Source organism: Aythya marila (assembly GCF_965140915.1).
Source record: "Aythya marila genome assembly, chromosome: 1".
Taxonomy (NCBI): Eukaryota; Metazoa; Chordata; class Aves; order Anseriformes; family Anatidae; genus Aythya; species Aythya marila.
This window is the reverse complement of record NC_139042.1, coordinates 91,645,663-91,788,674: the sequence shown is the minus strand read 5'-3', so window position 1 is coordinate 91,788,674 and position 143,012 is coordinate 91,645,663. Positions and strand designations below refer to the sequence as shown.

The window sequence follows — 143,012 nt, the reverse complement described above, 5'->3', positions numbered from 1 at the left end:
TGTGGTAAGGGTGATCCCAGGGCTGTGGAAAACAGAGTGCCATGTTTGGGGTTAGATCCTGCACAGTACTGGGCATGCAGCCGCGGCTCCCACACACGGCACCCATGCACCTTGGGGGCCTGTCCAGCACCCATCGTGTGCTGGGGACAGATCCTGCAGGGCATCCCTGGTGTCTCCACCGAGTTCCCTTCAGGGAAGATCGCGGAGCCCTCTCCCTGAAGGCTTTCCCCTGGAAGAGTGGAAAACCACCAGCAGCTGTCAGCAGGGAAGTGCAGTCATTGTAAGAGAAAAGGAGGATGAGATAATGCACGGACGGGGGTGGACTGCAGCGAGAGGGAACAGCAGTCATTTTATAGTCTGATTTATCGAGCTGGGGTGATTTACGACAATATCCGTAGTGCAGGGATGGAACCACAGCTTTCGGGGGGTGACGTGTCCCAGCTCAGCGCTAACAGCTGGGGCACGGGTCTGTGTCACGGGTCCCCACTCTCCTTTCTGCCAGGTAGACCAGACTCCTGGGCTGTGTTGTGGTTTATTTTTTATTCTTTCCCTTTTGTTTGCTAATATAAACAAGAATCCCATGGCATTCATCTGGGAGCAAAAGCTGAGGGTGCAAAAATCAGATGTTGCAAGGCGTACAGAATCACAGGGCCCGGCAGCACTGCACCGATGTGTCCGCGCTTTTCCGAATCCAGAACAACTGGGAGAGACTCGGCTAACCCTCTGCCAGACGCAGGGACACGTGGTGCCTTGTAAAACTCGGAGCAGAGAAGAAAGCGAAGGGGGACGGTGCAGCCCAGCTCCCTTCAGGTGCAGAAGTGTGAGATATAGCGGGTGGCCAGCACAAGGTTTTCTCTGTCCGCGTACACATTTATAAACGCACACGCAGGCACACAAGCGCGTATATTCAGGTAGAAGTATTATTCAGACAGAAGTCTAATTTTAAGCCGATGATGCCCATTAGAGCAAGACGTAACCAGCAATTTGGAAGCATTTCGAAGCATTTCCTTTTGTGGGTGTAGAGCCGCCAAGTGGCTCTGTAGAGGCAGCAGTGCCTCTCTCACTGGGGGGCTGTGCAGCACGGCCCCAGAAGGCAGGATGGTGCCTCCACTTCGCCCTGTGCCTTCCCCTCCACGCCAGCATCAGGCAACAGATAGCATTTGCTGCGTTATCACCTCCTCCTGCCCCTTTCGCTGGGGTTTGCATCAGCCCGAATCCAGCCGGGCTCATTTAAACAGAGCTGTCAAAGAAAATGTCACCGTGTTTTCCTAAGCACGAAGGGATCTGGAGAGCCTCGCGTGGCAAGTAGCAGTGTAAAACCCTCTTGCTTTACAAGCACAATCTTGCTGATGCAGACTGTAAGACACATGCCGAGGGAAAGCTGAACGGCCACCTGGAAAAAGCATTAACTCGAACTACATCCATTTTCTAATGGCATATTGTGTAGGTAACAAAACGCCCACAAATAATTTCGGGACCAGGGATGTTCCCCCTTCCAATTGTTTTCATCACGGGGGCCGCCTGGGCTCTTACGTGCGCTTTCGGCTGCCGCTGTGAAATATGTGTTCCCTGTTTGTTCTTGTTCTGCCTCTGCAGGAAATCAGGGACTCTGGCTTCCTGCAGGCTGCAGATGCCTTATTCTTTGTATTCCCCAAATAGGAAGTCCTGGGGTCATTCTGCCAAATATATGGAAACTCGATTTCATTTCGACGCAGGATTAATCACTAGGAAGTGTCAGGACATTGATGGCCCGATAACGAGACAGTTACAGCAGAAACCTTTTATGGGCACCAGAGCTACAGCGTTTGGCGACCGGCACGGAGCTGCAGGGCCCTGCATCAAGCGGGGAAGGAAGGCTACCTGATGAGAATTAACCCCGGCAATTGTGGTAGCCGTGGTGTTTTTGTTTTTGTTTTTTAATGCCCTGTAAACCTCACCAAACTTTTATTCCCCCCTTAGATTTTTCGGAGGAAGGTCGATTGCTCGTGATGACTAACCCCAGTTTTTGATGACTAAGCTCTGTGTTTTTGCTCTGCAAATCACAACAGTCTGCATGCAGCGGGCGTCCCCTCGCTTACAAAGGGCTGGCGAGCACACACCTCCGCCCAGCTGAAGGAGAGGCTTCTGCTTTGCACCCTCGCGAGGCCCCATCCGAGCAGGTGAGCTCCTGCAGGCCCCATCTCTCCGACTGCCCCCTGCTCAGCTCCTTAGATGTTTTCACACTTTTTTTTTTACCCTGAGGTCTGGTTTTAGGGACAGTTACAACGTTATTTTAGCGTGACACGGGGCCGTGTTCATCCCAGCTGGAGCTGTGACAGAAACGCAGCTCTGCAAGTGGTTAACATGCTTTATGGCAAGCCATTAAGGCAAAGACAGGGTTGCCTGAAGTGTTTCATGTGTAAAATGTCACCTCCTGCCTGAGAGGACGAGGTCTGCCCAAATGTTAGGCTTTGCAAAGACGGCACACCCCTAAAAACATGCTCGGATTAGCATTTTCTTGGAGGAATAGTGATAGGGGAGGGGGGAATCTCCTTCACCGACAGCAAGAGCTCCTTCACAGGGACCGGCAGGCACACGGTGCCTGCTCTGCAGAGCCCCTACCAGCAGCTGAGCTCCCTGATTTATGTCAGCGACGGCTCCTAAGGGAGGCTGAGCTTTTATGTGGAAGGGGGTGATTCGGAAGATTTATTTTAACGTCCTCCCTGAATGAAATAAGCTGTATTCTTCCGCTGGTCCGAATTCTGCTTACTGCGTGGCTTTTCCTGGCCTACCTAACCTGGTTGGGGAAATAATCGCTTTTTCCCAGCAAAACTTCTGAACGTCAGCTTGACTGGAGAGGCCGATGCAGCAGCAAGCGCACATAAGGGAGGGCAGCCTAGCAGAAATGAAATATAAAGGCGACAAGAGGCAGGAAAGTGGGTTAAAAAAACAGGCAAGGAAAGGATTCTCAATTGTAAATCACTTTTGTCATGGGCAAAACCCAAAGGAAAAAAAACGTTAAACAGCTTATTAGAGAAAGAATCATGCTAAAAGCCTGTCACAGGCTGACTCCAAAAGAAAGACGTCAAAAAAAGGAGAAAATGTGGTCCCGAAGGACATGTCCTCCTCAGAAACGGCCCGGCTCTGGAGGACACAGCAACTGGGAATGTGAAGAAGCTGAGAGACCCGGGATAACAGATCCTGCTGAAATCTGTTGAGATATCTGTTTCAGTGTTTAAATCCTGAGCTGGAATAGACAAAATACGTGAGGAACAGCATTTCATCAGCTGAAGGGTTTCCCCAGAAGCCCTGGGCAGGTTTATGGGGTGCACACGCGTGGATCAGCCGCAGCCCGTGGTGGTGGGTGCGGACAAAGGGGATGTGTCCAGCCTCGTGCCAGCCAGCTCCAGCTGCTCCAGGAGGAGCTGGCACCAAGGAGGAGCCTTCAGGGCCTTCCCCAGCCCTCGGGAGGCTGTTCTGGCACTGATGCCTTCTGCCATGGCCCTTAAGGATGTCTCCATGCAGCTGGGAATGGGTAAAGGGGTGAGGGCTCCAGCAGGGATATACCAGGAATAAGGCGAGCAGCGAGCAAGAATGGCATTTCGCAGAAAAGAGGCAAGGAGCGGGATTTCGACACTTGTTCCCTGCTCCATGCCAGGGCAGGAACTGAATTTTGGATGGCTCCGTCATGGGGAGAGGAGGGAGGAGAAGGGAGCAGGGGAAAGGGCGAGGGGAGCACATGGAGAAGGCAGGAGAGGAGCCCTCGGTGGCAGCCAGCACCAGCTGGGGCGAAGCCAGCATGGTCAGGCGCGAGGAGCACTTCATCCTCAGCATGGCCATTCATCTCCTCACTGTTTTTTAAAAAATACATGTATTTATAGGACCGCTCAGGGTCGGGAAGCTCTTTGAAGCAGTGTCTGGCTGTCGGTGGCCGACCCCGATGAAGGCAGGAGTAACTCGGAGTGCTGCTTGCACACCAGCTCCCCTGGTGTCCTCCCGGTTGGATGCCATCGGGACTGCTCTCACCCGACCCTACACTGCTGTCACGTTGATGTAGCTCCAGCGATGGCTCTTACAGACCTTGGCTCACCTCCCAGAGCAATTTAGGGGGGCTTTCTCTTCCTGCCTTGACGTTCGTCTTTAATGGCCATCAGCTTGTGGAAGTGTGAAACCTCCCAGCTTCGTGATAGGAAATTCTTCAAATGAAGGTGCCTTCTCTGTCCTCCACGCCATCCTTGGAGCTACGCTTCTACCCTAAGGTGCCCTTGATGCTGTTTGCTGCTTGCACAGCACTCCAAAAAGCGTACTGCCCGTTTCCAAAACCCACGAATCGCCACGAGGCAGCACGGGGGGGACTGAGAACAGCAGCGTGCGGCTTTGTCTGATCTGGTGGCAGGGCTGCTAAGTGCCCCGAAAGCTGATTTACCGTCTCGTTGAACCAGGGCCTGCACTGCCTGGGAAATTTGGAGTAACGTTTCCAGAAATACCTAAGGGCTCATGATGATTTTTGCTGCCAAAAAAAATTAATTTCCTTCATTTCCTCTTTTTCCTCCCACTTTCTCCCCTTATTCCCATTACTGTTTCAGGAGCAAAGAATTGATGTCATTGCCACGAATAGCTCTGAATTCATTTGCTTACAGTTTTGGGTAGGGAGATTTTTTTATTTTTTTACTTTTTTTTCCACCAGAAGGTCTTATTGCATTCTTTCTCTCCTCCTTCCTTCTTGCACCTATGCCCGGCCTCTTCCTCCCTGCACTAGCACCTCGAGACTCCCCCTCGCCACTCTCCACGTGGAGGCATCGCTACTGAGTCATCCCTCTGCATCCAGCCCATTGCTAATCCACCTCATGCCGTTCCCTTCACAAGGGTTGCTCACTCCTCCTCCCCACATCCACCCCAGCGGTCCATGCCTTCAGCATCTTCACCCTCAGTCGCCCCTCTTACCCGCCTCTCCGAATTTTCTCTCTCCTTCCTCTGGAGTCTGCATTATTTAAGGCGGTGCCTGCCCCTTTCCCCTACCTGCTGTTTGTCTGAGGGCATCCCTCAGATGTCCTCCCAAGCTTCTGGCCTTTATTTTCCCTCACACGAAAGTCGCTGCCTTATCCTCATCCTTACAGTCACTGAGGGACAGTAGGGATGGGCTTGGCAACTTCTCCTTCTGATGGCTTTCCACGGGAAATATATTTCCCTCTGTGGTTTCTGCTTTTGTTTCCCTGCTCTGCTCCGGGAGCCAAAGTCCCGAGACGTCCTCCCGGAGAGGAGGCAGCCCTGAAGGGGCTGATAGCTACAAAGCAGGAGGCTGCGTGAGTTTTTGCATCAGGGTCAGGAGCTCCTCCACCGTCCCCTACCAGCCTCTTCGTGGTTCTTGTCAGAGCGCAGAGCGGAGGTAAAAGACGGGTGGGGAGCAGGGTACGGCTCATCCAAAGACCCTTCTTTCAGAGGTGTCTCAGCACAGCCTGTGTCGCCACGATGTCAGATGGCACCCAAGTAAAAGGGAGAGTTATAGAAAAAAAAATTAAAAAAAAAAAAAAAGGAAAAATGTGTTGAAGTGGCAACAAACAATTCGGCCAATAACAGCAACAACCTTTCAGCAACTATCCCGGCACCGGCCATTCAGCCGGTCACTTTTGCTGCCATTTTTATTAGCCACATAGGATGGAGGTTATACGACCCTATCCGGGTTACATTGTTAAACCAGGAAAAGATACGACAGCAAAACAGTTTTTCTGTGGCTTAATTAAATGGCCTTGATCCAAACCCCACTGAAGTCAATAAGGAGCCTTGCCGCTGCCCTTAACGACTTTGCATGACTGAATACTCCCAGCAGGGCTTTAATAGGGAAAAAAAGAGCGAGGTTCAAGCTGCAAAATACAAGATAGACTCTGTACAGCAGGAAGCTGCTGACGTGCTTCCATGGCATAGGTAGCTCACTGGTGGGAGAAAGGAGGCTCTGACCCGATGGGAGAGCTGCGGGGATCCGCATCTTTGTTTTCTCTCTGTGGACTCCAGGAGCCATTTGTGATTTACATGAATAAAACATCTATTTTTTAATTATAAAATTAAGTGCTGAAGCAAGTAGAAACACTTCCCCAGACTTCAGCAGGACGGCGATCTCCCTGGGAAGGGCTGGCACTGTGCAGGGCACACTGTTGCACGCTCTGGCCTTGCCGTTGCTTCGCAGACTCCTTTCTGTAGATGCTTCTTGTTTATAAGTAAAAGTACTTAGATTAACGTCGCAAAAACAAACAGTCTAATGTTGTTACATTTTAAGGGCACATTAACTCGAAAGAGCAGCCAAGTTTGTTGACTAAAATGATTTACACAACTCTAAGGCCACTAAACAACTATTTCTCAATGTCTCATCAGCTGCGCAGGGGAGCAGGAGCTAAAAATGCCACGGCTCAACAAACAGTTCTGTGTTCCCGCTGTTGATAAGTACATGATGTTTCTTTGTAAATAAAAGGCTGTCAGGGGTTGCTTTAATTAAAAAAAAAAAAAAAAAAAAAAAAAAAGAAAGAAAAAAAAAGAAAAAAAAAAGAGAGAGAGAGAGAAAAAAAAAAGGCAACACCACAAACAAATAAATAACATGAATAATTTCTAGGCATGTACTGTCCTCTTTCCCTCCTTTCATTTCCCTCATATGACTCCATTAAAATATCCCCAACAAATCCTCTGCACTATGCCCAGGATTCCCAAATTACCTCCAAACAGGCTTCTGCCTGGCCAAGAGGCAATCCCTAGTGTGGCTGATATAACACTACAGCCCTTCGGTTGGCAGGGACAGGAATGCCCACCTGTCACCATTTACATGAAGGGATCATCTAAAGTGCCCAGGTCACCTGAGAGATGCTGAACATCCTCCACCACCAAGGATTTGGAAGAAATTAAAGTTTATTTTAGAAGTCCCCATCTAATGCCCGTTGAAGGTGGACATTGATTAAGAGCTCGGTCAGGATTTCTACTCTGCCCATCAAAGGCAAGTGCCCAGGTGCCTCACCAAGGAAGCCGGATAAAGAGGAGATGTTTTTTAACAAAGCAGGCGAGGGAGGTGTAAGACAAGCAGATGGAAACTGAATTCAGAAAAAACATTGTGCTAGCAGACATCTAATAGCGACAGCAATCAATCAAGGAGCTCATTACCGAGGGACACTGTGCAATCCCCATTTCTTGATGTCTTTACATTGATAGACTGGCAAAACTGTCCTAACGGGACACTATTCAACCAAAAGGTGTTGTGCTTGATTTTAGGACCTAGAAGATAAAAAAGATTAAAAGCCTTCCACTCTACAAAGGTCAAGCAAGGTGAGCACAAAGGATTTTAAAACATTGAAGACTATGAATGGAGTCATTGAAATGCCTCAAGAACTTTTAATCTCTGTCAAAAATGTAGGAGAAGCGGGGTGGGAGAGCATGTCTTGCAGCAGGCAGGGAAAATACCAAGAGGCACTGCACAGCTCCATCTGGTTTGGTAATTTCTTCGGCCATGGCTACCAAACAACAAAGACATCCTCACTGGTGTGTTGACTCCAGCAGGTCTAGTGAGGCAAGAGCCCTGCCAGCTTTCACAGCTACAGAAGGAGATGAGAACCACTGTTTAATGTCATCCAGTCACATAAAACATAAATATGTCCTAGCGGAGGTATGCAAAGTACTCGCCTTACTTCCTCTGCTACGCCAGCTCAGAATGTGTTGTGCTGCTGCAGTAAAAATGGTCAAACTACTGACTGTCAGATCTGGGGCGTACCTCTCCTATCTTACACTGTCTGTCTTTTCCCTTGGATTTCCATCTGTTCTCTGCAGGGAGCAAGAAAGCCTCACTGTAAGTAGACAGACGTCTCGCAGACTCGGTTCTCACTCGGGTCCTACATCCTTACTGTGCGTATTCGTTAACACAGCTCTGTTCTGCCACACAAAGACGTCTGGTCTTCTGCCTGTGATATGGTTATTTGCCAGAAATGATTTCAAATAGAGCAGGCAGCGAGCCTGTCACTTAGTTTTCTGATAATTTTGTTCTGTCACCCTGAGCCAAAATGATAACATCGGTGCTCAAACAGCTCCTACACAGACGCTGTCTGAGACCCCTTCTCCTCCTGGAGGCTTGCTGACCAGCACAAGACAGAGCAGGAAAACACCGCTTTGAGAGACATTTGGCAGTATCTCTGGGATGCAGGGATAAGGCCATGCGCTGAACTCTTTTTACATAAACACCAATAGGGGATAAGTCAGAACTCTTGAAATCGGTATGTCACCTTATTTCAACATCCAGCTAAAGTTTGATGTGAAAGTTCAGTCAGAGCTGTATCTGGCCCCGTGATTTATAGTGTTTACTGAACTGGGGAGCCAGCATGATAGTAAAATATCCCAGATATCTCTTTAATCTGCGTAGTTTATATCCAAAATCATATTTAACTGCTGAAGGATGGGGAGGAGGGAGAGTTACATTTTGGACTGTGTTTTATGCTGTGCTTGGAGAGGAGAGGAGAGGAGAGGAGAGGAGAGGAGAGGAGAGGAGAGGAGAGGAGAGGAGAGGAGAGGAGAGGAGAGGAGAGGAGAGGAGAGGAGAGGAGAGGAGAGGAGAGGAGAGGAGAGGAGAGGAGAGGAGAGGAGAGGAGAGGAGAGGAGAGGAGAGGAGAGGAGAGGAGAGGAGAGGAGAGGAACACATCCATGGGGGAGGGCAGAAGCCTTGGGATTTCCCCCCAGATGTGTGCCATAGGGCAGGAGGCTCAAATGAGAAAGGCATGGGCCAAGCTTGGCACATGAAGCAGCTCAAGCGACTGCCCCTCCCTGGGAGCGAACAAACCTCAGCAATTCAGTAATCCTCCCCCTGGGACATGTAGCTATGCATCTGGATTTTTAAACACCATTTTTTTTTACATTATTTATAATATAAACACATGTATGCACATAAAACTCGAGAGACCTTTTCTTGAAGATGTTTAAATATGGTTGGGAAGCCGTCCCGCTTCCCTGCCGGCAGGGCCCCGACATGGCTCTCATGTCCAGATGATGGCGCTGACTTGGCTCTCCTGTCCTTCCTTTCTCCACCGATGTCTTCAAGAGACAGTGGAGGTTTTGTGCTTGCTCCAGTCCCTTAGGATCTGCTGGGGCAAGGGATGAACCTCCACAGGGGACACTGGACGAGGTGTGTCCATGCTGACCCCATGGCAGGAGCTCTGCCATCTCAGGGAGTTGTGTGAAGAGGGAGGCCTGCCACCCATTGGTGCCATGTCAGGAGTGGCAGGACACCAAAGTGCCACAGGTCCCAGCACAAAGCTGCTGCGGGGGGCACAGGCACGACACAACACCTGGCCCAACACCGAGGCCCACCCACAAGCGCAGCGTTGGCTTGTTGTGATGGTGACAGGACCGAACAAGGCCCATGGCTTCTCCAGGACACCATGACCAAGGCACGGTCCGACGGTCCTCCCTGAAAAGCCGGCATTTCCCGACTTTGAGTCCTGAAAACACTCATCACCGGACACTCGAGGAGGCAGACCCGAGTGATTAAACCAGCAGGAAAATGCCAGAGAGGAGATGATTTCACTGCACTGCTGAAAGCACATTTCGGCAGATAAGCCTAGCAACAGGGGCCCTGTCTCCAGGCTGGCTCCCAGCAAGGAGCTCCTGCTGCAGCTCCCTGTCAGCCCACCGCACTGCTGCGGATGAGTGAGTGAATGAATGAAGAAATAAATAATCTATCGCGGCCTTCGTGCAATAAGCCAAATATTAGCATGTGGCTCTCAAGACGACCTTTATCGAAGGAAGCAGCATTTACAGGGGAGAAAATTTATCTAAAAATAAACGATTATCGCTCGTGTATACATAGAAATACCGAGGGCAAGATATGACTTTCTATAACATGAAATGACTCATTTTCCCCCTGAAGTTTTAGTGAGTGTCGAAGATATGCACTTCTAAGAGTGAATCACTCCAAACGGCCACTGGGTGACTGGCTGGGATTGAACTAATCTTGGGAAGGAGAGCTGACGTAAGAGCCATGGGACTGGGAATGCACAGGCTATTTGCAGGGCAAGGATGGCAGGCATTAGCACTCAGTTGTCACTAGTAAATCTTAGATTGCTTTGACAGGTGGCAGATTGCGAGACGTGAACGGCTACAGCTTCCAGGGGAACACTCTTTTCATGGAAAGTGGGATGAGGCCAAGGGAACAGCCCGTATTTCTTTTTTATGTATGTGCGCAAACACACACACACGTGTATATATAGCTGTAAAAAATAAAGCGTATCTTTTATGGATAAGTAAACTAACTTGAACCCTCGTTTATATTTGCTAGCTAAACCCAGGAGTAAGAGCTCAAGCCTTCTGGAAGCAAAGCTCAATTGCCAGCCTCCAGAACAAGCCAAAAAAAAAAAAGTTATGGTGAGTTATCTACAAGCCTCATTAAGCACGAGAGAATCCAATGGCTCCCCAGATATTCATGGGAGAGCGTGAGGCTCGATTCAAACCACTCCTGGGACAAGCACTGACCAGATTGTGGTGCCTGAAGTGTTTTCCAGCCACCCCTGTGAGTATACCTTACATACACATAAATATCAGCTTCGTGTTGGATCCATGTCCAGAGGAGGGAAGTGAAAGAGAAGCAAGCCATGCCTTTTCAGACGAGCTCATGGCTTTCAGCAGTCTCCCTTTACACACTGCTTACAGCAGCCTGGCTGATAGGGAAGGAAAGATCCCAAGAAAGCCCTGCCATCCAGAGGAACTCAGCCGCCTCCATAAGCAATGGAAGCACAGCTGTAAGCAGTAATGTAAGCAGTAACAAATGCCAGCCATGCAACTGATCACACAGTTAAAACAGGCTGCAGCAGCAATGCACCAATGCTGTGTAAATGGCTGGACGTGCAAGCTCACGTCGTACTACCAGCTGCTTGTAGCCCCCTGCCTGATGGATGTGTGGGTGGCTTATACCTGGTGAATGCAGTCGCTGAGCTGGGCTCTCACACACGCTTTGCACCTTGCTAAGGAGCTGCCTGGTATGGCTGGGTCTTCTGTTCTCCAGCCCCGTGGAGAGCAGCCAACACGGCTTGCCCTGCATTTCGTAGGGATGTTTGTGGAAACAAGTGACACTGGGGTACAAGTTTTGCTGTGGGCTATAAGAAAACATGAAAATCGAGCCAAACTGATTCAAGCCAAACTTGTTACGAATGAATGTTTCCTCAGAGGACAGAGCTGTCAAGCAGAAGGTCTCTCGGAGAACAGGAGAAACCTCTTTTGACTCACACCATCTGCCAGAAAGGATGAAATACTGGAAGGAGTTTGAGAATGACATGCGGGTATTCCCAGCACTGCCACGGTGATTTTGTGTGACCTAGGTGCAGTGGTTTGGCCCCTCTTTGAACCGTAACCTCTGCCAGCCCTCCCAAGGCAGAGACGACAGGAATGCCTGCGGTTTCACCCCCTCCTAGCACACCAGACAGGTAGGGATTTTAAGCCGATGAATTATTTGCTGCAAACATTCTTTTCCACTTTGCTAATTGTTCCCATACCCGCTTGGGCGGCTGTAAATGTGTTTGCGATTATTGCAGAAGAGAGGGATGCAGCTGTGCTCCAGCCCCATGCAAACCCTTCAGACCACGAGGCTGCAGTCAGCCCCTGTCCCACAGCACAGAGCTGTGCAGCTGCACATCCACAGCTGCTGAAGGGAAAGGGCCAGCCTCTCTTATAAGCCTCACACAGGAGCACAACAGGAGGGCAAACCACTCGTTTTTTTGCTGACATGGAGTTATTCAGTTGCACTTCCCAGTCCCATGGTACCTCGTAGCCAAAGCCACAAAGAAACCCCAAACTAACCTGATGAACTGTTCCAAATACTGGTATGTTTTCATTTCCCCTTCCTGAAAACAGTCATATAAAAATCACATGAAGCCCTCTAGCCTCAAGAAAGTGGAGCCCTCAACAGCGAGTAACTCGTGGTTTCTGAAGAAGTGAAAGTTTCTGGGTTCTTTGGGGAAGAATTTCACCAGCTCTGCTCTTACTGTGATGCGGCTTATCTAGAGGGAAAGATACTGTACACCAATACAGACAAACTGGTTTCCGCTCCCAAATCTGTGATTCCAGACAAAGTGGGTAAGTGTTAACTGCAGTTTCCATCCTCCAGCAGAGGACATTCAGAGGACTGTCATACCAATGGGTGAGGAGACTTCAGAAACCACACAGACAAGATCTAAAGCCTTCACATGTGAGGCTAGGGACTTCAGCGTGACATGCTTATTTAACACGGAGCCAGGTTTGCCGTCTTACAGCATGCAATAGTTGATACCTGAAGGACAGACTCTGGTATGAGCAATTTTGGTTAAGTATATTCTATTTTCAATGCCTGAGATCCTCCTCTGGAGAATAATTAACTATGCGATATATGGTCTTAAACAGCCAGGAAAGAGATTGAAAATACAGAAAATTGAAAGGAAATTATTTCAAACCAGAGTGCTTTGACTCTGGAAACTAAGTTATAAATGCTTTTGAGAACCTGCATTTATTACTTGCAATAAATAACTTTTCTTCCAAACACGCCTTTGTGTGAGAGACAGATTAGCAGTGCAAGTGGAGCATATTTCTGCTGTGCAGAAGTTACTTATTTTAGAATAATGGACGTCACAAATTGGCCCTGCATAGCAACACTCATTGGAAAAAGATCACAGCTCCACTTAACACAAAAGTGCAATCTTGAAGCCCATTGAAACTGAAGTGTCTTCACAGGGCAAGCACTGAAGTAGCGCCTCGTTTGCGTAAAGCTGGACAATTGCTCCTCTTCCGTACACAAAAACCTGCTTAGATATCTGCTGTGCAGGGGGAAGGGCTCCTTAATCACATTACAGAAAATGAACATCCCAAGGTTAAGTCCTGGTGCTGCGGAGTACTTCGGTGCTTTATAAAGTCATCTGAACAGGATTTATGCCCACAGATCTCCACGCTGCAGTGAACATCCGGAGCTTACCTTTAAACTCGGGGGGGATGCTTCTTCCTTGTAGGAAAAGCAGTTCTGAAAAACAAATTTAGATACATAAGGTCTGATTCTGCACCACATTAAGCCTGTTTTACAGCTGTGTCACTGCAGTGAAAATCAATGGAGTGACCCACTGGTGAAAAACACCACAAAGTAATGATGAGAATTAGCCCAGGCTCTTTAGAAGGCAGTTCATGTAGCCATTCCCTCAGGTTTTCTCCAAGTCCATTATGCTAGCTGTGGTGTGGCAAGTGCATGTAGGAAAAAAAGGCCGTGAGATGGCAAACCCATCCACCCTTGTTCGCCTGTTTTATGGCATTCCTGTCTTTCTGCCTTTGCATCATAACTCTGCTTTCCTTCAAGGAAAAGAAAACGATCAGACCTAGATTTACGCTCGCTAAGTGAGCTTGCTTTCCTTGCAGTTTTTTTTTTTTTTTTTTTTTTTTTTTTTTCTGCAAGAAGCAATTACACCTGGATTTGTTCCACTGCTTCTTGCCATCCTGGCAGGACAGCCGGGAGCACGGGCCATAAGTGAGCGCAAGGAATAAGTGGGAGCAGGGGACGGCTGCTGATTTACAGCAGCGGAGGCTCTGTCTCACGAGGCTGGCTATCAGGCATGGCACTTCATTTCTGGAGCCTCCACTGACAGATGTGGAAAAAGTGCTCAAAATACTGCAGACCCTCTCAAAGTCACCTTGAAAGCGTGTGAGCAAAAAGGGGGCAGCTCCTCCGCTGCCACGTGTCCATCCCAGTGCCCGCTGCTCCTCCGGGATGCCCTGCTTGGGGCTGGATCCAGCCCCACCAAAAAATTCATCCCAAAATTTGTTACGGGCTTGGGCACAACAATCCCGAGCAGCAGGAGGGCAAGTTAGGTGCTGGGACTCTGCTTGGTGCCACCAGGCCCAGCTGGCTGTGGAGGAGGCTGGCATGAGAGCTGGCAGCAGAGAATTGCACGAGCTGGGAGCAAAGGAAAGCCTTGATCAGCACAGAATTGCTTAAAAGAGGGGGTCACTCCTGGGGCCATGGCCCTGCAGAACTGCGAGGGGAAAGGAGACAGAACAACCAAGCAAAACTGTGGGGAAGGGGCAGGGCAAAGACCAGGACAAAGCACTCTACAGACGGACCAGCTGCCTCCCAGACCCACGGCCCTGTGTTTGAGGGCCATGCCCATGCTGGAACAGCTGTGGGGCAGGGGCACGGGGCTTTTCCCTTAGATTAATGACTGATTCAGAGGCCACGCAGCTGTCGTACCATGCGCCCTGTTCCCATTTTAATTTTAGCAGCCTCACATACCTCCTGGGCTACTTACAAGGTTAGAAACGGGGGATTTCCAAGGGGAAGCTGCGGGCAGCCAGCCTGGCAGAAGCCCTTCGCTCTGGAGATGGCACAGCTACCTGGACATCAGCAGCTGGAAGATAAATTAAGGCTCTGCGAGGCGGCTGCGTGTCACCTGCACGGGGCTTCTGGTTTGGTGTCGCTGTCCCTGGAGGTAAAGATGGAGAGCCATGACTTCTAGGAAAACGGCAAAGCACGAAGATCAACTGCAGGAATTCACTCGGAGACAAAGTAATGAGGTAGGGAGGAAACTGTGCCTGCAGGACTCCCCTGTTAATCTGCGGCTGGATGAATCGCTCCTGACAGCGTGCTCAGCTTGTCTGCTGGCAGCGCGGTGGGCTGGAGTTTTTCTGCAGTGCCCAACCAAGTACGAGATCCATCGTGAGCTTGGGGGGACACGGGGATGGATAAGGGAAAGATATAAATAAGGGACATGCCGGGAATGGAACAAGGTAAAAAGTTGGCTTAGTCAGTGTGGTAGCTAGAGGGAAATACAGGTAAACACAGCTTGCCCATTTCTAATTCAGACACTTCCTTCCTTCACACACGAGGAAGCAGCCAGAGGAGTGAGTTTGCCCACCTCCTTCCTTACCATCAAGCCACACTGTATTATATTTAGTTGAACAGTCAACAGCGGCACTGACCTTTAAAGCACTATACGATCCTCTGTAACCCTCCTGTTTAATACAAGAGCCCTCTATCCTAACAACAGGCAGCTGGAGACACCGAGGCTGTGTCTGTAGCAGTGCATCAGACATGCCCAGGTCTGTCCTCTGGCACTGAGGCTGGCCGGGATGGGATGTTCCACGTCCTGGCTATTGAACTTTCTTCTCTGTCACACCAAGGCAGTTTCATCTCAAATGCCTATCGGGAATGGGATCCAGGCCCCGCTGGCTTCCGAGCCATGCCTGGGGAACATCTGAAGGACCACAGGCGTGCTTCAGACATCCTAACAATTTCAGAGCACAGATGACTCAGCCATAACGTCTGGGAATGTGCCCTGGCACCACGTAATCGTGCAGCAGAGAAGTAGCTCGAGGTGCTGGAGCACTGCAACTCCATCTAAAGCCAGGGGACAGCCTGGCAGCCCGTGGCAGCCCGTGGCAGCCAGCCCTTCTGCTGTCGGAGCTGAGCACCAGCACCCACGGCACCGAGGGCACAGCAGCTTTCTAAAGCCTCTTTGTTGAGACGGAGCCTCTCAGGCCACAGAAGATGTGTCAGCATCACCACCCCAGAGCATGTCTCCTATCTCCTACTAGAGAGTGGTGTGGAGCCTTTCTCTCTTCCCCACGGCACCCAGTGTAGATGCAGCTGCAGAGGAGCCTGGAAGCATCCTCTTAAGAGCCCTCTGCCTTTTGCCCCAGCTTTCTGGACAGTCTTCTCCTGTGGCTGGGTTGTGGAACCAGCACTGAGCTTCACGACACCGATGACAGCATGCAGCTTGCTAATTAACGACAGGAACACCAGTCTGCTTGCACGGAGCTGGCCACATGCCGTGCATTTTTAACATCACTTAGTAAACAGCGGTGATGAAACGCCTTAAAGAATGCCAAATGTGTAGCACTGATGCGATGCCCAGATAGGCTGGGGTGGCCTCTAGCAGGCCGGGGAGAGGGTGAGCTCCTTTTCTTTGCCATCACAATAACCCAGCAGTCCAACTAGAATCGTATCTGCAAGATCTCAGACCTAAGCAGGATGTCCTGTTCATAAATCAAATCCCAGCAGACCTCTCCCTCGACAGGCTTTTCCCTTCCTGGACTAGACTTTCTGGAAACTTAACGTTTAAGGTTTTAATCCTGCGAACATTTGTACGCATGTTTTCCTACCTAGAGGCCCCATTATTCGAGCTGAATGTATGCACAAACGTTGGCAGCACGGGCCCATGCTTAGGAAGCGGTTCTGTAACGCTTCTGTTCACCAACTTGCCGACTTCTAAATACGTATCTGTGTTTTTCCACATGACCTCATCACTCTGGGGCACAAAGAGAAGCGTATACACCCACCGAGTGACATTACAATCAGCTGTCCTAGCAGCCTTGCCCTACACAAGATTTGGGATGTGCCCGATGGAGTACCTCAGATATTGCTCAAGCCGGCTGCACTTCCCTCCCTATTATTTAAGCAATAATAGCTGATGGGGAGGGTATTTCCTGAGTCATCTGGAGAAAATGAGGTCTCTGCTGTAGGCCCATAATTCCGCTAGGAAAGCATGGCCAGGAAGCCAGTCCCCACCCTGTCCCCCCTACGCCGGGACTGTGGCTGCGAAAGCAAGCCAGCACGGGCGGCTCGGTTTGGGATTTTCAGGTATAGGACGAAATACTTCAAGAACACCCCAGCTTTTTCCCCAGAGACCTATTTCTAAGGTTTGCGGAGTGTCTGGTGACACAGAAGGCCACTCTACTTCCAAAGGGAAATTTTGCCCCGGAGGGTCGATGACTTGCCAGATGCCAGGCTGGAAAGGGGTGGGTGTACAGTGGGGAAATAGACAGTGATGTATGGATTGCTGCCGCGTGTCGTGCATTGATTGCTGGGGTTATACAAGCCACAGCGGGAGGCTTCACAAGCAGCAGGAGATGCATTTGGGAACTCTCTGCTCTGTACAGGGACAAAGCGACAGGTCCAGCTACACGCTCGGAGCAGCCGCAGTGGCAGGGAGCAGCTCGTTAAGCTGGGTTTGGGGCTACAGTGAATTCCCGGAAAGCTGCACGGCAATCAGAGCCCACAGGGGAATCTGGCCACTATTACTTTATAACAGCATTTTTCTGGCTGGTATGCTCACTGCTCTGCATAGAACCTTTTTTATTTTTATTTGTATTAATATCATTAAGATAGCAGGACTTACCCTTCTCAGCAGTTATATAACTATGTAGATACGTACATAGGTATATATAGACACCTATATAGTTATATAATTCCTTTTTTTTTTTTTTTTTTTTCCTAACAGAGAAATACGAAAACATCCCAGGGATTTTAAAAGCCATGGATTCAAACCTGGAAAAACTCCAGCACTGGAGTTTTTGGTGGGGAGAGATTTGGAGCCTTACTGACGACGATACCGGTGAAAAGAAGAAAACGTGTTTTGGATCTGTACCTGTCTGACTACAAAGGCACGACCATGCCAGCAGCCCGCAGCTCTCACGGCCACAGCAGAGCGATGTGTTCACAGGCCGGGTCAGATTGATGTGCAGTATTTGGAGCCACGGGGTATTCTCTACAATTACTCCTTGCTGCTGCAAATTAGCACGCTCCTCACTTTAACGGGGAGCTGTTGCCGTCAGCTGAGGCTGGAGCTGCAAAGGCTCCTGTGGGTGTAGTAACACCAGGACTAACAGGCTCTGGTTTCACAATACAAAGCCACCGGCAGCTATGCTGGCTCAGGCAATCAACATAATCCTCCCTTCTTGTCCGGTGTCATTCCCTCACCCTATGTAGCACCACTGCCTGTGGGGACAAGTTTTGGACCGGCTTAGGCAATGGGTTCGGCAGAGAAGGAATTAAAACATGAAAACACAACATCCTTGGGTTTTGACCCAGCTCGGGTGCCCCAGCTGTCTGACAGCAGTGGACAAAGGCAGTGTGAGGCAGAGGTGGAGAGCTGAGGGCACCAACAGCTGAAGCCCACAGGGCTGATGAAGACATGGCAGGGCAAAGACACAGCCAGGCTGAGCAACCCGGGCCCTCCAGGCACAGGGCAACTCTATTTGATGCTTCTGCTGCCTGCACGTCCAGCCGACAGCTTCTTGTGTTTCAGGGATTTCCTGAACCAGCTGTGAGGCCTACAACCTGTCTGGTGATGCTCTAGTGGATTTTTCTCCACAGACTTGTCCAGCCTCCTCCTGGATCCGTATAAGCTCCCTTATCACCTGCAATGCCACAAGTGAGCTGGATCTTTTGAGCTTCATTAACATCTACAAGCCCAAAAAGGGGAAAGAGCTGCTCCACCACCAGACCATGGGATGGGGCCGTGCAGCCATGGGATGGGGGAGGCCCACAGGCCGGGAGCGAGTGCCTCCTGGTAAGCCTCACCGAGGCCCTTCTTGGGGCAATATGGCACAGAACAGGGGTCCAGAGCAATGGTAGGGGGTGTTACGGGGCAGGAGAGACACTGCAGTGCCTGTTTCTCCCAAAGAATGGGGTGGTGGCCAAGGAACATGTGGCAAAGGCCAAGGGAAGTACTCATGCTTCAGAGCACAGGTGACAGCAAACAGGAGGGCTCAGGATGAAAGTGTCCCAAACCCTCCCAAATATACCCATTCCACAGATCTTCGGCATCTTTCCTGAGCGTGTCTGGTGGTGTTCACAGCTGGAGAGGGCATTTTGGCTTAGGGGTTGTCATTTTGGCTGGTACAGCTGCTGCAGAGTGAAAAGGACCTGTCTGCAGGAAACACCATTCTCGCTGTTTCTTTAGAGCTGATTGCTTGCACGTTTGGGGCAGGAATGTCTGGATTATTGCTGATATGAGTTACGGCAGTGTGTCGGGATGTAAGCTCCTGGAAGTCTCCTGACGTCTCACACATGCCACTCGGAAGCAAATCCTGGCACTTCACGTCCCCACCCTACCAAAGACACCAAATCCTCTCACGTGACAAAAGTGACAGCTTTTTTTATAATCACTTTGCTTTGTCTCTCTTTATTTTAAATTGCATACACACCATAGAGTGGCTGAAACCCGTGGTGTACAAATCAATTGAAATTGAGTCACTGGGCCTGGGAGAAGCAAACAGACGTCATCGTAAAGAGAGCAAAGCCCCGCTTGGAGCCCCGTCACCCTGCTGAGTTGCAAGGTTAAGGAAACGCATAAAATTGTAATGAATGAAACAACCATTAAACATTTTGCTAATGCTCGGAGAAATGTTGCCAAAAAGACAAACTAGCTAGCAGACTAACATTTACGTTATAAAATGTAAATTCACAGTGTTAACTTTCTCTGGAATGAATAAACAAATATTTTAAGCAAGAAAAAAAAAAGTACATACTTTCAGCAAACGTCATCTTCTTACACTGGGGAAATTCTTGTCATGCTTAACCCAAGTGTGACACAACATCTTGTAGCAGTTATCCATTATTGAAGCTTATCTGGGCTTGCTGATAGCCCAGCATTCCTGTAGCACGTAAAGGAATGTGCATTTCATCCCATCTAACTTGTGCACCACACTTATTTATTCCACCCACTGCTTTCGGAGGTTCAACGCCCTGTATGCTCAGCATAAACCAAGAAACACTTGGGTGCTTTGAATGACTCACTTGGGGCTCCATTCAGTCTTTGGAGAGCTGACAAATCTAGCAACTCATTTAGATGCCTGAAGTAGGGAAGGATAACTTTTTTACAAAATATCCATCTCAGGAGCTGAGGGTTTGGTTCTCAGCATGGTTTCACCAAAGGGAAAGGCACTGTAAATGACTTCTCAAATCTTCCAAAAGATGGCTTGGAAATAAGTTGGGGTTTCTTTTGAATCTGCGAATCTGTGCTTCCCCACAAGCTCTCCAGGACTGCTGGAGAGTGTGTCCTGTGATGAAAATTAAGGCAAGGAAGGGGAGGTGGTGACAGAGAAGGACAAAGCCTCTCATTCGGGGAATCATAACACAATACCATGCCCTGATTTTATGGACACAGGGAAGGGCAGAAGAAGTCTTTTCTAAGAGCACCTTCATGGTCTGTCAGGAGTGTGCCAGGGCCCCTAGCTGCTTCTCTGGCGGGGACACCCTGTCTTGGAGTGATATGGGCCACAGGGTAAGGTTTTACTGGCAAAACTATCCTGTGTACTGAAGATATGGTGACACCACTGATCTGATCTTCAGAGGTCCTCTTCAGGGCATCCATAAGACCACCTAAGGAGAAGCCTTTTGCTAGACCAAATTAAAATGTATCAGTGACCCCGAAATACCTGGGGCAAAGAGCCAGGCAGATGCTGATCTTCCAGCAGTGGCGGGCATGGGTGGCCTCTCCTCATCACACCATATGGCAAACGCGCTCCGTCAGGCAGAGCTTATGGGGATACAGGAGGGAAGGAGGCTTACAGTTCCCTCACCCTCACTTGTCTTGTTCCCTTATCTAATCCCTAGCAGAATTAATGTTGGTGTGTCTTTCTAGTAATTTTCCCACCCTAATGGCATTTCTGGCGATGGGTTGAGGCTTGCCTGCGCAAGCGAACCACTGGCAGGTTTGGGACTCAGCTTTAAGTGTAAATATTGCTGGAACAGGCATGATTCAATGATAAAGGGTTCATCTGTTTCTGCCTCAGGTTACACTTAGGCATCCTGTGTCTTTCCTAGTGATGTGGAGAAGGGACAAGTCTTCCCACTTCACACAATTCCTTCTGTTGGGAATAGCAGCTAAAAAGCAGTGTTTATCCTCAAAGCAAAGCACACTGTTACTAAAGCTCAGCTGCAGGAGAACCTCAAGTCTTTTGCCTTGTACCTTGTCCTGCCATTTAAATATATTGGTGAATAAGTCAAATGTATGCATGGGAAGCAACGAGGAGAAAGGGAATGGAATAGAGATGACTACAAACCATGCTATACTCTTCACTTCAGATTCACATTTCCTAGGCACAGCATGTAATTTTTGTGCTGCCTCTAGACATAAGGATAACTGCTCTTCAAGAGCTACTTTGTGTGTTAAACAAATATGACATTTACGGATTGTTTTCTCTCACTATTTATTTGCTGTGTCCTGAGCTAATGACCTTAAAAATTGATCTCTCTTATGGCATTAGTGTTAGGCGATTTCCAAAAAGCATGAAATTGCAATAAACTGTCAAGTTTGCACAGGTGCATTAGAGATTAAGAGATCAGCCACAGAGCCATTAAGATCTATGGCAAAACGCCCAATGGGACCAAGATCAAACCTTCAGAGTGTTTTTAAAAATGTCATCATTAGTGGAGAGATTCCTCGCCTGGCAATCCCAGGAGCTCAATACAATGCTAGATGTTAACCGTACCCTTCTGCGCTACTCCTCTGAGATGGCAGCTGCTGGAATTTCTTATTCATTTCAAAACAGATGAAGCAAATATTAGTTCTGCTGGAGCAAAGATCAGGGGAACGTCCCTGCTGAAATGCTGGTGTACACTACGCAAGCTTTCAAATTCTTCCTAACCTGCAGGAAGAGTCTTTTTCTTTATGCAGGTGCAAGAAGCCCACTTCCACCCATTAGCAGGGATGTATATTAAAAAACAATAAAAAATTCTACGGAGCCAGTTCTTGTGACAAATCATAAAGGCCATCAAAAGGTGTCTTTGAGATCTGTCTTCTCTGCAGCTACACAAGTTTTGTTCTTACCCCACCAGCTTTCCAGACGGAGGGACTCTGCCTGGGAAGCTTCTGCTAGATGGTGTGGCCAAAGGCAAAGGTCTCCCAAGCTCCCTGCCTTCACAGAGAAGGAGTGGAAAGAAATCAATCGGGTGTTCAAAGTCTCTCACTTCTCTCCCTGATCTTTTCCTAGAGAGACAGATAAGTTTCATTTTAACTGCCAGGGAAAGAGCTCTAGAGCATCTCAGCGCAAAGAGCCACCAGATGTGCTCCAGGCAAACACAGGCAAATGCAGAAACATTGGTGCTGCAGGAATGCAGGTGGAGATCTGCTTAGCAATGCTCACGTGTGGGGTTGACTCTGCATACATGATAGATAAGGGGTAGAGCATTCGCAATGGCTTGGGAGTGCCTTTCCATGCTGCTCATCTGAAATCGACACTGAGGTTACGTTTTGCTACAGTTCTATACCAGCAAACTCCCATGTCTGCATGTCTGTCCTTTTGTGCTCTTGCTTTTGCTCCATATTGTGAGTCTTACCCCACAAATGCAAACAGAGAAATAAAAAAACCCTACTCCAATTTATTTATTTTTATTTTTTTTTTTTTACAAATTTTGCACATTGCTTTTCCCAAAAGAAAACCTGGGACCTTCATGGAAACCTGTACCCCATATAATAGTGCTAGGCGTGTACTTTCAGTTACTTCTTCCAATGTATTTTAAGATAGAAAAGCAGAGCAGGAGGAGGGAAATGACTGGATCTGAGGGAACACATGCGTAGCGAGCTGAGTCACCCCCGAATCCAGCCAGCTGCCTGCAGACAGCTCCTCCGCTGCTCAATTACAAATTAGTTCTGGCCTTGTGCATAAAATCTGTTAAACAATGCATAAATGGTGCTAATTTGGTAACGTTTTATTGGCACTGATCTCGTCCTCACCCCCTCCCAGCGTGGCTCAGGCACCCGAAGCCCTGCAATCAATAGCATCATCTGCATGATACTGAAGGTACTTTCTGCTTGCCTTTTCGCAGAAGTCCAAATCAGACGAGCATTAGGTCTAGTGCTGCTGACAACAGACATATTCCCGTAGCCACAGCAGTTTTCAGCCTTTTTTCAATACAAAGGCCTCTCTGCATTTTTAGTGCTTAATCCCTGTAAGGGGAAAGAGGGAGGGATAGGAGAAGGGGCCTGTCTTTGTGGAAAGGAGCAAAAAGGGCAAGACGTGGGAAAAGACTCCCACCTTCAGTCACGGGCACCTAGGAGACCTTCTGCCCCGTCCTTTTGCAGCTTTGGCCTTGGCTGCTACTCTGAACTCAAGGACAGTGAGATTTCCAGAGTGAAAAAACAACCCACACCCTGCTTGGTAGAGGAAGGACGGGAATCACAGCGAGCCCTTGGGGAGGGTGAGGGTAAATGGCACCTACCTGCCTGCCTCCCGTCCTCTCTGCAGGATTATCCGCGGAGCTGACTGAGGCCATCAGCCCATCCTTGGCAGCTCCTGGTGCCCAGCTCAATAGTTCAAGGCAGACCAGGAGGCTTCATGCAGCACTCTGGTCCCCGCCGCTGCTGTTTTCCTTTCTCAGCTCTGCTCTATCCCCTGCAGCAACTGCTCATTGCTGATGCAGGGAAGCAAAAGCACCAGCCTGCTTGGTTAAGACAGGATTCGCAGCCCTTTGGGGACAGCCTCTCTGCAGCTAACCTGCTGTCAGCTCGCTAGATACACCATCCGAGCCACCAGCAGGCTCTGTGGTGTGGGGAAGTTGCCTCGTGAAATGAAGGAAGGACATTTTTTGAGACCCCACAAGTTGAAGGGGGCTGGAAGGGTAATCCTGGGCTTGGCTGAAGGTGTGGAGGTGCCACGACCTGCAGCCAGCATGGTGCCACAGGCCCAACCAGCCTCAGTGGGCTTCCACTTAGCAGCAGGAACAAAGCACGTGGGACATTTCCCAGTTTCCAAGACATAGCCCAAAGCTTAGGTCACCCGCTTCTCGAGAATTGATTTTACTTTCCAAAGAAGCAGAGCCCTTCGAGAATGAATGGATTTAACAGTCAAAAAGCATCCGGCCCCGCAGCCCCTAGGGGAGAGAAGGGAGCCAGGCCTGGAGGATGAAGGAGCACACACATGGACGTCCTCAAGGCCCAGCCCGGGGACGACAGCGTGCCAGCACCACGGGTGAAGCAGCTGCAGGTGGTGGCTTCTGCTTCTGGTAGACAGCTCCCCCAGGGGCAGGCCCACCACCTAGCCTTGCCTCAAAGCACCGGTGATCTGCTTCGTCGTTCCCCGGGCTTTAATTTCCTTCTTCACTTGCTCCACAAACAGTATCTCCTTCTTTCTACGTCACTGTGCTTAAGGGTTGAATCCTTGGAAACGAGTTTCTTTTTAATCTTCCCCTCAGTGCCAGGACGACCTTCGCCCTTATGTCTTCCTTGGAAGCATGCAGAAAGCCGTGCTTAATTCTTTGTTTCCTCCTCTCTCCTCATGTAGGCTCTTAGTGCTCTCCCATCTGGAGGGGCGAGGAGCACAGGGCCGGAGTATTTCTCCCTCACGTAATTCATGGTGGCGAGAGCAGCAACACCAACTTTCGCCTTCCCTGAAATGCAAGGCCTGCCCCTCTCAGTGGCCCCATCCTGCTTTCACATCACGAGGCCCCAGAGCTCACACTGCCCAAATTCAGACCGCTGCTCCCCGAGCCAGGCAGGAGCAGAGCACCAGGGCCTTGTTTCTCCATCGATTCCTCTACTACATGGCAGGAGCAACATCTCCTGGGCTGGAAAGGTCTCACAGGACTTTGCAACGAGTCCTGTTAGCAGCCTTCACAGCCCTCAGTCACCGTGACTCACTTGTGGCCGCCAAGTGAGATGATAGCCCCGTGGTGCCCACCAGCCCCTTCGGATACTTATCCCAGGGACTTCTGCAACCCACATAACAGCGTTCAGATTAATTCACAAAGGAGGGGAGTCACGTGAAAAGAGAACAAAGCAGAAATGCAATTTGGAGGACCGAATCCTACAGCATGCCCCCTCTGAAATTAAGAGTGCTCTTCCAGAAGCTCAAATCCTCAGCTAATTTGGCCCACAGGAGGCCCGTGGCTGCACAGGGTACCAAATCCCGCTCTTCTGAGCCCCAAATGAGCACCCCAGCAGCTACACCCCACCTCATCCCGGAGGGCTGTGTCTCAGGCCCCAGCATTTCCTCAGCACCAGTGGAGCACAAGACCTATACCACCCTCTTGTGCCTAAGGAAACTAAAATGAAGACCTAAAACCATGATTTAATCGCAGCACTTCAACAGAAAAGCTTGATTTGTGTAATAATGATATTTTTTTCAGCATTCCAGCAGTGTCTTAGAACTGTTTTCCAGTCCCTCTGTGTTCTTCCTGTAGCAGCCTTACAAGCGAGCAGGTTTCCAGCAGGCCGCTGCATGCTGCAGGCCGCCTGCACAGCAGAAACCACCTATCACTACAGAATACTCTATTACAATTAAAAATTAATGGCAAATGTATTGTCTCCCTATTTCCACCTGAAAAATGTCTGTTACCCAGGGACCAAAGGTTTCTGGGATACTGAGCCAGATTGTTACAGGCTAAGTGCAGTGCTCAGTGCCTTCTCTTTAGCAACTTGCACACCAGTTTCACTGTGCCCCCATGCTCACAACCTGTCCTCAAAGCCGCCCCTCTCCCCAGGCCACTTACACCATTACTTTTAGCAACTCAGCTTCTCAGCTGGCTTCACGATCCCCAGAGACAGTCTCTTATTTTTTCTGACTGCGTCCCAGGTTGCCACTGGTGCTCGCTCACAAAATGACTCCCGTACCTTTTGGTCCCTTGCCATTTATAGCCAAGAGGGAACCTCCTTTCCCTCAGCTTCCTCGCCCAAGACCTGTCTGCAGCTCAATTAGCTGCCTGGGCACCGGCAGGCCCTGGCTATGTCTGACAAGCAATCTCCGAAGGTTTCCGGGGCAGTATTACACGCTGTCAGCAGTGTTAAGGCTGAATAGCTCAGCGGCTGCTCAGGGCTGCGCAGGACATCGTTGCTAGAGAGGCTTCCTGAAGGGGCTTCCTTACGGGAACCGGGGTGACTCATTGCTACTCAGCGCCTCTCCTTTCAGGGAGATTAAGTTTCTGCTGCAACAGGGTGGTAATGAAAATGAAAATCGCTCTGCGGGAATGAACCGTTACCGGAACAAAAAGAAGAGAAGCTATACGTCTGGGAAGAGAAGCGATCGCTGTCGGTAGCTTCTCGTTACTGAACGATTTCCAAGCACATGGAGGGCTCTGCTCTTCTTTGTGTCAGGCACGGTGCGAAGCTGCAGCTCCCCAAATGCAGCTGCACTCCTTCAGGCTGCAAAATGCAAAAAAACGGTCACAGGAGGGCACATAATTCTGTATGTGTGTGCTGGGGATCTTGCAAGCACTGCGGCACGCCTACACATGCAAATCGGAGGTAGTGTCCACAAAATGCAGGTTTGTAGGCAACGAGAACTCCTCCACACAGCCCCTAATTCATGTTATATCTGATACCATTTTAAAAGGAGCAAACTCTTTTGGGGATGCTCTTAAGCAAGTCTGAAACTGGACTGTTTTTACCTAGCTCCTCATAAGCCAAAGGAAACGTGGTGTGAGCTGCAAGGATGGCCACAGGCAGGCATGTGCCAGTGCCCCCAGGCAGAGCAAAGCCAGCCCAGCTGCGGGGACAGGAGCAAGGAGCATCTGCTCGCATGCCCTCCCCTCTGTGCTCTGCTTGCGGCTGCTGCCGTCAGAGGCCTTGCTGCCTTTATCGCTCACACTGGGCCCGCTTCCAAGCAGCAGGTCACAGCCACGCATTTGTAGCACGGCAGGAGTCCCTCGCCTCGTGCTGCAAGCCTCCCTAAGCTCTCCTGGGCCGATTAAAGTCTCCTCTTACGAACTTTCGTGGTTGTTTACGCTGCAGAGGAAACGGGCGCTGGGCTTGAAAGGCTGCAGGCAGCTCAGCCGCGTGTTGAGCTGTCCTTTCGTCAGAGAGCTGCCCTGAGGTTCCCTCCGAGGCACGGGGGAGCAGCAGCAGCAGCCAGAGGTGCGGCAAAGCCAACTTACACCCACCGAGCCCCGGCCCCAGGAGCAGCTTTCCAGGTCTAAAAGCTCCCACCCTGCTGTGGCAGCAGCTTGGCTCAGCTCAGAAGCTGCCTGGCACCCCCCGCCCCCCTCCAAAAAAAAAAGTCTCTTTTGCATTCGCTGCATCCCTTGTGCCAGACCAATTAAGCCCTGCTGGGAGCATCGTCAGCAGGACGGGCACTGCCTTGCAGCCCCTGTGGGGACCCGCACCCATCGGCTGTCCCCTTAACACCCTGGTGCTTTGCTTCCCACATGGACCAGCCTGAAGACCCTTCCCCCTGTTTCTGTTTCCTTTCCATCACCATGGTGTCACCTTGTAGATATTTCACCTTATATTTGTCCTGGTACATGCTAAGAGTATTCCTGGCCTGACCCTGTAGTGAATGCACAGATCCAGGCTCCCACCACAACGACCTGGAGCTGCCTGTTCTTGGTCTTTCAGTTCCTGGAAACCCAAAGGCTGAGCAAAAGGAAAAAGCTCTCCTGAAGACCCATCCTTGTGCTGTACCAAGGGGGTGGCCCTGCTCGAGAGGGGTTGGAGCAGGTGGCCTCCAGAGCTCCCTGCCAGCCTCAACACTGCTGTGATGCTGTGAAGTTGACTCTGGACACCCCAGACTGCTCAGGACAAAAGGGTGCAGAGTTAAGTCCTGGGCCTTTTTTCCTGCTTTTTCAATGTTCTGTTTTGTGCTAATACAGGATGACTCTTACACTTTACTTGACAGCGGTGGCAATGCAGCAACAGAAGAAAAAAAGGCATTTATATCTCTGCAGAGAGCTTCAGAAAACTCACCTGCCTTTCTAACATCCGCCACATTCCTCTGCTGCAGTTCAAAGCGACACCCAAGTGGCATGAAAGCCACTCGAGTAGCTCAGTCGGGCCTGACTTTCCCCATTCAGCCGGGAAGCAGGCAGGTTGTGTGCTATCCTGCCCTCCCCCAGCCCGTGTCCAGGCCCTCACCAACCCTGCCCTCTCCTGCCTGCAGCCAAACAGCACGGAAAATGAAAAGCACGCCTTCAAAAAGATTGAGCACCTGGCATCAGAAGTGCTTTAACTGCAGTCGCGCCCACAGTAAAAATTATAGTCCTATAAATTACACGTGGGACTATAATTTGGTCAAGGTCTTTTTAAGGTTTCTGGCCCAGCAAGTTATAGGTTGTAAAGGTCACCATAAAGCATTGGAGACGTTAAAATCTGTATGACCTCAAGAGTTTGCTGGTGACTTTTACCAGCTGCAGCTTGGAACTCATATATTGGAGAAGGAATTGGCAGTGGCAGAAGTTCTTGCAGGGAAATTACGTCCCGAATAACATGGACATGTCCAGATGCAGCTGCCCTGGGGATGCTGTGGCTGGAAGGGAAGGGGCAGCAGTTCCTTGCATAGCCCTTGCCTTGTGGTGTGCAAAGGCACTGGGCAATGTTAACGGAGGAAACAGGTCCTTTGTTCCCCGATAAAACTCCCTTCTCCTCACCGCCAGCATCCCTCCGGACTGGAAGCAGTAGGAGAGATGAATCACACAGCATTTGCACGACTTGTAAAATCTTATCGAGTCTGACGTCCCATCCTGCTAATCACGGCGTATCGCAAGTGCAAACGTTAACCCGAAGGAGCTGGCACAACCAGATGAAACGCAATCATCCCAAAGTTCACTTGTGGCCGTACGGCCGAATGACCACCCGCTGCCATTCCTCCTCCTCCTTCCCTCTCTTCCCAAGGGCCAGCAGGCAACCACACACCATTTTCCCTTAGGAACGGGATAGCTGGCTGCCCTTCTGACCCAAAATCCCACAGGCCCTTCCAGAGGACACTCGTGCTGCCATACCTGCCACTCGGAGCCTCTGGGGAAATCCAGAGGTCTGCCTTCAGGCTGGTTCTCACCGTCTTCTACTGAGGTTTTCCAGCCAGCTCCTGCTCAAAACCTACCTAAGGACCTCCACAAACAACTGGTGGGGCAGTGCGTTGCATAGACAAATTCCTTAATTTACAGACAATATGTTTAGAGGCCCCTCGTTCATTTTTCTTTTGCATTTAATCAATCATCAGCATCAAATGTGAAAAGGGAGCATTTCCCAGGAGTGCCAGTGAACTGACGTAATTTCAGCAGCTTCGTGCGCAGTACATAAAACTTGGAGGAGTAAAGTTCAGTTTTAATTGTGCAGCTGATACTGTGAAGTAAACAGGGGTTATCTCCTACAGATTTTTAACAGAGATTATTCATCTTTTGAGATGGTTTAGCGTAAGAGTCAAATTCTTCTTCCAGCCATATCGCTGTGAATCTGGAGCAACGCTGATTATCTTCTCAATCCAGCACCAAACATACATTTTCTTCTTCAGCTGAAACTGTGAGATTGTGCAACGGAGGAAGTGACATTAATGGAGTACCTCCGGACTTTGAGCAGGGCTGCTGAAGCTTTCACTGCCTGAACTGCCTTGTCTCCTGCAAGCTGGTAAGGTGGCTGATGAGTTACCATACAGAATAACCCCAAACTTTTCAGCGGGATCCAGAAAAAGCACCCAACAGATGAAAACGAAGAAAGAAACAACAACAAAACCACTTTAAAGCCAGCATTTCCAAAGCCTACATTGAACTCTGGTTTTAAACCAGTAAAGCTTCCCAGTGGCCACAGCTTCAGGCTCAAATTTCACAGAAAATTAAAACCAAAGATTTATAATACATATTTTAAATGGTCTTTAACTACAGCAGGACAATGTAGTGTCGTATTGTGTTCTATATACCACCCGTGTTCGACTCGGGAGTGTTTCACTGACGGGGTGACTCCTTCTCATTTATCAATCTCGCATAATCAAACCCTCAGACCAGAAAAAGGACTTTCTCAAGGTAGGTGGCTCACTGATGGTGTGGTTCTGAAGAAGCAGTCCCGGCGAGCTGTGCCTGAAGAGCAAGGCATCTGGGAGACAGTCAGACACTTATCATCAGATCTGAGCAGCCTGCTGGGCAGAACTGCAGTGTCCGGCCGGACTCACCTGTTTTAAGGTGGCTGCTAAGTGCTGAGCACACCCGAGGTTTTCGGTGGACACACAATTAAAATAAACAGCCCTGAGTGTCTTGCTTCCTGGTTTCACATGGAAATTAGGTGCCATTGCATTGCTTGTCCCTCTTCATAACATTTGCATGTGTCAGTCAGGTTTCACCAGTTCTGCTGCTCACAGAACTACTTTTCTCGTTTTCTGGTATTTACTGGCTTCCAGAAGTTTGATGAAAGACTTCCATGAGCAGATAGCCATTAAATGAAAAGTGGATGCCCTTTAGTGTTTCTTAGAATTGAACACTTTCATGAGTTGATATTCCAGGAAATTATAGGTTATTGCTCTGATCCCTTTAGGATTAAACTCTATGAGGTACAGCTAGGATGGCACGATAAGAAAACAAATCCAAAGAAAGCATGCTTTAAAGAAGATTTAAAGCCTTCCTAAAATTGGCACCTGCTGAGTTCAACGTGGTCTTGAATCAGACGCGGTGGAACCCCATGCAACCCTTTCGTGCGTGTGAGATCTGTATCTTGTCCTTCACGTGAAATAGTCCCAAATCAGACTGCTACCATCTGTAGTATTTGAGACGATTATTCCAAGTGATTTGAAGCTGATATACAGCATTTCTAAGTGCAAAAATTCATCATTCTGCAAAAAGCCTTACAGGAAATGCTCTTGTGCCTATACCTTAACCTACACTTTTTTACAATGGTCTTCCTGTAAAGCTATGTGTCAATCACAGCATTTAAATCCTATGTATTTTCTGTACAGCTCAATTAAAAGAAGTTCACGCTGAGTTTTGTTAGTATGTTGGATCCACAGCTGAGGCACCACAAATTTAGTATGAAAAAAGTTGCTACAACAGCGCTGCATTTCTCATTTGCTATTCCCTTGGACAGCATCACCTATCTGGCTGTCATCACAGCAATGGACACTATTTTTTTCCCCCAAATAAATGTGTAAATCCCACCAACACAAAGCAGATGTTTGCATCAACCAATGAGGTAACCAAGGTATACAAAGAAGCTCCAACAAGCGACACAGCTTTGAGGCAATGCAATGCTGTTCCTGACAGAGGCAGTTTATTTGGCCTCTTCAGTGCACAACGAGGTACCACAAACAACAGTAATTCATTCCCCTTTTTTTCCAGGCCTTTTGAAAGAAACAATGGCTCAATTTCTGGAATGCTTGGCAGCCACAAAATGCATTGATTTGCAGGTCCAGTGGATTGATGTGAATTTTGAAAACAGAATCCATTACACGCCATAGAATGAGAGTTTTCTTTTATTAAAATGGAAAGAGAGGGAGAAATAACAACAATAACACCAGAACTTGGGACGCATACTGACACAAGGGTTAGGAAAAGCAACAAAGCTTTCCTCCAGTACAATAATTTCTTAAGGGTAGACTGAAAGGATTATTTACCACTGCAATAAACAAGGGATTATCCATGTATGAGATGACTATGCTATTCCGTATACGTGATAAACAGACAACATAACGTGTATCACTTTGGAAACCCATTATCAACACAATTCTGCTCAAGAAGATTAGGTCTTTCCCGTCTCTACCAGATCAGCTAAGGTTATATTTGGACAGGTAAAATCCAACCCATTTTCCTCGGTATGATTTTACTTGGGTTAGCTAATTTCAGAAAAGGATTTTGTCAGAGGAACTTAGGCTGAGGTTTTTTCAGTCAAGACTCATTTCCAATAACTCTTGCAGCACAGAAACACAGGAAAGACATCAGCAGTTGGTGTCACAGAGCTTTTCTATGCTTCATACTCAAGTATTTTAAGATCTTCAAGTAGTTCTTTTGCAAGTGCTTGCAGATCCGCATTGCGGCTCTTTGTCAGCGCGATGATGCGCTGAAATGGCAAAGTATCACGCATCTCAGAGGCTGACTTGGCTAACACTTCTGGCTCCAGAATCACGGACTGGAGGAGCCGCAGAACATGCAGGCAGACTTCTGTATCCGGGTCTAAACATGGGGGAGGAAAAAAAAAAATCCAGAGCTTATTAGAAGCGAGTCCCAAAAAAGTAGCGTTAAAGTTCGACGCTGCCATTCCTCATGACCCACCACGTAGGTGGGGAAGAGCTGGGGAACTCGCAGCTGCCGGTGGGCTCCAGAAGGAACCTGAAAAGAAAACACCTAAGTCCTCCTCAGCAGTTTTCGGAGGGACGGACAACCAGAAACCTTTCTCTCGCCTTTCAGATTTTGAAAAGGTTGTAAGTGAGGGCATTTATCAACTTGAATTTATTCAGTCAGGAACCAAGATGTACTGGATGCAGTCCAATTTGAACGCACAACGAGCTATATCCCATTGCTACTCAGACTTAAGAAACAAACAGGCCAGCTAATCAAATCAGCAGTAAATCGCTTTCCTTTAATTTCTTTCTACATAAGCCTTCAGGTTCCTTCAAAGCTCAATAAAATATTAATCTTTACAAAACTTTCTTGGTAATGATATATCAACCTTTCAAGTGTTTAATTCGGTCTACACAAAATTGAAATGGGTACTGAAGCTAAGCTTGGGCTGAGGCAAGTTCTTTTATTTGCTGACTGATTTAATAACTACACCAATGGCCTGAAAAAGGAGTAAGGAGAATTATTCATTAAAGCATGAGGGGAAATGCTGAAAGCACCCAGGGGAGAAAATGGAGTAAGATGGACAGCGAAAATGACTATGGCTTTGAGCAAGAAACTATCTGTTCAGATGGGAATTTTTAAGCAATTCCCATTGGCGCAAAGCTGAGGTACAACATTAAAGAAAGCGACATCTGATCTACTCCCACAAGCCAGCCATTAGCTCTCTGCCTCCATTGTCCATCAGTAAATGAGAGATGGAGGCCTTTTCTACCATATCTTCTTCCCTATTTGAAGTGTAAACCTCCTAAGAAGTCGTTCTCCTGAGAGATGCAGAGAGTGGTATAACTGGAGGACACAGGAACTGCCCCAAACCACTCAATAACATGCGTTTTCTGAGCTCTTGTGCAACGAGAATCTTAGTCACTGGACATACTGGACAACTTTAGTCATCCAAGTCAGTATTTAAAAACAACAACAGCAACGATTGGTGCTGCACGCCCCACAGAAGTGACCGTGCCCATAGCACAGCTGCTGCTCCTGCTGGCTCCTGGGCTGAATTCCTTTCCATCATCAGCTCCAACAGGAGCTGGAGGAGAAGGGGAGCTTTGTGAAGTGATAAGGAGTCAAAACTCCTCATGGAGGAGTGCTGCAACTCATCCCCATAGACAGCAAGGCTTTAAGCCCGGTTTCTTGGGCAGCAACACTTCAGTAAACCCTTTTGAAAAAAATGTGGGTGCAAGGTTTTGGTTTTCCGATTTATGCTGACCTCACTAAAAGCCTCGAATTCTTCCTTCCATTTCTTCCAATTCTGTCTTCATGCCTGCTAGTCTTTTTTAAAAATTCTTATATTTTTTCCCGTGTACAATGTTCAAAGTCTGCACTTTTCATCTGCGTCCTTTCTCTGTACTTAGTATTCCTCCCTGGAAATAGCAGTAATAAGACACAGCCCAAACAGTCAAGAAGAAAGAAGCTTTTCAAAGTGAAATCTATGTAGCTCATTACGATCTTCCTCCGTGTGAGATTTCCCTCCATGAAATAAAGACATTAATACTTTTAGTGACTTGCAGTGCTGCTGGGAAGCTTCATGCATGTAAGATGTTGTAAATCTCTGGATGAAAAGTGCTCCATTATTAATGCTGTTACAAAGCATCTACATTAGCATTATCTGCAAGCGTCTAAAGGCTGCAGAAAGTAAAGAATTGATCAAGGAAGATGTGTTAAGCAGGGGAGGTAATGAGATTAGTATCTGTAGGAGATCAGGAAATGACTTCCAGCTTGACTAGCAAGAATGTTTTCCAGTAAGAGCAAAGAGATTCTAGGAAGAATCTCCAACAGCAGCCAGGGAAGCCCAACAGCTTGAGTCACTCAAGTGAAGCAGAGATTAGGCACTCAGGCACACAGCAAAGGAAGGAAATGGTCCTACACCAGAGGATGACATAACATGCATTTAACCTCTCATTTCCAGTGCTGAGTATGTGTTCCGAGATGCTCTGAATTAAATAAATACATATGCCTTGAAATATGCTCCCTTAAAATTACATATGGTTTTGAGAGGAGTACTTACTACAGAGAACCACATTTCCTAGGAGGATTTTTAAAAATAACCCTGGAAGTCTTTCTCTTCCCTCTCCTATATCATTAGGGATTTTTTCTAAAAGACCCATCTAGAGAATGCTCGCAAGAAATGCGAGGAATCTTCATTATTCAGCATTATCTGTATTTCAACAGCTTCCAGATTTAGTCATTTCTACACTAGCTGAGTAACATTTTGTTTGTACAAGATGAAAAAAAAAAAAAAAAAAACAACTAAAAAGCTTCAGCTGCAATCAAATCATTGCACCAACAACTAGCGCACACGTCTCCTGCCCCGAAACTTCAGAACTGCGGCCATTATTTCTGGGGAAGAGGGTAGGGAATCAAGCTGCTTGCCTCAGTCGGGGACGACACGTGGAGCGTAAGCCAGCCACCCTCATAAAACGCTGATGTCATTTTAACAAGGCATTGAAGCTGCTGGAGCTGGTTGACGCTCTGTGAGCTGCCAGCAGCGCCGTTTGATGTCACTGGCGTTCGTTCGGTCACTGACAAAAGCAGCTGATAACGTGGCCAGGTTTTAGTCACATCTGTCATTAGCACCCTGCTCGCAGATGAACTGTTCCCTACAGCGGGATTGCAGTAATTGCATTACATCAGTGCTAAACAGCTGATCTGCAATTGGCTCTGAGCTGTGTGAACTCCATTCACACGTGCCCCGTACCATTCCCTGGCCACCTGAACAAAAGATGTATTTATTACCAGCCAGCAGTTTACAGCTACGCCTGTGTATGACAGCAGTATTTCAACAGCTCCCCACCGCTGCTGCTGGTGTAATTCAGCTCAATCACTGTCTGCTTCTAGCACAAAGGGACAACCTCTCCCTTCCCTTTTTATGAACCTGTCAGACTGCCCGTGTTCACAGCGGGTCTAACAGGGCCACAGCTTGTAGGATCCTGTGGAAGATCTTACATTGCTGAGCTGAGCTGGTATCTGCAGCAATGCAGGGTTTTCAGGACACTTTCATAATGCTGAGAGGTCTGAGGAGCCAAGAGGTGTTGCAATAAAGGCCCTTTGTGGGGAGGAAGCAGGGAGAACACTGTGGCAGAAAAAAGAATGAGTTTTGCTTGCTGTTGCAATTCTTACGGATACAAATGTACTTTCTCTTTCCAACATGCTTTCCCCAGCTCCTGTAGAGCAGCTGGGCTTGCTTCGGTCTGCTCCCTGGCAAAGAAACTGCTCTCACTATCAGCCACGGAGTTCAGCTAAGCAGAATGCCCCACTCCCCTACAGATACCTGCCTGTCATGCTTTTATCAAGGAAATCCTTGAGAGAGATTCCCAGAGTTCACAAGAGGAGAAGCCTCATGCTCCTCAGGAGAACATCAGCTTGCACGAGCCTGCTGTTAAGTAGGACGAGGACCTGGTCAAGAAACTCCTGCTCAGACAGTACGGACAGCCACCTGGGGCTCAGCTGGAGCTCCATCCAGACAAACATCACTTGCAGCAACTGCTCAGAGAAGAGCGTGGAAAAAGGGCAACATTCAGCGAGACCTCCTCTAGCCACTCTTCCAGCCCCTCGTCCAACAGTGGTTCAAGGACTTTCTGCGTCAGAGCTGATGTATTTGCATGCAAGAAAATGGATGTGGTCTGTAAGGGCAAGAAGGGCAATCTTCTTCTCCAGCCCAGTTTCACAGCCCTGAGACTATGAAACTGTTGAGAGCCTGACAGCCCGGTAACTGAGGTTTTGATTCACGAACCAAAATTTGTTTTAATACAGACACTGATTTATAAACAGCAGGGCTCTGTTTGTCCAGATGTCTTTTAAATAACATGCTGCCATGCAAATAACCCGACTTTCGAAAACTCTGACAGCCACATGCAATTCAAACAGAAAAGAAAGGCATTAGAAACCTTCAGGGTTAGTCATGAAAAGCAAATATTGAAGGTTGCAGGCAGCATTAGCAAAACGAGAATGCGCTTCCTATAGACATTTATAAAGGAGCCCATCATTTGCAAAGAATTTGGATAAACAAGGTTAGGTTTCCGTATGGAACTGCTGTGGAGGAAACTGAAGGGAGAGGTCTAAAATTAGTCCTCGTCTCTTGTCTTCTGTTTAATGAAGTACCTGCAGCAATTTCCCAGCTATGGATGGGAAATGTCACTGACATACTGCCTCTGAATTCCACCTTTCTCATGTATCCAACGAGAACGGTTTTTTTTTTAAAACTGCAATAAGAGAAAAAAAGGGGAAAAATAAAACATTTGTTTGTAGATGTTCTGTATGATCAAAAATGAAAAAAAAAAAAAAAAAAAAAAAAAACAAAAGAAAAAGCAAAACAGTATTTACTATTAATACCTGAGCTGAATGCATTTTCTTACTCTTCAAAAGATCCTTGGAAGAGAAAAGTCCCAGTCTACCTCTTGGGGAACTACAGATTGAAAGTCTTATTGCATCCACAGAAGTAAAGCACTGGAAAAAAATAATACTGAAAAATCTCAAGTGGATTTCTACACAAAATTATATCATACCTTTTTCTACTGCTGGGGACGGGGCTTCCTTAAATCTGAAAGTTACATAAAACCTTTAGCCAAGACACCAACACAGGGATGGCAGATGGAGATGGAGAAAACTAAAGCTGCCTATTTTCTCCATGACAGTAACAGCTGCTCCACACACAAATGGTGCTCCGCAAGAAGAGAACTGCACTGATCCCACAAGCTGCTCCGCAGACAGCAATCTGAGTCATCCTGCACATGTTTCATGCTGGTGCCAGGCTGGGAAGGTACAGGCAGGTACAGGTGATACCTGTGCAACACCAGTACCTACACAACAGCTCGACAGCTATCGGACTGTTTTCTTCAGTGACCTCTGTTGTGTATTAAAGGATGCTCACCTTTTAGACAGTACATAAAGGGGGGAGGAGGAGAATAGTCGCAAAGTGCTAAGGCTAGAGAGAGCTGCATTACCTTCAAAAAGTGTGTCAAACATTTGTTTTTCTCCTGTTTTCAGTATAGCCTCCAGCAGAAGGAGCTATTAAGTATTCTTCCTCGTGAATGTGAAGACAGACTGGCTCATTCAAATTTTCTGAAGGCGGCAGGACAGACAAACCCAGTTTGTTGTTAACATTCTCACTCCAGCAGGAATCTTCATTGGGTTCACCTCCTTTGTCTTACCAACCGTGTCTTCAATATCAAGGCATATTTCAAAAAGCCAACCTCAATCAAACCCCTCCTCGCTTTAGTTACAGCAATTTGGAATAAAGAGAGTCGAGTTATTTATTATTTGCTCTCTTCTTCACTTAATGGGAATTAAGTGCATTCTTCCTCAGGGGACGAGAGTATTGGGAAGGGACTGAAAATTCTGAGAAAGAATCGAGGGATTTAATAGCTGTGTACAAGCAACTGGGAGAAAAATGGCCTTGATGTATAGTATGAGGTCACAGGCACTTGTAGCCTGGTGACAGCAAAGCAAACAGGATGATTCCCTGAAAATAAAAAAGTCAGAGGATGATTTCTGGGGCCTCTCTTAGTGGGAACGGTGATAAAAGCTTAGAGAACCGTGGAAAGCTGAATCATCTCATAAGCCTTAACCAAAACACTCTCTGAGAAAGCTTCCTGTAGGAAGGCAGCATATACAGGATACCCTGACAGCAGAGTGCATTGCTCTGCTCTTTTGTATGGAAAAAACTGTGAGGCCTTCTGCTGTAGCAACTCCAGATGTATCTAAGCTGAATCATGGCTAGCAGAAGCTGAAGATGCTGGCCACGGAAACAGCCGAGGAGCACGTGTGGGAGGGAGCTGCTGGAAAAGTTTAGAAATGGATTAAATGCAGAGAAAAGGACTGAGATCTCACAAAGAGTGGCGGGAACAAGACTGGGTCTTGGATCTGACCTCTCATCTGATATACAAACTAGTCAGCCATCTCCCCTGACAGTAAGCAGACTTCCTCTGAAGTCAAAAATCTGAACCAGCAGATGGAGTATATCTGAGAATCTTACTCCTTTGCTGTAGCTGGAGAAAATTATTATCAAAAAGTAAAGGAATTAGCCATGCCCATCTTTTCCTTCCACCACCCTGCCATACGTGATTAAGGCTTTCAAAACATAGAGTAGCTTTTCAATTTCTTATTGCCATTAACAGCTGCAAATTATTTATAACTGTGCCCTGTTTCATCCTGTTATATGACCTGGGAGCCTACTTCAAACAATAGACTGCATCAAACAAGATTAGCTTCCTTCTCTTATCACAACATTTGGAAGGGTACATTTGGGAACTCACATTTAGACAAGGTTTTTCAGGTTTTGGTTTGGTTGTTTGTTTTACTAGAGCAACAGCTTACGTATATACTAGCCAAACATACAGTGAAAGGAAATCTGAGCTAACATATGTTAAATTTCTACGTACGGCAGGATAAAGGATGATATACTCAGTTCTCTCTGAGAACATGATTCTTCTCAAACTACATTAAAAACTATAAAACAGACAGGTGCTTTTCAACAGTGTTACAAGGATTACTAAAACTTCTGAGGTCACAGAAGAGTGAGCCTATGGCAGTTCAAAGCAGTAAGTTGTTTAGTGAAAAACGTGAGCACCTACATTTTCTTTAAAATAGTTGAGGGAATTGTGAGAACTGTGAGCAGCTTCCAGATTACCTGCCCAAGTCTAAGCTTTTCAAAAACTTTGATATTAAATTAGTTCCTCGAAAAAGCAGGTGCCACCTCTGCCACTTCAGCTACCTTTTGTATTTACTTCTTGTATTGCACAGCAGTAGAGAGGACTAACCTCCCCGATCCTATGAACTGCACACCGAAATCTTCTCATGGGCAAGCCACAGAAACTGCAGAAACCCAAGACGGGGCAAACTCCAGGAGCAGTTCACAGGCAGGGCAGTGTCACGACTCTGTCCTTACTGCTGTCCTTACTGTCCCTGACAAGCTGTGCACGCAGCTGCCAGCCAAATTCCAACACATGCTACCCACGTCAATCTCTGCTGGCTCCTACGCAGGGATTTGGAGCCTCTGAAAGAGCAGAGCCTTGATGTCAGTCTTGTAGCTGACAGTGGCAACAGAAGTCCTTGAAGTCCTGCACTGACCAAAGGCAAAGCTGGGAATAGTACTCAAGCCGGGCAAGCTCAAATCCTATTAGAGCAAAATGCCAGCCTTCAGCTGAGGAAGGGGTCACTTTTGTCACAGGCTGAGCGTAGCTCCAGAGAGTGCCTTATTTCCCCCAAATGTCTCAGAACACAGTCACATTTTCTTTTGTTAAATATTAGTGATAAATAGTTTCACTCAGGTTTTATTCTCAAGTTGGCACATGAAAACACAGGTGGCTTTTTTGAAAGCACTTCACAAAATTTCACCGTTTCCTGTTTGTAATACTACCACCCATAAATTTTGTATTAATGGAGTTATTACACACAGCACCAAAAATGTGGTGGGAAATGAACATCTCCTGCTATTTGACCTTTTTGTTTACTTTTAATCCGAAAAAAGCTTTACATATATCAGGTTACACATAAAAGTTTCTATTTTGGTATTTGCAATACCTATTCCCAAACCACAGTTCCCAAAGTCACAATCTGCAAGGTTCTCAGAACAACTTACCGTTCAACAGCCACCACAGCAAGGGAATGAAACCTGGACTTTCACTGATGTACTTCAAGCCTTTCAAGTTGATGCTCACGTTGTAAAGTGACATCAGCATTAGCCTGAAATGGAAAGGGAAAAGAAGTGACGTTCTTTGATTTCTTTGCATCTTTTGCTATTTACACCCATCGCATATTGATGCAGAAGCATCATTCTAATAACTTACCCTGTGATAACAGAAACAAGTCTCAAATGCTATATAAGCAATGTTGTGCGGAGCCTTGTTTCTACTGGTAAGTCATATACCAAGTGGAAAAATATCCCACGTGACAGTAAGAAAGTCCCATCAAACTCCATGAAGCCAGAAAGGAATCCAGATTCAGGATTTCAGGATTTCAGGAATCCAGATTGATTACGTTCAATTTACAAGTGGAAAGAGATCTGGCTTTTTTTTTTTTTTCTCGTTTAAGTCAACAACACCAGAATTCAATTTGGCCGTAAACTGTGCTCTTCTCTTAGCACAGGCCAAAAGGCACTCCTCTTCAACACCCTTGTTGCCAAATGACATTTGGGCAAACTCTAAGCTTTTTTTTTGTTTTTTTTTCCTCTGGTCTTTTATTATGGTCACTGACGTTGAAGAAGGACAGAACCAATATCCTGCCTTCCAGGTAACACGGGAAGTCGTCGGTTTGGCAGCTAGAAAGCATTTACTTACTTGGGAACTGAAAAAGATCTAAGATGACACCTCTGACAAACAGAAACCAAGACCGCCGTTCTTGACAGTTGCGCTGCACATCAGTGTGCAAACCACACAATAAAAATACACATAGCAAGTCTACAGTAATTTTAACCACATTCTGAAAAGCTTCCAGAAACTGCATTTCCTAATTTACCAGCCCCCTAAATAAGGAAGTTCATTAGTCATTTTTAGGGCTGCATACCAAACAGGTTATAAATTAAGCCAAAGTCCCAATTTTCCTACAGAGGCGAAACCAGATTTGTTGGAGAAGGCGCCGCGTGTGAAAAGGATGGCTCCAGCCTGCCAACCCCACCAGCTTCTCCCGAGGAGGCTTCCACTGCAGTTATCACAAGCAAGAAAAGCTTCAGCACGGTCACTAACTTGAAGAATCTGAAAACCATTAAGAAAAGTGGGGTTGACTGTAGGTGCCACCTCAGCCTCAGCTTTCCAGTGCTACCCAGAACAAGTCTTAATACTCAATGCAGAAGATTTTGCTGGTATTAAGCCTTCTCCTGCAGCTTCTGCTTTCATCCATCCTTCCAGCGATATTCTCCTGCCCTGCCCTTTACGCAGAACATCTGTGCAGCTGTGCAGTAGCTGGGAAGACAGGATATTAGTGCATTTTATGATTTGCTACGGTTGATGTTGCTGTGAATTTCTATTTATTTTCCAAAGATGACAGCACGCAAGTCAGTTTTCTGGACAATGGAAAGGGAAGAGGAATGAGCCCAGCTCCTCCAACATTTACGGAACATGTCATCATACCCACCCACAGCGTGCTGCTGGGTTGCAGACAAAACAATAGCGGAGAAACAGGAATGGGTTGGAACTTGCTGCTCTGTTCTGGGGCCAGCTTGGCTGTTGTTATCTCTCCTGGCTGCGATAAACCTGCCTGCCACTGTACTGTCACCATTTCCAAGCAAGAGGGAAATAATGTTGTTCCTCATGGACTTCACACCTCATGTCTGTAGTTAAACAAGCGACCATGCCTGAAGTTACTATGCCACCACCACCATTTCTGACAGTACCGTCAGACAGCAGGAGTGGAAAGCAACACGAGTCAGTTCAGGCAGCAATGGAAGAGGTGTGAGTTATATTATGTGCTGCACTATTACCAGTTTGATCACCTAGGCTATTAAGTAGTTAGAAGGAATAGTAGATAATTAAATCTGCTCCATCAGGGGCCACCAACAAGCAGTGTAGGGTGCTGTGGAGCTGAATTTGCAGCTTGTAAAGCCCACATGTTGCTTTTCATACGGCCCCTGCAGCTCCTGCTGGGTTCGAGAATCCAAGCCCTGACAAAGGACAGCAGTTGTAATTACCTATAATCAGCCAGAATGAAAGTGATCAAAAAGACAATCCCTTATAATGGAAAGTGGTAACATCTCTTGGCAATGTCTTTCATCATTAACCTGTTTGACATTTGCAGTTAGAAATAACGTGACATAAAAAGATGCTGCTATGCTTGTATTTTTCTCTTACTTGTTTGCTTTGTGCAGACGAAAGAGACAGAGTAGTGGTGGTGATCCAAGAAAGTGCTGCTGTTTGGAGTGGCGGAAGACTTAACCCACACCAGAAGCCAATGTTAAATGGCTAGCCCAGAAGTAGTAGCATATTATTACTAATTAAACATGCTCACGTGGGCACAACGTAGAAACTTTTGCAGATACTTCAAACCAGCCTCACCTCTTGCACATTCCAACAAATATTTTTCGAAATCCGTATTCTTATTGAAGGAAACCTGATGCACAGAATTACTTTATAAACAATACTTTCTGTTTTTTGTTAACTTGAAAGGTTTTTTTTAGTTATGTACTTTGTAGTCTTCACACTTAGGCAAGGCTAAACTTAATTAACGTCATGTACTACTGTATCTGTCAGTGCTTTCTTTAAAATCTAGAACTAAAAGCTCAGCTAAAGTCCCTTCTCTTTTCTCTTTCACTGATAATACATGGGATTAGTACATACAACCAAATCTTTTCACTGTCTGCTTTCAATTACCACATAAGCAAAGTTGAAGATTCTTAACAATTCAATATAAGCAATTGTGTAAATGTTATTGACTGCCTAATAATTAAAAATGTTGAACAAAGCATATACTAATGAAAAGAAAATCTATAATCTTTCAACACCACTGTTTCAGAAAGGCAAAGAAACCCATGAGATTTCAGCCCTAGCACTCACATAGATGTCTTGGTTATACCTATTACATGCTCATAGACTAGAATGGATATCGTAGCAGTACTGGAATAAATGAGTTATTCTCTGTAAATGTTTTATTTATATGCTGTTACAAGTAAAACATGATTGCTAGAACTAAAAGAGAATTCTTTTTCAGTTTACTTTGTGTTTGATACTGCTGTGTAGAATTAACTCAGTTTCCCCTGATTTGTCACACAGAAAAGAAAAATATTTTTAAAATATAAGCTAACAAAGAATTTTAAAACAAGAAAACTGAGCAAAGAACAAACACACCCTTGAAAATATGAAGCCAATTTTTCTCTTTTATTGCTTACATTTTAAGTTGATGTTTTCCTTCCATGTAACACCACGGTGATGTTTTAAGAGAAACACATTGCCTTTCCACAATAATGGACATTTCCATCTATGAGATACAGCTGAGAAAATCTGTCTGTCTGTATGTATATATGAGTGTGTATGGGTGTATATAAATGTAATTCATGATGACTCTGAGTCTGTCTATATATAACTCTTAAATTTCACTATAATTTCTGTTAATTATCATATCTATCCTGTGATTGTCTTTCCTTTTGAATATCTTATGTTCCTTATGGCAGAGAGTTCTTCTGACATGTCTGCTTAGGAAAATGTTATTTAGAATCAACATGCAGCCAAAAAGCTCACGTGCAGTGAACAACTTAAAAACAAACAAACAACCCCCCAAAAAATAACCTTCTTTGCTGGGCTGGGAGAGTGGAAAATCTCCAGAAAGGCTAACGAAGAGGTAAGTGTTAGTAATGAGTTTTAGGAACTGAACACCAACAAGACACATAGGGAGCTTGTAGACAAAAAGGAAACCTGAGCACAGATGTAAAGACAAACACAGGGAAACATTTTGTGCTAAAACATTTGAGCAAACTCGGATCCTTCATTCCATGACAAGGCCATGAAGAAATCTCATTTCTGGCATTTGCTGTAATGTCACAATACAGCATTGTTTTTGGATTGCTTGTTTTTTAATCAAATGACAAGTTCAGAGTAAGAGGGGAAAAAAAAAAGCACATTTCTATCTTTGTAAAACACTGGATAACATTATCATAGCACTGAATTCAAGCTAATGCAACATATGCTTAAAATTTGAAGCCACGTATCCTCAGCTTTTAATAGCTCTGAGAAAAAAGGAAAAGCCAACAGTTTATTTCATTCCTCCACCACCCGGTAAGTACAACTTTTCCAGTGTCTGAATAGTGTAACATGGCCTTAAGGTCTTTTCTTTACAACTTGGCATCACAAGGTCTCTTTACAGGCAGAACCTTTTAGAAATGTAAGTGCATGGTGCTTCTGGCTATTAAAGTAGGATAAAGTAATCTAATTTTTGCTTTTAGCAAACCACATTTTTTCACTAAGCAGATGTCGAATTTTACAGTCTTCTTCACATTGGAAAGGAACAAGTATGAGTCCACATTTCCCACCGTTATTATTTAAAGCTTGACCTCACACCTTCCTTATCAAAACATGAGCCCCTTGTAAGCCAGAGGAGCGTATCCCTGCTCATCCCTACAATATTACAGTGCTCAAGAGACTTTCAAAGAGACACACACCCTGGTTGAAGCCAGCGTTGCAGCCAAGCCTAGTGCATATGCAAGGAATGCTGCTGTGAAAACAGTTTTCCAACAATTATTTCTCATGTCACCACCAGATTTAAGTATTAGGAAGAAATTCTTTACTCAGAGGGTGGTGAGGCGCTGGCACAGGCTGCCCAGAGAAGCTGTGGGTGCCCCATCCCTGGAGGTGCTCAAGGCCAGGCTGGATGGGGCTGTGGGCAGCCTGGGCTGGGGGGAGGTGTCCCTGCCCATGGCAGGGGGGGGGATCCAGGTGGTCTTTAAGGTCCCTTCCAACCCAAACCAGTCAGTGATTCTGTGAGCTCCATGAAAGGAAATAATGGAAGAGTGGGAAGACTGCTGTAATCACTGTGATCTGCACTGTAAGGTAATGGATTTCATTTGAAAGAAAAAAAAAAAGTCACCATACACTTTGAATTTGGTACAGAGTCCAGGCTTCATGTCTCCCAGGAGGTGCACCATTGTGTCCAACAATTCACGACTTGAAGTAACCAGGAACTCACGGCCACACGCCAGCGCAGCCACATCTGTGAGAGAACACAAAACATTACTCTAAAAATTCATGTTTCGAACAAAGGTTTATGCTAATTATGAGGACAACTAAAAAAAATGTCAGCTGTGAAGAATGAACTATGGCATCTATATAAACTTCAAATTATAACCATCTACATAGCAAACACTGAAGCAGCAAATGATACTGATTAAACTCCTTCATAATCTTGCTTTGATAATTCAAATATTTATTCAGGGTGGCCAGTATCCTAATAGTAACACAGTGAATCATGAAACAAAATGTTGGATTTAAGCAGTTCTGAGCTGACATCTGCAAGTAATGTGGGAATGAAGCAGAGCTGATCATCATAGGTTCCGTTTTACAAAAATGAGATTGCAGATTGTTTTACAATCAGTCAGTCCAATGTGCCTGGCACAGTACACAACTGAAACGCTTGTGAAAGTCTACTCAAAAGTTCTTTTTCTATTTCTCTGCAATATTCATGCACAAACCAAAAGGCAAAAACATTTCCGGCAACTACTGCTCCAAAACATATTTTCCTGAAATGCTTTTCCTTACGCTTGCCCCATAATTCAGGGCATCCTCCTGTGCAAGAGGTTATCTTCCAGCAACCTTTATCATGCTGAAGTTTCAGCAACCCCTTTCCTAAATTACAAAGAGAAAAATCTTGGCATTATCAAATTCAGTGGAAAAAATTTGTATAAGCTTCAGTGAGGCAAGATTTCGTTCCACCACAGTGATTCCTGCTCAGGCAGAACACCACCATCCTTCCCCATCCAAGCCTTTAAACGTTTTCTTTGTTCAGACATTACTTTTGCTATGATTTCTTTTGTCTTTTTCCTCCAATGAGGCTATGGGAGAGAACTGCATCACACCTTTCCTTGGTACAGTGGCACAATGTGCCACATCCTGTGCTTTATTATAATCTTCAATGGAACCACGGCACCTAAAATCACACGTTCAAGAAAGCTGTTAATGCACGATTCCCTTACTTGTATAAATACCCATTGTTTCATCTGCCTTACATCATGACATTAACTGATGCCATTTTGAGAGCTGCACTGTTTCACAAAAACGCAGCTGAGATATCGTCCCCATTTCTAATAGCCTTCCAAGTCAAGGGCAGCCAAACTAAGACAGATGTGTGGCTTCTAAAAATAAATATTTAGTATGGAAGTTAAGGAAGCTAGGTTTGTTAACTTTTACTTCTCTTAGCACCATGGAATTGGGAGATCTAGAAGACAGTGAAGGTAGAGTCCACCTGGCATCAACAAAATTCTCACAGTTTCAAAATGCTGAACACATACCTTGAGGTGGCTGCACCATCTGCAATTAATTTGAGATTAGTACATCTCTAAAATGTTAGAATTACCAGTGATTCAGAAAGTGTACTGCTTGACATTTACAAAGTAATGTGAGTATACATGACGGGTAAAATGGCCCTTGTTTTACCTGAGATTGAACAGAAGTTTAAGGAATTTCAAAACTGAATGGCTTTTATACATCTAATCCTGAACTATGCTACAGAAAGTGCAACTCCTCACAGAGCTGCCAAATGACAAAATCTCTTAGAACCTTACAAGAATAGGAAGTCACCAAAATCCTACATAACCGACTTCAAAAAGCTGTAATTATTGCAGTACCTATATGGCATGTGGAAAATCCCAGTGCCTACGGAATGCTATTTTGAGAGAGAACATGAACTCACTTGTTACAATCCCTGCTAAAGCTAACACAAACTGATTTTCATCAGAATCCAAATCCTGCTGTTTCATGTCTTCACTTAATGACTTCACAAAGCTCTCCATAGTCTGTGCAGTGATTGTAAAAAACTTTGCTGCTTTGCTCTGCAAGTGTGGAGGAGAAAAAAAAGGATTATGCACACTACAGCAACAATGATTATTAGATGCTACAGTCAACCGGACATTCTGCAATATTCCTAAGACATCCAGTCACCTCACAAGACAGCGGAAAACAGCAGGTACACACTAAGTGATGTGTTTAATCCTCTAATATTAGAAACCATTACCTCAGGAGACTATGGGAAACTACTCAATGCTACATTTATTTGTAAGACTATACTATTGTGTATTGACCTTCTAAACCCACAGGAATACGTATCAAACAATAGAATTAATGCTTAGTCTCAACACTGAGGACAGTAGCTTTTTGCTTTGCAGTAGTCACATGAAGTGTTTCATATTCACATTTCAAAACAGACATTTGGGTCAACATCCTATCCAGCTGAAGACTGGACAGCTGCCTAAGTTAGTGGTTTGACATGAATTTCCTATGAAAACAGATTAAATGCCCAGCAAATAAGCATTTGATTGGATCCTAAAAGGATTCATGAATTGCTCAATACAGATTGGAGAACAAGTGACTACGCAGAAGTTCCTTGGAAAAGGAAATTGAGGTCTCTTCTGGGTCACAGGTTGGATTTTGGTCAGCAGTGTCAGAAGTACAGCCCATAATTATGTGATGCAATCTTCCCCAGGCAGCACAAGACCTCAGCAGGAATACTGCTCTGTTTTGGGGTGTCTCAGCTGAAGAACCGACTGGCCAGCACAAAGCTCAGAGCAGATCAAAGAGCCTTGTCAGAGGGGCAGGCAGAACCCACAGAGAAGAACTGAAAGAATCGTTCCTGTTTGTTAGTAATTCTGACCTGTAAAACATTGCTGAAACACTATTTCCCACAGAGAATTCTGTTTTTTGTAAAAAAAAAAAAAAATAGCCTAACAGGAAGCCCAGATTTCCCAGTGCATTTAATAATTTTGCTAGTTGTTTCAGGAGACAGCTGAAACTTCTAGTAATTTCCTGCAGCAACCCAGTAAAACAGACAGGCAGTTCAAGAAAGTGCCTAGAAATTACGATCATTTTGTGAAATTCCGGAACATCTATTCATTTTTCAAAGTGACTGAGAAATTCAGTATTTTATCAAGACCACTGTCGTCACAATATGTACAAATCTACTGATACCGTTCATTTATTCCTCCATTGCTCCACATTGACCACATCAAAGACGTCTTTTGGGAGGAAAGCAATACAGTTCCTGCAGGGTGATTCCAGCAACAGGGAGTAAAAGGCAAGGTCAGCCAATACTCCATTTCTTCACAAATTAAATTGTGGTCCCCGAAGAACAGGAATAAAGGGATCATGGGGAAGAAAGCAGAAGAATGCACTTCTGCTTCGTCTGGATGTACTTTAACTACTTATATGGGCAATGTCCCTCAAAGAAGGTCATTTTAACATAAGCAGTGATGACAGTTCAAGCAGCAAAAGACATGAAATAAAGTGAAGGAAGAGAGACTACTACTGCAGACTAGTATCAGCTATTATAAAAAAGTGAATTCACATGAAAACACAAAAGAGTACTAAGCAAACCAAGTAATTGGTATGTTGCACAGACCCCAAACAAAATCTTTTGTCAGTCTCTTGAGGTGCCACTGGTGTCCCCTCTGCTGAGCCTTCTTCTTTCCAAACAACCATTCCTTAACTAGCGGGGAGGTCTGAGAAGCTGAGGCAGAAACCAGTCAGGTTTATAAACAGCACATGTTACATACTCTGCACAGCCTAATCAGCTTGACAGTGCTTTCATGGAGCTGAAGAATCTCTCACTCACAGACATGGAGATAAGGGCAGCTCTGAGAGCAGCCATTAATGTGCTTGAGCTCAGATGGTGTAAGGAGCCCTTGGCATGCCAAGGAAACCCTGAATGAAAACATCAGGTACCATGCCATAAAACGCAAAGCCAGTTTTCACCATAGCAGGTAACTGAAATAGCCGACCACTTCGTAGGATCCAAAATTTCTCATGCTGAAGTAAACCCTGCTGCCATTCTGAAATCAAACCTTCGGTTTCTGTTTCAAAATTAGAGCCCTGAGAAGTGAATATTCAGCTGCAGGTTTTTTTTGGGAAAGACATCTAGAACAATCTCATGGGAATTAATTCATCTTTGGCACATGCAGGTAGGCATACTTGAAAACTCTCATGCTGCTTCTCTGGATGCTTCTCCAAGCTCTAGAAATGTTGAGCCTGGGTAGGAACACCTGGCATTTCTCACCCAATGCCTTGCAAACTACTTGTGCTACAGTTCAAATTTGCTGCTCAAGTTTTTGCCTAACCCATATGTACATGAACGCTCTATTAGTCACAAACACCATTTCAGTCAATCTGCGTTACAGAACTGTACAAAAGACCTACTTCTGTATCTGTGCAATGACTGAAAAAGCTGAACATTGGTCCCTAAGGCATGAAATTATCTTGAATTGATGCCACCCTTCCCCACACAGTTAAATATGAGCAATAGCTTGAAAGCACTCCTGATGTTCTTATACATTTTTGTAGTTCATAGCACCTTCTCAGGGGAAGGAGGAAGATGCTACAGGCATCACAGCTTGTCCAAAAATAACTCAAACCAAAAACTTTTTATGACAAATCTCCATCGTCTCTTAATAACCTGACTCACTGTCAGCTGTAATCTGTCGTCGATGCAATGCCATGCAATCCTTTTATGTATTTCCTAGTAGTCTTGGTGCAAACCCAGCCACTTTTCTTATCATGTTATGCGCACCAACACAAGAAAATGATGCCCACAAATTTTGCTATGACCTTCACCGGAAGAGCAGAAGTTCAGTGGGCTCTAATGATTGCTAGGAATGACTACAGCAGAAGCATTTTGCCTTTCAAATAAACTTCTGAACAAAAGTATGGCATCTTCATAGTAAGGCCTTACACGAATCATCTCTGTATCGATTTTGGTTTTACTCAATTCCATTTAATTTTGATATTTAAGACTGCTTCTAAAAAGGCTTCCACTAATTTTACTCTCATCTTGTACAGAAGTGGTAATTTACAGCACTAGTGTTTCGTTTGATGGAAGCGTGACCTTTCAGTACCGTTTCTCAAGTCAAGTAATGATGGCGAGTCACCAGACGATTGTCTGCTCTTACAGCTATAAACTGTCCCGAAATATGCAATGTGGTTTTATACTGTTTTTGTTGCTATGTGGAGGCTTTGTAGCACCTGCTTGCCTGTCAGTTTTTTTGTATTTTGTATCTTGAATCACCAAAAGCTATCAATGAAAGGTATCACTGTACAGCTTTTTAATACCCAATACAAAGTTATACTTGCTTTTTGGTGCGCCCGATCTGAAAAAGCTTTTACAAGCACACTAGTTCACCACTAATTATAATGAACTAACACTATTCACTCAGATGTTCACCATGTTGCTGAAAAATCAAGACAGAAGAAACTGTGGCATCAGTTCACTCAGCTTCAGTGGAAGTTCCTCTCATGTTGGCTATGACAAGACTGAAAACTGTATTTTTGTCAGCCTTGTTCTTCCGATCCCTCCTAATTCCATCAGCTGCACGTGGCAGTGAACTTGTGTTGGCTGTAATATTACCATTGTCTTTAACTGTTGGGTTGCTTTGTGTTTATTTGCATTTAATAAAATACCTGTCCATGAGATTCATAGAATCATAGAATCATAGAATATTCTGAGTTGGAAGGGACCCTTAAGGATCATCAAGTCCAACTCTTGACACCGCACAGGTCTACCCAAAAGTTCAGACCATGTGACTAAGTGCACAGTCCAATCTCTTCTTAAATTCAGACAGGCTCGGTGCAGTGACCACTTCCCTGGGGAGCCTGTTCCAGTGTGCAACCACCCTCTCTGTGAAGAACCCCCTCCTGACGTCCAGCCTAAATTTCCCCTGCCTCAGCTTAACCCCGTTCCCGCGGGTCCTGTCACTAGTGTTAATGGAGAAAAGGTCTCCTGCCTCTTGACAACACCTTACGAGGAAGTTGTAGACTGTGATGAGGTCTCCCCTCAGCCTCCTCTTCTCCAGGCTGAACAGGCCCAGAGACCTCAGCCGTTCCTCGTACGTCTTCCCCTCCAGGCCTTCAGTAGACTTGAAACAGCTAGGCATTCTAAATATTTACACGACTCTTGGAAATTAAGTTAGCACAAAGACTGTATTAGGATGAAGATTTAAAGGAGTTGAGAATTGATGGATGTATCTTCTCTTCCATGGAATTGGCTCCTCCAAGCTTTCTGCTGGCATGGGAACCGCTGCTTGTGCACAGTGCAAGTCTTTTGTGCAAGTATTGTTAGCTTGCAAAGACATTTACGTTGTGCTAGCTGTAGCCTTGCTTCCAATTTAACTGTGTGTGGTAGAAAACAGTTAATCCTTCTTTGATAACGTGCAATTTAATTACTGCATTTATTCCCAGCCTGCTACATATTGCTAAATAGCTCCAGCGCTTCTTAAATAAAAATGGATTTTCCCCCCCAAAACATACAAATCAGAAAACATTTTTACTGTCCAATTAGTTTCTGAGATATATCCCTACATTAAAGCGTGTTACAGAGCAAGGTATTTCTTGTAAATACCCAACAGCATTGCCACTGCTAAGCATTCCCCTGCCATACTTACTCCTCCTAGGATGGTTTTAACAGCTTCCTCGTTGCTGGAGACACCCCACAGCAAGGTGCACACCGCTGCACCCATCTCTGTGCAATACTCTGCTTGCTGCAGGAGCTGCTGCTTAGCCTCATGCAGGTGCTGTCGGAGGTCTAGTTTCTCCTGAAACAGGACAAGGAAATTTTGGTTGCATTTTCTGTCAGCCCAGGTGTTTTAGGCTACAGGACAGAACAAGAAACATCATCAGGGCCATATATGAAAGAAGGGGGGGAAATTCACAGCAGTTGCAGATGCAGACCTTCTCTCCTGAGCTCTATCCGAGTCGTGTGTCTATCATGTAGGCTGACAGTAACCAGAAGCCTGTCCACAAGGTCAGCCCAAGTGACCCACTCAGACTGAGCGGCACCTAGAGAAGCCTGATAGGAAAGTCGACTCCTGAGCAAATAGCTGCATGTCTCCGAGAAAGGGAAGGATTTCAGAGGTCAGCCTTTCCAGCCACCTTACGAAAGATAATGGGCACATCTTACAGGAAGAGAGAGTTGGATTGTTTTTCAAAATGGACCGCCTTAGCCAATGTGGCAGAGTTGCTGGCTATCTGGGATAAATCCTGTTGTCTCTTCCAACTTCTTTCAGCTGGCACATTCCTGAACAGCAGTGGCAAAATGAGACAGAGTCTCTACAAAAACAAGCCTAAGGTTTGAAGTTTAGAGTGCCTTTCACGCTTAGGACCAGAAAAGCCCATGCTCTACCATGCATCCATCACCTGAGTGAGCTTGCAGAAAGCACAGAGCAATTCAATACAACCAGGACACGGTTTCAGTTTGCCAGTACTTCCTTCCAATAAGATGGGAAGCTGGCCAGAAGATATCATGAGATTTGGTATGATTCTATGTCTCACTGGCTTGCTAGAAAATGCCACGGGGTAGTGAACCTGCCGCATCTCATTCTGTCCATTCTGGGGGTATGTGATTTTCAGATTCAGCTCAGAAAACACCTTCCTCAACCCAACCTTCCCCATACCTCTGGTTATCACGATGAAGTCTGGGGAATGAGAAGGGATCTTTTCTATGTCATTTTGGAAAGTAAGCGAACACAACAAAACTTTTAAGCATGTATTCCCAATGAGATTTTAAAATAAGTATCTTGTCATTTTAGGGGTTCACCTCAATGGTTTGGAAAGAACAGAAAGGTAAACTCATCTACAAATGCACGTAGCATGGTATTTACCAGTACAAAGCTGCTTGTCTTCTGTTTGTTATCAATTACCTACCTAGACTCCTATATCACATCTGACAGACATATTTGAGTTGCTTTATCATGCCGCTAATGGAACACACAGAGTGTAGTCTGTAAAATTGAAATGAAATTTATGAAGCAGGTTGCTGCGTGTATTTTCTCTCTGGACTCTCTCTCACCTTATAATTCAATACATGCAAAAGGCTGACACTTGCTGTTGATTTTGTAGGCATGAAGTGCCAGGAAAAGTCTCTTAACTCTTAATTCCTCTATAACAATGCTGAGACACAAAACTCTGCCATACCATAGAGCTAGATTCCCCCAGCAATGATGCAAAGCCACCACAAGAAATGCCAGAATTTTGAATACATCGAAAGCAACACTAGAACAAAGGTACAAAGCAAGGAAAACAAAGTAGTCCGTTCAAGAGCCAAGAAAACAAATAGAGCCTGCAAAAGCAAACAACCTAGCTGGAAGCAGCACTCCTGAGAGTTCACATCATGAAGCTATCACTGTGCTGTGCAACACCACCATCTTCAGGAAATGGTCAAGGCACACAAATACAGCAGCACTTCAGTACCTAACTACAAAAAGGCAAGGAAGGCATTAGCCAAGAATAACATGTGCACTTCCAGTTTTGCTCAGGTTCAGAAAGCAGCGCAATTCCCTAACCAGCGACACAACACTGCAAAGAAATTTTGGAAAATGGAATGTTGATTGCTGATCCCCTAAGAAAAGGGCACTGCTCAACCAGAAAAGGCATTTACTTTATGATCGTTTCAGTGTATCACTTCCTTTTCCTTCAGGAGATAAATACGTAGAAAATAATTCAGGAACTATATGCAAGGATGCCTACAGCAGAACAGCAAGCAAATGAAACAGACTGTGCAAAGTGATTACCAGGAACAAAAAATCACACACACAACATCATCATTTATCCCAAAGAGCTAAAGGATGTCATAATGTATATAAGCTCAATCCACTCAAATAGACTTTTGTGGCATGCGACAGGAGCTATTTAGACAACTGATGTATACTGCTCTACAGCAAAGACAAGAAGAGAAGTGCTTTGATCTGGAACACAAGAACTGCTACTCTAAGTAAACTATCCGTGCTTGAACTAGGAGTTTCATCCAAAAGAAATCACAGACCTACACCACCTCCCATTCGTTCTGTAAGATTAACATGCATAAAAGTTGGGGCCCACTTATTGAGTAGCTACAACAGCATTAAACATTAACATCTAAGCAGCATGAAATACTAGAGAGATTTCATCCTGGATGCTTGTACAACTAACCACAGCAAAACTAAGTAGCTATTGCAAAATAGCTGTTCCCGAAGATACTTCTTTTGAAGTAAGGAATACACAAATAGAAAGCTATTCCATCACACTGGCTACCAAACTTCATTCCAGAATGACTTCTCCATACAGACATGCCATAAAACGGCAAGTCTTATCTTTTCACTTATTTATTTTTCAAAAATGAAGTCATTTCTGTAGACTCATCTGCCTTTGTGCAACCCCCTACCTGGCAGATGCTATCTCTAGAACCCCAGCAAGATGAGATTCTGCTGACTACAGGAGACAGCTCACAGTTCCGAGGAAGTGAACTTGCACAGGCAAATAATCACCACTGATTCACACATCCCTCTCAAAGATTAAGCCACCGGTCTGTGTGATCCTGTTTGAATCCAAAAGGCTTCACGGAAGATCTGCAGTCTGAGAGGTCATGGTCTGGGTTATTCCTTCATTGTGAACAACTTTCCTCTTATAATCGCTAAGCACAATATTGACATAGCAAAAGGAGCACTGTAATTCTGTTTTGACTCGCAGCTGTACATGGCAGTTGGATCAATAAGTGCACTGAGAAAGGCTATTAAAACTAAACAAAGGTACACAGCTTCAAGCAAGCCAAACAAGAAACTAGTTTCATTTTCTATATCGCGTGGCTTACATTATCTTCTATTTTTCTCTTTGAAAATACGTCATAGTTACATTGAATTGAAAAAAAAAAAAAGATTTTGTAAAGTACCATTTCAGTGCCAACTGCACCACAATCTTCCCAAATACCCATTGTTTTACTTCAGCATGTTAATAGAGGCAAAATGATAATGATTGATTTTTAATGTTCCTAACACCAGGAAGAACCCTACCAAGAAGCCCAGAACACAACCCCACACAGCTGCACCTCGCAGGATATACAGGCTAGAGAGATCTATGCAGCTATGCAAGAGTTATGTATGTAAGTGGCAGACCGCCTGCTCACTGTACTTGTATCCGTACATGTTGAATACTGTTTTGGTATCTTGTCATATCTTATCTTGTTATAATATTGACCTTTTTCCCTTTCGACTGGGGAAAAATGCATCAAATGGTAATGAACTTCTAGGTAAGTAGCTGACTCATCATCTAACTACATGAATAGAAATCCCAGACTGTTTTCCAGGCTGATGATGTGGCATGAAAATGGAAAATTGATCGCTACTGCTCTTGTTCTCAAAGCGCAAGAACACAGGTATCAATATACCACCAACAAATATACCTTCTTCTCCCTCATGCAATCTGCCTGGGCTGCTTCCAGGCGGGCTCTGAAGTGTTCACAATCCATTTTTAACTGCTCCAGTTCCTCCTCCTTCTTCTCCATGCCTGTGATAGAATAAATTAAATACAGGAAATAATAAGTTACGACCAACTGGCTTGCACTAAAAAAAAAAAAAAAAAACGAATCCACTAAATGCAGATGCGTTAAATATTTGCTTGTGTTAGGCCACCTCCTAGTGGCTAAAGTGACATACAGCAATCTGCCACATAGCTCCTACAAAATCTAAATGGACAAGATGTTTCTGATTTAAAACAGGGAAAGACTGAAAGCAACACATCTATCTACTAAATACTGTGTGCTGATAAAACACCATTCTGGAACCGAGCTCCAGACCCCCAGGGATTTTTTAAAATGTAGTCAATTTTCTACTTTTTTGGTCTCACAATCTGTCTGGTATCTTCAATGAATTCAGTGAATACAGAGAAAATCTAAAAAAAAAGAGTACTGAGGTCATTCAAAAGTGATTGGTTCAATATGCAACATACAAATTATGTGAATAGTAAGAATGTTGTGCAGCTATTTCAAGTATTTAAAAAATAATAGTTATAAAGCATTTAAAAAAAATGATAAACCATTTTAACATTGTCAGTGACAAATTTTATCACTGACTCCCTTTAAAAAATATGTCTCTGATGTCATCACGTCACGTAAGACATGTATTTCACATGACAATTTAGGTGCTTTATTTTAGTGAATGGAAATCAAGTTCAAAGCACTATATTTTGAAATACCAATATCTTAAAAAAATCAGCCTGAAGGTTATTTTTAACAATTACTGAGGTTTATACAGAGATATAGTATTTTATTTTAAAAAACATGGTTCTGAGGGGTTGGTATTTATACTGAAAAAAAAAAAAAAAAAAAAAAGGAAACACATTTAAGTAATTCCAAGCAGTAACTGTATCTACTGTATTTTTTATTAGCTTAAAAACAAGTTACAGGCCACTTCAAGCGCCACACCCTTGACTCTGAATGTTCACTTTATAGCTTAGCACACTTTATGTACTTCGCCTTATACGTGGTCAATATTTTTGAATGTGTTTACCAATCAGCATATCATATTAAACCATAAAAAGATAACGTGAAAAATACAGCCCTTACTATCCAAAGAGGTTGGATTCTGGCATTTTGTTTAGTAATTCTACATTTTTTGGAAATAAATTCCTTTATTTTTGTCCTAAGGGACAAAATATTATAATCTCAAATACACACACGTTGCTTTGAGTAGCAGCTATAAACAAAGATAATTTAGGTACATACAGCTTTTCTAAAAAGGTGGAACATATTTCCCTCAGCCCTTGTGTGATTCTAAGCCACCTCACTAAGATTTTTTAACAGAAACCACAGAGGCAAGGAAAGGGTCCACTCCTAAGAAATAGATATGTGCCAGGGCATGTTCTCCAAGCATTCAATTCTTTTCAACCTGCAACTCAAAGGAAAATCATTAAAATGAAAGGAATTGATTGAATTTTTGAGGAACTACTCAAGTTAGTGGTAGGAAACTTTCTTTCTCTTCCCTCAAGTGAAGAAAGTCCAGTCCCACACACCTATTACCATGTGAATGTGGGTCTTAAGTGCTTGAGGGAAAGGCATCTTGAGTCAGAGCATTGATAAGCATGCTGTGCTTATCAATGCAAGAACCTCTTCATCCTTGCCAAGTACATCCAGTGGAACCAACCCGCAGGGAAACCCTCTGGCTCTGGAAGGAAAGGAATGAAACGAATCACCTCCTGCCTTTGGGAGGCTGGATCCACCCTGAATTCAGCAGCAGCACAGCCAGCAGGCACACAGACACTGCATCCTTCACTGCTGGACTTCAAAGGTCCTGGAACCAAAACTGAGCCAGGAGAAAGGGAATGCCATTAACTACTGTGTGTCAATACAGCACTACACCTTATCTTTTAACGTCCTCCATATAAAAGGGGAAGTATTATACTCTATAGAGTATCCTGATGTTTTACGTCAAGGGAAATGAGGCTTAGGTCCACCCTATATGAAAAAAAAAAAAAAAGGTAGTGTTTTAAGTTGATAAAAAGAGACCTACTTCTAGCTATGCCTTGTTCCTGGAAATTCCCTCTGTTATGTTCAATCAACTCTCCCAGCTGTGTACTCCTCTGCTCTGAAGTGAATTCAAAGTTGAATGCACCAGTCCCAACATTTGACAGCCCCTTACCACACAGCAGTTTAATGAACGCCAGAATAAACACCAGGCATTTTGCTGGCACCAAACATCACCACAGCTGTGCTGCTCACCCCCGGCACACCGTGGTCTTGCCAGCACAACAGGGAAGTCTCACCAGTTCTCCCACTGCCTGCAAGTCCCAGCCCTCTAGTAAAAAAGTTCCTTCCCTCTGGAGACTAAAATCTTGAAGCTGACACTGTCTACTTCATGCAAGTGAAGAGGAAGCTTTCACTAGCTACTTGGATGAGCAAAAAAATATGAATGACATCTTTATATACACAGGAAATACCTAATATTACCACTGCAATAGTAAACCTCATTTTGGGAAGAAGTGACATTTTTCTCTATGAGTAACAGCAGACTCACAAGCAGGCTTTGGGCAGGACAAAATAAGCGGCACGCTTCAGTCCAGGTGGGCTCATTCTCAGCCATGCTATAGGTCACACCAGGGTATTTTCTAGAACAGAGATCTGCTCTCAAAGCTCTGGCAAGTGGAGAACTGAGTACAATCACAATGAACGCCAACAAGCGATGTAATTCCAAGACTGCCAGCAGCTGTGCTGGTGTCCCTGTGACGTCCCATCTTCCGTGAACCAAATCTTCCCCTCAGCATGCTTCTGCCACTACAGAGGTGGGGTAGAGTGGAGTAGCAAAAATCACTTGACTTGTCCAACTGTAGTGCAAAAGAGTGGCAAAAGACTGAATAAATATTCAAACCACATCATTAATTGGAAGGGAAGTCTCTGTTGCGGGGATATACGTGAGATAATCTGAAGCTGACTCAGCTTCGGGCCTACAAGGCCGAAGAGCCTACAGAGTACTGGCTAGCCAGCAGAACATTTGGAAGAAAGCCTTAAAATCCCTGTGTTGACATCACAAATCTGCAGCTTGAAGACCCTGACACTTCACCCTGATGCCTGGCACAAGAAGTGTAAGAATGATCAGTGAGAGAAATCTCCAGACTGAGCACTAAAAATAAAAGGGTAAATCAAGGGTCTGACTAGCTGAGGTTCTTGAATCCTTAACCCAACTGGAAACAGTCCTTGATGTCGTACAACACAGATCATTTCCAGAACCTACATCACTTCTTATGACACAGATGATGTCCTGAGTGGCAGCAAGAGGGACAGGTGGCACAGTCTCCTCATCTCTATTGGTATTTGATGGCATGGAAAAATCCTTCCAAAGAGTGGATCATGGAGACAGCTGGAAACTTGGCCTCAATATACCACTTGGTATCAGAGATGGGCCTTCAGACAGTATCTTAGTCTTTCTTTGGAGGAGAAAAGGACGAAAAGCATTGGCGCTAAGGTTCTGCCAGCGACTGCAGCAAGTTATAATGCTTAGCATGCAGTTCTGAAGAGGAGGAACCGCTGGAGAACACGAGCATTTGAGCCACAATGTTTTCTAGGTATTCCACTGTAGTTCTCACTGAGAAAGCTCGGTAAGCAATTAGTTAATTGTAGAAAAGCAACCCGAAGCCAAAGGATCCTACGAAAAGTGGTTCCACATTTGTCTGACACCAAGACGTCATTCCAGAAGGCCTTCTGAATGTGGACACCCACACCAGGAGGTAGGGACGTGCTAGACAGATCCTCCTTGGCCTGGCTGCTTGGGTGTTTGAGGGAGTCCCACACAGCAGGAGTCAAGCACAGACTCAGCATCAAGGCAGAGTTCTTAGCCAGACTTTGCAAATTAACCTTTGATTAATCACTTAATATTCCAGAAGATACACTCTTTCTAATCTGTTTGAATATTTGTCCCGTGTCTTTTCAGACAAAAGCGATTCCTAGGAGAACAAGTGGATTGTATTGCAGCACGTAAACTACATGCTAGGCACGGATCTGGCTCAGATTTGGTCCTGATGTCATGTTGGAAGTGATTTAGTTGTTGGAAAAATAATGCAAAGAGAATTAACACAGAACAAATGGACTCTGGGGACAGCAGTAAAAAGACTTTTGCAATAGTGTCTCCAGCGTTTTTATTATTATTATACTTATGGCCATAAAAAATATACAAGCTAAAACCAAGACAAACTAGATATAAAAATATTACCTCTTCAGTCAGATTTAACTTCTTATCTGCTGCAATTCATCATTTTTATTATTTTGGTTTTTGTTTTTCATCTCAGAAGACATTTTGAAAAACAGAGTACTTACGCCTTCTCTCAAAGAAGAATTACTTTTTTTTTTTTTTGGATACAACTTCCTTTACTGGCTGAATTAAGTATGTTTTTGTCCACAGCAAAATATTTTTAAAGATTAATTTGGCGTAAGTCTAATTATTTCTAACATAGTTTCTAATTTTCCTCATTACAATCACATCGATTTAATGAGGCAGTCATTGAACATTATAGTTTAATCTGGGTTACCTCAACAAACTCTGTAACCATTCAAAAACCAGTTTATTCTAAGTAGTTTTGACAGAAACTGCAACATGGTACCACTCACTTGACTCAACAGCATCCAGTTTCTGGAATGTCCACAAGATATCCCCATTTAATATTTTGGGCAAGAAATCCCGCAATTGCATAACCTCAGTTGTCAGCCTTTCCAAATCACTCCTTCTAACCTTAACGAAGTCCTCTTTGGTCTCAGCCTTCTGAAATTGGGAAAAAAACAAACAAACAAACAAACAACAAAGACAACACACACACAAAAACCATACCCACAGAACACCACAAAAACCCTCCAACCAACAACAAAGACACCGCTACTGCTCTGCAGTACTCCTTCTCTCTCAGACAAAAAGATTGTTCTGTATTACAGCATTTCAGAAATTCGTAACCTGATTTTAAAAAGGAACTAGCCAGTAATAATTTAAAACAAGACTCTGGAATAGAAACTCTACGACTGTAATCTAATTTTTGCCACTCTGGCCTGAAGCAAACCCTATTACTTCTTTTCATGTTTCTTCACCTAAAATGTGTGCAAGGTCCCTCAGAACATTGCAAAAATTAACATTCACATGTTTGAAACTGTTAACAGATGTACATATGCTGAGCTATTGTTTTGAGACAATTGTTTTTGTTGTAAAGCATACGCTATAAATGTTTTTAATTAACTCAAGTATGTGCAAGATCCTCAGTCACCTTTGCTACATTACCGCAGCTCTTTCAGAAGAAATTATATTTTTCAAAATAATTCACCTTTTGCAAGGAGCAAAAACAATTTGCAATCTAATCCCATATAGGAGTGACTCAATCTCAAGTAAATACAAGAAAAACGTTTACTAATTTCCCCTTGTGCCAAGCTACTCCTCTGAAATAACTTAAATTTCGAAGTCCAAGAGAACATGCATTAATTTTAAGATGATACAGAAATTTCTGTATAAGAACTCCCAAACTCCAGTTTCCAATGTATGTATATATGCCCGCTGCTGTATCTTAAAAAGGTTACCATACACACACCAACAAAGGTTTAACTTCCCTTGCCTAACACATTAAGCACCTAGTATGCTTTCACAAAGCAAAAAATACATCTCCAAGCACCACTTTGCTTTCTGAGAATGCCCCAAATCTCAGTAGTTGAGATCCTTTATGTAGATTATAACATCTTTTTCAAGAAGGAAGAGGGTATCAGAGAACAATGTAAGAAGCCATCTCCTAGAGGTACAAAGCATGCCATCCCCACAGCCATCTCAAGTCAAGCTGCCTGGGACTGATGGAGGTTGTTATTACTGGGTACCTCTCCCAGTCCCACAGAAAATGGGACTACCATTTCTATCCTTTCCAGCCACCTTCTACAGTTCTCCTTCCCTACTCCCTCAGGTTAACCACTTTCTTATACATTTGCTTCCTGCCCACTTTCTTTCCTATCTCTCTCAATCCTAGACACTTGCATGGACAAAGCAGGCCAATTCCAGCCTTCCCACTTCATAGAATCACAGAACCATTATGGTTGGAAAAGACCTCCAGGATCATCTGGTCCAACCATCCCCCTACCACCAATGTCACCCACTAAACCCTGTCCCTAAGCACCAGGTCCAGCCTCTCCTTGAACACCCCCAGGGACGGTGACTCCACCACCTCCCTGGGCAACCTGTTCCAACACCTGTCTGCTCTTTCTGAATACTACTATACTCTTTTAATTTTTCTTCAGAGACGTCAGAACCAGAATGAAGGCATGGAAGGAAGGTTTTCAACTAAAGTCACGTTTAGGAAGTGCTTATAGCAAAGCACGGCCAAGTACCACCATATCACACAAGTCACTGAAAAACAACATATGTCGGTCTCAAGAACGTATGGAGGACATATATGGCAGCAGGACTTTGTGATGGAGTGGCATGTGAACGCCTGTACTGATATGAAGCCCAGAAAGGCCGGTAGTGTCCAAAACGTGGCAGAAGCAGGAAAATAGCATCATTTGCTACCAGAACCAGAACAAAACACACTGCTGGAGCAGCAGGAGTGCGGTATGAAACACACACCACAGCGAAACCACCCCGCATGCATCGCTCTCATCGCAAATACAGCGTTCAGACAGTTTTTATTTCCAATATTGGCAGTGCAGCCCACCACAGCACCCCCCGCCCCACCCCACCCAGCGACCAGCACAAAATGGCGGCGGCGGCTCCCCTCGTTCCCCGCCGCCCTCCGCGCTACCTGCGCGTCCCCCTCGAGGCCCGCGCGGCGCCGCATGGCGGGGCGCGTGACGTCACGCCCGGATCCCCCGGGTCCCCGTGACGTCACCGGCGACGAATAAAACCTTATTTGGGCAAGGGCGCGGGCAGGGGGAGGGAAGGAAGGAAGGGAGGAAGGGGGGAGGTTGGCTGGAGGAAGCAGCAGCGCGATGACGCCAGAGCGAAGCGCCGGGACGGGCAGGGCCGTGCTGTGCAGGGCCGGGCCGGCACCGCGCGGCTGGCAGCGTGCGGGCAGAGCCGAGCCGGGCTGTGCAGGGCCGGGCTGAGCCATGGCTCCCGCCGCCGTGCCGGCGCCCGAGGTGCAGTTCGCGCAGCGCCTGGCCGCCAACGAGAAGCGCATCCGCGACCGCGCCGTCAAGAAGCTGCGGGGCTACATCAGCGGCCGCACGCAGCGCCCCGACGGTACTGGGGGGGAGGAAGGGGGAGCTCGGGTCGCTTGTGCGGGCTTGGGGTTGTGTTTTATTTTTTTTTTCTCCCTTTTTATTCTTTTTTAATTTATATATTTGTTAATTTAGGGGTCTGCTGGCCCACGTGGAGCCCCGCGTGGCTGCCCAGACCTGTCTAGACACCAAGAGCTCAGCTGGAAGGCTCGTTTCAACCTAAATCCTTGCAGAGACGCTGAGGAACGTGCTATTTCTTCCCTCTCCCATAAATATTTGAGCTATTAGCCGTATTTAACAGAGAGAGGAGCACGTAAGAGCAGCCTTACTGGGCTAGGCCAGCAGCTCATCCCATTTCTGGCAGTCACCATAGACCTAGGGGATGCCTAGGGATTAGTATGAGCAAGCCCGTGTACATGGGTATTCCCCCCTACATATTTCCAAAGTTTCCATCTGTTTTTAGCTCTGGAGACGTCTTATGCTGGATATGACATCTCTGTATTTCATACTTCTCTGCACATCTTACCACAAAGCACAAATTCCTCTTGAGTGTGTGTTTGGCTAGGTGGAGAGGAGCACCCTAACTGAGGGAGGAGGTTGCATATTCGGCTAATGCCTTAAAATATTAGGAAACTAACACGGGGAAACCATGAGTTGGAGTGTCAGCCTTTTGCATGTTAAGGTTAACCTGCCGTGAAAGGCAAACAACTGGGAAACCAGGGTGACTTAATTTCCAGTGCTCTTAGATTGACTTGCTCTGAGGTGCTGTGTAGGCCGGTAATATCAAAATTTAAGTTAACTTTTTCAGACTTGCAGAGAAAGTATTATGTTGAAGAGAGATTTAAGTTATTAATGAGCGGGTTTATATCCAGGCAGGGTTCTGCCAGAGACAAGGGTCGTGTCAGGTAACCCAGCAAGACACTTGAACTCAAACAATCGAGAATTTGCTGTCTTTTCAAAGAGGGGGTAGAGTTCGTGCTGTGTTCGCTCCAGTCAAATCCTTCACAGGTAGACAGAACACAAGCCGAGGACTGTTCAGTATGGCCCATGCTAGGCCATGCTGGGGAAGCTTTGAGGAGACAGAGCCTTCCTTACTTGATTTTAAAGAAGTTACCTTCTGGAGAAGGTACAGAACAGCTGAAGTCCTTATTTGTGTGCAGTTGAGCTTGGATGAGCATGTTATTCCTCAGAAATGTTCATTTTAATTTTTTTTTTTCATGTTAATTCATTCTCCAAGTCCATGCCTTGAAAGAGGAAAGGTGTGCTGGATTGGAGGGTCACATTTGCTGGTATCGTCTAATATCTTGTATAGAGAAATTAGTAAATGAGTTGGTGAAAGAACAGTAAGAGTAAATGTGTTAAAAGAGGAAAGATTGTGAGGTGTGTTTAAGTGCTAGCTGCGTTTACTTGAGCCCAGTTCTGTAAAGGATTTGTAAGTATACCATTCCCACTGAAATAAGCTTGTGTGGGTCCTTGGAGATCATCTACGATAAATCAACAATTTTAACTAGCATTGTCAAACCAGAATAACTCCCAAACAGAAATGCTAACAAGACTTTCATTAAGGTAGCATGTTTTCAGTGGTCACTTATGAGTGATTACAAGCTCCCACGCTGTACATAGGGACAGAGTTACAGTCCAGACATGAAGGCCAAACTTTCTCAAGGTACCTTTTAGGTAAAGAAGGCCTTCAGTTTTGTGCATTGCATTTAGGCTGAGATTTTAAAATAACCTTGTCAGAATGATTTTTTGCCAGCAGTGGATGGTGACGGCAGGGCTCGCAAAATGGAAAAATAAAATTTAAAAAAAAAAAAAAAAAAAAAAAAACAGTCTTAAAGTACTTTTTGAGTGGCTGGGAAAAGGAACATGCTCTGGACCAATTTGGTCAGGGTGCTTTGTCAAGATGACAAAGGGCCGCCTAGGACACTTTTAAAAGCCCGCAGTGTCTGAAAAGCAACCCTGTGGGAAGCCCATGTTCCTGAGACAAAGTCTCTTGGGCCATCTTTATAGATAGAAGCTGATGTCCCTGCCTAATAAGCCGATGTCCCAATAAGCCTAATATCTAATGCCTCTATAGAGTTAATGCTTCTTACTGCTACATATGTAGCATATGGATCTGTTTAAAAAAAAAAAAAAAAGTGAATATTAAATCAGTGAATCAAATGGCATCATGTTTAATCTTAACATCACTGACAAATCCAAGTTAAACTTTTAATTAATACTAGTAGGCGTACTGCTTCCTCCGCATGTATTTTACATATACCTTCCCCCACCTCTACTTCCTTTCTTTTTAACTAAGCGTGACTGTAGATGATTTAACTGAGATGTTTACAGTTTTTTGTCTGAGTAAAGAGTGGTGCAGTAGTGATGATTGCTTTCAGATGACTTGTTTCCAGGAGAACATGCTCAGTTTGGATCTAACAACAGGCTGTAGCTTGAAAATAGCTCTGGTAGGTTTTTGCAGCTACTTTGTATGCTGTTAAAATTCTCGCAAATGTACTTGAGATCTCTAATTGGTTTTTAAAGCATTCTTTTCAGGTAGTACTTTCTGTCTGTAATGTGTGCTTTTGGCTGCAATGTGAATTCTTACACTGTTTGTAGTGAAAATAATCTTTGCTGTTAAAATTCAGGTGATACTGTACCATCAGGACTAAATGCAATGGAAAGATTTTCATTACAGTTGCTCAGGCTCTTTGATTATGCATCTTAGTGTAGAGGGAAATTTGTTGACTGTCAGAAGCATACACTATCTAATGAAGCCACATCTCATCTATGATTTCTTTGAAATCTTTGTTACTTTGGCACAAGATAGAAGCCTAAAGTCATGGAATGACTAAACTATGCCGAGTGGCCTTCCAGTTAGTCTGCTTACGGTGGGAATCAACATTTGGCTAAGAAAATATAACAAAAGTGAAGGAGAGCAGGGAAGAGAGACTACTGCTTGAAAGCACGTGGGTGGAAATTTGGCGGATTTTTCATTTTCATTCAATCTTCTTGTATTCCACAGGTGGCTTCAGCCAGGATGAACTGCTAAAAATATGGAAGGGGCTGTTCTATTGCATGTGGATGCAGGATAAACCTCTGCTGCAGGTATAGTAACTGCTTTTATGTTTGCCTGAGTGGGTCTCCTAAAACATACTAATTTACAATAGTGAAAATGGCCGTGGTGCATCTTGCACACTTTTCTTTCTTCCCCTACTGCTCATATGTGGTGTGTGCAGGAGAGGTGACCAATTCTGTGATGCTCATCACACAAACAGAAGCCTAAATGGTGTGGTGCTTGCAATCACCCTTTCCAAGGCAGGTGTAGCTGTTTTCCTTCCAAATGAAATACACGTAATTATGAAGTGCTTGGATTTGGTGGGACTACAGCAGTAGCAGCAGGTTGCCCTTAACTGTAACTTCAATGTACATGTAACCTTCAGTAAGTCTAGTTCAAAACTTTCAAAATTCCTTTTCTTTTGTTATTATGAAGAGTTTGGTGGCACGGGCACTTCCTACACTACAGTTTTTGCTTCCTCCTCCACTTCGTCTGCCTGCTTTCAAAAGATAACAGTTTCGAACTACCGAGTCTTGGTAACCTCACTTAACCAGTTTTCAAATCAGTTGTCTCTTTCCCTGAACAAGGTTTATCTCATAAGTAGTACAGAGTTCTCCACCTACAAGTAACCTACATTAAAACAGTACCCCTGGGATTTCATAGCATTTGCTAATTCAAATCCACTGGATTATTCACCTCCCAATTTAGTTTTGTCTGCTACCAAAAGGATGACTTGTGCAGAGACCTGATAAACGAACAGGGCTTGATAGCCTTGACTCTTTTCTTAAAATGGACCTAAATCCAGTGGAAGGACAGCAATGGTGCTAAAGCAGCTGCTAAGAGAATATTTCTTAATTTTGAGGGATGTTTTTTTCTATTCATACTTGCTGTTTTCTGGTTGAATGTGTAGTGAGGAGACCAAGCTCTGAAACATGCTCTACTAACTGTATTTACGTACTTTTAGGAAGAACTTGCAAATAACATCGCACAGCTTATCCACGTGATTCAGAATACAGAGGCTCGTAAGTACTATTTCATTATCTGACTCATTTTAAGCCCACTATCACAGTCCCAGAATAGAGACAGCAAGATACGGGTGGTTTCTTGTTTTTTCCTTTGTTTGTTGTCCATCTGGAATGTGTGATTGCATTAAGGGAAGCATCTATGCCCTGAATCAGATGCAGTTTGTTTCTGGTTGTTGCAGGGAAAGGATTGTACCTCCAGTGCAATAAAGGAGAGATTTCACAGGCGAAGCAAACTTGTCCCCTTACTTTGCCATTCTGCAGCTACTTGTTCTGGGTATATTGTACTCAAAACCAACCTTGTTTCATGAGCTGTGAAGTGTACAAACTGCACGTGAAATACAGTGCTTGGTCAATGCCAAAACTAGCACGGGTAGACATGAGTGCAGAATGGGTGTTTTGCTCTAACTTTTGCATATATAACATAAAACGTACATGTACAAAGCTCAGGAATTTTCTTTTATTATAATTCTCCCCATAGCTGCACTCACCTTTAAAAGCAGCTGTGTGCCTTTTCTGGTGTTTTTCTGAAGTTTAATCAACTTGTCCTTGTACTCATCTCAAACAGGTCTTCCCTTAGCTCTATCCCAATCCTTGGGCAAATCCCCAGGAAAAAAAAAAAATCATCTCTTCCTCATGTTGAAGTGACTCCTTGAGATTTTTAGGTTAGTGAAAGAAACTCTTGTGCCAGATGTGCTGATGAATTTTTTTTCTTATTTTCTTACAGGACACTTGTTCATTCAGACATTTTGGCAAACTATGAGCCGTGAATGGAATGGGATAGACAATCTGCGTCTTGATAAGTATTATATGGTAATACTAATTAGCTCACTTGTAGATCTTTTCTGGTGGAAATGGTGGTGGTGTGTTGGAAGACAGCTTTGTATGTGCATTTATGTATATTGTAAGAGAAGACAAGTGACTATCTTTGTGATGCATTGCAAGACACTTGTTCTAAAAGCTTTCAGTCACTGTCCAAGATCTTAAAGTAATTATTTGTCATGCCATGAGTGCTTTTCTGCTTGCCTTCCTTTATAACAGTAATACTTCTCGTGGATTTTCATTGGGAAAAGCTTCTTAGGGAGGAAGCTATTTTCTTGCATAAGTGCCCTCACTACGTATTAATACTGTCTAGGTGGACACTGCATCGGCATCAATAATTTAGATCACACTATTCAAAGACTTTTATGACCCTATATAAAAAAGCAGTTGTCACTAGAACACCGACTTTCCATCAGTAATGCACCCACTGTAGTAAGTTCAGCTATCAGTTCTTTCTACAGGAAACACTGTATTAAAAGACAGTAAAATCAGTGAAAGAACACTCTTAAAAGACCTGCCTTTGTAGAGAATGAAATCAAGGTAATCTTTTTATTTGAAAGAAGCTAATTGCAGGCACAGTTGCTGCTGTATTTTTTTTTTTGCTCAGTGTTAGCAGAAAGCAGGTAACTCAGTAAGTGTTCTGAGCCAGTTTAATGTAGCTGGTTTACATGTGGCTGTCTCTTAGCGAAAGGTTCCAGTCAATTAAATGATTATTGTTATAATCTGTCTTTATTGTTGCCTCCAGCTGAAGTTGTGGGTTTTTAGACTTGGCAGCACTTAATGAAGAAATCAGGGTGATGGAGCAGGAGAAAGCTGTATGGTAGAGACAGTCATTGATTTTGCTGGGCTCACGATATGAGAATAGTTTATTGTCTTTGGAGCCTCGCTGCATCCATCTGTAGCTTGACATAATAGACAAGTCTGTCAATGTTTGGGGGAGGAAGCTTTTCATCCTCTACTATGAAGAGCTTTACAAAGAAATCTATTCCTATTACAGCACACCAACTCTTTATGAACGCGTGTAACAGATTTTGTACTTTGCAGCTAATCCGTCTGATTTTGAGGCAATCTTTCGAAGTGCTGAAAAGAAATGGCTGGGATGAAAGGTAGGCAGACTTCTGAATGTAATTTCTTCATGGTGAAGTTACCCAATTTATTTCTTATCTACATTTAATAGATCCTTTTTCTCTGCAGATGGCGCTGTCAGGAAGTCTTAGCACTAAGGCACAGTGGTTCTCTGGATCTCTTACGATACATAGCTTAGAAATAAAGGAGTCTTGAAATACGAGACCTACAAATATATGATGGGGTTTGCCAAATCTTTTTTACTTAGCCAAAAGAGTTAGCAGTGGAACATCATCTCTGGAGAGATTAGACTGAGTCAGCGTCCCAGAAAGCACAGAAAAGGAATTTATTCTTGGTTGTAGTATGTTTCTCACTAGCTCTGTCTCTTCTCTTTTTTTTTTTTTTTTATTTCACTCTGTTTGATCATGGTGATTTGCCTTTTCATGAGGCTGAACTGGAAGTTACTACTGAATTGTATACAACAGGGAGCCAGTTTACATCAGTGAGTTTGTTTGTATTTCTTCCGTATCCTATCAAATGGCAAGTAATTGCAGGCATCTTGCTCTGTTTAGAGAATCTCTAAGATGCATTTAAACTGATGAAGAGCTTTTAAGTCTCTTAATTGTAGCACTTTAAGTTTATCCTTTATCATCAAGCACTTTAAGTTTATCCTTTATCTCTCATTCTTTCTGGAATGCAGATGCATGTATGTGTGATGTCATGGAAACAGAAGGGAATGCAACGCTGAAGTACCTGTCATCCCCTCTGTTTTACCTTAATTTGGTATTGGGTAAATGACCACAGGTTGGAGAGCTAAAAGTGCTCCTTAAAAAGCAACAGAAAGTGTGGGAGGAAGGAACTGGAGGAGGCTTGACAAAGCCAGTACTCTTTCCCACACACATTTCCATGGCCGAGACGTGGTCACACAGAGTGATCTCTGACAAAGTGTCATTACTTAGCCTGCCTTCTTCCAGCTTCACTGGAGGTATGGCCTGGAGGTCCCTCTTCATGAGGGGAGGCAGTGTGGGAAGAGAAGATCACAAATTCCTCTCGCTGCAGAGTGAGGGGGCTCAAGATCCACATTTCCCCTTTGGCCTTCCTCTGCACAGCTTTTGAGCCACTCTGCCCCAAGCCTGTAGCACTGAGTGGGGTTGTTGTGGCCAAAGTGCAGGACCTGGCACTTAACCATGTGGAACCTCATCCCCTTGGCCTCTGCCCATCGACCCATCCTGTCCAGGTCCCTCTGCAGGGCCTTCCTACATTCCTGCAGATCGACACTTCCCCCAGCTTGGTGTGATAGCATGTCTTTTTGAGCCATGTGATTCCAGCAGTGGGAAGTATTTGTTGGTAGTCCAGAAGTTACTTACTGAACAGAGCCACAGCCCTTACAGCTCAATCACTTCTGGCGTGAGCTCTTGGGATGATGACATTTCACACCTGACAGCCTGCAATCTGTTCTTTGGTGTAAATGTTTTGCTCTAAGGGACAGTGGATAGTATGCTTCAATGCAGGCAAAGTCTGCACAGCTGAAATGAGTTTGAGAAGGATCAGTGTTAAAATTTAACTGTCGGGTGCACACCAAAATGAAAATGGTCTTGTAAAACAGTGGGTGGTAGGTGTTGCCTATCAAGGATGAAATGTGTGAGCTGGGGCTTTAGGAATGCCTTGCTCAAATGGCAGAAGCCCTCATCCTATCCATCAACCATGTGGGACAGTAAAGTTCAGTCCGTGTTAAAGTGTGAATTTTAAAAACATCATTTCCACTGCAGCAAACTGTGCTGGATTGTAATGCTACAAAATACTCTAGAATGTAAGGTGTTCTATTTATGGATGAATTATTTAATTGGTTTTCAAGATGTGAAAATTCATCACTGGATTTATTTCTTGCGGCTGTTGAACAGCCATCTTAAGAACTGATAAAACTGGGAATGGCTAGAGTTTGTTTTCAAAGCAAACAGAATCTGAGCAATTGAATATGAATATCTTGCTCTTTCTTTTTTTTCCCTTTTTTTTTTTTTTTTTTTGTAGTCTAAGAGAACTATTACTGCAGCTATTAATGAAAGAAGTTATGGACCCGGACAGCAATACTCCCAACGGAATAAAGTTCCATCTCATTGACATCTATCTTCAAGAATTGGCTAAAGTTGGTGCAAAGGAGGTTAGAACATGTCTTAATTTTCTTCCTGATTAATGTCAACTGTGGCATTCAGCACTTCAGAAGAAACACAGTTTTTGTGTATTAGTGTACAAAGCGAGTAGTATTAGAGTACAAAGTGTAGTAATATAGTAGTTTCTCTCAGGTTCCTGACTACTGATATCCTCTCCAAATTGAGGTTGGAAATAGCAGTCAAAGAGTTTTACCGTTCTCATTTGTTTGTTTCACAGAATGGACTTAAATTCTTTTCCCTTGCACAAACATGTTTGCTAGTCCTTGCTTTCGCAAAGACTGACACAAAGCCTGCTCTTGGCTGATTCTCTAATACACCAAAATAGAGGAGGAAAATAATCTTTCAAAGGTCTGTTGTTTTTTTTTTTTGTTGTTGTTGCTGTCAGACCTGTGCAGTAAGCAAGTTACCCTCTAAATCGAGTTGTTTTGCTGATCACAACTGTCTTTCTCTGCTGTAGATTGCTGCCTGCTTTTGTTTCAGGTGCCCTTAATTTTGGTAGATGCTGTAGAGTTTTGCAGCAGCTGAAAGCCTGTTGCTGCAGCTGTTGTTACTGACTTCTCTTACGAGTGTTTCTCCTGTTAGTCTACAAGGCTGAGCTGTTTGCTGCCTCATGCTTAGTTTCAGGCTCATTTTTCTCCTTGTTTATGGCATCTGATACTTATCATACCAAGTGGCTGAAAGTGTCAGTAGTTTTCCACTAGTATCCTTTTGCAGTCAGTATCACAAGGTATCCTGCCTGCGACTTCTGTTGCTCTAGATTGTGGAGTGAGAGAGAGGGCTCCACAAGAAAAGCGTCTGGTCTTGGAGCATAAATAATGTCTGCAGCTCCCTAGTAATAGAGCTCTCAGTCCATGGCTAAGCCACTTCAAGTGACCGTGGGGACTTAGACTTATAGACTACTTGAAATCACAGGCAGCGTTTATAAATTGAGTTGAGGGAGGGGTCTTTAGTAGTATTTTAAATGACAGTGTTTTGGTCTAGGCTGTCAGGTTAAGAGAAACACAGATCTTACTCATGTTTACACTGTGGGCTTTCTTTGTGAAAGAGCATCAAACAATTCAAGGTTTCTTGGCCTCACTTTTCCATTTCTGAAATAAGAAGCCTCATCATATTTCCTCTACTCAGAAAGTTAAAGTTTGCAAAGCAGTTAGCATTTTTACAATGCTTCCAGGGAGTATCTGGAAGTTAGTGGTAGCAGTGGTAAGAAAAAGTCACTGGATGTTCCCCTTGGTTGGAATTAGCGTGCTGAAAGACTGACATAATTTCTTAAAAATAATTTCCTGCCACACCAAACGTTGAAGGAATTTGAGTGTGCATGTATAATATTTCCTGTGCTAATTATTTTTTTCTAATCATACAGCTCACAGCAGACCAGAATCTCAAGTTCATTGAACCTTTCTGCAAGTTTGTTGCCAAATCAAAGGAGTAAGTTTAATGCGAGGATAAGTATTTCTTAAGAATTAAGAAATTCTGCAACAATGCTCTGCGTCCAAATAAACGGGTTAAAGAAGATAACATAGTGTAACTTCAGAACGTAGAGAAAGAAAGATATTTTACTGTGTATACAGTCGTTTGAAGATAACTGATGTTTATCAAAGTTACAAATAACCATTATGGATTTATTAAAAATATATATATATATATCTGTTGGTTAGTTTTGTTTTTAAAATGCATAGTGCAGCTGATCTGGTTAGATTTCTCTGTTGCTGCAATGTAGTGTAAAGCAGTATATAAAAACAGTGAAATTTAAGAGGGGAACATTGGCAGGACACCTACTCACCTATGATTATTTCAATTTAAAGACCTGCTGTTTAGGAAGTACCAGGTTCACTTTCCTTATCTGGAGAGCTAGATGCTCTTCTGCGTTCTTCCTTCTTACACATTTTCCCTATGTCCCCCAAATTTCCATTTTTTTTTTTGAACGTGAGAAGGTAGGGTTTGTATGCTTCTGCCTTCCCATTCTCATTTCTACTCTTTTAATACAGTCATAGCGTGATGCATGCTGTAGCCGGTGGTATCCTTGAAGTCATTGTGGATCAGTCCCCTTATGCCATTGAGGACCTAATGAAAGAACTGGGCAGTGACAGCGATGGGGAAGGCGTGTCTGATGACGATGAACACGGAAATGATGAGGTGCTTAAAACCAAAGGTGAGGAGAAAATTCTAAGTGGCCTTGGTAATACTAGGATCACAAATTCTGCTTCTTAGGAATACATTTCTGTTCTGAACCACTCAAGCACACGCTGAGAGGGTGATGGATGGGTAATTGTGATTTGATCCCCTCAGATGAGCTTGAACAGAGCGGTTCCTCTAGAACACATCACAAACGTGAGCGGTCTCTGTTAAACCAAACAAGAATCAGCTTTCCACAACAGTGGGAGATAATCTGGTCTTGCTTTTGGCTCTTGGATATTCAGAACCTTTTTTTTTTTGAAGATGTGGTTTTGGCTTCCTGTGAGGGCTTAAAGTTTAGAAAAGGGAAGAAAAGGCCAAGCAGGAATATTTTGAATAAAGATATGCTTTGGTACAGAGATGATTCAGAAGCACTCAGATAAGCAATACACAAGCAATGCATTAATGGTGACATAAAGTAGTTAAATCGGTACAGATGTCCAAGATACTGTGAAGAAAAATGCACCTATATGAGAGCTGTGCTTGGCATGTCTGTTTTTACAAGCTAAACATTAATATTCATTCCTTTTTTATTGCAGCAGATAAATACTTTTCAAAAAAATCAGCACAGAGCTCTGAAAAAACAGAGGATGTTAATGAAAATGCTGATGATGCTATTGGGCCTGTTCTTCAGGTTTGTTGCTTGCTTTCTTTGTTAATAATACTTTCCCTGTTTTCTTTTTTTGATCCTTTTCAAGAAGTACTGAAATAAAGGGTGTTAATTGGATAAACATATTAAAAAATGTTAATCCCCTCCTACCTTAATGTACGTTGGTATTTATGTAATGTACTCTGGGTACTTCATAAGAAAATAAATCCATGTTTAATGGATTCCTTCTTCCCCTCTACCATACCTTCTGCTCTTCCTTTCCTGTTTGAAGAGTTCAGGAATGTCTGGCAAAAGCCAAATCACTATGAATAGTCAAGCAGTCAGCGTAAGTTTTATTGACAGTAAGAGCAAAAGTAATGGGTGATGGGATGCATAGGAGGAACAGTAACATGTTGCAGTCTGTGTTTTCAAGACCTTCCAGTGCAGTGTAGTGTTTTTGAAATACCCGCATGAATGCGTTTGGATCCTCTTCACGGAGCTCTGGCTTTGAAGCAAGGATTGGGACGTGTCATACTTTAAATCTGGTATATAAATATTTTGGGGAGTTTTGAAGTTGGTTGGCTTCTCTCATCAATAGGAATTAAGGTTAGAAATGTTTTGGGAAGTGATACAAAGTTCAACCGCTCTGTTAAAGAAGCAACCATCTGTAAAAGGCAGTGTACATGTGAGAAGGGGTGTAAATTTCAACAGAGAAAATTACTTTGGGTTTAAAGGATGTGTTTGCTACTTGAAATGTTGGTAATTTTAGTTTTTATTGAGTAATGTGAGTTTCATTGCATGATAGGCCAACTAAGAAAAAATGTCTCTTACTTTCCTCCAACAGTTTGATTATAAGGCTGTTGCTGACAAACTCTTTGAATTGGCGAGCAAGAAAAATATACCTGCACGTAACAGAAAGCGCCTGTACAAGCTGGTCAAAAAGTGAGTTCTATTGAAATATCACATCTGCTGCAGCTGTTTATCTACACTGGGTGGCTTTGTACTGCAAGATGACATTGGATTGTGTTGCAAGATGACATTGGATTGTGTTGCAAGATGACATTAGATGGTATATGACACAAGTTACATGGTACAGGAGAAGTGTTAAATTCCTCTTGTCTGAAAACTTCCAGGTTTTGGGTTTCCGAGGCACATCTCTTCTGGAATGAGCACTTGTATTTTCCTGTGTAAAATACGTTGTTCTTATTTTGAGAAAAGTATAATAAAGTATGGTGACACTATGCTGCTATTGCTATCATTAGTACTAAATCAGTAATACTCTTGTTTTCCTTCTCTCCCTCCCTCCTCACCTCCAGGTTCCAGGACTTGTCAGAAGGTAAGGACTGAGCAGCGTACAGAGATGGTTTCTTTTCATTAAATGATATGTAATGTTCCCCATACAATATGTATTGTAAATCTTTTTGTAGTGTGTATGTCAAGGATTTCGTGCCCAAAGAAGGGCAGTGAAGCTGGTGAAGCATCTAGAGATCAAGTCGTAGGAGAAGCAGTTGAGGGAAATGGGGTTATTTAGCCTAGAGAAAAGGGGGCTCAGGGGAGGCCTTATTGGTCTCAGCAACCATCTCAAAGGAGGCTGTAGCAGTGTAGGGGTCCGTCTCTTCTCCCAGGCAGCAAGTGAAAGGACGGGAGGAAATAGGCTCAGGTTGCACTAGGGGAGGTTTAGGGTGGATACTAGGAGAAATTTTTTCACTGAAGGAGTTGTGAGGGATTGGAACAGGCTGCCCAGGGAAGTGGTTGAGTCACCATCCCTGGAGGTATTCAGAAAACGTGTACATGTGGTGCTTAGGGACATGGGTTAGTGGTAGACTTGGCAGTGCACTTGATGACATTGGAGGTCTTCCAACCTAAGAGACTCCATTCTATGATACTGTAGTGTTATGTTTTGTTTGTGTTTTTTTTTTTTCCTTTGACCTCATTAAGACACACTGTATGTTTTTGGTGAAATGGCCAAATCCTCATCACAGTTTGGCCAGCCCTGTGCTTTGTCCATAAATATTTATATTTTACTTAAATAAGAACCATTGGTATGATTTTCTTTTGGCCTGAATGGGGAACAGGGAGTTGATTTTCCTTCTGTGGGAGTTATGCTGTATATGCACAGCAACATAAGAATACCGGTAGTTTTCAGGTACCTTATCCTTCATCCTCAACAGGAATCTTCCCCGACGATCTTCCTGAAGAAGTTTCTACAGATGAAGATGATGATACATTCAGCAGGGGACGGCGAAAGAAAAAAACTGTCAGACCTTTGGAGAAAAACAATTTGGAAAAAGTAAAAGGTAAGGCAAGATCAGCCTTTGGAAGAGAGACTATCTGTAATCACTTGTGTGATTAGGCAAAGTATCAGAGCTGTTCTGAAGATGGCATAACCTGTTCTTCAGAGTGCACTGATCTGTATTGTATTGCAGAGAAGGTTAAATGTGAAATTAAGGTCTCTTTGAAAGGGGTGGACATTTTATTACAAATTCTGAGGCAAAGATCACGTTGGTTTTGATCGGAGGCAGAAATGGAAGCAGTTGTTTGCATTAGTCCGTGGAGCTCTTCTGTTTAATGCAGGAAAACAAATATGACAGTCATCTTGAAATTGAATGACTTAAAATACAGGAATTTGGGAAGGTTCTGGAAAGGTGAAGAACTTCTAAGAAGTACATGCAAATGTCTCTAGCATCATGGTGTATACTGACAGGACAAATGCTGAATTGTACCCAAAAATATTTCACCAAATTACTGAACCTTGATTAGCTGTAATAGTAAAACTTCAGTGATGGTTGGTAGCAGGAAAATGCTGTGCCTGTTGGGGGTGGGCAGGGGGAATAACTAAAGTTGCTCTAAGTTCCTTTGTGTTTCACGTCTGTGTTGTGTGGTATTCCTCTTGGAGCAGACTCAGGGAAGGATGAAGAAGAAGCTTCAAGTGCGCAGGAGACCTCAGTTCATCAGAAGAGGAGGAAAAAAAGGAAGAAGCGGGACAGCCTAAGCGCTGATTCTGGAAAAGCTGATGGAAGCTGTGAGGAGGGAACAGCTGAAACATCTGGATCTATTGTGTGTAACCAGGGAGACGTGTCAGAAAATAACAAGGAAAGGAAGAAAAAGAAATTGGTAGTAAATGAGGTGAACGAGACCAAAAATGTTGTAACTGACACCAGAGATAAGCACAGCACCTCTGTGCAGAGCAGTCAGACTGACACGGAACAGAGTAAAAAGACTCAGTCAAAGAAAACGAATCCAAAAGTGCAGAACGTTCCTGCAAAGCCTGCGTGTCAGAATGGACCTGCTAATGCCAACGGGGCAGAGGATGTCAGCCCGTCTGTCACGCCGCTCATTTCTAAGGTTGTGAAAAAGAAACAAAAAGCAGAGTCTGTCCTGGTCAATGGGGATGCCTGTTTGCAGCAGACTGGCCTGAAGTCCAACAAGGAGAGCTTGCCTGGGATGCCGTCAAGAGATGCAGACTCTGAATCCGTACCCTCCAAGAAGGTCAAATTGAAGAAAAAGGCAAAGCTGGTTAGTTTGGAAGGGATGAAGGTCTCCAGCCAGAAAGCAGCAACCCTGAAAAAGAAGAGAAAAGTGAAAGAGGTGCTAAACTCTGTTGAAGCCAATGGAGTTCTGGAGACTGTGTGCAAGAAAAGCAGACAGGAGGTACGTAGATCTCTCTCTCTCTCCCCACCCCACTCCCCAGCCTTCCTCGCAAACTGCCAGGCTACTTTTCAAGCCTGGCTTCAGCTTTCTGAGTGTGGGACTTGATGAGCAGTTTGCGTGCTGATGTCATTATGTACTGTTACCAAAAGGACCAGGTTCCCAGAAATCCCCACCCTTGCCACATTTTTACGCCTTCTTATGCAATGGCATTAAAGCCTGTGCTAGGTACTCACCTGAAAACCTCATGTAGCTGAGGTTTGTAGTATTTTCAGTGTGGGTCTTTGGTTGTGTTTGTTTTTTTTTGCCTCTCCTGGTTATTTATTCATTTGCACTGGGTCTGTGGTTGAGCTTACAGCATGCTTACGAAAGGCACATTTTGGCAAAAAGGTGGGAATGCAAAAAGGGTGGCAGCACTAGTCTGTTGGCTGACTGGTCAGTCAGTACACAAACCAGTGGGCCAGTTTTTCCATGTGCAATTCCAAAGAAACAACAGAACTTGCTGTTTCTTGCTCAATCCATGAAGCCGTGTGTGTGTGTTTTGGGTGGGGAGGGGTCATGAAAGTAATTTTGGAAGTTGAGTCAGGAGAAGGAGAGTACTGGTTTTAAGTGAGCAGAGTGAAGCTTAAATAAGACAAATAAATATGGAAGAAATCAGGCTTTGCCAATTTTTTTTTTTAATTGCTTGAGAAATGGTGTTTTATTTCCTAGTTTTAGTAAGGTAATATTGGTCTCTTACCCAGAAATTGAGTGACATATTTATAAAAATAAAATCTTCAAATAGTGAGAGGGAGGAGGAGAAAAAAACTTTCACAGTAGTTCACATACAACAAACAGGCTGGAAGGCTCTGGAGCAGTACGTTTTGTTTTGTTAGTGGCACTGCCATTGCAGGTCCTGAGAATTGCCTTGTGCTGGAGAGAAGGGTTGCTTTAAATGGCAATACTCACTATGAATCTGAGGGGAGGGCATCAAACCAGTAACAACATACACTTGCTGGATTTCTTGAGTGTACACAGATGTCATAGTCGTCTTTTTTTTTTTTTGTCTCCATCCCAGCCTAAAGATGAATTTGTTCATTAGCTGAATCTCTCTTCCATTTAGAGGTACCGTGGAAGAGATCTTGCTTAAAGCCAAGAAAAACAAAAGACACAAAAGACACCATCAGCACTTAACTGGGTATAGTTAGCTACAGTGCTTTTGTGCTGAGAGGATTTTTTCCCTTCCCTCTTCCCAGGAAAGCAGCACCGCCCTAGCACCGTTGAAGAAAAAGAAGGCAAAACCAGGAAGCGATTTTGTAAAATTTGAAAAATCAACTTCACCAAAGCCGGTATTCTTCAGGAAAGCCAAAAGCGCCATCTCTGCCACCAGGGCCTCCATGCAGGTAATGTGATCTCACAAACGGCAGCGAGGTCTTGCCACAGGTTTCTTCCTAAAACACACGCCCAAACTAAGTGCGTGTACGTCCTTACTCATGCTGTCTCTTCCAGTCTGTGTTAATCTCCTGACACAAGCAGATAAACCTAGAAATACCGTTGCATTTCCTTGCAGACAGAGCCACACGTGGCTCCAGAGTTTCAGAAAATGAGTTGTAGGCATCTTGAAAGTCTCTTCTTCCTTCCACACAAACCTCAAAAATACCTTTCTGTTAAAAGGATCTCATTCTGAACCTGCTCGTTTCACAAGAAAACGCAAGCATTAACTGACTTTCAGTCATGCTAAGGGACTCTGAGCCTCCGTTTCTTCCCACTTGCAGAAGCTGGTAGCAGTAAGCTGGTAGAAGCTGGAGGCAGTAAGACTGCCTCCTTTTCTAAACCTTTTTAACATTCATCTTTTCAAGTCCTCTTTGAACTTTGAGGCATGGGAGTATTGAAGCCAGTGTGTTTAATACACAAAATGTTGTTTGTTACTGAATTATGTAAGGATCTTAGGGGTAATGTCACTTCTCTGCACATTCAATGTTTGCTTTTAGCTGGAAGAATGGTGCTGTCGTAGCAGAGGGCGGTATCTCAGTGGTAGAGAATTGGAGGGGATGGAGGTAGAAGAATTCATACTGTTGCCTCAGAAGTCTTACTTTATTTTCTGTCTTTTTATTTTGCTTCCCAGCTGAATAAACTGCAATCGTCCGGCTCCAAAAAAGTCACCTTTGGCTTGAATAAAAACATGACTGCTGGTGAGTAATACATCTTTGTGTCTCCACAGTGTCTTGTGTTGCCAAGGAAGGAGGAAGCTGTCCACATTCACATACCCTCCCTCCCTCTCTCTCACGGTCTCATCCCTTTTTGTCTACATACTTGTGGACAGTTCATGAACTGGTTTATAAACCATCCTCAAGTTCCTGTCCAGAGGAGGCGCTGAAATTCAGGATGTTGTGCCCAAAATGCTAGACTTGGGTGAATCTAGGGTGCTACTTGACTGACTGGCAGATGGAGCCTTGCAGACTGAAAACAGCGCAGCAGTGACGAGCTCTCCTTCCTGAGCCTCCCGTTACGCCGGGTGCCTCTCAGGAAGCAGATGCACTTCATGTTCTTCATTGCTCAGTGCTGTTTATTAGAACAAAGGAGTTGATGTGATGAGCTCAGGCTGTATTATAGCAAAGCTTCACTTTATTTTGTTTGCTGCTGATGTATTATAGTAATGAGTAGATAAATATCAGCCCTGCTCTGGATCCCACATGTAAGCAGACAGTTTTCCCTGTTAAACTTTTGTGCTATGTAGCAAGACATTTACTTATTCCATGTATTCATTTAGCTACTCTTTTTACTCCAACGTGTGCTATAGACAAAGTTCAAATGCAGAATAGAGGGGTTTGGTATATGTATTTATGTTAATATAACACAGCTGCACAAAGAACAGAAATGCACATCTACAAGCGGAGGGGATAACCAGGAACTTCCAGGGTTGGACAGTTCCATAATTGATCGATTGGACCTGGGAATTGCATTGCTTTTAACCCGCTTGCTTGGTTTTCGACAGAATTTAAAAAGACAGACAAAAGTATCTTGGTGAGCCCAGAAGGACTGTCCCGTGTAGCTTTCAATCCCGAGCAGAAACCCCGTCACGGAGTGCTGAAGTCACCTGCAGGTACCCCAACAGGAGAGCCGAAGCTGAAGAAACCCTTTACTGTTCCAGCTAAGAAGAAATCAACTGCTGTGGACTTCTTTTAAACCAACAGATGTGGCCTACTTTTGTACAGAACATTTTGCTAAACTAGAACGTTCTCTGGAGGTATTTTGAACTTGTTTATTTTTTTAAGTTAATATAAATTGTATATACAAGATTCTGGTTGTGACCTGGGACATTGCTATTTTGACACCACTTCAGCTGTATCTTGAAATATTTGTTTTTTTCTATTAATGGAAAAGAAACAAAATCCAATCTCTGCTCAGGTGTGGTCTAGAAAAAGTCTGGTCTCTGTCCATGTAATTCCCAAGAGACCCATGAATTTAGTAAAGGAAAGTTGAGGGTTAGATTGTTCTGGGAAACTTTTGAGCCAGTTAAAGAAAACTTGCACTTCATACTGTTAAACTGTCTCTCACTGGATAGGGCTTAAAGAGGAAAAAGACACAGATTTTTAACCCTATTAGTTTTTCATGTAACTTCAAGTTTTACCCTATCATTTTTCCCGTGTCAACCTTCTCATCTGTTGATTCTTCTAGAAATAATGATTACCTCACGTCTCTGCTTAACACCAGCTGGACTTGCTTAGTTTTGCCCAAGTGAGCAAGCTTCTTCTGGAATGATAAATGCCTGGCTGCTCGAGTGATCACTGATACAAATCACAGTGGGCTGCCTGTAGAGCTGAGAACACTCACCATATTATTTTCAGTAACACAAGTGCCAAAGCTGACTTACACTTGTCTTATTGTAAGCTGGCTTCTTCTCTCTACTGTAACCAAAATAATGCTCTCACATGAAAGAAATCCTTGATACGACTCCAGGTGGTCTCGCTCCCACCCCTCTGTCCCCAGTGCTGACTTTCCTGAAGGTCTCACAAGGATCCTAATTTCCCTCTCTAGCAGCTGGCATCACCACATTTTACCAGAGCTCAGATCTCATTCAGTGAATGAACTTCTGATTGTAGTAAAGCTAGATCAGCGTAGTGCATCCTTGGCTATAGGGTACACATCTCTCAAACTTTTGGTGCCTCTCAACACAGGGTGAAACTCTACAGCCCGAACAGTTTGGTTTTGGCTTTGATGTAGAAGCGGAAGGGAGTTCTTTCTGCAGCATTTCCTTGTATTAAGTTTTTATTTGGAATTTCTTACTACTGCTGTGCACACTTTGATTTTTTTTTTTTTTTTCTTTGCTTCTTTGGTACAGAATGAGGTGTACTTCTCTGAGAGTCTATGAATGTATTTTGAGGGGGAACTGTGAGGAAGGGGAGAGCAAACAGAAGTGAACTGCTGATACGGTTGAAAGATTTGAAATCTTTCATTGAAAGTTTTGCTTATGCAAATAAAGAAAAGGCTTTGCAGCAGATCTCTACATTAGAGTTCAGTTTCAAAGCACGACCTGGTGCCAGAACAAAGCTAGCTGTTCATCAAACTTCCCACCAGCTGCTTCCAGGATCCTTTAAGAGAGGGAGTAGGCCTGCATCATTACTTTGTCTTAAAACTGATAAACATCTGGCTGCTTCAGCCAGCAAAATTAAACATTGTGGCATAATGTATTTGCTTACTTAAATACTACTTTTTAACAGTCTTTGATACTGATTGTCCTCTGACAGATTACTCCCCACAAGCAACTGGGTTGAAACCACTCTTTCATAGTTCCCCTAGAATTCTTTCAAAATACTTGTGTACTTGTAGATTGCTAGTTGGTCTGGTTACTCAATTCTGATCCATGCTGCTTCTTGCACTAAATTTGTGGTACTGCCATCAGTGTTAGAAAGTCATTTTGCTCTTGTCTTTTCTCATATAAATAAAGGACTGATTTTTTTTTTTAAGTTTCTATTGGTTTAACTGATCAGTAAAGAACTCTGGAGAATACATCTGATAAAATTGATGATATCTGCTGTTCGAGCAAGTATTGTTGATCATACTTTAAAATGTCATTGTTTATTAGCATAATGAAATTTTCTGACAAGACAATAAGTATGTTTGTACCTTTATCTTGTCCTGTGGGTGAGAAGTTGTCTGTGGAATATGCATAAAAAAAATTTTGTATGTGCATGGCTGTAAATGCAATATGTTGAAGATGCAATATTCCTCCTAGGGTAGAGACACAAGCAATCAGTAGGTGGATCTGGTTTGCATAGATAAATCAAGGATCGGGCTGCATTGGGATTTGGTTTGTTATTTATAACCTATTATGGAAATGTATTTAAGTGATTGTCTAAATCTCTTTCAATTGGCTCTGAATCTTTGGAACCTGTTGCTTGTCCAAATGCCCTGTTGCCCACGGTACTAAATGGAGCAGGCAGAAATAGCAGTCAATTTTTTAGCTAAAATTTTAGTGATGTGGTTGTGTGTTGGGATTTATGCATAATGGTGTGCCATGACGCTGATACAACGTTTTGTACATATGCATGTGGAGTGTGTATTGTCTTCAGCAGTGTCTAGAATTTCATTCAGGACAACTTCACAAACAAAAATCCAACGCTGTTGATTCAGTTTCATTGGTATTGTTGGGTTAAATTGAGTAATTTACCCAAAATATTTGCATAGTGAAAATTATAATGAACATTGAAGACAAAAAATAATAATAATAATAAAGGAAAAGAAAAATGGATAAATGTAACACCTGGGATACCCACTGCACAGACACAATGGCACTGTAAGGTGAGGTGCATTTATAGGGGGGAAAAAAGTAAAAGAAAAACTGATCTAACCTGTTTGATGTCTCTTCATAGTTTTTTCAGAGTTATTCCAATTCTACAGCTGCCATTCACTCTATGAGTTAAAATACATTTCTGGCATACCTTTTAAAAGACAGTATTTTATAATGGTTATCTACATTTATGTTACAAACCTGATCAGCTTTTGCATTTCTTAAGCTCAAATAGTTTATAATTCTTTATAGCTTCAAGAGAACTCAAAAGCACAAAATTCAGTAACGTAAAAAGTTGAAACTATATTTGGGTTGTTGGGCATGTAAGATCTTTTGTAGTCTATCAAAGCTTTGTGACTTGGAAGGCATCAAATGCCCTTTTTGTATTTCCTGTGCTTAGACTCATTACATGCATTAAAACGTTCCGTGCATCATTTATGTACCTCTGCAACAGCATTGTTAATGCAAGTTTGGTGTCTAAGCATTAGACCATTTAGTCTCATTCAATAAATCATTTTTTTTTCTTGTGGATGTTGTGTTTTGGGTAAATTTGTTAATGTGGGGGGTAAGATATGGGGCCTGTTTGAAAGCAGGAACTTCTTGTGTTCACGCTGCTTTCTCTCTTGTTGTATGCTGTATGAGGTAACCAAAAGCCGTGAAGACTCTGTCCGAAGTAGTGTAGGGCTGTGATAGGATACACCTGGAGCTACTGGCTTTTGGGATTGCACCATAGAGAAGACAGCAGCAGCTGAGCAATTGCTGAAAAGAAGCAAAGTAGCTCCAACACTATCAGTCCTTGGCAATTAAGATCGGTAGCTGAAGCAATAATATGGTGCAATGTGTACTTCAAAGGTACAACAGTGCAGGTACCAAAGTAGGTAAGAGATGGGCACCCTAAAAACTGTTTCCATCAAGGAGGCTGTAGCGAGGTGGGGGTTGGTCTGTTCTCCCACGTGCCTGGTGACAGGACGAGGGGGAATGGGCTTAAGTTGTGCCAGGGGAGTTTTAGGTTGGATGTTAGGAAGAACTTCTTCACTGAAAGGGTTGTGAGGCACTGGGACAGGCTGCCCAGGGAAGTGGTGGAGTCACCATCCCTGGAAGTCTTCAAAAGACGTTTAGATGTAGAGCTTAGGGATATGGTTTAGTGGGGACTGCTAGCGTTAGGTCAGAGGTTGGACTCGATGATCTTCAGGTCTCTTCCAACCTAGATGATTCTGTGATTCATGTTGTGTAGAATCTTAGTCGCTTTGGTGGAGTGCAGTACAGTGGAGCTTGTACTGCCTAATGTAAATACACTTCAAGGGATCATTGTAGGATGCTGTGTCCTCATAGTTCTTTATTTATGCAATCTGTGCAAGCAGGTTGGACCTGGGTTGGCATCTCAGTGATCCAGTGACTGGCTGATGTTTCCAGGAAGGTAGAAAATGTCTGTCCTCACAATATTCTGCAAGGTAACACAGGTATATCTTACATTTGATTCTCACCGTGCAAGTCGAGGAGAAATACAGTGACTCTTTGAAGATTAATATAGTCTGCAACAGAACTAGAACAATAGGAACAACCCTTTCTGTGGGAAAACTTGTTTTAAAAAAAAAAAGTTAAGAAATTTTAAAAACCTGTTTTAGAGCTCTGTTTAAGTTAATTTCATCTTGGAAATCAAATTATTTTACAAAAATTGACTTTGAAAAGCATAGAGCAGACTCTGCTGTGTAGTGCTGCTTATATTATTTCTGAGAAGTAGACTTCAGTCTCTAGCACCTCCATATTGCCTTTCTGATACTGGCTTGGCTCCATTAGCATTTTTGTATTTTAATGGTGTGATTTGTGAGCCCTTCCTACGTAAGAAGTCTTGAATGCTTATTCCTGGAGATGAGAACAGGCTTAAAATCCTTCCTACAAGTCAATTGTGCGTGGATTCCTCGTGGAGAGTTAAACCGAGAAGAACATTTAATGGTGACATCATTCCTTTGGGATTGTACGCTGGTTTTCTGAATTACCACACAGCGTTTTGGATTCAACACCAGCAGATAGTAGCCAATGTCAGAGCTGCTTTTAACAACAACAAAAACCCTCCAGTGCCTTCGCTGTGGGCATTTTACAGTGTTCCACACACAACACGTAACGCGCTGTAATAGTCCCTAGGCTAAGCTGTGCCTTGTTTACATTTCTCCTTCAGATGTTTGTCTTGCAGAATAAAAATAAAGCCCTGGGAGGTTTTGGATTCTGCTCACTATAATTTTTTTTTTTTTTTTTTTTTTTTACACTATGTGTAAGTTCTTCACTCTTGGAAACTCTCTCCTGTTAGCATTCCTGCAATGTTTGTTGTTGAAGTTAGTCACTGTTTCTTCTGCTGGTTGACCTTCCAGGGAGGCTCACAGGGCTAACCAGATGGTGAAAGCAATGCTCAATGTAAAAGCATGCACACAAACTCAGGAAAAAAAAAATACATTAGAAGGGAAAAAGACTGAAACTAGAGTTCAAGATCTTAAGGGAGAAGTCTTCCTTTTTTTTTTTGTTAAGCCTGCTAAGATTCCCAGGCACTCAATTCTTTAGCTTTTCTTTCTGTAGCTGAAGCATTAGCTTGATCAAGGTTTAGTTGGACTCCAGTCTTGACTGTTCTCTGTGATCCTGCTCAGAGAAGGACATGATGCCCAAATAGCTCTCACGGAGGTCATTCTGCTCTTCACAACCCGTTGTGTATGTGGAGAGAATCCCTGATTAAATCCTACCTCTTTGATCCAGATCTGTTGAGAAGTGTGGAAGTGCCAAGACTTCAGCTCCACAGGGAAATGAATCCCACAGCCTCTTAACGTAGGGAGCAGATTTCATTCCAGGCTGGAGCCTCGTTTTCATTGGCTTTAACACCATGCTAAACATCTGGGAGATATTTGCAGTAAAATGAAGGCTGAAACTGTAAACGCCTGTATAATCCAATCTGCGTACTCGTCTCTGCGGAGTATTGCCACGGCGTGATTTTGTTTCTGGAAAGAAAGCCCACAAGTCTCACCCTGTCATTAATCCCTTTGAAAGGAAGAACAGGAATCATTCACGAGGTCTGCACTGTCTCCAAGTGGACTGACAGAAAGGAGAGAGCGCCCAGTGTTTCTTCCTTAGAAAAAACACTCTTTTTTCTTTAGGGAAAAGGGAAGAAAATGCTGTTTGATGTTGACAGGCTGCAGAATTGGCCACTGAGGGCTTGAACTCCACCACTGCTGCCTGCCAAGAGTAGAAAGTACCCTATCGCTCCCCACATGCACATACTCCAGAGCACAGTGAAAGAGCTCCTTGGGTGGAACAGGCGAGTTTTTAAGTGAATAGAGCACAGTTCTAGGGAAAACAATACAAATGCCAGGCACAGCAATTTGCAGTTGACTCCTGCCATGTTTAGGGCTTGCATTTAATTTTTGCTGATTATTTCTAACCAGCTATGGACAGTTTGCCAAGGAGCCTTGCTGCTGATAATAGGCAGCTCGTGAATCTCTCAGGACCAGATGAAAACTTACAGTTTTTGCCTATTCATCTTCCATCTTTTCTGTATTAGTTTAGTGTATTTAATGCAGGCTGTCAGGGGAAAAAAAAAACTTTGCTATGAAACCTGCTAGTATCTTGCTGGATGTTTTTCAATATGTGGTGGTGGTAATTTTTACATAAAAGGTTCTGTCTTTTCTCCTCCCATCCTAAAGTACCAAATTTAGGAAGATGAAAGGCCCTCAGAATAAATAATCTTTGTATGAAGCATCCTGTTTTCACTTAGGCAAGAGTCTGAAATGAGTCGAAAACGGCGTTGTGTTTTCTGGCTCTCCCTTGGCAGAAACTTAAATCCACGTTCTGTGGCTTGCACACAACTGCATGGCTCGTACAATGGTCTGTAGTCTTAGGTTCTGGTCTTATTCCTTCTTGTTTAGGTACTTTGTATTCATTTGACTATTTTTTGCTATTTACTGTTATCACTGTCTTGCTAGTGAGCTGATGCTAGATGGAAAACCTAGGCAGTTTGGTTGCAAGCTTACTGAATTCCCTTCAGGCTTTTAAAGGTTAATTTAAAGTAGAAAGTCTCTTTGTAACCGCTGGAAGGAAAAGAACAAAGTGAAATTGCCATTACCCAGGTAACAGGACTAGAAACAGAGGCAGCATTAGTCAACACACCATGTACTCCCCGCAGCTTGAACTCGAATGCAAATCTGTTCTGCTGGGAGCGCAGCGGTGGCCTGGCTTCCCACTGCTCCCTGTGCACATTCCCCCGGGGAAGGGGAATAAGCAGCAGGGCGATGCCAAGCTGCTCTCCCGGAGCAGTGGGGTCTGAACAAGTGACTCACGGCTGCACGACGACAGCATCTGACGCAGGACACACACACACACGCACTCGGGACAAGCTGCTGAGAGAGGCAGTTCGTGACTGCGAGGTTTCTTCCTGCACGCAGGAAAGGCCTTGTTCTGCTCCAGCTGTTAGCAGGCGTTACAAAACACATGTAACGTGGCAGCTCCGATCCAAAATCTGCACCGAGCAATCTTCAAGGTCAAATGTTAAAAACCAGATACCGGAATCTCCGTGAAATCAAACCATTCAATGCAATGAAGTAGCACCTTTTCCTCCCCTCTTTTTTCCCCATGTGCCTTAAAAAGGAAAGAAAAGCAAAGTGAAAACAGCGTCTGCATTTCTCTAGTGCTATTATTGCCGCTGTATTGCACCGTAGCTGCTTGTGTCTCCCACCTTGCTGCTTGCCAGAGCAGGGCTCAGGTTTGCTGCAGGAAATATTACAGCCAAGTGGGCTTGTTTAGTTTATAACAGGAATATTATCCTCGTGTTGAGGATCAAGAGTCCCATACTACGCGGTGCTGAACAGTGTTCACCTTGTGTTTAAGCATCTTAAGGAGAATGTTGTTACTGCTGGCCCTTCTCTCATCTTGACACCCAGCCCCTGGTGTGTTATCCCATTCCCGTCCACAAAACAGCTCACGTGAGGATTGACAGACTGACAGCTGGAGGCTGGTACATTTCATGATCTCCTCCCTCAGGCCCTGTTGGGAAGATATTTTGGGGAAAATGCTCAGGATATAGGGAGTTCCTGCAAGCCTGTGAGAAAAAGCAGAGTTGAATCAGAGGTGTATGAGGATCGATAGTCCATTCTTGCTCTTCTGATACTGTCCTCTCCTAATATAAAAAATCACTTTTTTTTTTTTTTTTTCAATTGCTACAAGGCAAGACTATTCTGGGGTGTGGGAGGGATTATTTAGGTCCTCATTCTGCAAAACTGCAAAGGCAGTAAGAGAGTAGTTTCCATGACCGGATCTGGAGGACAGAATTGCAGGTACTCCTTTCATCATTAACTGCCCACTCTCAGGACCGTTTCCCTCAATTCTGGTGAAATGAGCACTGTGAGTGCTATTCTCTGTGTGCTAATCATTGGTGCAGTCGATATGGATTCAAGTCCAATATTTAAACCGCAGGCTGTTTTTTCACCAAAGCTGAAAGCATGTCAGCCCTCCAAGTTTGCAGTTCAGGTTCATGTGAGGTTTCTGCAAAGCGGCACAGGTGCTCTTTTTGTCCTAGAGGCAGCAGCCCCACTTGCCTGTGAAATGCTTTGGCGTGGCCTTTCTAATTCTCCCCTGCAGAACAAGCTTGATGGCAAGATCAATTTTTAATCATCTGCTTTCTTTTGCTGCAAAAATGGCTCCTTTTCTGCCATTATTGACAATTCCTGACAAAGTTAATAACTTTAATACAGGCCAAGTGCAAATTTGGTCTGAAACAAGAATGGCAGTACCCTCCTAAGGCAAAAGCTGCTAATACTTTATTATTACTGTTCCAGTCATAAACTGGTACTTTGCAATCGGACTTAGCAAGTGTTCAACTGAGTAGCAAAAATCAGTATCAAATACAGGTGGTCTTCTGATGAGGGAGCTCACAATTATACTCTGTCATCCTTATATTATATAATCCTTTGCATAGTGAAGGTATGACCTCCTCTGTGGACATAAAAATTGACAGCAGACCCTACCCATGCTGAATACGCTGCAAGGATTACTTCATGTGTTTTGTGGACTATATTTTTGTTTGCGCAGTCCGAAAGGTGATTACCTTCACTGCAATGCTGATACTGCTGACTCACGTTAAACTGGTTATTCACTGTAGTCTCACAATTTCTTCATGTACTGACAGCTGAAATTCCAGAGGACAGCAAGACAAACATCAGAGGGCAGCAGTCTGTGCAACAAATGGCCCACACAGGTGTTTGTCCTGCCTGCCCACAAGGGTAGGTAAAGATCTGTATCTTCTTTCACTGTTGGCTGGCCAATTTTCATGTGTATTGCCCTAGGTCTGCCACAGGGTGTTTTGCTTTTCGTGCATTGACAGGCAAAGCAGACAAGCGGGGAGATGTGAGAGAGTTGTAGAATGAGACTATGGAAAGAACAAGGAACATTTGTGGAACATTGCCATTTGCTGAAAAGCTGTTGTCTTCTGGACTATCCTCTCTTGATCAAATGATGATTATCATCTAACTCAAAATTCATTGTTTCTGGACATTATTCTGCTCTGACCAAGGAGAACTGGTTTGAGGGGTTGAGTTACCCGAAAGCAAATAAAGAAACACAAACAAACAAACGACAATAAGAAAAAAATAAACCTCCATGCATAAAATGCCATGCAAAATCCAGTGACAAGGTCAGGAGCTGGAGAAGGTGCCATCCCAGCAGTACCACAGCAGCAACTATAGTAGCCTAGGATCGCTTCTCTATTTGCCTAGATGTGATCTAACATAGACTTTTTTCTTTTTCTTCTAGTGAAGCCTCTTGTCACATATTGAATGGTTATTTGTTCTTTGAATAGTCCTATTCACCCCCAGATTTGGAGGAGTACCTAGGAGTTTTTTTTTTTTTTTTTTTTTTTCCCAAACAGAACAGGTTTGAGGATAGCATGGCAGCATGCACATTGACTATGGATCTGAAGCCTAGCTTTACTGTCTCCTGTGACACGTACTCATTTTCCTGAGGAAGGGGCCTCCTCCTTAGGCTAGGTAGGGCAAAATCTGCAGAAAAACTACTGCTCAGAAATTGTGTGCTCACAGGTGAATGAACTGTTTTCTGGACCAGAACAAATTTGTGTCTTGCTTGTGATAATTTATTTTAGCGAATAGGCAGAGAGGTTCCTCCATATTTTGAAAAACTGGGTGCTTGATACTCACTCTTGAGTCTCTCCCTTGCTAACTTGCACGGTGGTGCACGTAAGTTCCACTGCTTAATTCATTACATATACACGTGCAGCTTAGAGTATAAGGGGAGGCTTCAGATATTCCTCTGGGGTAAGCATAAAGACTGTTAGGAGTCTTTCAGAATATTAAGAATGCAGTAATCCTGCACAGAACGGGTTTCTCCATTTGCTTGTAGAAACAGCGTGTGCTCCCCTCTAACAAATACCCTTTCACTGCCAGCAGCTGCAGAGGAAGGCAGAAAGCTCTGCCTTTGCATGCTCACTGCCTTCCTACCAAGGGCTTCAGCATTGCTTCACTCACGTACACAAGCATCTAGTATCAGCTGTTCTCTGCTACGTGAGACTTCCCCGAGCATATTCCTTGCTTTGACTACGTGGCTGAGTAGCTGCAGGAGTAGCTGCTGTACAAAACCTAAAGACTTGCTAAACACACGGGGCGTGCTTTCCTTCTTGGGGGAGGAACGTGCTCCAGTGAGAATGTCAGACGTGCTTGGGCAGTTTTTAGAACCAACAGCTGTAAGTGCCAGAACACTTCTGGCATCTTTGAGCGGTATATCACTGTCACGAAGGGAAAGATAGAGTCGTGGCAGGCACAAAAAGTACAGAGCCAAACCAGTAGTGTCAGCGCACAACTGTTTTTACAGAGGCCCAGTTTCCCCTGACAATACAGCGGAACCCACAAGATAGATGATTTCAGTCATGCCCCAAAGGAATGTATGCCAGTCTGTATATATTGTATGCTTGCAGTCAGAGCAGAGTATTATGCCCTATTGCTGGGGAAGGGAGGAAAAGCCGAAAAAAATGGACAATATCTATATTCCAACAATTGCCCTCCAAGCTAGAGGAAGGCAGAAGATAGGTTACTCTTCAGTGTTCCAAGAGCTACGGAAAAACACAGGATAAGAACATTTCAGCATTTGTTGTGTTGTGCTTGTGGAGGCTTTAACAACAGCAAAACAAAGGCACATATGCTGCCTGTTCCAAATATATGGAGCAATAGCCACTCATTTGAAAAGCGTAGGACACAGGCAGCAATTGCTACGAAATGAAAAAACAGTGTTTACACTTCAGGCTGAATGAACAAGTTGCTGAATGAACAAGTAGGTTTCATGTTAACTGATGGCAGTGTGTAAAGGTTCAGGCATGTATTGCAAAGCAAGCTGTGTACTCCGAACGTGCATCACGAAGAGAGGCATAGCGTAAGGAGAAAGTGTGGGTGGTGAGAGTACGAGTGGGAATGGGACAAAGAGTTTGAAGCAGGATGGGAAGACAAGAAAAAATAATGGTAGGTTAAAAGTGGAAATCAGAGACTAGATAGCCAAGGACATGGACTTGGGAAACACAGAAAGAAAGAAGGCATGGTAAAGCTGCTGGTGAGAGATGGCGGAGTTACTGGGGAGGCCAAAATAAGTCAATGAAAAAATAGAAGAAAGACTATCCACCCAAAAAGAGAAGAAAATGTGAAGGAGGTTAACAGACCTGGAAAGCACTGTTGGCTCTAGGAATACTGAGATGATGAGAGGAGAATAATTAAGGCTTGGGACACTGCAGAACGAGGGATATGGGGTGTGACTGAGTGGAGGAAGGCAGGCAAGGAGCCTGGAGGTGGAAAACCTGTTCACCCCTGGAGATGGGTGAACAGAAACTCAGGAAGATCACATGCCCTTAACCAGCCACATAGATCTGCATCCTCCTGAGACAACCTCCTCATGTGAAATCCTGTTTTGTTACATCTTCCCAGACTGCTGTATCTTGAGCATACATGGCACAGATCACTCCCAACTTGAATCAGTGTTCTGAGCTTATACTCCAAGGAGATGCGCTAATTTCTGAAATTAGAAAATACTAAATTTATAGATGATGGCAATGTAAGTCTCAGCCTGAACTCTGCTGGAATCTAAATTCCACTGTAACACTAACTAAAGCTTTAGAAAAAATGCACTTCCTCTTTCTTTGTGCTAAATTCAACCCCTTTAAGATTAATATCTCAAATATTCATCTGACAGTTTATTCCTCCAAGTGTGAGTGGCCAGTGCAAAGAGGAAAAAAGTAGGGTTTTTTTTTTTTTGGCAGAGCTTTCATATCCTGTCACCAAACACTGAATAAGGTACTGCAAACTAGAGTAGAAACTGTTAATTCATGAGGCCAGCTTAGAACAAGCTCTAAGTTCAGCAACTGGAGTGATGAAAGAGAACACCATGTTCCCTCATTTTCCACCAAATTGCCTGTGATGAGGAGAATATTATTTCATATTGCTGACAAATAATCATGCCATTTCCAGAGTCATTTTACGGCTAAGAAGAACAAGCGACATCAGGCATGATTTCTTGTTGTGATCTTTGACTGAACGCGTGTCAGCCAGTAATGACAAATGGCCAGAGGAAGATGAAGTTCCCAAACACGTTATCAAGCCCCATCTCCGCAGAGCTTTGATGTATTGTGGCACTTGCCAGCCAACACATCTTCTTTTACTCTTTGGCAGCACTCTGAAAGATTTTTTTGTCGGTTCGCGTCAATAACACACAATCGCCTTCACTTCAAACACTGACTGCAAGCGCTGTGGTTTATCAGCGCGCCTACAGCTTGGGCTGGTGCAACACGAGGGTGTGTTGAGTATGGGGTCAGCCTGTGGTGTCGGTAGTTTCGCAGCACTTTTGGGATGCCTGAGGAGCTGTAGGGCAGGTGGGACGCGTGGGCTGCCCTCGCCTTCACAGCTCGCTGCCGGGGCGTCGCCACCAAATGGCGGCCAGCGTGGGGCAGGTGCGCGGAATGGCGGACCCGGGGGGGGGAAAGGACAACACGCCGGGGGCGTCGAGGCGACCCCGGGCGGCGTGTGGCGAGCGTGAGGCGACAGCGGGCGACCATGCGTGACGGGAAAAGGGGGCGGGCGGGTGCCAGCGCTGCTGCAGGAGGCGGCCCTTAGGTGGCCGCGCCGATCGCCTGACGGCCGCGCCTCCGCCATAGCGCGGCCGCCGAGGGAGAAGAGGAGGGGGACGGGGAGGGAGGGAGGGAAGGCGAGCGCGTGACGGGCGCGCTCCGCCTCCTGCTCCGGCTCCTGCCGCTGCCTCCCCCCCGGCCCGGTGCGGGCGGGAGGCGCAGCAGTGGGAGCAGTGGTAGCAGTGTTAGCAGTGACAGCAGTGGGAGCAGCAGCAGCAGCAGCAGCAATGGAGCCGGAGCGCGAGTGCCGGGTGCTCTCCATCCAGAGCCACGTCGTCCGCGGCTACGTGGGCAACAAGGCGGCCACCTTCCCCCTGCAGGTGAGCGAGCCCCGCCGCTCCTCCTCTTCCTCCCCTTCCTCTTCCTCCTCCTCCTCCTCCTCCTCTATGGGGCGGGCAGGTGCAGGGGGAGGACAGGGAGGTCGCGGGGCGGCCGGGCTCCTGTGTCGTCCCCCCGCCCCCCCCATCGTCCTTCCTTCGCTGGCCGCTAACGGGAGGCAGCTGCGGGAGCCCTGGCGGCCCCTAAGGGCTTGAAACTGGAAGGGGGCAGATTGGGGATAGGTGTCCGGAGGACATTCGGGGCTGTGAGGGTGTTGGGGCGCTGGCACAGGCTGCCCAGAGAAGCTGTGGGTGCCCCATCCCTGGGGGTGCTGAAGGCCAGGCTGGATGGGGCTTTGGGCAGCCTGGTCTGGTGGGAGGTGTCCCTGCCCATGGCGGGGGGGTGGATCCAGGTATCCTTTAAGGTCCCTTCCACCCCAAACCAGTCTGTGGTGCTGTGATTCTGTCATTGACAGGAGCATAGAATTGCCTGTGGCCCCGCCACCTGCTCTGTGCTGTGGGCTTGTGGCTTACAGAGCTCCCCTTAGGGTGTCCCACGCTGGGGATGGGGAGCTGGGCTTGGTGGCCAGTGATATATGCGAGGAGGAGAAAGGAAAGCCCCTCTGTAGTCCTCCTTTCATGGCCAGGGTGTGTAAGGAGACCCTGCCCTCTGTGGCTGTCATGTGCTGGCATCAGAGCTGCAGAACCACAGAGTATCCTGAGTTGGATGGGACCCACGAGGGACATTGAGCCCAACTCCTGGCTTCACACAGGACCACCCAAAAATCAAACCATGTATACAAGAGCATCATAGAAATCATAGACTTGTTTGCTGAAGCCTAGCTGACAGTGGGGAAATGTTGGTGTGCTTTGAGACAAGCCTTTGTGTGTCTCGCTGTTGTCTGTTGTGAAATGCCTTTATCATATGGAACTAATCTGGAGCCTTATCATAAAGAGATCCTTGTTCCTTGACACGAACGTGGGTGCGCAAAGCTTGCTGTCGAAGAATCTCACTGCCAGAACAGAGTGTGTTGTGACACTGGTTATCCTCGTACGTACTTAACCAACAGTGGTGTAATCTCACTTGGCTAGACACAGGAGATGGTATACCCTGATAAATGGTGTGCTTGAGACCAGGCCTGCAACACGTTACGCGTCGCAACCCCTTATCATCAGCACCCAATTGTCTCCTGAAAATTAGTATACGGTCAAGGGTGATGTACACGTGAAGTCCACGTGTTGTAGAGAAATCTGTGTATGTGGAGACCCCTGCCTGAAGGGCTGCCGTGATCTGCAGGCCAGCTATCCCTCCTTTCCTAATGGAATGGTCTCTAAATTATGCTCCCTGCTCTGCAACCTATTTTTATGATGACAAAAACATGCAATAGTCCTTATTCCAGAAATCTCCAGTCTCTTAAACTGTTGTCTTTGTTTTCCTTCTGGGTCTCTTTACTGGTCTGATACCCAGACTTTCTCTGGCATGTGAGCCTCTGTATGACTTGGCAAGTTGGGTCTGGTGAAGTGTCTTTAGCTCCTGGACTGTGACACGATAAAATACTACAGCGGTATGATACTACAGAGTGCCCTTTGGTGTTGTAGCTGGGTTTGGTTAGGAGGCTATCAGACTTAGGCTGTGTGTTGTTCCTCAGTGCATAGCCTAACAAGAAATTGCTGGAATGGAGGAGGAAGATAGCTGGGAAATGACTGAAGTTGGAAATTTGTACGTAGGCAGCCCTTGATGAAGTTGTGCTTGCTAGAAAGTTACTTAAACCCTGGTATTGGTGGAACAGTATTGGAGAGAAGTTGCAAGCTGCCACCAAATGAAGCTTTTTTGTTTTTCATGGTGGTGGGTTTTATTTTTTATTTTTTGAACCAAGGAAAGGAATTATAAGCCTAAGTCTCTTAAACTTTTTATATGACAAGGAGACCTAATGCCAGTTCTGAGGATGGGTGCAAATCTTCTTCATGGCTATATTATTTCTTGTGCTCATTTTCCTTGGTCTTTTGAATCAGTGATGGTTAAATGAGGCTTTCTTTGGAGCTCATCAGCACTGAGCTTGCCAGGCAAAACATACGTAGATGTGTGTGTGCGCTGTCTGACAGGCTGAAATCCAGACAAGAGCAGTTCAGGAATCTGCATTTGGACAGCAGCATCCAAATAGAAAACAGGTTGGTTTCCCCCTCCGTTTGCAGACTTCTGCAAAAAGATCACTTGTGTTTGAATGTCTTGATCTTGGGTGGAAGTCTGAAGTTATTTATTGAAAAAAATCCAGTGTAGCAATGTGCACAGCAGAGAACTCTTTAGTGTCCTTTCCTAACTAGTTGTTTATACTTTATCAGGCTTCCAGTACACTAAAAGCTAAAGTATTTAAAAAGTAAGGGTGTGGAAGGGCTTGCTCTGTCCAGTGTGTAATAAATGCTTTCTGTACAGCAAACACAGCAAAACAGAGAGTTGTATTAATGGAAATAACACAGCTGAGTGAGAAATACTAGAACCCTTTACACCATTTTAGGATGGAATACAATCATTTGTTTACGTCGTTGGAGGTTCTAGATTAACTATTAGGTCTTAGAGGAAATGCATGCTTGGATTTTCCAGGTAGTTAAATACTAGGAGGTGAACTGTGAGTATTTCAGTCCATATATTCAGCCCGTTGGGCCTCCCTGAAATTCCAGAAGGAGGTTTGGAAGGACGAGGAAGTCTCCAGAGAAAGTCCCAGCCGATTGATTTCACCTGGGCGCTGGGCATTAGCATTTGGTGGCCTCTGGGCGAGGTTGTGCTCCTGTCTGCAAGCCAGAGACTGTTGGGTTTAGCTTGTGCATGAGTAACAATGACAGCCAAGGGGGTTTGTGCTTTCTTTTCTTACCTTGTGTTTGCGCTAATGGAACATGATTATGTTTTCTTTGTTTTGTTTTGTTTTTGTCTGCTCTAACTCAGAGAATTTGAGAAGAATTTGTCTCTATTTTGAGTAGTTAGTTCTTGGCTTCCTTTTTGTACCTTGGAGATGGAGCAAAAAGCATGGAGAAATGCCATACATTATTGAGCTCTGGAAGACAAAATTGGCTTCTCCGAACTGTAGGACACCACCATAACAGCTTCTCCAATACAGAATAAGAAGGCCTTTTGAAATTTCTTCAGTGTTTTTCTTCCTTCCTTCCTTTTTTTTTTTTTTTTTTTTTTTTTTCCCCTGCAGAATGGGAATAATTGTCTGTGCAGGTATTAATAAGGACAGGCAAATCTCATTCTTCTCAGGCTAGTTCTCAGTGGTTCTCTTCCACAGACAATAGGGCTGCATTTTTAGTTCCTTAAATTGTAAAAAAGGATGGGAGAACAACTTTGACCAGCACAGATGGTAATTTCCTTGATACTTAAGGGCAGTCTTGAATTGCATTGTTCAGCCATGGGTATAATGATGTGCTTTCACGTGCTGAGACCAAAACCGTTATAAACCTATCTCTAATGATTAGCTGGTGCCTTAGCAAAAAAAAAAAAAAAAAAATCAGGCTTTTTTTTTTTTTTTTGAAACAATGTAGTCAAAAGTATCTGCAGAAGGAGGGAGAGAGAGAGAGAGATGAAGAGGTGACTGCTTGTTCTGTTTTTCAAAAACTACTTTTGTATTAATTCTGTGAGTCAGAAGAAGGATGAATCAAAGATCTTTACAGAATAATTCTGGGAAATGTACCTACTGGCTCATGCTTTTTTTTTGTTACAGATCAAAGGCTGAAAAAAATAACCCTTAAACAAAAAGTAAATCCAAAGATAAAAGAATATACTTTGTGTTTGTAATGTCCAAAAATTGTCCTAAATTACACATCTGAAACAAGAATTGCGGCTTTAGATTCATACTTCAAATTAAGCTTCCTTGCCTCAATGTTCCTGTAAGGTAATCAAGGGTCATATGAGGTTTTTTTATTCGTTTGTTTGCTTAAAAAAAAAGGACACTTCCCTTAGGAAGTCTTATTCATATCTGTGTAAACAGCATTTTCTTCGTATGTCAACGTCAGTTCATTTAGTTGCAAAAATGCAGTGAAGGCCATGGTCAGGGTGAGACCCTGAAAAGGACTTGTAATCCAAAAGATCCTAATGAGGTGGTTCCACCTGGAAGCCTGAATTTCTAGGAAAAAGATTTGCCATTGCTTTTGAGACAAAGAACAGAGGATGGCTCTCACCCCATAGGAAGGAGCTCCTTCCTTGTCCTGTGAGAGCTTTGATGAACTGAGAAGTTTGTAGCAGATAGACATTAGACCAGCATGGCAAGCTGGCAGGGGAAGACAGAAGGACAGAAGAAAAGACAAGTAAGTGGAAAACTCATTGAGATTAAAAAAAGGGGGGAGCACTCTTTCAGCTCACAACACTGCTTGAAGACTGAGGTAGTATCCATAACTGCTCCTACAAATCACTGAAGTAAGCTTTTTGTCCCCGAGAATCTCTAGAAACTGAAATTACATGTTTTAAAAACAAAAAATCTTTGTGTATTGTCAGCAGTATTTGAACTTCTCTACTGACAAAATCATTTGACTTGGTTGATAAAGGATTGTTCCCTTCTTCTTCTAATGTCTCACATCAGGGATATAGCAAAATACTTCTTGTTTAGTGTTCCACAGCTGAAAGTGAAATTAATTTACTTTCTGGCCTTAAAAGTGTGTTAAGAACAGTGTTTAAAACAAGCAAAAAGAAACAAAAGAGTACACTGAGTTCAAATGAGTAATCAAATGAAATGATCAAGTGATCTTAATGTTAACAGTTCGTCATCTTCAGCTGATGGTGCTAATTTTAGTTTCAGTTAATGGGAAATAAAATGTTTATGTGTGTCATTAATTACTCAACCTATACAGTGTGTAACACACACACAAAAAAAAAAGCATTATAGGTTGTGTAATAGAAGTCATTAATCTTTTACCATTCGTTCTGCTGGAGAGTTTATGTAGAGGATGTGGTAGTTCATGTTGTCTGTCATGGCAATCCAGAAATGCTGAGGGATGTTCACACTGGTTAGTTATATATTACAGGTGAAAAAATGAAAAAAAAAACATTTTAAGATGCATTAAAATTTATTTTGCAGTGTGTGTTTGGGGCCAGTTTACCTTTTTAAAAGGAGGTGATAATCAATTGTGGTAAATATTTGTCACTGACTAATGTTTTCATGGTACATTGTGAAAATTGCAACTATAGAGGTGCACGTGCTGATATTTGACATAATATTTACACTGTGACATGTGCTGTAGTTAAGAGCTAGTAGATATTTTTGACATAAATGTAATCTTTTGTTCAAACACAACATAGCAAAGAGGAATAGGTGAAGGCATGGAAAGATGATGACCATTTGGTGTCTAAAGGAAGATGCAAATATTTGACTTCATGTCAAGCAAAACTGCCTCCCCCTGGTCTTCCCGCTTTCTTTGGAAAATAAATGGAGCCTTCAAGAAACTGCAAATCTTACAAAAGGACTGGAAAACCTTGCCTAGAGGTGGATCTGCATGGCTTGTGTGGAGAATATCATGTACTCACACAGAGAATCAGTAGCAAGTGTTTACTTGGTTAAGGCATTTCTCATTAGGAAATGGCATTGCATTCTATCCTTAGGGATTGGGTTTTATGATTGTTTGAAGATTTGCAGTTATGTCTTTTTTCTGCTCCAAATGAAACAGTTGAGAGATCTTTTCATGTGTAAACAAGGACAGATAACTGTCAATATTGGTCACATTTCTGCAAAAATTGAGTTTCAAGTTGAAGTTGATTTCATTGATATTATTTTATAAACAAATACACATTTACTTTGTAGTAGTTGAAATGTACTAAGGTGTATTAAACATAAAAGTATAATTTGAAGTATAAAACGAATCTTGAATTGTACATATGAAGATGGTAAAAAGATATACGTGAGAAAAACAGGAGACATGCAAAGCTACTGATACTTTTCTAAAATCTGCCTTTCAGTAAAATGTTGTTTCTTTTCATCTTTTCTGTTTGCATCCCAAAACACTGGTCACCTTTCCTTGAGGAGCCTCTTTAGTCATTTCAGGTGAAGGACACAGCATCACCCATGGCCAACTGAACACAAACCAGGCAGGTATTTTTAGACTCTTCAGGCAGAAAAAACGCAAGTGAAAGTTCCACTTCAGTTGCTTGCGTTGTGTGAAGCGCTGGCTCGAGTTGGTGAAGCAAGGTTAATGCGAGGAGTCTGACAGCAGCCCTGGTACAGAACATGCCAGTTCTTCTGAAACTACTGTCTGTGGGAGCATGTGCCCCCATGTAATACTCTACAGAGGAGAGAAAAATGAAGCAACCAAAGAAAACTGTCGATGAGCATAACGCTTGAAACACGCCAAGAAGACCCATGTTGATGGATAATATGCATCCCAACAGAAGCCAGACTAGTTCATCATCCTGTGGCTTGGCAGCACTGGGGTAACTTGTCATAGCAAAAGTATTACAGAGCTGAAATTTGGCTGTGCTGAACTATGTGATATTTTTCAAGCCTTTGTCCTGGACTCGTATGTGTTGATGCTAATTCATCTGTGACATCTCTGAGCTGCAGTTCTCCTAACATCTGGAACAACTGTGAATAGAGCAGAAGAGAGACCTGTGGTGCCAAAAGCTCTTATGTGGTTCATTTAAAAAACAACTCCCTTCACCTTCTGACATCCTATGCAAATTTTAAGCATGTCCCCTGGATTGGGCTGCCATTACTGGCAGCAGAAATCCTTCCATAGTGGTTTTACTTCACTTTCTTAGGAATGCAAAGCACTTTGTGCCAGAGGAATGTGGTGGCTTAAGCTAGTGCTAGAGCGTGTGCTGCAAATGGTAGAGTCTGCCTTGTGGCAGAACAAAAGCTGGGGATGCAGCTTCTGATCTGTAGGTGCAGTGGTTCCTGAAAGCAGAAGTAAATGATATTCCTGACCAGTGGAAGCTTTCCAGTCTGACCACGGTTGCTCCCCTTTTCCCCACTCTAGGGCCCAGTAATATTTTACTCCTCAGAAGAGGATATATGGAAATCTCAAGCAAAGAAGACAGAGCTATTTCCTTTGCCTTGGTGCTCACCTCAAAGGGGCTCTACTTTTGTTTGTTAGTTTATTTAGTGTTAACATTAAATGATTTAGTTTTCTTCCCGAATCTTACGGTGCTTGTCTGTAGCTCCTGCACATGGTATTTCTGTTCCCCATCTTCTGTGAAGTGGGAAGAAAAAAAAAAACTGTAACAGAAACAAATGTTGGCTAAATTCTCAAAATTTGATACTATTTTTGCAGAATTATATGCCAGAATTTATGGTGATGCATTTAGCAGTTTAGCCTAAATCTAGTCAATTTATATATATTCCAAATCTGTGTAACTTCATGTATTTTACAGCATTTGCTGTGGGTGATGAGTACTACTGAAGAATTTCAGGCTGAGGGAAGTTTTTTCCTGTCCAGCCTACTCATCACTGTGGTTACTCTTACTTCTCTGCACCTTTCTCATAGGTACCAGGCACCGTGTTACCTGTGGAAACCATCAGACACTCTCAAAAGCTGAAAGAAACAAAAAAAAAAAGTTTAGAAAATGAACAGAACTGAGGCCAGCAGGGATGGTATTTCTTGTAGCACGGAAATTATTCACTGACGCTGTTTGTGGACCAGCACAAGCTACAACCTGTGCCACAGCTCATTCCTTTTGTAGTCAAATACTGCCAGGAGCTTTAAATCAGGGGTTCTTGTTTATGTTCTTACTGTAGTTACTGGAAGTAACATTGTGCTTCTCGTTCATGTGACGACAAAATAAATACAAGGCAACTCAGTAGTGTTAGGTTACCTGGCCTCTAGGGTTTAGTTTCATGACCTGCTGGAGCGAGTAGCAAAGCTTTAGCAACTCGCTCCTCGCTTACCAACACCAGCTGCTCCTTCCACCTGCACAATTTCTCCATCCACTTCAGTTCTTCAAGGAAGGTCATTTTGTGAGGCCATGGGGTTAAACTGCTCTGAGGAGCCATCCCGGTTATAAATTGATCTAGTTTCCTGATCCAGTTCACTGCACAGCCCCACGGACAGTTCTTTTGGCGTAACGGAGGCGTCAGAGGAGGAACAAGCCTCGGGCTCCTGCACCTGGCATCGGCCCCAAAAGAAACTTCCTCAAAGGACGCTCATTTCAGACATCTGCTTGCTGCGAAGGAGCCGGTGAGACCTTCAGCTGTTCTCTAGAAGCTTCATGCTGTCCCTGTGACCTTGGTGTGATCTTCAGAAAAAATGATGCCTTTTTCGGGAAGTCGTGTTCTGTTCTGTTTTTGCAAATATTTGTTATCTTTCACTTTAACATCTGATACTGTGGTAGGAGAGTGGGATCCATTCATACTCTACCTAAGAAGGCCAAGTAGGGTGTACGTGCTGGGTAAAACAAATCCCTGTCTTGCAGTATAGCTCCAACCCTCCACCTTGAGTGCACACAATGTGCCTGCCAAGCGTTGTTAACAGACTGGCAGTTGGAGAATTATCTGTACCAAATGCGAGCAGCAGGATTAAACATTAAATAAAATTCAGAGGAAAGTATTGTGCTGTTGCATCACACCCACACACACCTCAGTCACTAAAATAAGCAAGAGCTTAAGCCCATGCCTCAGCACTTGGAGCTATTGCTGCTGTGTGGGTCTGCCTCTCCTCATCAGTGTTTGTAGAGTTACTCGTGTAGCACGTTGTGCCTGATGCCAGTTGGCAGGAGTTTGCAGTGACAAGTAGGATGTTGTTGTCAGGTTGCATCCGAGTGTAGAAGGAAGTAGCATGAACGTAACGAATGTGAAATTTGCAGTGAACCTGCAGATTTTATTATTCTTCTGAAGCATGGATCATAGAATCAGGGAATGGGTTGGCGTGGAAGGGGCCTTAAGGACCACCATAGGCAGGGACACCTCCCCCCAGCCCAGGCTGCCCAAAGCCCCATCCAGCCTGGCCTTGAGCACCTCCAGGGATGGGGCACCCACAGCTTCTCTGGGCAGCCTGTGCCAGTGCCTCACCACCCTCACAGAGAAGAATTTCTTTCTAATATCTAATCTAAACCTACCCTCTTTCAACTTGACACTGTTACCCTTTGTCCTGTGACTCACAGATGAACTGCAACTGCTCTATCTGATGTCAGTATCAAAAGTCACTGCTACCTCATAGTAAAGAGGGGCTAGGAAAGGAGGGGAAGAATGTATTTCTTAGGGGGAAGGCAGTCAGATACCCAAAGCACCACCACATTCTCCTTTTTTTTTGTTTGCTTGTTCTTTACTGGAATAATAAGGGGGTAAATACTGATATTTCCTTGCCTTCCATTACCTTAGCCCTTATAAATCAGTGTCTTGCTGATTTATATCATCACTTGACCCCACCTCCTGCGTGCAGGAAGGTTAACAGAGAGCTGTACTACACATCCTTTGACTGCAGTTGGGCTGTTCCTGAACTGAACTGGTGTAATGCATGGAGTAATGTTGAAGGGCTTGTGCATCTGCAGACACAGGAGGGTATTTGAGTAACCTTGAATGAAACTTTCTAGAATACATGAATGGGCAACAGTAGTTTTTTTAACGTTGATGAAATTTCTGAGAGGTTGGCTCCTGTTTGAAAATTTCTGAGAGGTTGGCTCCTGTTTGAAATCTCCAAAGTTCCCTGTCTGGATGCTTGGCAGTGAAGCAAACCTCACAGTGTTTTTTCCCAAGGATATGGCCCTTGATGCTCCTAAAGGTCCTTCAGAACAAGCCAGAAGGGTTTTCCAAATGTATGAGCCTGAGAATAATGGCTTTATACCTGACACTCTACTAGAAGACTTAATGAAGTGTCTGGACCTTGTTTCAGGTCCTGAATATGTAAACCTCGCAAAGATCAAATTAGGCCCAGAAGGAATGGGCATGATATTAGCGAGTCCCTTTCTGCAATAACTTTTCCCTGAACCAGGATCCAGATTTCCAGACTCATTCACTGTTTACCACTGCAATAGATTGAAGTGATCCAACTGTACCAAAAAGGTCGTGGATGTAGAAGGCACAGCAGTTGATACGGGTTTTGAAGAACCAGTGCTACAGACTGAGGACACTCCTGTAAAGCACTGCTTGCAAACCAAGTGGCTATAGATAGAATTACTACGAACTACAGATCGATCTCCTTCCTTAAACGGATGTGTTTCATTTAAACCATTGAAAAAATGCTGGTGATGTAGAACAAGGAATTTATTAGTGCTGAACAAAATGGCTTAGAGGGAATTTTGTTGAAGACATATCATACTGTCTTCTTAGTGCCTTATATAGAGTAAATAACAATGCAAACCAATCTGTCAGGGTGGAAAGTAAAACTAAGTGGTCTGGTGAATTTGCTCCGAAGCATTATTGTGGTTTTGAGGCTCATTTGAAGGAGCACTGTTAAGGCAGCATTATCCTTCTCTTGAATTTGGCCTGATTATGTTTCACGTACGTGCTGGTGTTGTGAGCCTGTTTAGAAAAATCAAGGAATACACTATCTGACAACAAATTCACTGCAGTTTCAGGCTGTTCCAGCCTTTTCTGGTCAGATGGTCTTGATCTTACAGCTAGCTCTGTCCATCTACAAATTCTCAATTCGCACGTACCGATTTTGCCGGAGCACTTTGACAAAAATTGCAGTCTGCTCTGGAAGAAGAGAGGGGCATTCATTTGCTGCTCCAGTCTTCACTATGTCCTCTGTCACGAGCAGTGCTGAAGTCAGCTTGTACATCCTGCAGGTTGGTTTGCAGCTGGTCAGAGGGGAAAAGGGGATGGCACTCCAGAAGCAGAAGTAATAATAAGGCTACCTGAAGTGATCATCTTTTTGGCTGGTATGTGCTTAGGTGTTGAACGTGGGGACAGAGAGCAACAATGAACTATCAAATAAATGGGTGGCAACATAGATGAAATATCCCACACTGCTTCATGCCGAGCTTCCTCTCACCTGCAGTCTTTTGTAACTGGAAACCTAACTCGGGAAGGAAAGAAAACAGCGTAAAAGATGCATCAGGTTTGACCTGAAAATGCAAGAAGTTGAGGTTCAGGTAGAGAAAGGCGTGGTGGTTTGGGGCTTTTTAGGGATTTTTTTCTTACTGAAGGGTGAACAGTTCTAACCAGGTAGTTTATTTGTATATACTTGGTTTTTGAATTGTGTTAGTCTTTGTATAGTGTATTTTATTTTAAAGTGAATAAAAGTAGTCTCTTTTTTAACAAGTATCAGAGACTATCCCAATACTGTTTTTCATATCTGTTTTAGCCTTTCGTGTATTCCTGCTACCTGCCTTTATGAAATTACTTTTTCTCAAGGTCATCTGCTGTACATTTTGTTTGTTTTTATTGTCTGTTTTGTGATGGTCTGTTTCTAACCCCAGGATTTTAAGTGGCCTCTTTGGTACCTGCCTCCAAATCATAGAATCATCAACAATTACCTCCAGCATCGCTGTTTCTGAGCCAGTTTATATGCTCTTGTATTTTTATCTTGGAACAGTATCTCCAATGTCTTAATGATTTTTCTTTGCAGTGCCTTGTCAAGTGTTGTACTAAAATACGGCTCTATTATACCTACAGAGTTCTCATTATCTGCTTGGTATGGATTATTAAAAGCTCAGAAGGAGAAAAAAAGATTGGGTTAGTCAATAGCAATTTCAGTTCAGTTTCTCAACCCACGCCAGCCATTATGCCTGCTTCCCTAGTTGCCAGGACATGCCTTTTCTTTTCCCCAGGTTCCTTTATCCGAGCTGAATTTGTGTTCTGATTTTCTATATCCAGTACGATGTATGTTTTGTGATCCTGTATCAAATGGAAGGAGCTGCAATTCAGTGAAAGAGCTGGCACACAGACGGTGAGAGGTGCAAGCAGCAACTGGAAAAGCCTTTCTCTTTCCCCTGCTCCAAATTAACGTGATGACAAGTTTAAAAAGCTAAATTGTGTTTCTGCTCCAAAATTGTATTTCTGCTAAAGAAATACAGTGGAGAAATGATGTTCACTGGAATGACAGCAATGGCTGTATGAGATAAAGTCCCAAACTGTAGCACGTCTATGCAAACCTCTTGTAATACACTGGATACTTAAGAATGTTTCGTGGCTTGATACAGAGACTTTTTTACTGGGAAGTAGTGCTGCCATTGCTTAGCAGGGGAAAAAATACACAAACCCAACTCAATTAACCAGTTTGACCGGGTAAATTTAACTGTGGCATTAATATTAATGTTGTAAGTGACTTTAATGACTTTCAATTAAGCTCAGTATTAATATATCTAAAAAAATGGGATGGCGTGGTTTTGGTTGATGTGGTAGAGTGATTCTGTAAACGAACACAGGTTTAAGGACACACCACAAGATTTCTTGAAAATTCTTCGTAAATTCTGTCTCCTTAAAACTCTCTAACCCCACTTGTGTAAGTATGTCTTTATGCTATAAAGCTTGCACAGAAATCTTATAAAACTATAGAACAACTCTATATGTATCCTGTTCATGGCAGTAAAGCCATCTGGGATCTAAATGTGGGTGAGGAGGAGGGAGAGCCTCGGGAAGAAGGCATGATCATATAGCAGGGCTCTTCAGACTTGCGTTTTATGTTGCTGTGTGAGAGAAAGGCCCTCAGAGATTAATGAGACGTGCCTTGTGCAGTCCTTAGCAGGGCAGCTTTTGCTCTCAGCACCTACATCCTGCTGCTGATGGGCTCGTGCTTAATGGTTTTCAGGTGCTGGCCCCTCACATGGGGCACCACACACACTCTGCTAATGCACCCCTCTGCCTTTAGCTTCTTTTTTGGCTCGGGACCATTTATTCGAGTGCTTTATGCCAATTCACCTTACTGTTGACTTTCCTTATGACAGCTGTATTTGTGGAGGCAGGGAAGACTGTAATTAGGTAATTATTAAGTGTTTGTTAATTAAAATTCACAGTCACCGTTAAGATGCTTGTGTTGGCATGAACTTCACGTTCTGACGCTTAATAAAAAGTGTGTGTGTGTCTATGTCGTGTGCTTCCATTAGCTTCTGAAAATTCAACATTACATTTTGTTTTGAGTATATTGGCAGGCTTTCATAAAAAGCCGTGAATTTGTGGGGAAAAATAGAGGGGTTTCGAGTCGGATGTAGTTGTTGCAGCAGCAGGTGGCACGGTCTCTGTTCTGAAAAATGGAAGTGCGATACCATACGCCTTGTATGGTACTGTGCAGATCAGTACAGCACGCAGATGGAGTAGGAATAGTGCAGGATAGTTGATTCTGCACATCATAAATCCCACAAGCTGTTCTTTACAGGGAGCAGAGTCTTGTTCCCAGCTGTATGCTTGCTTACAAGTGTGGAAGGAACGGGGCACGGGCATATTGCATCGGAGGTCAAGTGATGCTAGCTTAAACACGAGGCTTTGCAGAGTGATGGTGCCATTTCTTGTCACTGTCTGCTGATAATATTGTTTCAGAGGAGCTTAACACTTGACCAGATCTCAGGGCTGTAAGAAGTCATGCATTTTTAATGCTTTAAAGTATTTGGAACAGGATTTATTTTTCACAACCCCCATTACAGAAATCTGTAGTAGTGCTGTGTTTAAGATAGCAGGATGATAGACCACGTCCTCCAGATGTCTTCCTTCTACTTCTCAAAAAGGCAGCACCATGGTTAGAAAGGATTTGGAAATACAATATCTAGAGGTTAGATTGTGATGATCTAGTTGTGCTTTACAACTTGTGTATCTTGATCAAGAGCCCAGACAGCTGAGAAACCTTCTAGTAGCGCTAACAGTTTGTTTTGACCAGGAGGAGGAGTGCATACACTGAGATGTTTGAACACAGTATACTCTTTTAGGACTGGTTTAAAACCACATCCTACCATCTGTGATGCTTCCTTGCTACTCAGAGTCTCCACAAGGATGCGTTTTCTCTGCAGAGCCAATCACTCTGCATTCAAGGAAGAGATTTTTGTGGAGCATGGTAGGTCAGACCATTTGCTAACTTGCGAGAGAGTTGCCTCACCATCACTAAGTGAAAGCAGTGAGATCTGTGTGGATTTCGTGACTTTGTGAATCATTCCCAGGCATCCCATTCCCAAGCAGCTGAAGTTAGTAACTGTTTCTGAAAATATACCTGCATGTAGATCTTGCCCAATACAGGAAAATAAATTAGTAGTACAGTGGAGTTTACTTATCTCAATCCGTGCTTAGGAATTCTGCACATAATTCACCAGCTACCTTTTTAGGCTCTATCTGGATGGGTTTGATTCGCTTGTCTAATCTATGTTAACCTTCTCACTATTATTAATATTTACTGCTGCTTTACTCAAACTCACCAGTCCGTTTCCACCCATTGGCATAAAGGACGTTATCTACCTTTGATGGTTCATCATTTAAATGCTCATTGAAAGTCTCGTCATCTTTCCATAAGCTTTCTGTATAATATTCATATCTAGTTAAAACTAGAAGAGTTGATATGCAAGGGAGTTAATGCTGAATTTATTTCTGGGAGAACTAGCTGCATTGAAGTCAAATCCTCCTTTCAAAAGTGGAGTCCAAAAGTCTTGCTTAGCTTGAGCGTCTAGGTAGCAGAATTTATTTAGCAGAATCTTGTCCTTTCTTTCCCCTTAGCCAGTGCCATCTTCTTCCCAAATTGCATTTCCCTTGGAAGTAAAATCACCTTTTAGAGTTGTGAACAAACAATTTGTATAGCAAGATTTTCACCAGTGACACATTTGTAACTCAGATCTGGATGTGAAGCTCTAATTTTACATGCAAGAAATGAGGTTCCTTGTGTTCACAATAAGTGAATTTTCATGAATGATAGACTGAGTTTGGTTTACAGTTCTGTCTTCTGATATTTTCTCTGGATTTGTGGTTTACAAACTTTCAGGGTTATGGGATCACTTGGAAAAATTGGTTTTGCTGTGTTTGTCTGGTATGGTAAAACCAACATTTTCCGAAATCAGGAACTTTGAAGAAACTGGAGACTTTGGATGGAGGTCTCTGCCTTGCTTCATGAAATACAGGTAGCAACCTGTGAACATTTATTAGGGGACATGAGTAATATGGAAGAAACGTGTATGCAGTTTACATAGCCTTATATAATCTATATAAATCTATATAAATCTATATAAATTATATAAATAATAAATTTTTTCCCTCACGCTGCTTTTCTTTCTCCCTCACATTGCTTTTCTTTCTGCCTTTCACTCATTGTTGCAGATTTTTCCTCCAGCTTGAGTTGCAGTACTGCTTGGTGTTCTTAGTTTTGGACTGTAAAATGAAACACCGTTGGAGGCACGTACAGACTATGCTGCAAAGTAGAGAGGTATTTTTAATTGAGTTTCATTCCAGCAGAACTAGGTCATTGTTCTCTAAGATTGTCTGAATTAAGTACAAACTAAAGCATTCTAGTTAAATTGGTCCATTGCTCGTTTAACAGTGAAGAACGCAATGTCTTTACTGACAAAGCCAGCGTAGTTAATAATGTAAACATGCCATGGTGCTGGATTTTATCCTTCTAACCAAAATTTTAGGATGGGAAGCAGGTGATGATACATTTGGTGTCATTTACATGTGGATACACACAGATTTGTCTTCCTTTTTTTTTTTTCCAAACTGAATGCAAAAAGAGAAAAGCATAAGTTTGGAATACTTTGAAGTATGACACTTTTGAAAACTTTTTTTAACTTTTTTTTTATTTATTTTTTTCTCCAGAGAAGCATGGTAAAATTGCGGTACAGATTTTATGCAGACACAGCTACAGTAACAGCTTTTATCATTTCTCAAAAGCATTCCTCAGAGTAAATAAAACTATTAAATGAGAATTCATATTAGTATTTACTCTGCAGCACAGCTAATCTTGCAAGTTAGCCGTTTTGTGTCTCAAGTGATACTACCAATCATACAGCAAATAGGATTATGAGTTTTCAATGGTTTCTTTTATTTGTCTTCAGACCATTGGTACATAATGTGGTTTATACAAATATAAAAATAAAGCTTAGCAATTTTTAAAGCTGAATTTGAGATGTTACATTCAAAATCTTCAATATCTCTGTTGCTACAGTCACGTTTTTTGTAACATAGAACAGTTTTCTTGTTTTGACAATCCTCCCTTACACAACAGGCACAACTTTTACTTCTTGAAGGAAACGTATGTTTCTAATCTGTCATTTCTAACAGTCTTTGTTACGAGCTCTTTGCAGTGTGTTACCAGCTCTTTGCAGTGAGGGGATGGCATCTTTCAGCGTATGTATGATTGAAAAGTTTGCTAGAATGGAAAGGAAGACAGTAAATTTTAAACAAAGCTCTATCTCACCAAGAAATACATTAACATTGGCAAATCCAAAGGGTTGCATTTTTGGAGGTGAACCAGAACTGGGAACTGTGTATATATTTATACAGCAAGATCTTTTCTATGTATTTGGGACTTCAGGGAAATCTTTTTTTTTTTTTCTTCTTTTTTTTTTTTGGTCTTCTTATTTGCTTGGATGTAAGTTTAAATTACTTCTGTGCTTTAGGAAAGTGAGGTTTTTGGTTCTTTTTTCCAAAAAGAGTCAACATTTTAAAGTGTTGTTCATGTATTTTAAAGTATCTTCCTTATTATTGTGTTCTTTTTCTCTTGAACCCCCTCACTAGCTGGAAGATGTGTCTTCTTGCAGACCTGGTGCTGCACAGGTGATGCAGCTCCTGTTCCTGAGGCTGGAAGGGCACTTTGTGCTGGATTTAAACAGGGCTGGATGACATTTGGCCCTTTCCTTCAGTTATTTGTGAGGAAGAGCTCAGCTTCATTGGATCTCATGCATAATGTTGGAGTATGTTTTTCGTGCCAGCTCTTTCTTGAAATGCATTCTGCTTCAGTGTGTGTATTTTATTTAATCTTCCAAATATTTTCCTGAAATCTGTCATTCAGCTCTGCCAGCCATGCCATCCAAACACAAGACTCCTCTATTCTTGATATTTCACGATGTAACTTCAGAAACATAACAGTTCTGCCTCCTTTGGTGAAGATACTTTAAAAAAAGTTGGAATTGCCCATTTCCCTCTGAGACTTGTGTCAAAGTAAACGTCACTATATGACGTGATAGAGGCAGTCTGAGTTTCTTAACTAAGAACTTTGTCTGACATGTGCTTCGACTGGAGGCTGAGAGATTTGGGGTGAACTCAGCCATCTCTTTCCTTTGAAGTGTGCTTATCATCCTTACCCAAACGGGCTGTGGGTATAGATCCGCCCAGGATTTGCAGTTCTGTGGGCAAATGATACTTATACAGACTGACAGCAGAAGGAGGGGATGGAAAGCAGGAAGTGATCTCTGATGAGAGACCAGGTCATCTGAAAAAGCGGATAAGGATAATGTGGGAGATGTATGTCCCTGGTAGTTGGAGCCGGGACACTTGCAAAGTACCTGCCCAAACCCACATTTCCAAAACCTGAGGCAGGACTGTCACCATAGGACCCTTCTGAGAGCGGGACAGGGGAAGCAACACCAGGTACGCACTATTTACAAGCAGGTATGGAGAAGCAGTAAATGAAGCGTTATTGTGCATTCCAGAGTAGGTTCAGTCCCCACACTAACCAGATAGAATCACAGAACCATTAGGGTTGGAAGAGACCTCCAATATCACCTGATCCAGCCATCCCCTTACCACCAATGTCACCCACTAAACCATGTCCCTAAGCACCATGTCCAACCTTTCCTTCAACACCCCCAGGGACGGTGACTCCACCACCTCCCTGGGCACCCAGTTCCAACACCTGACTGCTCTTTCTGAGAGGAAATGTCTCCTCATTTCTAACCTGAACCACCCCTGGCACAACTTGAGGCCGTTCCCTCTAGTCCTATCCCTAGTTACCTGTGAGAAGAGGCCGACCCCCAGCTCCCCACACCTTCCTCTCAGGCAGTTGTAGAGAGCAATGAGGTCTCCCCTGAGCCTCCTCCAGCTCCCTCAGCCGCTCCTCACAGGACTTGTGCTCCAGGCCCTTCACCAGCTTTGTCGCCCTTCTCTGGACACCTTCCAGGGCCTAGTTTCTGAAGGAGTTAGTTCTGATGTATGCAAAATCCAAGCAGAGTGATTTCCTTCGGTTTATTTACGCAGAGGTGAGAGGAACACACGCGTGCATATACACACACACAGAAAAGTGGGTGTTTTAGGATCCAGAGTTGGGACATTTTGTGTACGTAACAGACTGATATGCCAAGAAATTCAGGGAACAGTAGAAACGTGGTGTATCAGTGGGTATGAGGTGAAACTGTCGCTATGTCAGTACAGGCATTTGTCACACTGGTGGCACGTGTGGCTTCTGCCGTATTTATCAAGCCAAGCACAGGGACAGCTGCACACTTCAGTGAGCCATGATAAACCATTACCAGCTTGAGCTTGTGCTCTGGTGACTGAACACCACAAAACTGCTGTATGGATCTAGCTTTGTAGTTACTTGCCATATCACCTGCAGTTTTTGCTGAGTTACTGCATTTTGATCGCCTGTAAAATTATTTTAAAATGTAAAATTTATGTAAATTTGCCTAAAAAATTTATGTAAAATTGCCTAAAAAATTGTGCTGAGGTGACAATTTAACTGGCATTTATGTACGTATTTACTTCAGAAACACGAACGTAGATTTGTTTCAGTGTGTAGAGAAGACAGTAACCAAAGTGGATTGATTTTCAATAAGTGAATTGAAATAAGTAATTTAAATCTGTTTCATGTTAAGAAGCAAAAAAAAAAAATGATAAAAATAAATTTAGTCCTGTTTTGAATTTACTCAAACCAGAATTTCAGTACAAATTAGACAGTGTGACAGCGTAGACTAACACCATCATGTGATTGTTACAGGGACCTTAAAGGCTTTTTAGCTTTTTTAGTCTGTTTTGTGCTGTTGAGAAGTATTTTACCACATGTGTAGTTAAGCTAACCTGACATCTAGCTGTCTCCGAGAGAGATGGCCTCCTTTATATTATCGCTTCTGCTGGCTGAAGCACATAAACTGGCAACCCAAACCAAACAATCCCTAATCCTAGAGAGAAGTTTGTTGAGAAATGAAGTGGTACCTAGTGCTGATGGAGAGAGCAAAGAGGGCGGCTCTTGGTGGTGGCAGGCACCTGTTCGAGTGGCTATCCATGCTGCAGAACAGCCCTCACTGCAAGATCTGCATGTGCTCGCCTTCCCCAAAGCACCATGTGTAAACCTGGTGAGTTAGGAGTCACAGAAAGCCTGTTCTGACATACCAGGTGATAAGCAGTTGAAGAGATGTGAGCTAAGTGTTGCACAGGGATGGGTTAATTCCCAGTTATTGCCAAGATGTTGGAAGGAAATTACAATTTCTTAGTTCTGTTCTTTGCCAGGAGGGGAACTGAATCCGGGGTGACAATCTTTTAGAGGCAGTGCTCTCGTTTATTTCTTTGCAGAGCACATGCAGACATCAAAGGTAAGGTCGTAGCACTATTGCCATGTTCTCACCTTGTTCATTCCTTGGTCTTTAAAGTAAAATCTACCAAGAGGAAACAAGAAACTGGAGCAAGAGTAGAAGCTGAATTTAATTTTAACTTGATCAGGCTGAGACAACCCACCATTCTGTCTGTCATTAATGTAAGATTACTTAGCTGCCTAGTTAACAATGAACAGAAAGCTTTATTAAATATTGCAGTAAGAGACTTAGTAAGACCCGTTCAGACACTGAGCTGTAGCACGACAGAAGTGCAGTGCCTGCAGGCAGAAGGAGCTATCCATTGCAGCACATACATCCATCTTGTAATGACCCAGGGTTTGAAATAAGGGGCTTGTTACCTAATGGCTTTATGTGAGGGAGCAAGTACAAGCACTGAGGAAATCTCATGTCTGTTACAATACACCCAGAGATTTTTAATGCATGTGAAGGGGTTGCCTTCGTGATGAAAAGAGAGAGAGATGTGCTTCTCAGTGAAAAAACGTGACTGGTAAAAGCCTCATTTATTCATTCCCCCCTCCTCAGCAAATTGCCTGAAAATGGATCATAAACAGTGATGCATCATTACTGTTATCTCCTGGTATGACTCACTGAGCCATATATAGCAGCTCTTCTTTTGAGGAGAATTCTTACTCAGAGCAAGTAGGATGTGAAAGCAAATATTAAATGTCAGACTGTTATGTCACTGCTGCATTAGAATTTCTCTGGTTGTAGATAAAAATGTCTAAAAATGGCTTGAACAGTAATCCCTAATTCTATTGAACAGGTATTATCAAGCAAATAATCCTCGTTAGTTTTCTCCTGACTTGGTGTTCTTATTTTCAAAATATTTATCTCTTTTTGGGCAACAGGAATGTGTTTGTTGATTGCACTAGCAAATTGTTTCTTTCAGTATTTGGTTTGCTGGTAATGCAAGGTAGCAGATGGGTTCGGAGCATGCTTTAGGCTTTTTTTTTTAAGTTTGTCCTTTTAGAAGGTCTTTCTGTTTGATTGCCTAATTTTCCCCCAATTAATTCTCTCTGATTTCTTTCTATTCTCTTAGCACCAAGCTGTAAAGAACCTACTTGTGAAATCCAAGTATTGCTCATCGCATTGATCCCTTTTAGGATTCTTCTGTCCTTTTTTTAGAAAGATCGGCTTTCTGAAATACGAACAGCATCCTGCCTCCATAATTTGCATTCATTTATTACCTTGAAATTCAGACTGCTTTTCTTGCCAAGAAAAACTAGCCAAGGCTTTCTTCGTGGCTTCTGTCATTGCTGCTGGGACAACCTCTCCATCCTTGTCCCCAGATGAACTCTTGCCTGAGGATTCAGGGCTCTGTTTTTCTGATGTTGTTGCCAATGTCACTTTTTCCATTCTGTGCTAAAGTACTGCATCGTTTGTTTATGTTGCATGTATGTTGACTCAGCTTTCACCGTGAAACAGCACTAAAAATTTTTAAAAGTGCTCTGAGAAATAAGAATGCTGTCTTACGTTTTGTGATTCCAGTAACATATTGACAAAGCTGTATTAGTAAAAGAAATATTGCTGTGTTTTGTTACAGGTTTTGGGATTTGAAGTTGACACTGTGAACTCAGTCCAGTTTTCAAACCACACAGGTAAAATATTTACATGTACCTTAAAGACTCCACGTCAGCTGTACTCAACGTGTGGCTCAGCTTATCACATGACAGTAGAAAAGAGTTCTCTTTCACTCCAATTTTCAGGATATCAGACATAAATGTAATTTTCGGGTCTCTCAGAAGTCTGTGGATTTGGGATTAGAGCATGATATGACATGAAAATGGCCTGTTCTGCTACTTCAGAGTGTGAGTTTCTTTTATTAGGCAGTAACATAATTAGCTCAGAGAATGAGATAACACAACTACGGCCAGCAGAGCAGCCAGTTCTGTGAACAGGGAATTAGTCTTCAGTACTGCATTCTGTACCTTATGGCCCTATGATGCTCATAATCACATTACCAACCACAAACATCAGAGTAATACCAAGCTAAACAAAACATTCCCACTCTTTGTATCCATCCAGAAGGTGAGAAATTATCCTAAAATCACATTTTGGAGGGAGGGATGAGGTGTTAATACATTTGTGTGTATTTTTGCTTGAGTCCTAAGCCTGAACGTGAACAAAATATGATGTACTCGCATCATACTTTTAGACTTTTTAATATGCACAATGGTAGAAGACTTTATTTTTTCAAAAGAAAGGTGAAATTTCTTTATTTTAAAAAACCTTTCACCCATAAAGGAGCTCCAAGTGCCTTGCTGTTTTTGAATCAATGGAGACACATCTACTGTAACGGTGGTGACAGACTGAGGGGAAATGTACTCTAGGTAAAGTCAAGGGACAAATCTTGACTTCAGTGACTTAGAAAAGAGCAAAGGGGTTTCTGACAAAAAAAAAAAAAAAAAAAAAAAAAAAAAGACAAATACTTAGATAATATCCTAGTCTCTCAGAGGTACAACTATTAATCAGCTGCTAAATTTTGGAACAGAGAGCAGATAGGAAGCCTCTGCTGTCTCTTAGCACGTTCACCTCCAGGCAGCTTTCAAAAGCTTATAAGATGTTCCTATCATGGAAGGAATTTCATATCAGCAGGGTTTCACCCTGGAAAGAGAAAGCAAATACTTCAAAGGTAGGTAGAAAGCCATCTCTTCTTGTTGAGGAAAGTCATGAAAGAAGTAATAATTAAACAAAGACTTGGGGGTTCTTTCCTGGCTCAGGCAAAAAGCTATTTATTCTGCTTGCAACCTTTGGCACAGTACAAAGGTTTGCTCATGCTTTAAGAGATGTTTTGATCGACCTATTTTGTTAATGTATTTAGTTCTGGAGTTTGAGATTTCGATATTTTGATTTCTTTTGTTTCATTTTCGATAGCTGGGTAAAGCTGTTGTAATCGTCCAGGAATTGAGCAATTTTTTCACCTGAAGTAATAACTAAAAACTGAAAATGGATTAGCACCTGTCATTTGTGGGCCCTCAGTTTTAAGAATAAAACAATTTCATAGGGCATTAAAAGAGCTTAATAGAGTTTATATTGGACCAAAACCTGAATGTGCCTGAAGTTACATTACCAATAGGATGACCAGACAATGAAGGAACAAGAAATTAGCAATTTACTTATTTATTTTTAAGAAGGCACAATTGAACATCCCAAAACTAAAAATGTCTCTGAGATCACAAGCCTTTCAAATATTTGGAACTTTTAATTTGTCTTCTGGTATTTAGGAGTCATGTTATCAGTTTTTTTTTTTTTTTTCTTTAGTCTTGATTGTCTTAGTAAATGTGGTTAAAAAAAAACACAAAGACTAGTGCACAATCTGTTGACTTTGGGCAGCAAAGTTTTCAGAAGAATATCAGAATACAGTAATTCCTTGGCACTTGTCAAGAGTAAATAAAAGGAGGTTCTATTTAGAAGTTTTGGTTGTTTGGATGAATAAAGAAGGAATGGAAAAGAAAGGAAGGGGACGTATTCCCTTTTATGACAGGTATAGTTTTCTAATGCTTGTTTCTCCATGAAATCTCTTCCACCCTTTCTGAAGTTGTAGATTCTGAGCCCAGTTTTGCAAATCCAGAGGGCTTTGCACCTTCCCCCTGATAGAGGAACATCCAGTGGTGTCCTCACAGAGACTTTTGTCCAGCCTGAACATTTATTTACGCATGCCTGCACACAAGTCGATGTACGTGCAGCCTGTGCTGCTGCTGGGACTCGTGAACAGGATGTGACTTGTGTCTGGAGCAGTGCCACAACATACAGGGATCATGTGCTGGATGAACTGGGGAGAAAACCTGGTGATTTACTTAGGAGAACAGCATCTTATGAGAAACTTTGCTGTGGTCATGATTAAAGCTGAAGAGTAAACTTGTGCTTCAAAGTCTAGCTGGGAACATAGTTTCCAAAAGAGTGCAACATGCCAGGAGGGGCAAAGGTAGCAAAGTGTGTGATGTGGTGTTTGGACATGGCCTTCTTTCTCTCCTCGTGTCCATCTTTAAACTTGGTCCTGTCAGTGAAAGATAAAACACAGGGAGAATTCATGACTAACAGGCCTTCTTCAGTGAATCATTCTAGCTCTTTTTTTTGGCCCTGTTTTTAAATGATTAAGATACCTCAGGGCTATTTCTGCTGACTTCTGCTCAGAAAATTCAGCCTTCTTTAGTCTCTGATAATCCTGAAATTCGGAAAATGTGTTTTAAATCAGCTCCCCTGGGAGAACAGTTTGTCATATTGCTTGGCGAGGAACTTTTACGCTATGATTAGAGTGACTCACCCTTGAATGGCATCGTGCTTCTTGTACAAATAAAAAAAAAAAAAAGCTGTCATGCAACCTACAGAGAGTTTGGGCTTTTTATTCTCTTACTGTTTTGTTTGCAAAAGCATCTCGTTGCCTAATATGCAAAAATAAGAATCTAGGTTGTCTTTTTCTTGACTGCATCATTGTTTATTTTGGGAGGTGCATCTTTTAATTCTTATGCGATTTGTATTTTTGTTAATGATAAGCATGTAACATGCTTACTTAGCCATCTAAATCTTACCTTTGAAGTTGTTCCAGAACAAATAGCCTGTTCCCACCCCCCTTTTTTTTAAAGCAAAATACTTTTGTCTTCCACTTAATGGGAGTGGAGTGCATGGTCGGATTGATTGGTAGGTCTGATACATGAGAAATTACATCTTGTTGATGTGATTCCTCACAGTCTGCCACCCATATGCACTCACTCACGCCTGCGATGTGTGGGACAAAAAGAAAAACATCCCCACTTTTGCCTAACAGCGGTAATATTTTACTCCCACACTGACCAGCTGTAAATAATGTTCTAGTTCTGCCCAGGGGGGAATTAGGTTTCTCTATTTCTGGTTCTGTTGAAGCCCTCTTGGTAGCTGAAGATTTAAGTAATGTTTTAAGACCAGGTTATCTGCAGAGTTTGCATGTGAATTTCGTGGCACAGGTGAAAGCAGATTGCTTGCCCGCCACGTGCTTTAAACGCTTCATCTTCCTTCCTTTTCCCCATGTGAAATACTTGGTTATTGAAGCCCCTGGGAACAGATCTGCAGGGAGCAGCACAGGAGAGCTCAAACCTCAGAGCAGAATGCTTTGCGTTGGAGAACAAAGACATCGTACACGCCTTGCTGTGCTTAACTGGTTTTATTTGGTTTGGTTTGGTTTTTCTTCTGGTATGCCTGAGAGTTTTAGTCTGTTCTTTTTCTCATTGTTTTTGAAAGTAATTAAGAGGCTTATAAATACATTCCAAAGGAAAAAAAAAAAAAAAAAGTAGCATTGGAGGAAGGTTAGAAAGAAAAGTATGTAAATGTATCTTGAGTGTAGTGCGAGCTGTTTTTCTTATTTATTCTTTTAGATACAGGTGAAGTAAGACATTTGCTTGGAGACTAATGAATAAGTTTATCATTTTAGAGGGATGAGGGGCAGGAAGCATCATGTCTTACATGTTTTTCATTCCCTCAGTTGCTTAAAAACAAGTATATAAAATTTACCTGCAATAAAAGGCTATAATACAGGTAAGTAGAAGGGGTATACAGATGTTTAATGGTTTATGTTCAACTATCTGTTTAAAAATTTTATTAATCCAGAAAACTAATGCAGTCACCTCAAGCCAGATGCAGTGTTGCCAAGTGCAGTTTTGGAGAGCTGTGTCGTGACTGGCAGCCTTCTCTCTGCTCTCTTATCCTGGCACTGAGTAGAATTATTTAGTGGTTTTGTAACTGAAGGAAGTAGGACCCATCGTTCATCCTTCGTGGAAGGTAAAAATCAAGCCAAAATCTGACCTTAACATCCCAGATAAAAGATTAATAGATTGATCCAGCTGCTCAACCTAACCACCTGCGTAGTTTCCAAATGGGATGCAGTTGTTTTGCCAAGTACAAACTTGAAACTCATCCTAAAGTTTTCTTGGCTGTGGTTTTTGTGCTCAGGTAGCCAGATACTGTGAGACCTTGAACTTTTGTATTAAGTGCCACTCTGCTCCTACTACAGACAGGGGTTACAGCACGTGGACAGATAAACAGAATTACAATTTTCTCTTGCTGTTTGCCAAATATGCATATTTAGGGGTGCAGGCATAGGGATAACTTTTCTAGGAAGCAGATTTTCCTTAAGGTCTTTGCAATTCTGGGCCTTCAGATGTGCTCATCACTAGCCAAGCCCTCATGTCCAGCCAGGAAGGACAGTGATTCCTCATTATCATCCTTACTTCCAACCAATCTGATGGTTTTCCCTAAAGCCATTGGGCTTTAAGATGTTGAAGCTTGCTGCTGGCATTCCCTGCTAAGTCTCTTTGGGTTCAGGGCAATGCAGTGTATTTTTGACCTCACAGTATCTGTCTGGGTTTTTGCTGGATCTTACCCAGGCCTTTCCCCTTTCAGAGCAGTCCCTCTCCCTCTTTCTGGGACCCCAAGGTGTCCATTCTTCCATCACTGAAAGCATTTTTAAACACGAGCAGCTGGCATTTTCTTCTGCCCCTCTGCAGAAGCTGCTTTTTGGCTCTAAATTCTACCAGGAGAGTACGACCAGGGTCATGGGGTTTTGCCCTTATTCATCGTGTTATATGAAGATTCCCCCGGGGAAAGGGCTTAGAGTGGTTTCCACATCACTGTCAGTGTCGATTTTTGTTTCTCTCTTCTCAAACATAACTCAGCTCCCAGCGAAATCCCAATTCCCTGCAGATCCAGTGAAGGCATTGCCTTTTTTCTTCTGTCTGAGGAGCTGGGGCTTCCCCGAGTTCTCCTGTAGGGCTCTTTTTCCTCTAGCTGTTGTGTGATTGCATTTTAGGTTGTACTGCACTTGTTACCAGATAGTGAAAAAGGACCTTCAGGTACGCCTGGAAGCCCTTGCTCGAGTTGGCTGACCTTGATTCTGGGTGCAAACTGCTCTCCCCTCATATGCCCACTGAGTTTCCACATCTGTGGAAACAAGCTCAGCTTTGCTGATGAATTACGGGCACAGTGGAGCACACAGGACCATGTCATGTCCCTACGTGGACTGGATTTTGAGCGCTAAGAGAAATTTAGATTCAGCAAAGAGGAGAGGGCAGAAAATTTCTCCCTAAAGCCATGATGTGGCAGTACATACGGTTGCCTAAATAAGCCAAGTCATCTGCAGCCAAGGGTTCCTCGTGTACTTGGAGCTCTCTCCCTTTCTTCACAAAGACTTTTTTAAAAAACATTTGCTAAGGAGAGAATCCACGTGGCTGATGTGAGTCAGTCCCTTCACCAGCTGGCAGAGCGTCGTGTTTTAGGGACTAGGGCTTTGTGAGACGAGGAGAGCAAAATGATCCATCTGCTCACCCTGCTGTGGGTGTGTTTGCATTTGTAAGAAGCAAAACTGAAAAATGTGTTTATCCTAGGCTCTAGGCACCTTTTGGCAGTTCCTCTAATGACACAGTTTAGAGTGATAATCAAGCCAAGAGTTTTTATCACAGAATTTTCTAACTCCAAGAACAGGAATTAAAACGAAATACCATTGTCTACTCACATGGTGCTGTGGAAGAAGATACTAATGTAATGTTTCACTTTTTGTAATCCAACTTAATAGATGGGATTTAAAACAAAACAAAACAAAACAAACAAACAAAAAAACACAAGTGAATTTATGAAGGTTGGAAGAGTTAAATTTTGGGTGCCTCATCTAACGTCTTGGAGGAAATGCCATTGCTTTATATATATATTTATATGCACATTTATATATAAAAGGGAGTGGTGGCTGCCATCTAGATGGGCAGGCTTTGATGACAAGGTGAAAGGTGCATTTACATTTTTCAATAAATGTTTAGCATCTGACAGTGAAATGTATTTATTTATTTATTGACAATTTGGCTGCCTTGGAGCTTGGTCAATTGTTTGCTGAAGGCATTTCAGTTTCTCCCTACAACTTTGCCTTCCATCCACTTCTCAGCCAAAAATACTTGCTTATAATTCCTACAGATCCCTCAAGGACAAGAATGTATGGATATTATTTGTCCGTTTTTTAGTGCCTTTCTGATATTTGTTTGCCTCTTCCAGCAGTCTCAGCATTAAAATCATCCTATTTTTGGAAGGCACTCTGTCAGATGAAATTGTACATTTAGAGAACTTCTCATGATGATATTCTGCTGTGGTTGCTCTATTAGGTATAGGCAGGTGCCAGTGAAAGCCATGTCGGGTATGAAAGTGCTGCATACCTGTGTTCAGATAGACCCCACAAGCCCGCACCTACAAGCCTGTTTTCTTCTGAGTGAAACCTGGGCTCTGCATAGTGCAGTTTATGGCCAATAATTAAATGTGGCATCCTGCTGTCATTTTTTTCCCTGTAATAATACAAAATAACAAAAACAGATTTTACTCTTTTACTAGAAAGTTAGAAATGCCTTCTGATGCCTATGATGTTCCTCCACATTTTTGATCTCTTTGATCCTAATTAGAAAACCTAGCCCTTGAAAAATGATCTGGCTTTTGTTTTGCAGGTTATGCACACTGGAAGGGTCAGGTGTTAAATTCAGATGAACTTCATGAACTGTATGAAGGACTTAAGCTGAACAAGGTCAACCAGTATGATTATGTACTCACAGGTATGAAGAGTTTCTTTCTTTGGAGTTCATGTGAAAAGTAAAATGAGTGTAGAGATATATAAACCATATCCCTCCTTATCCCAAACCACGCAATTACATGTTTCCTCCTTAGATTCCTCCTGTGATTTCAATTGTATATTATAGACCTAACTGCTCATGTTATTTAGTTTGAAAGTGTTCTCCAGCCAGAAGGTTGTAATTGGGTGAGTAAATCGATCCTCTGGTATAGTTTACAGACTTGTACAGGCCAGTCTTGTACAGGCTTAGTTAATGTTTTGGGAGTGACTACAGGAAAAAAAGGGTGAGGAATGTCAGAGTATTTAAAATCACTCTGAAGACATGGGTTTAATCCTTTCTCCTAAATTTGCATTAGTAGCACTCTGGTATAACAGAATGACTTGTATGCAGTTGTCTGCCCTTGTTTTTTCTACTTGGTCTTCACGGGATTGTGCTTTGCATACAGAGCAAAGCATAAGGAGAGGTGGATTTTGTTTTTCTCTCTATCACATACATATTTTTGATTTGCTCTTGTTGCTACGTAGCTCCTTTTACCTTCTCCAAGTGAATACAGCTCTGGAGGACACAATGACTTTATGCACTACTAAGGGAAAAGCATTGTAAATATAGGCAAAGAAAGCTTCTTGTAGAATGTTATATAGAATGGGGAGATTATATCAGCAGTTTCTATTACAGACTGCTTCTCATCCAATTTCTGCCTCTTTGGTGTAGATCAATTATGGGGTTTCACCTCAGTGAGAGCTATGCGTCCGGTTTAGATTACAGGATCTTTTTTTTTAATGGCAGTGAACTGTCACTTCTTAAAGGTAAACAGAAATAAATTGCCAGATTTAATTAATTTCACAGTTTCCACATGTAGGAAAGCAATCTCTTTATACAAAAGGAAACCTGGAGAGTTTAACTGTATGGATTATAACGCCAAAGCAGTCATTCTGGCCTGAAGGGTATGGCATGACTGAAAGGTTATTTTCCCTTCTGTTTCAGGGAATCTTTCCAAAGTAAAGGAGACTAAATAAGAAAAGAGCTAAGGTTAAGAAATTAATTTCAGCATAAATGTGTTCTTTGTAATTGCAAACTAAAAGAACATCCTTTGTTTCCTTGAAAGATGTCACTCAGAGGACATTTCCAGGAAAAGCTCACTGTATTGTAGGAGTTTTCAGGAGATGTTACTATACAGCATTGGTAAATAATGTTTGAATATTCTTTTTGCTGAAATGTTCCTTCTTTATTTTACTTTCAACTCTTAGGAGGGCCCCCAGCTCCTTTCCTGTTAGTGTCTTAAACTGCCAAAACAGATGTAAGAGATTAAAAACAACAGAAATTCATATATTTTGAAAATGTTGAAGACAAAAAAATATTTAAATGCCTTATAAAATAGGACTTTCAGGTATAGATGTATAGATGGGTCAGTGTTTTGTTCCAGTTTGTTTAAAAAGCTTGTTCAGTGTAGCCAGTATAGACAAAGTATAGACACAGAGAAGTGTAGACAAAGAGAAGGAATGGGTGGAAATGACATTCAGTTCTTATGATTTAATAACACCCTCTCTATTTTTGTGTTGAGTTATGGCTGAAGTTGAAAATCATCATTCTTCATTCAGGGCTAAAAGACGTATTTTTCTCTTCAAACCGAAAGACATATTTTTCTCTTCACCATGTTGCACAGCCATACTTTGCTACCTCCAGTGACCTGGATATGATTAATCAAACACTTAAATTAATTTGTCAGCAGTTAGGATTTGACTGTAATTGCATGTCTAATTACTGTAGGTATCTTGGCTGAAATGAAAATGGTTACCTTTAGGGTGATTATATAAAATGTCACTTCATTAACTTTTGTGACTGTCAGTTACTTGTAGGTCTTTAAGTATTTGTTTCACTTAGAGTAGAGCATTCAGGGTGCCAGATAAACTCCAGTTCTTTAATGCTTTTGAAATACCTCCATCAATAATGTTACTCATACTATGGCTTTATAGGTTTTTAAGCCAGTCTACTGTGACAGGTCATTGAAAGCAAAAATCTTTGCTTGTCTTTTTTCAATGATAATCAGCATTTAATGGAAATAAGACAAAGCATTTTGCCCCAGAATCTTGGAATCTTTTTCCATTTGTCCTCAACATGTAAGAATTGAACAATTTTAAGACTAAAAAGAAGTCTCCAAAATGTATTTTTAAATATATTAGTAGAATGGGCACTGCTGAAGGTTTGAAGAAGCTACCTTGCTAGATTAAATGAACTAGAGTAAATGAAAATGAGTTTGTTAATTAATGTGTTATAAATGAAATTAACATGTAAAATAAATACAATAAGTAAATATATAAATGAAAAAAAAAAAACCACAGATAAATGTTAAAGAAATTGATAATTAAATGAGAATGTTGTAGAGCTAACATTGTATTTAGGGCCTTGAGATGTAAATAAATAAATAATTAAACAAATGTCTATCTTATCTCACAACTAAGCCTAAGATTAGGGATTTTATTAGTATATTGGCCATTGCTCTGAAACGTTCAAGACTAATTTTTCTTGCATTAATGTGTTGGAAAGACAGCCTCACTGTTTTGTATGTATGTTCAAACATTTTGAAGTTGTATAAGCACTTCATGTATAATGTACTTAGCAAATGGATTTCTAAAGTTGTGTTTATAGTGGAGACTGTCTTGACTTTTCTTCCACTTATTATTCCTGAATAAAATACTAAAATGCCTTTCTTTTCATATGCATTGATCCAAATGCATATGAGAATGCAAATGAGAAGTATGCAACATTTCTATGCTAAATAAGTCAACAAAGAAATACACCAGTAAAACATTATTGAAAATTAACTTTAAAAGTGTCTTTTTTCACAAAGGTTATACAAGGGACACATCATTTCTTGCAATGGTGGTGGATATTGTCCAGGAGTTGAAGCAACAGAATTCAAACCTAGTGTATGGTAAGGATGTGAATTGTAATTCTTTCTGCTTCATTGTTGTATATGCCCATCATTTTCATGCTTTAGGATGAAAGCATTCTGATGCTACCCAGCATTTCACAATCATTTTGTGCTCAGATCTGCTTGGGACCGGCTGAGATTCGAGTGAAGTTTCATTTCAACATTGCTTAAGTGTTGAGGGAGTTGGATTTTATCTTTCTGGTATTACGCCTTTCAGTATTTGTCTTGCATTATGCCATCCAAAGGAGAGTGTGTGTTAAGAAGTGATTGTATCAAAGGAAGTCTTGTACAAACAGCAGCAGCCAGCTGGGATTTTAATTTCGAGGCATAGGCTGGAAGTGCTGATAGCTGAAGCCTATTCTTGATTTCCAAGTCAGTCAAAGGTGGGATACACTCCCATCCAGCCTTGCCATGTTTTCTTTTTCATCCCAGAAGAACAGTCGCAATGTGTAAGTTTAATAAGTCAAAGGCGTTTTTAATTCTGGTTACTCGTGCTAAGATTACCCAGGAAAGCTCGAGGAGCAAAGATTCCCCTCTTTTCATTTCAGACTCTCTGAGTGTTTCAGGACTTTTGAGTACAATCGGCGTAGGCTTGAACTGAGCAAGAGTTCAGAGTAACGTAGCAAAGTCAGTGGGGATTTACTGGGATAAAGAGCTGTGAATCAGAGTTGGCGCTTGGCATCTTCAGTTCAATAAACCCTGTGGTCAGGAATCTAGAATGGTTCACAGGATTTACAAGGTGCAATGCTGCATAGTGTGATAGTGGACTTAGAATTAATAAAGCACAGTTCTCATCTTGAAAAATATAGCAGAGATAGCACCATGAGCTTGATTTTTATAGCTTTTTAGCCCATAGTAAAGCTGTTACATTGGCAGGTTCTCCACAGTCCTGTACTAGCAAGTGAAAACTAAAAACTGTATTGGAGTATGAACAGAAAGAAATACCTAACTGTATAGAACGGGAAGGAAGTGGTCAGATAATGGGAACACAACTAAGCTTCTAAGATCCATTATGTTTAATAAACAGATCATACTGTAAAGAAAATACTTTTAAAATGTAAAACAAATGTCTCTTGTTGCTCATAGAAACTTCCTTAAGTATCAGTTGGACATTGATTTGATATGTTGGGATTTGTATTTCTTTTTTATCTTGCTGAAAGCTCTTGTAACACAGTGAACAGTATTCTTTTTGAAGTAGAAGCCAAGGTTGTTTCTGTTCTTGCTTTGAAACTGAGGGCACTTAGAATACATTGTTAATATTGCAGATGATTCAGAACCTGTTAATACTACATCAAGAATAAGTTTATGTACTTTGGCCTGGATTTTCGTCTTGTTTCATTTTAATACACGTACTTTTTATGTGTACAACACAACATTTTGCATGTATATTTTTACACTAAAGTAAAAATAGGACTATTTTCACAAATATTAGCTTCTTCCATGTTTCTTTCCCACCATAGTAATATTACTACACCAGAGTTTTGGGCTGGGGAGTGAAGGTAAGGGCTCTGTGCATTTTCCATAACAGAAGCCTCTTCTGTCCCAGTGATCAGACCCTCTCATTGTCATTGCTTCCAGATGTAACAACATGGAAGCAGGTAGCAGAGGGTGACTACAACCCTCTGATACCTGTTTAAGATTTCTTTTACCCCTGCCTTACTCTTTCAGCCACCAATTAAACAGTTTTGGTTAAGTATGCTGCAAGAACTGTGTGAGTGTATGAGCTATCAAGGGACAATGCTGTAACATAGCTGCTACTGTTACTTAAAGCTTTTACCCCCACCAATGTCTGTTTGACTGCCCCCCATCTCTAAAGCTAGATTTGTTCTCTGTTACAGTATGTGATCCAGTGATGGGTGACAAGTGGAATGGAGAAGGCTCTATGGTTAGTACTTATTTGTTTAGATTCTTTGTATAGTGATTTTTTTCGTTATATAAATGTGTAAGTATAAATATTTATTAATTTTTAAACACAAAGACTAAGCTGCTTTACCTCAGTGTGGCTTTGGATCCCAGCATCAACTAAATTTGTTCCTATTTATCATTAGTTTATCATCTGGGGAGCATAATGGTTGTATACCCCGAGGATTTATTTTTAACTCTCTGCTGAGAGAACAGGTAGAGTACGGACCCTGTCCACAGGAAAATATTCCCCTCTTCCCCTTCATTTCTCACTGGAGTTCTCTCATTTTCTGTCAAGATAGCAGTTTTGGCAGGTAGCCTTGCTCACATTGTCAGCGATCACAGAAATTGACCTACTGCTTGAACCTAAATGAAGATGACTTATTTCATGTGAGATCCAGCAGCTGTTAGGCATTGGGCTGTGGTAGTGACAGAAAGGTCGTGTGTGCCAGTTCCAGACTGCATACTGACAAAGAGACATTCATTTTTAATCAACACTAGCAGATAGTTGCAGTGAAAGTGCAATGTGGGAAGAGATCAGCAGTAATGATATTTTATATTTTATTCTGCCTTAGCTAGTCATGCATTATGAATTCCTCTTTGTCCTTGTACCTTTTCACAGTTTACGTGCTCATAGAAAAAATCACGTGGCATAGCACTTAGTAATAAATTTGCCATTGCTTTTGTGGTCTTATTCTTTCATTTTATGATTATTGCAATATTTATTATCCTTAGCTTTTTCTAACAAGGCAGAGATCTAGTGGCTGTAGAGTCACCTTGCAAAGCCTTGGCTCTGGGGAGAAGTCATAAGTATGGAGCTTCCCGTGTCTTTTGGGTGGAAGACAAAATAGGCGGAAGAAGAGGAGAAAATTTAACATGCAACCCACCAGCTCCTTCCTGCCATAAAAAGTAATAAAATTATTATTTAAAATGGTTTGATTTAGATGTGATCTAGTCTTGAACATCTGTCTGAAGGCAGAGTCCCCGTAACATCATCACATCACCATAAAAATGTGAATGAGCTGAGTAGCAATATGATGTGTCTTCTAGTAGAACCTAATGGTCAGCACCATGATAAGGTTTTATCTGCGACTGATATGACTGGAATGGGAGATAGTAACACATGGGAACATGGATAAATACACCCTGCCCGACACAGCTTATGAGCCTAACAGAGAAATTAAAACATTGATGAAAAGGATTAATCCTGGTTTAGAAAATGGGGTGCTGATGAAGAGTATCAGTATCAACCCCTATTAAACTATGAACCTTAATAAAGGTTTTGTTTTATTGAGTTACAACAGGACATGAGAAGGTGAGGTGGCTCCTGCAATTTAACTCAAACTCCAATCTGAACTCCAGTACATGCCAGAACTGCTGATGCTTTTCAACTTTCTTTCTAGTCTGAAGAGCATACAGACTGGTAGGCTCCTGCTACATCTTGGTGTATGTCACCTGCTTAGACAGCCAATCTCCCTTTGCTAAAGGGCTGTATTTAGCTGAAGAAGATGGGATAGAAATGGACCAGGAAAGCAGAATAGGGAGTGTTGGCCCTCATTACTTGATGAGCAGGGTCTGCAGTCAGCAAAGTATGTGATGGTTTGTACAACGCAAGCAAATGTACTTGTCATAACTACTTTATAAATTGTTACAAAGTTACCCAAGTTACAAATCTGATTCCCATTATGGAATATTAATGTACAACACACCCCAGAAATATTGCACTAAAAAGGAGGAGACAAATAATACATTACATAAATGTTACTTTTTCCTCAAGTCCCACAAGTGTGACACAATCACTGTGGGTACACACTGGTGCAGCAAAGGACCTTTTTTCCATTGGTACAACAACCAAGTAGTTTAATTTGGAGGTAGGGACACAAAAAAGAGTTCCTTGTGGTCAGACACTTTATTTCCTCATGCTGCTCTGTCATCTTGGTAAGGGGGAACCCAAAAGCTCTTCATCTAGACACCACTTCCTTTAAATGATGTCACTTTAGGCCTGCTTAGTGATGCTTCCCATCACTGTCAGTGACAAAAGAGCTGTTGGCAGTACTGTCACCAGCTGGAGGATGCACAGCCACTTTAATTCCTGCTGATATCAGTACACTGGTAGCTTTATGTTTACTGGAGAGTGTTACTCCCACATCTGATATGGCTGCTGATAACATTTGATACCATCTTTTCTTCCATAGTATGTGCCCAAGGACCTACTCCCAGTCTACAGGGACAAAGTTGTACCTGTTGCTGATATAATTACTCCTAACCAGTTCGAGGCTGAGTAAGTACTTAATTTCCTTTTATAACAAAATAAACACAGGGATAAAAACAGGGCAGACTGATAGCTGTTCTTTCACTTGTCTCAGTACAGTGCTGTATGTATGTATAAGTTGTGTTTTGTTTTTAGCTCTTGTTTTAAAGTAGTGCTCTTCAGCAAACCTCCTGTTGTTCAATACTGAAAGCAGAAAAAAAAAGGGGGAGTTACTTGAGGAACAGAATTACCATGTTTTTTTTTCTAGTCTCTCATTTTCAGGAGTATTTCTTACTGTCTCTAGAGACCTGTATCTAGGGCAGGTTGAAAAAATACCTCATTTCCTTCTCCCATTCTTACCCATTCGTGAAAAAGTTCATGTTGTATGTCAGAATGTCAAATCTGAAATAATTTGACTCAAAAGCCCCAAAATTATATTTAGAAATCCCACCATGGCGATATCTCCTAGGAGTTGAAATCTGCATGCCTCATGCTGACCCTGTCTACATAGGTGTGACTCTTTTTAGTCAGGAGATAATCTGTTATGATGTGTTACAGACTCTCCCCCTAAAGGGAGGGAGCAACTACATGGGAGATGGAGAGAAGACACTTGAGAGGCAACTTTTAGGGTATAGGAAATGGGTTGGGACTGATACAAGCCTGCCTCAGAAGCACTGTGTGTCTGTGCACATAACTTTTAAAAGTGGTCTGGTACAGCAGAATCTGTAACCACCAGATTGTTTAAGCCTCTATTGTGCAGTCCAAGCTTTCATCCTTTCAAAGAGTAAACAAAGCTGCTGTAGCCAGGAGAACATGTGCTCTTTCAAGATTTGTGTTTCATTTTCAGGTTACTTACTGGCAGGAAGATTCACACAGAAAAAGACGCTTTAGAGGTAAGTAGGTAAGGGATAGATTGTGTAAGATCTCATTCTGTAATTCTACCTGCAATGTTTATCATTTGTCTTTAACCTTGAAATTGCTTTAGCCTCTATCCTTGCTATCCATCTGTCATTAAAGCTTGTGCTCTCAGTGTGCAAAGCACTTTGTGTTCTTGTGTCAGACTTCTGAAGAAACTTCCTGAAAGAACTACAAAGAAAGGCACTGAAGAGGTAACGAGCAACTCTCCGAGTTTGTTTTCCTGCAGTGATAAGGCAACCAGCAGAACACCGGACGAATAACTGCACTGTCAGCAGTGTGGAAATTCAGTGGTTGGGGTGAAAAACCCCAAGTGACCCAGGGCATTAGAAACCTGCAGAAGTCGCTCCCTCTGCTGTCCACATCCTAGTCATGCAGCAGCAGTGCTGAGTGTTTCAGCTATTTCTTACTCCCATCGAGACAGTTTGCAAGGAATAGCGCTTACTAGGAAACTTAGATGGATTGGCTGAATACACTCTGAATCTCTTCCTGACAGTGTTTGCTGGTGTTTCGTTTCTTTTTCTTAAACTGACTCAAAGGCCATGAGACCTGGGTTGCGAAAGCAGTGCATAGATGAGAAACTGGATTGGGAGTGATGGCCTTCAGGTCCTTCCTGGTGAAAGGTGGACACATCCAGAGTGCTGACAGCTGCCGTCATCATCCTACCAGGATGACAGATGGTCTGCAAGTTTACTGCATGGAGGTGTAAGGATTCACCCTTTTATGCAAACTGAAGAACTGTAAAAAGCTGCAGGGCTTGGTGGTGAAGGACAAAATAGAAATATGATTTTATTGGTTTCTTAAAAAGAATCGAGCTCTTTGTTTTGCTGACTAGCCAAGTGCTTTCATAAAGGACTGATGTTGTTTCTTCCAGCTTGATTTTGAACTTCAAAGAATACAAAATCTTTAAACAAACAGCAGCTGCAGTGGCACCCTGGAGAGTAGCTGGGCTCTGTCAGTCCTGGTGTTTATTGTTTTTTTTTTCCTCCAGCAATATCATGCAATGTCAGTAGATTACCAACTCTTCACAGCAGAAAACAGTTCCAAAGATCTGAGCTCTTTTAATTTCTCATTTCCACCCCAGTTTTACATTACTCCACTGTGCTGAGAGAGGGGGATAAACTGTAATTCATACTAACAACTGCTACCTGTAACTGGGTTCTTCCATTCTTGTCCTTGCCAGTGGGACCACAGTCTGGAAAACAACACTGTTACCTGAGCACCTCTTAGTTTTAGGTTTGCAAATTACAGCTGCTTGAGTTGGATGTTACAAACAATTTTACATGTTAGTTATCTGCCAGTCTCTCCGACTCTTGTGTGCTAGCTCTTCTTTATGATGTTTTTTTTCTTAAAAATCCTCTGTAAGGAGATGGAATTGTACTTAGGAATGGAAACATTTTAAAACAGTTGCTTGCAGGATATTCTATCTTAATATGTCTGTCTCTTCAGCTGCATATCATATGTAGGTCTATCCTTCCAGGTAATAATCCATGCTGGAATTTGTCCCTTTTGGAGGTGGTAGGGCTTCTGCCATATATTTCCATGGTGATAAGCTTTCATTGATTTCTTCTGCAAAACTAGTGATGACAATAAAGTCTTCTAACATTTAGCTAAATATGACCTACTTTTGGTGTAGAAGGGGCTGAGTCCTACAACTAGAAATACCATGAGTAGGTCTTGGTGAACTGTGGATGAGAAGTGAAACTGAGTTTAATGTTACTTCACATTATGATTATGTCAGCATATGCTGGTGGACTTGCTGCTTCTTTAAGACCCAACCAACGTCTGTGCAAAGAGATCTGACAGCTGAAGAAACTTAGAGGCTTAGACAAGAAAAAAAAGGAATAGAGAATTAAAAAACAGCAGATACAAGTCCTTATCATTCAGCTGTTCATGAGTCATAGCAAGCCTGAGAGGATTTTTAGTTAAACTCTTCCGGGAGAATTAATATTTTATCAGTGTTTTATGCTAAACTCATTACTGAAGGTATTCTTTCTTCCGTGAAATCAAAATTCACTTTTGTAGCAACCAATTGTGATGTCAGAAGTAAGACATTGATGGCTTTAAGTGATGAACACATGGGGAGGAAATACATCTGCAAAGATACATGATGGTGTACACTTTGGGTTTGAAACAACAAGAAGCAAAGATGAAGACAGACACACTTGTGCCTTTGATTTAGCTCTTTAACTCTTTGTTTTTAGTAACTGTTAAATTCTTAGCTAAAAAAAATAAATCATGGCTTGGATTTATTGTCTTTCTAGTAAGCGTTTAAAGATGCCAGCTTGAGTGCATGTATCTGTATATTTGTTCTCTTCTTTTGATGCTACTTTTGATACATGAAAACGTGATGCAGACAAAAATTTTGGTCAGATCTGAAACAGTGTGTTCTTTTCAGAGGAGCATCCAAAGATAATACAAACAGATTCCTGGATATTTTAACAAGTGTGTGCATTTAAATATGACTGTTTTGATTCCTCTATTTCAAACTACCCCCCCCTAAGTGAGTTCAAGTGAGTTCTCTGAGTAGAAACTGTTCTTTCTCTTTACAAAAGATACCAAATAAGGTGATTGAGAAAAATCCTTAAGTACTCTGAATGATGCAAAGTTTAATCAACACACACTGCAGTCACTGATTCCTTCCTTTTTGCACATGGGAAGGTAATGGATATGCTCCATGCCATGGGACCAGAGACTGTGGTGATCACAAGCTCAGATCTGCAGGCACCTCTAGGAAATGACTACCTTATTGCCCTGGGAAGCCACAGAAAAAGTAAGTTGCAAACTGCTTCATTAAAATATACTTTTTTAAAACAAACAAACAAACAAACAAACAAAAAACGAGTTCTCTGCTTTACAAAGAAGTAGTTTCATTAGATCCATTTGCAGTGCATGGAAGGAGCTTACTTCCCTAAGTGAACTTCTTCTACAGTAAGCAGTAAGAACAGGGCTTCACTGTGAGGGAAGACAGGCTGGGAGCTGAGGGTAACCATAGCATATCTGAATAAGGTGAGAAGAACGGGGTGGTGATGGCAAGACAGGTCCCATTGACAGTCCAGTGATTGTTGAAGAGAGATGAGACAGGTCAGGTCAGAGGTCTGTGAAATCTAATCAGTAAGTCAGGACAGCAGGGCTGGATGCAGGTACACCTACAGCCTAGCTCAGGCAAGGATGTTTGTGCCTGTGCCTGAGCTTCTGTGCAGCTCCCTGCACCAGTGGCAGAGGGCGCATGGGTGTCTGTCCTAGGTGAGATTAATCAGGGCTGCTAAAGCCCCTAATAGAGTTCCTGACAAGTACTAGTTGTATAAAACAGACCTTGTAGATGGTTTAGTGGCTTTTATGAAAAATTACACTGTCCTGTTCATAGGTTATTCTGCCCTGATGGATTGTTGATTGATTGGTTGTAAAATGGCCTTCTGCTTCTCCTTTCTATCCTCTTCTGCATCATCATGAAGATGCATGGTGTGTTTGGACTCTCACAGGATTTTTTTTCCATGCAAAGGACATAGTTATGTGGAATAATCTTGTTTTCTCTTCATCTTTGTGTTCTCAATCTGGGCATAACCTTCTGGACTGCTGAGACCAAAAGAAAAAAAAGTCATCCAAACTCCACAAAGAACCAATTGGTATTTTTTAGTACTTGGTACATGCTGGGGCTGGAGTAAGCCTGATCACTCCAGTGGTGATTGAGTATAGCAGGTGGATCAGATACTCTCTGCTGCTGTGTACAGCTGCTCCCGTGACTCCATAAAACTCAGAGGTTCTCTCTAGATTCTGGTTGGGTATGTCCCACATAGGATTCAGCAGTCTCCATAAATACGTGGTTTCCTGAGCAAGCTGCTGCTGCAGTCTAAATGAATAATTTTAGGGCTCTTACTCTTTAATGAAAGTGAAAGTGTCAGCTATCTGTTCCCACTTAAGTGAAATATGTACAATATATAAGTTGTAAATGCTGTCCCAACTCAGCAAAATTTTGGAAGGTTGCACGTTTAAACAGAATTGGTACAAGTTTACAATGCTCCTTAGCATCTTCACGTTCCAAATAACACAGGAATTCAAATCTGATTATCATTTTAAAATCATGGTAAATGCTGTCGTATTAGTTGCTGAGTCTGTTACCTAACTGTCTGTCTGTATTGTAGCTAATGCAGATGGTACCAAGATGACACAAAGAATTCGAGTGGAATCTCCTAAAGTGGACGCTGTCTTTGTTGGAACAGGAGACTTGTTTGCTGCTATGCTTTTGGCCTGGACACATAAGCATCCAAACAATCTGAAGGTATGGGAGAGTTTTTCATCTGCCTGCAAGTTTAGGCTGCCTCTTGTTATTATTTGTAATCTATTACATTATTTAAAACAATCGGAATTTCTCTTTTCCTACAAGATTTTAGCTTGTACAACTTTGGATGATCACATTTCGGTTATGTAATTTTACTAAATAAGATGTTCAGAGAGAGAGAGAGAGACAGAGACTGCATTGCATGTACATTAATAAATATATTTTAATCCTCACTTAATAAGCACTGAAAACCATTTACTCTATCCCAATTCCTTCCCTTATGCACATTGAGTCCTTGATATGGGTGTATGATTTCTAATACCTGTTTTGGGAGAATTAAGAGACTCTGAAACCTCTTGTCCAAACTCTACTTTACATAGTTGTCACCCTGTTTGTGTCTTGCCAGTTGTGTTTGCCTGCATATTATTATTTGAAAAGCACTGCTATTAAACTGGGCAGCTGAAATTTTACTACAACCTGGATATATTATGTTAATGTGCAGGTAGCATGCGAAAAGACTGTGTCAGCCATGCAACATGTTCTGCAAAGGACCATTAAGAGTGCAAAAGGTAATTTATTCAAACCTTGATCCTGTGTTCTCTTTGGATTTGCATCAGAAGAAACATTTACAGAGCTTTCTGAGTTTCCTGACTCAGAAAGGTATCCTTCAATGTGGAGGCACTCAGAGGATTTAGAGAATCTACAGGAGAGCTAGGTAGTCTTATTAGTACACGTTCTGTGTCCTCCAACCCTGTTTGTGACAACACCAGACTGAAGATGTCACTGTTCAGCTTAACACTGGGACTGCAGTTACGCTGACTGCTTAGCTGCTTTGCAAAGCAGTGGTGGAACAGCTTGAGGAAACATGGGATTTCACGTGCAAAAGAGATCCTGTTTTAAGTATAGCTCACTCACATTCCCTTTTAACACCTGTGCTTAACATGGAGAAGGGATTATCTACTAGTAATAGTCTGTTGGCTGTACTGGCCATGCAAAGAATGATTTTTTTCAAATTCTCTCACCTTTGAGTTCCCATGTTTGTCAGCTTCTAAGGAGATCCAGACGGGAATTGAGGGTTCCCAAAGCATGTCTTTGTCTCTTTGTAATTGACAGCAGAGCTGTGTTCCTCTCCTCGAGAGAGGTGCTGCAGAGCAGGGGTGCTGATCTTCTACTTTGGAAGTCTTTTGCAGGGATAGTAAGGGGGCCTGGGGGTGGGGGAGAAAAAATATAATGGGATATCAGACAATGCAACTTGTTTATTTTTGTACCGCTGTTTATACTGACATTCTGATGTCATCTTTTTAGCACAAGCTGGAGAAGGAAACAAACCAAACTCAGCCCATCTGGAACTGAGAATGGTCCAAAGCAAACAGGACATAGAAAACCCAGAGATCATAGTGAAAGCTACCGTGTTATAAAGGCTGTATGTCTCCAATAACGCACAATGTATCGATGTCCTCATCTCTTTCCTGTAAATTGTAATATTTGCCTTAGATCTGTGACAGAAACCTGACTTTCATGAAATAGCGCCCAGCATAGGCAGATATCCACTCTCAAACATATGTGCTGGCCTTGCTCAGTTTTAAAAACAAAACAGAGTTAGTATGCATTGACGCATATTACCAGGTATCAAAATGGCTGTCAAATTCACCTAGTCTGTGTAATTACCCAGGGCAAGAGAGTACAATGTTCCTGCCTTGCCAAAGACTTCAGATGTGAATTTGCTAATGGAATGCTTGACTAACTGGAGAATATATTTCAAGACAGCATTTAGTGCCAATGGAGCTGGCTACATGCTCCCTTTTCCTGGAGAGATCTGGTTACCTACTCTGGTGTTCAGTATCTCAGCTGCTACGAAACTAAGCAGGGTTAAAACTACACGCAAATTTCTGCTTGTGTGTAGGAGTACTTTGGAGATGTTTGGCATTTAAGTACTCTGAAGTGACCTTGAGGTGTCATTCATGTTACTGGTAACTGCTCCTGTTTCTTGTCTTATGAACAGTTGCACGGTTTCAGTTTTTGCAGGTACTGGCTGCTAATTTCTAATGTCCACAGGTGCCCCCCTGATAATCTTCCAAAAACATAATCATTAATAAAAGAGTATCTTTTTTTTCAGTAGCACTGATTAGAAGTTTGTAGTTCTACCTCCAAGGCCAGGCTTGATGCTTTGTTTGTTTTTTTAACTAAGGACAATTGTTCTTTAAGGACAAAAGAGAAAGCAGCTCCTACTCTGAAAGATGACTACCCTGGTTTGTTCTTCATGGGTGTGTGTATTTACAAACCGTGTAGGGCACTTCCACTTAGCAATAGCGAGCACTATAGGCAGGCTTATCAATGAAGCAACGTGGTAACAGTAATAGGTATGGCTTAGTAAGTGGCATATTCAGGGAAGCATAAAATATTTTTTCCCAAATTCAGAGAAACGCACAAAATTTGTTCATAATATAATTCTCTGCAACCTTCTTTGATGAGAGATCACAAAAATGTTATTGTTTGTCTCCCAAATATTTCTTTTTTCATTTCAAAATTCTGCTTCATTAGCCTTCAGAATGGGATTCTTACTAATTTCAGCATCTTCTATGTCTCGGCCAGATCTTACGCCAGTAGGGCAGGTGCACTGACAAATACTGACCACTTGTATTTCCTGTTGATTTCTGTATGGGGCTGAAGTTTCAGCTTCTCCAAAGAGGAACTCTACTGTGTTGTTTTATCAGAATTCTGCTGATGAGTTTTATTTGTCTTAGATGGCATAGACAGATATTGCATAGACAGAAACTGCATTTTGGCTTGCACAGCTACATGAAGCAAATTTTCCTTAGAGAAAAGGGCAGCTCTGACTTTTTCTTGATGACCTGAGGAGGCTCAGGAAACTCACTCTTGGGTCTCTCCTGGATACCTTGCCTGCCTCTTCCTCTTTATACCAGCCTAATGGGTAGTGTCACTTATAGAGGGGGAGTCCCCAGTAGATCTGGTCTGAAGATTGTTTTTGACACTGCAGACTTCACTAATCCCACCATTTTGTGGAATTTTTGCCATTATAACAAAGGTAATTGGCTTCACCTAGTAGAAGAGTGATTTATCCTTAAGGTTGTTTTTAGCTCAGCAGATTTTTTAAGAGAGTAAGATTTCATAATCAATGCACTTCTGAAATCCCTTGTTTTCGGTATCTTTGAAAAAATGAAATTTAAGAGATGAACACATTTTGCAGCAATATAAGAGGCAAAGCTCAAGTGTTAACTCTAAACAGCTAACACATTTATTTCCTCTCATGAGTTTGAAGTTAAAAATGAAAAAAAAAGACTTGAGAATTTTAAGGAAAAAGAAGAAGACCTACAAAACATGACTCTACTGCCACAGCTTAGAGTGACCACTGCCATGAAATAACCTCCTAGCAATAATAATTTTGGTGATGTGAACAGTCACTAAAATTAGCAGTCAGTAACAGAGATGAGTTCATGGCAGATACCCACCATGTGAAAAGACGTGAACTGTCAGTGTGTATACATCTGATGGGAAAGAGTAAAGAAGAGGGAGCCAGACTCTTCTCAGTGATGCCTGATGGGAAGATGAGAGGCAATGGGCACAAGCTGAAATACAGGAAATTTCGCTTAAACATTTAAAAATAAATCATTGTGAGGGTGAGAGCACACTGGAACAGGTTTTCCAGAGAGGCTGTGGAGTCACCATCCTCGGAGATATTAAAATATCAAGATTCTTGAGTTCTTCACATCAGAGGATCAACAGGAGAAAGAAGATAAAAATTGGCCTTTTAAATTATTTTTTTTAGCAGCATTAACTATGCACTGTCAAAATTTGCTGTCAAAGAAATCTTACCTGCTGTAAATCTGTACTACAAAAAAGCCCTTTTAGTAAGTGTGAGACAGCACAATTGTTTCTGGCACTGGAAAAAAACATGCTTTCACAAGGGAATTGCGAGAAAGACAGGGCTGTTTTTCTCTGAAGTAAAAAGCTTGAAATTTAGGAAACACAAAGTTACCTTACAAAGAAGGTTTTCTCTGTTAACCATAATCAGCCTTGATCTTGCCATAAAAGAGCAAGTGGGGTGTTTGCTGGAGCAGCTTATACGTGTCAGGTGTGATCTCTCACTACATCTTCAAAGAAAGAAGGATCACTCCAGTAATTCGCACCTTTCTGTGACATAGCCATACTGTACAAAGGATGGATAAAGCAAGGGGAGCTTCAGAAAAAAAGATAACAATACTCACATGCTCAATTTGCAAAAGTTCCTGTTTTGCACTAGCTGGATGCTGTAGCAGTTGGCTGCTTGCTGCTTCTGCTTAAGTCCCCGGGAGTCGTTCATGTGGCATCTGTTTTAAACTCCCACTGACCTGATCTAAATTAGGTCAGGTTTATGTATTCAGTGAAGAATTGTGCTTAACATCCCTTGCCTGGAACAAGCATCAAAAACTATCTGTAAATATATTCTGTAGCTGACATTTTGTAGTCACAACAGGCTTTTTTAAATGTCAGGGTATATATATGTAATACTGAGATGCGTTTTTATTGGTTCAGAGTTACACAGCACTTTTTCATAATGCTTGCAGAACAAAATTCAAAGGCTCAGAACAGTCACGTCCAACCTTCATTCCCACCTCTCCTTCTGCAGGTAATATCTGTAGAGTACGAACACCTACTGCCCGGTGCAGCTATCAAGTGTCTCAGTATCAGACAGCTGCCCACTATTTGTATAAGGCCTTGGAGGAGACTCATCAGGGTTGTCTGATCCACTTTCAGATCCTTAGGTAAAGAAAAATGGTTAGTCTAAACGAGTTTAGGTCCCCACTAATTACAGAAGAAAGCACTTTAGCACAGAGAGTGGAGTCAATAACTTTTGAAGAAGCTTCCATGGCTGTCCTAAGAGCACAGAGAGTGTTTGTAACCCACTAGTCCAAGGCCCCTCACTCAGCCTGGAGACTGGTGTGGTTGGGGAATGCCAACTGCACTGCTGCCTGTACTCCCAGGTGTACACGTGGAGGAGACGTGTACACGTCAAGCTAGCTGTCAGGTACACATCTGACACTGAAGTGTGTGTCCTCCTGGGAGTGGTGAATGGCTTGTGTTTGCATCCAGTTGCCTTCCCCACTGTTCTCTCTCTCCACTTGCTGTGATTTGTGTTGGATCCTTTTTTCTGGGGCGAACTGCTCTGTGTATGTGGCCAGCCATTTTGATTACTGCGAGTGCACTCCTTTGTGGAGCCATTGTGCAGGAAAGACCAAAACTTGTTTACAAATAATCTACTCTATTCTGGGCCTGGATATAATCTCTACATGATTAAAATTCCCTTTTACCTCTTTGGGAGACACATGCTATTCACACTGGGTATAAACATTTTAGACATCTGCAGTATGAAATTGTTAACTTTAATGTTTGTTTGCTGATTTATATTGAAAAATCTATAATCAATGTGCTCTACAAAAGAATCAGAGGACCAAGGTTTCCAGCTACTCATACTGCCTTTTGGAGTATCTTACTGTATCTTGTTTGGATGGTGTTAATTTGTTGTCTGAGACTGTTATGGTGATTGTATTGATATATTTTATTTTAAACTATGTGGCAAAGAAGATTGTAATAAAAGCATCTACATTTAATATACTGTGCACACACAGATTGTTAGGTCCTATTTTTGAATATGTTAATCATTTCAGAATTAAACAAATCAAGAACAGTTTGATAGTCTTGCTGAGTAAGTGGATGTAATTAAAGGTTCAGTTAGCTACACCCTAGTGCAGAGAATGGATATTTAATGAAAGAAGGTATGTTTGTGCTCTGTGTTCATCTTCTTGTAAGGAAGTAGGTCTGTAGAAGAGAATAACATCCTTGTCTTTGTAGATTTTAAGAGGCTTAACGTGAAAACAACTGCTGACAGTCTGGACCACTGCTCCTGTATGCCTTGTACTTGCCTGTGCAGGACCTCTCTGTGATGTGCTCTTTATTCCTGCAAAGAAAGCGAGAAGAGGGGCATGAAATAAGCATCACAGTTTGTTCCCAGGTCCGTTTCTTGTGCAAAATTCAGCTGCGCACCCCTTCACACAGGGTAATTTTTATCTGAGCATGCAAGAGTATACAGCAGGAAATGACTGTTTCTGCATGTCAGAACAAGTGCTTCCATCAGTGCTCTACACTGTACGTGCTGTGGCAGTTTGTGAGCGGAGGAGAGCAAGTATCCAGTTTAATGAGAGCGCTGGTTATTGGGGAAGATGCCACATTAGTTGCCTGTGCCCCTGGAGAAGTTAGTCTTGTAATAAAGAAAACCACTTCTCCTGACTCATGGTCCTTGTCCGTTCAAATAATGCCTTTAGAAGCTGGGAGAGAAATGTTACAGATATTGGTCACTTTGAAACCAAAGTATCTCTTCGTAAGCTGAAACACAACCCTTTCTTTCATATCCCATTGCAGTCTTATTGACTCATTGATAAGGCGTTCAGCCTCGAGTCCCAGGATAAAATTATTCAGAGGAGAGCTGTCCTTTTTGAAAGCCATTTGCTTTTGATAATGGAAAACTTAGTGCTGCACAGTTCCGTAGCCCCCTGGCATTCTAAAACACACCAATTAAAGACACGTCAGCCACGGAAACTAAGCTTTGAGGTGTTCAGTCACCACCCTGAAGATAGCTCTTCTCCTCACAGGGTTCAGTCAGAAACTTGGGGTGTTCCCTAAACTGCCAGGGCAGGGCGTTGGATGCAGGATGCAAGGTAGCTGCGATTGCCGGTACAATTTTGGGGTGGGGATGGAGGAGCCTAAGCCAGTTTCCACATTTTCCAGAAAGGAAAAGGACGTGGTTTGGCTTTCAGCAGCCCAGGAAAGCTCCCATCAGCTTTACTGAGACCGGTTCCAGGTGACACCCCCAAAGCCACCAGCCACCCATTTGGTGCTCGCCGCTCCAGCAGCGGTGGATCTCGAGGCAAATGGGATGCTCCCAAGTCTGGTCCTTGATAAGCACTCGTTCCTGAATCAGTGCCTCTACAACGCAAGTAACAGTAATAACTACACGATTTGCAGAGTAGTGAATAAGGCAGCACATTATTCAGACGTTATTAAGCGAAAACCAGCAATATGAGAAGGCTGTGCCATATGTTAGCACCGAAATCATCTGTACTTCTGACCTATTGCCCTTGTGGTTGCATCGCTATTTAGAAAAATCCGTGTGTAGAGGAGTGTAATAGATGTACTCTGTGCGTGCGTGTATGTGCGTGTGTGTGTGTGTGTCGAAGCTTTATGTGCTCTGCGGTGAGGGTGGGGAACAGAATTTGGGGGCTGGCTGTGTAGGCCTTCAGGATGTAAGCAGAAGGTCTTAAAGAATTATATTTTTATAGACTGCGATGAAGCTTTGGGTCCCGGCCACACATAAGCTTTTCTTCCAGAAAAGCGGAATGGCATGGAAAGAGGGCCAGGTGGCTGTAATAAAGTAGGGACAGTACAACCCCACCAGCCCTGGACAAACTAAGAGAACTTAATAAAAGATGCCTTTTTAAGTCATATTTTTTTAGTGCTGAATTGTTAAATAAATATTTATGAGCGAACTTTCTATGTATTTAAAGTTTGTGTGGTGCTTTGTACTAAGTAGGTGAACCTGTTACATGTTTACACATCTTAATGATTGTCCTTGAGGTGTACGTAGTAATTCAGTGAATTTTATGCCAGAAAAACAACAAAGTTCTGTGTAATAGCAAATGATTTAATTTCTAATGAAACTGTAGGCTTTTGTAGTGTTTGTGTATCTTCTGGTTGGCAGTTACGAGTTGTAGTCCTTCTGCAGCAAGGCTTGTACGCTTGATTGTAGAGAGAGGCAATAGGATGGTCGATACCATTGTTTAAAAAGAAAACCCTAAATATTGCGACCTTATCCATTACAAAATCAGGTAAGTGGTGACAAGCCTGGCGTTTAGATTTTGAGTTGGGATAATATACCCAATACATACAGGGCAGGTTAAAAATAGGTGAAGGATTTGTTTATTTAATGAAACAGGACTGGGAAATCTCGCAAGTCCTTAATAGCTACATGGAAACAGGCAAGCCCAGGGACTGGAACTGCACTAGCTTGTGAGGCTGGCCAAGCGAACTTCATTGCTTGTGCTGAGTGAGTGCACAGATAGATGAGTAGGCCAAATGGGCAAAAATGAAGATTTTTTTTCCTCCAGTCTGTCAGCTGTAGCAATATGAAGAATTTAAGGAAAGTATCTGAATTTAAATTCAATACATACATTGGCTTTCAGAAGAGTTTCGTTACAGACAAAATCCCATTCAGTCACAAGGCAAGCTACTAACATTTTTGGGATCAAAAGCAAGATTTATTTTTTATCTCGCTATAATTGATTTTTTTTTTTTTTCTTACGGCTGGGAGAGCAGGGCTTAAAGCATACATTTCAATCTAATTTATTTATTTATTTATTCTATTTATTTATTTATTTACTTATTTATTTACATGGCTGGACGTTTGGGGATTCTCTAGAAAGTCTACAAGAGTCTGCAACATAAACCAGCCTGTGGGGTACGATGTGCTCTTACCCCAACAGCTGGTGATCTGTGAGCATATTTAATGATGTCTCTTCTTAAGAAACAAGGCAGCATCCTCACCACGCTTCTGACTAAAGCACTGCTGAAAAAAAAAAAAAAATAAAAAAAAAATAAAGGGGGGAGAATTTATCAGAAGTTTTTGTCTCGAGTTTCCGAGTTCTGGGTATGTTAAAAGGACTGGTTGTGCCTTGCTGAGTTAGCAAAAAGATGCATCACGTAGGTGGATAATGCATTGGGAAGTGTGGAGGTGTTGCTCTGAGTGAGAGGAGACGAGGGCTCTGGAGCTGTGGGGCTGTTCCTTTCTGAATGCTGCACCAAAGCTCTGATTTAGCACAGCTCCGTATGCACTTTGAAGTTACAGCACGTGATGAGCAGCCCGCTGCTTTCCTGCCTGTGGTGTAAGGCAGCAGGGTACTCATTCTCTCCGTTCTAGGAACCTAGCTTCACCATGAGATCTCCCTAGACTTCTTCTGTAGTGAGAAAGGGAATCTGCACATGAATTGTTCAGATGATTGAGGCCACTTTCTTGTTCTTTGGAAAGGAAAGGTACAGAAACATCAGCTGCTCTGGTAGCTTTCTCTTGTCCAGCTCAGCCACACCATACAAATGCACCCTAATTTTCTTCCCCCATCACTTCTGCTGGCCCTGGTCCTTGCCTGACCCTATAATGAATGCAGTGAAGAAGCCAAACCAACAGGGAGCCCATCCAGCCAAAAAAACTGAAGCTTTCAGCTCCTGAACTTTCTCATCCTGGGAGCAGATGAGTGTTTGTGCTGCTGCAAGGCAGGGATTGGGAAGATGCAGCTGGACAAAAGAGGGGAGAATAAGATCGCCTCTCTTCCAGATGGTGAGGTGCTGGGCAAGCAGAGCCTAATTGCAAAGCTGCACTGCTAGCAATACGGAAAAGAAGTCCTTGTCAGCTAAGGGCTTGAAAGAAGAGCTACAGATGTAGTGATCCAAGCTTGGTGTTCTCAGTCCAGCCCATCCCCTGTGCCACAAAACCATTGTAGTGCAAAAGCATTATAGGTTTGGTGTGACTGTTTGTATCACCTATATGATGCTTATGCCCAGCAGAGTAGAAAATAACATATAATAAGGCAGTTACCCAGCTAGGGAACGTAGTAGTTACATCTAGGTGGAGAAATTTCAAAGTCTGCTTTCACACTTGCATGGTGTCAGAACTGCCAGGTCTGGATCTCTGGATCTTACTCTTAGTAAGTAGTCAAATAAGTAATGCAGGTTATCTGGGGATATACGTGGCATTGTTAGTTATTTTTGAATCGTACAGCACCAAAGGTCTCTGGTTGATAAGGGGTTTTCAGAAGATGCCTTGCCAAGCGATGTGATACAGCCTGTCACAGGCAGCTTGGAGATCAGCATGCTTCTTGTGATACACCTGTAGTGACTGGTGTTGGAAAACCACCTGCAGGCAGGTGCTCCTGTTCTGTGTTCCAGTGCCCAACAGACACTGTGAATACATGCCTTGGTCGGGAAGAAAGCTGTAGGGTTTGTTGCTGGATGTGGTGATGAAAAGGTCCTGGAAAGCTGAGCACCACCCGGTGATGCTGTAATTTATTGTCAAGGACTGGGACTGTTAGTGCCAGGTAGCCCTTTCAGTCTTGTTTTCTTACCAAAATATGAGGTGTGACATCATGTATGCCATTTCAA

General features: G+C 43.0%; 3 protein-coding genes, 1 long non-coding RNA gene and 1 pseudogene across 9 annotated transcripts; 3 read left to right on the top strand and 2 right to left on the bottom strand.

The window, feature by feature from the left end:
• Positions 1-12,073: 12,073 nt before the first annotated feature.
• Positions 12,074-15,167, bottom strand: LOC309877385. The gene is made up of 3 exons (XR_014317355.1): positions 14,920-15,167; positions 14,250-14,423; positions 12,074-12,976 (listed from the first exon to the last, which is right to left on the bottom strand). It is a non-coding gene; the product is annotated as an uncharacterized lncRNA (long non-coding RNA).
• Positions 15,168-30,910: 15,743 nt separating this feature from the next.
• HSF2BP (heat shock transcription factor 2 binding protein) lies at positions 30,911-61,555 on the bottom strand. 4 transcript variants are annotated; one of them, XM_082751691.1, is made up of 8 exons: positions 61,417-61,532; positions 59,264-59,414; positions 54,572-54,675; positions 50,805-50,954; positions 46,073-46,211; positions 44,260-44,377; positions 39,327-39,430; positions 30,911-31,582 (listed from the first exon to the last, which is right to left on the bottom strand). In XM_082751691.1, exons 1-8 carry the CDS (start codon positions 61,450-61,452, stop codon positions 31,374-31,376), a joined length of 1,011 nt encoding a protein of 336 aa, XP_082607817.1. In that variant the 5' UTR covers positions 61,453-61,532; the 3' UTR covers positions 30,911-31,373. The 4 variants fall into 4 exon arrangements, with proteins under 4 accessions (XP_082607817.1, XP_082607818.1, XP_082607819.1 ...); XM_082751692.1 differs by lacking the exon at positions 59,264-59,414 and having other exon boundaries at positions 61,417-61,555; XM_082751693.1 differs by lacking the exons at positions 59,264-59,414; positions 61,417-61,532 and adding an exon at positions 56,359-56,918.
• Positions 61,556-61,622: 67 nt separating this feature from the next.
• RRP1B (ribosomal RNA processing 1B) lies at positions 61,623-82,659 on the top strand. Of its 2 annotated transcripts, XM_082765179.1 has the most exons (17): positions 61,623-61,856; positions 64,842-64,924; positions 65,839-65,896; positions 66,624-66,709; positions 67,763-67,824; positions 68,232-68,285; positions 69,812-69,941; positions 71,312-71,376; positions 71,937-72,100; positions 72,663-72,757; positions 73,557-73,654; positions 74,029-74,048; positions 74,884-75,009; positions 75,612-76,363; positions 77,596-77,742; positions 78,465-78,531; positions 79,335-82,659. In XM_082765179.1, exons 1-17 carry the CDS (start codon positions 61,724-61,726, stop codon positions 79,523-79,525), a joined length of 2,331 nt encoding a protein of 776 aa, XP_082621305.1. In that variant the 5' UTR covers positions 61,623-61,723; the 3' UTR covers positions 79,526-82,659. The 2 variants fall into 2 exon arrangements, with proteins under 2 accessions (XP_082621305.1, XP_082621306.1); XM_082765180.1 differs by lacking the exon at positions 68,232-68,285.
• Positions 82,660-92,365: 9,706 nt separating this feature from the next.
• On the top strand, positions 92,366-136,726 carry PDXK (pyridoxal kinase). The gene is made up of 11 exons (XM_082765195.1): positions 92,366-92,597; positions 113,504-113,558; positions 120,408-120,512; positions 123,379-123,462; positions 125,301-125,347; positions 127,560-127,645; positions 128,463-128,508; positions 131,192-131,303; positions 132,673-132,809; positions 133,312-133,378; positions 134,115-136,726. The coding sequence occupies exons 1-11, from the start codon at positions 92,505-92,507 to the stop codon at positions 134,225-134,227; spliced, it is 945 nt and encodes a 314-aa protein (XP_082621321.1). The 5' UTR covers positions 92,366-92,504; the 3' UTR covers positions 134,228-136,726.
• On the top strand, positions 96,846-102,751 carry LOC309891708 (ubiquitin carboxyl-terminal hydrolase MINDY-3-like; annotated as a pseudogene). The gene is made up of 2 exons: positions 96,846-96,890; positions 102,179-102,751. The product of its transcript is annotated as a ubiquitin carboxyl-terminal hydrolase MINDY-3-like (transcript).
• Positions 136,727-143,012: the final 6,286 nt, after the last annotated feature.

Excerpts from the sequence above, each read along its gene's own strand:
- HSF2BP (XM_082751691.1), bottom strand. The coding sequence starts at position 61,452 with ATGCGGCGCCGCGCGGGCCTCGAGGGGGACGCGCAG. Across the intron at positions 50,955-54,571 it reads ATTGCATGAGGGAGAAGAAG|GAGAAACTAGACCTCCGACA; the intron begins GTATATTTGTTG and ends GTCCTGTTTCAG. Across the intron at positions 46,212-50,804 it reads TTAAAACCATCCTAGGAGGA|AGCAAAGCAGCAAAGTTTTT; the intron begins GTAAGTATGGCA and ends CCACACTTGCAG.
- RRP1B (XM_082765179.1), top strand. The coding sequence starts at position 61,724 with ATGGCTCCCGCCGCCGTGCCGGCGCCCGAGGTGCAGTTCGCGCAGCGC. Across the intron at positions 66,710-67,762 it reads GTCTTGATAAGTATTATATG|CTAATCCGTCTGATTTTGAG; the intron begins GTAATACTAATT and ends TGTACTTTGCAG. Across the intron at positions 69,942-71,311 it reads CTAAAGTTGGTGCAAAGGAG|CTCACAGCAGACCAGAATCT; the intron begins GTTAGAACATGT and ends CTAATCATACAG.
- PDXK (XM_082765195.1), top strand. The coding sequence starts at position 92,505 with ATGGAGCCGGAGCGCGAGTGCCGGGTGCTCTCCATCCAGAGCCACGTC. Across the intron at positions 127,646-128,462 it reads CCTAACCAGTTCGAGGCTGA|GTTACTTACTGGCAGGAAGA; the intron begins GTAAGTACTTAA and ends TTTCATTTTCAG. Across the intron at positions 132,810-133,311 it reads AGCATCCAAACAATCTGAAG|GTAGCATGCGAAAAGACTGT; the intron begins GTATGGGAGAGT and ends GTTAATGTGCAG.